This window comes from Mauremys mutica, chromosome 24, assembly GCF_020497125.1.
Source record: "Mauremys mutica isolate MM-2020 ecotype Southern chromosome 24, ASM2049712v1, whole genome shotgun sequence".
Lineage (NCBI taxonomy): Eukaryota > Metazoa > Chordata > Testudines > Geoemydidae > Mauremys > Mauremys mutica.
This window is the reverse complement of record NC_059095.1, coordinates 333,223-455,118: the sequence shown is the minus strand read 5'-3', so window position 1 is coordinate 455,118 and position 121,896 is coordinate 333,223. Positions and strand designations below refer to the sequence as shown.

At 43.5% G+C, this 121,896-nt stretch overlaps 7 protein-coding genes and 1 long non-coding RNA gene across 20 annotated transcripts; 5 read left to right on the top strand and 3 right to left on the bottom strand.

Annotated features, from left to right (window-relative positions):
- Window positions 1–1,377: 1,377 nt before the first annotated feature.
- On the top strand, window positions 1,378–4,800 carry SMIM7 (small integral membrane protein 7). Its single transcript, XM_044998580.1, has 5 exons — window positions 1,378–1,482; window positions 1,585–1,626; window positions 2,001–2,053; window positions 2,824–2,914; window positions 3,567–4,800. Exons 1-5 carry the CDS (start codon window positions 1,457–1,459, stop codon window positions 3,580–3,582), a joined length of 228 nt encoding a protein of 75 aa, XP_044854515.1. The 5' UTR covers window positions 1,378–1,456; the 3' UTR covers window positions 3,583–4,800.
- A 5,242-nt stretch (window positions 4,801–10,042) lies between these two features.
- Window positions 10,043–57,230, top strand: MED26 (mediator complex subunit 26). Of its 6 annotated transcripts, none has more exons than XR_006575204.1 (4): window positions 10,043–10,422; window positions 48,687–48,761; window positions 50,220–52,025; window positions 56,086–57,230. XR_006575204.1 is itself a non-coding variant. In XM_044998543.1 (3 exons), the coding sequence occupies exons 1-3, from the start codon at window positions 10,348–10,350 to the stop codon at window positions 51,909–51,911; spliced, it is 1,842 nt and encodes a 613-aa protein (XP_044854478.1). In that variant the 5' UTR covers window positions 10,043–10,347; the 3' UTR covers window positions 51,912–54,604. The 6 variants fall into 6 exon arrangements, 4 of the variants coding, with proteins under 4 accessions (XP_044854478.1, XP_044854482.1, XP_044854481.1 ...); XR_006575203.1 differs by having other exon boundaries at window positions 50,220–52,242; window positions 56,086–57,226; XM_044998543.1 differs by lacking the exon at window positions 56,086–57,230 and having other exon boundaries at window positions 50,220–54,604.
- LOC123355819 lies at window positions 19,849–21,627 on the bottom strand. Its single transcript, XM_044998571.1, has 2 exons — window positions 21,125–21,627; window positions 19,849–20,449 (listed from the first exon to the last, which is right to left on the bottom strand). Exons 1-2 carry the CDS (start codon window positions 21,247–21,249, stop codon window positions 19,915–19,917), a joined length of 660 nt encoding a protein of 219 aa, XP_044854506.1. The 5' UTR covers window positions 21,250–21,627; the 3' UTR covers window positions 19,849–19,914.
- On the bottom strand, window positions 21,797–57,850 carry LOC123355826. The gene is made up of 3 exons (XR_006575208.1): window positions 57,693–57,850; window positions 26,183–26,362; window positions 21,797–24,149 (listed from the first exon to the last, which is right to left on the bottom strand). It is a non-coding gene; the product is annotated as an uncharacterized LOC123355826 (long non-coding RNA).
- Window positions 57,851–57,973: 123 nt separating this feature from the next.
- Window positions 57,974–70,282, top strand: SLC35E1 (solute carrier family 35 member E1). The gene is made up of 6 exons (XM_044998554.1): window positions 57,974–58,352; window positions 59,030–59,100; window positions 59,483–59,620; window positions 60,605–60,730; window positions 62,065–62,310; window positions 63,411–70,282. Exons 1-6 carry the CDS (start codon window positions 57,974–57,976, stop codon window positions 63,642–63,644), a joined length of 1,194 nt encoding a protein of 397 aa, XP_044854489.1. The 3' UTR covers window positions 63,645–70,282.
- A 3,119-nt stretch (window positions 70,283–73,401) lies between these two features.
- Window positions 73,402–92,244, top strand: LOC123355806 (calcium homeostasis endoplasmic reticulum protein). Of its 3 annotated transcripts, none has more exons than XM_044998538.1 (18): window positions 73,403–73,580; window positions 73,836–74,009; window positions 74,829–75,010; window positions 75,715–75,852; window positions 76,848–76,999; window positions 77,787–77,898; window positions 78,063–78,152; window positions 78,824–79,064; window positions 80,559–80,737; window positions 81,295–81,691; window positions 83,215–83,453; window positions 84,273–84,406; window positions 84,672–84,758; window positions 85,074–85,223; window positions 85,854–85,970; window positions 86,524–86,618; window positions 89,243–89,428; window positions 91,562–92,244. In XM_044998538.1, exons 1-18 carry the CDS (start codon window positions 73,556–73,558, stop codon window positions 91,564–91,566), a joined length of 2,703 nt encoding a protein of 900 aa, XP_044854473.1. In that variant the 5' UTR covers window positions 73,403–73,555; the 3' UTR covers window positions 91,567–92,244. The 3 variants fall into 3 exon arrangements, with proteins under 3 accessions (XP_044854472.1, XP_044854473.1, XP_044854470.1); XM_044998535.1 differs by having other exon boundaries at window positions 91,134–92,244; XM_044998537.1 differs by lacking the exon at window positions 91,562–92,244 and having other exon boundaries at window positions 73,402–73,580; window positions 89,243–89,436.
- C24H19orf44 (chromosome 24 C19orf44 homolog) lies at window positions 92,115–102,159 on the bottom strand. 4 transcript variants are annotated; one of them, XM_044998541.1, is made up of 8 exons: window positions 102,009–102,159; window positions 100,688–101,344; window positions 100,028–100,391; window positions 97,912–97,988; window positions 97,009–97,498; window positions 95,291–95,386; window positions 95,002–95,168; window positions 92,115–92,957 (listed from the first exon to the last, which is right to left on the bottom strand). In XM_044998541.1, the coding sequence occupies exons 2-8, from the start codon at window positions 101,336–101,338 to the stop codon at window positions 92,880–92,882; spliced, it is 1,923 nt and encodes a 640-aa protein (XP_044854476.1). In that variant the 5' UTR covers window positions 101,339–101,344; window positions 102,009–102,159; the 3' UTR covers window positions 92,115–92,879. The 4 variants fall into 4 exon arrangements, with proteins under 4 accessions (XP_044854476.1, XP_044854475.1, XP_044854474.1 ...); XM_044998540.1 differs by lacking the exon at window positions 102,009–102,159 and adding an exon at window positions 101,741–101,996; XM_044998539.1 differs by lacking the exon at window positions 102,009–102,159 and having other exon boundaries at window positions 100,688–101,996.
- A 131-nt stretch (window positions 102,160–102,290) lies between these two features.
- On the top strand, window positions 102,291–119,234 carry CALR3 (calreticulin 3). 3 transcript variants are annotated; one of them, XM_044998551.1, is made up of 9 exons: window positions 102,293–102,542; window positions 104,367–104,468; window positions 107,788–107,991; window positions 108,777–108,871; window positions 111,764–111,973; window positions 112,967–113,080; window positions 113,165–113,308; window positions 117,512–117,604; window positions 118,830–119,233. In XM_044998551.1, the coding sequence occupies exons 1-9, from the start codon at window positions 102,452–102,454 to the stop codon at window positions 118,995–118,997; spliced, it is 1,221 nt and encodes a 406-aa protein (XP_044854486.1). In that variant the 5' UTR covers window positions 102,293–102,451; the 3' UTR covers window positions 118,998–119,233. The 3 variants fall into 3 exon arrangements, with proteins under 3 accessions (XP_044854487.1, XP_044854486.1, XP_044854488.1); XM_044998552.1 differs by lacking the exon at window positions 112,967–113,080 and having other exon boundaries at window positions 102,291–102,542; window positions 118,830–119,234; XM_044998553.1 differs by lacking the exon at window positions 107,788–107,991 and having other exon boundaries at window positions 102,295–102,542.
- The last annotated feature ends 2,662 nt before the right edge of the window (window positions 119,235–121,896 follow it).

Here is a 121,896-nt window from a genome sequence, read left to right as displayed (position 1 = left end):
TCCAGTTTCTTCCAAGTATCCTGGGGGGTGGAGATGCTCTCTTTAGCCAGCTGAAGACCAAATGGAGGGGTCTCCCAGGGGGTTAAATAGACCAGTGGTCCCCAACGTGGTGCCCACGGGTGCCGTGGTGCCTGCCGGGGCATCTATGTGCGCTCGCGTACTGGCCAGTGGACAAGCATCCGCCGAAATGCCACCGAAAAGAGGCGTCATCAAAAGGCGTTGCCGCCGAAATGCCGCTGATTTTCGGTGGCATTTCGGCGGTGACGCCTTTTGACGTTGCCGCTTCTTGGCAGCATTTTGGTGGATGCTTGTCCGCCGACCACGGTCCTCAGTGGCTTGTCGTCCGGCGCCTGCCACCCGGAAAAGTTGGGGACTTACTGAAATAGACTTTCGCTTGGGGGTGGAGACCCCCTCCTCACTCCTATGCAAAGTCCAGCTCCAAGCTGGAGTTTAGGAGTCACCTGGGCAAGTCACATGTCCATGCATGACTCAAGTCTACTTGAATGTCCTCAAGTAGACTTCTTATGTGGATTGGAACATTCCAAGATCCATTGTCCTCTAAGTGTTTCTTGATTAGGTACTTAATTTCAACATTCCTTTCTCCAGGAACTGACCAAATGCTCTACTAAGGTTATTTAGAAATCAAGCCAGTACACAGCCAACATTCATAACTTCGAATACAATGATACATGCATACAAATAGGAGTAATACATTCAGTAGATCATAACCTTTGAGATATGTTACATGGCATATGTAGCATAAAACACATTCTAAGCATATTTCCATAAAGCCTTATGGGAGGTACCGTCACAGCATGTTCCTAGCAGAGTTGGGAATAGAACATGAGTCCTAATTCCCACTCCTGAGCTTTAACCATTAGGCCATGTTTCCCTCTGTAATTAACCCAAGTTATCCAACATGGGATAAAGATTTAATTCTTCACATTCAACAAGGTGCATCTTCCTTCCTCTAATTCTGTGCCCAGCCCGAGGGGAAGGCAGCGGGACCGGGACTCCCGGGCTCTATCCCCAGGGCTGGGAGGGGAGGTCAGGAGGACCCTAGTCTCCATGCCCAGCCCGAGGGAAGGCAGCGGGACCGGGACTCCCGGGCTCTATCCCCAGGGCTGGGAGGGGAGGTCAGGAGGACCCTAGTCTCCATGCCCAGCCTGAGGGAAGGCAGCGGGACCGGGACTCCCGGGCTCTATCCCCAGGAGGGGAGGGGAGGGGAAGGGAGGAGGACCCTGGGCTCCGCCCCCCCCCCAGTCAGGACCGGCTCTTCCCTAGCGGTGCCCTAGCGGGTGTCGCCGCACAGAGCAGACAGGCCCCGCCCCTGTAACGCCCCCTGGCGGCCAAGCGAGGAGGTCGCGGCGGAGCTGGACGCCGGGGGCGCGCGCGGGGCCGCGCCCGAGATGACCTGTAGTCGGCACTTTCCGGTTCCGGTCCGGAAGCTGCCGCGATGATCGGGGACCTGCTGCTCTGCGGGTACCGGGCCGGGGGAGGGGTCGGGGGGACAGCGGGGGGCGGGCCCGGCTCGCACCGGCTCTAACCCGCGTTCTCTCTCTCTCTCTCTCTCTCCCCCCTTAGGACGCTGCTGATGAACGCCGGCGCCGTGTTAAACTTCAGGCTGTGAGTGCGGGGGGAGGGGCGGGCCCCGGCCCCCGATCGGGCCCTCCCGTAACCAGCTGCTGCCCGGGGCGCCGCTGGGGTCCTCCTGCGAACCCGCGTCTCCCCCGCTCGCCGGGCGCTGCTGCCCTCCCTCCGTCCCGGGTGCCCGTGGCGTCCCTGCTGCAGAGGGGAAGTAATGTGCTCCCTGTCGTGTGGCAGCGTCAGCCAGGGGAATCCTGACCCCCCCCCCGGGTTTCCACCCCCCCAGGGCTCTGTGGCTTTGCACCACATTCAAACTCCTGCTAGATTAATTGTCTGGTCCTAAATCCTGGGGTTGGTACTGATAATGCGCGTCTGCTCAGAGCAATGTGGAAATAACCCCTGTGTCCCTGCAGGAAGAAGAAAGACACTCAGGGCTTCGGTGAAGAGTCTAGGGAGCCAACTACGGGTAATAGGCTCAATGAGTGAACACCTCAGCCTGGGCGCTACACAGATAGCTGTGAATGCAGCACTTTGTTCATACTGGTGGCTTCCCTCTGATTAATCAAATCTATATAGGAAACCTCTAAGACAAAAGTGCTTAACATGAACCTATTTCTGAGACACCAAAATACAACTTCACTGATCCATCTATAGCTAGAGTAACTGGCTCACCAATCTCTGCTTACAACTTGACAGAACAGCATTTACCTAGGGGCTTTGCAGGCACTGCTCTTCCACTTAGAACTGTGACTTGGAGAAGGACTCATAAGATTTACAGTGTACATTCTCTCTTGCATTTTTGGACACTGGCATCTATGCTGCAGAAGAACTCAGTGCCTTTATGTGCTGATTTCCTCATTAATGTTTGTGCCTTTAAGTTGCCCCTATGTATTTATCTTCATTATGATGAGTGATTGAGTTGGGAAGACCACATACTATAATATGTGGCCATGTCAGCTGTCCTTTTCCTTTTTTTGGAATGGGACGTGACCTATCTTCTGGTTTCTTTTCCTTGTTTTCACTGTTCATTCTAGACCTATGTAAGTGTTCATGTTAGTGACAGACTGAACTAGATAGTGGCCATCCCCTCCAAAATCCCCATTTCTCTTTTGTCCTTTGTAACATTGTTTTTATTTTGAACTAACAGCTGATGACATGTTTCAGTTAATATTGAAAATGTAAAGTGTAAATGTGCGTGTCTGTATTTGCTAAAGGGTTTTTCCTTTGATTTTCTAGGTGACAATATCAGGGAGTTCTTGTTGAGTCTCAGGTACTTTCGAATCTTCATTGCCTTGTGGAACATCTTCATGATGTTTTGCATGATTGTGTAAGTAGAACCAGATAGGATCTCATTGTTATAATTTTTTTCTGAAGTTAGGCATCTTGGTTTTGTTCCTAACTCCTCTTCTTCTGATCCCTCTGTCTTCCTTTGTTTTGGGCTGCTGTTGAGCCTCATTTGTTTCAACTTTGATCTGCAAAGAGATGTTCACTGACCTTGTCACTTAATGATAATGGAACTCATAATGCATGGTGAATTTAGTTTCTCTGTTCAGATCTCTGTAAGAGATCCAAACTTGAATCTAGTGCTTCTTACCGTGGGTTGCTTAAACATGTCAGTTATATTGGAAGACCGAGGCAAATGATGTTAGTAGTGTCTTGAATGTAAAAAAACAAACAAACTCACTCTCACACAGAAAAGCCAACCGCTTGAGCTAGGCCAGCTTCATGGCCTTGCAGATACCTTCATGCTGCCTCTCAAAACCCTGGATTTAAGTGTCATGCTCAGTCTCAATGGACAGGCTGGCAAAATATCTGCTAGCTTTTCACCTGTGTAGCGATATGGTCCAATGAATGGGAAAGCAGAATTTCTACCCAGATATGTATTAATGTCTCTTCTGGCTGTAGTGACATTTAATTGGATGACTAGTGTACAATTATACCCAATTCTCAACTATTGTATTTTCTGTTATATCTGCTAGGTTGTTTGGATCTTGAAAGTCACCCAGAAACCTGTTTGGAGAGCAGTCTTTATCTGGTAACTTGGAGGAGGTTTTCAGCTGGAAACATGACCTTTCCATAAAGTAAAAGGCTGCAATGTTTTCAAAATACCAACAAAGAATTTTGGTCTGTTCTTTTATGCAAAGTCCTAAATGTTAAAGGGATAGGACACATTCATATGCTTGCGCAGATTGTAAAATGGTGTGATTATTACGTAAATGAAAGTAGCTTCTTGTTAAACGGTGGGGAGCACTTTCATGGTTGTTAGACACACAAACTGACCCTCCTGGACCATAGTTATCAAAAGTGTGGGCTGACTCTTGGGACTTTTTTCATATCTTTTTTTCAACAGACCCCAATAAATATTGGACTAATAGCAAACACGTTGACCCATGTGTACACCCTCCTCTAGCTTGCCTCTATGGGCGTGTCCACTTTTAGGGCTACCAACCTTGATGCTCAAAGCAAAATTGTTCAAGTTTGCTAGCATATATAAATAACTTCTAAATGATGTTGCTGGCCCAGCAACATGATGCTTGGTGTACTGTAGAACTACAACAACATCTGATGGTCACAAGAATCTCTGCTTTCAGTCACTCCTTGCTCTTAGTCCGTTATAACATAATATAGGCTATTTGAGGAGCCACTGCTCTATTGTCTGAGACCAATTTTGCCATTTGTAAGGCATTTTTATAAAGTTAAGGAAAACAATGTTATATTGCTGTAATTTTAATGATTGCCAGTTTTGTATCTGACTATAGAGAGCTGCATAGCACTCTAAATATCTGGATGTCAGGGGCTGCGCAATAAAGGAATAACTTATCGGGGGAGGCGAAGAATGTTGTTCACTATATCAAAGATAGTATTTGCCTGCAAACTGCTCTAGAGAATCTACATACCGAGACAGGTAGATTTTGTGGATATGGAGTTAGTAGAGTAGAGGCCACCAGAAGTAAGCCTTTCCCAAGTTGGTTATAAATGTCCTTGAAGTTGAAATAACGGAGAATGACTATACAGACACTGTTATTTATACAATTAAATTCCAATAAAGAAGGTCCAGAAGCTCAGGAACATGCTCCAAAGAACCTGTGGGTTAAAAAAAACACAAATGCATCATCAAAAGAAGTAACAGGTCTTGAGATCTTAAACTAACTTCCAAGTATTATGAGAATCTACACATCAGAACAGGCTGAAAATAAAATTTTAAGAATAATTAATTCTTCAGTCTTTTTTTCTTTCTCTTCGGGTTTTCCAAGTGATGTGGTAAAACAGCATTTAAGTAAACATTTAATTTAGGCCTAAGGGAGTTATTGTATGTCAGCATATTTTTGTACTTGGTATTAGTGCACTATCTTGTTACAATATTCACATTTCTTTCATGCAAAAGTGCTCAATGTAATTAAGGTTTTTATAGCTTCTGTAATTTAAATATCAATTAAATGATAACCTGTTTTTATCAGTTGATATGTAATATGCCATATGCATGTTCTAGATTCATAGCACACATCTAAGATAGTTACCAAATTTAGTGTAATCAGACTTCTTAAATCAGTGTTGGTGATTGTGTGTGTAAATTGTTCATCTCCCAAACCAGCACTGGAAGTTTCAATAAAAATGGCTCAGATTATACATCCCTGTTGAGCTCTGGTGGGTAATATGTAAATGGATTTGAAGAGAGTAGTTTTATTTTTAGAGGGTTAAAGCTGCTTGGTTTTCTGTTAGCTCCTAGTAGAGTCGACTAGCAAGAGTCAGTTTCATTGTAGAACTGCTGAGAAGGTCTAAGAGTTAATTGGTTTGTCCTGTAATTGTGACTCTTTTTCTCCAGCATTTTTTTATTTTTATTTATGAATTGATATTGGCCTCCGTTGGTAAGCAGCTTTGGTGTCCTCTATAACTAAAATAATTAAGGGATAAAGAAATAGCTGTTTGTTATAAAAAGCCCAGCAGTGGAACCCTCACAGTCCTAGTTCTTATTGGCCAGTCAAATCAGGAAGCTTGCCTAAGAAAGCAAATTTTACACTGTGCCCAGAAGCTCCCTAAACTTCATCTCTGGAATGATCAGGTCCCACATGCATAGGCTGTCCTCTGTGAAGAGCCTGATACCAGCCATGAAATTTAACTCCTAGAATGGAGAGGAATCCAGGGGGTTGTAACTTCAGAGAAGGAGAGAGAAGACTCTGATAAGTGGGTCCTAGTCTATAGACTATAATTAATACCTTGCACTGTATAGTAGGTAGTACATAGGTACTGTATTATGTGCTCCAGAAAGTGCTTAGTGAAGAGGAGCAGCTTTATTCCGCTCTACCTGAAGTTTTTGAGCCTTTGTTGGGGGTAGCCCAAACCAGAATGAATTGCAGCAATCTACCTATATTGATAAATTGGGAAGGATTTCTGCTGAGAGGTCTGTACCACACAGGAATGCTTGCAGCCCCAGGCTAACTCTAAATGAACCAGACCCTATTTTAATGCTCTTTTGTAACTCTTTTCCAATTGTATATAGCCCATGCCCTACTGCCTTTTTTTTTAAACTTGTGTTTGTATTTAATCTTTTCCTAGAAAATATGGGAAAAGTAAAGTTGTTATACAGCACTGGTGATGTTTGATAAAGCACTGCACATAAAAATAGAATCCCTGAAGAATTTTCAGTTTCAGGCTCTGAACCTGCAAACATTTATGCATGGGTTTAACTGCATGCACATTAGTCCCATTGAGTTCAATGGGACTTCTGATGAGTACAATGTTTTTAAGCAAATTGGGACCTAAATTAAGGTAAGGACAAGAGCAGATGACAACTACAGGACGGGTTGGAGGGGTGGTGAGAGAAGACAAGATCATGCTTTGTCATCTGGTTGAATAATTCAGGTATTTTGAGAGTAATTCTATGTCTGTTATAGTCCTGTCTGAAACCAAACCATGGGATGAAGATGTGGCTACTCCCAGGATTGCTTTCTCCTACAAAACCAAGTCATAAAAATATGCCATTACAGAGGCTGTGAGCACCTTGACAATTAACTATTATAACATCATAGGTTAGAAAGTTGGCAGTAATGAATGTTGCATTCTTGAGAATGGGTCTCTCTAATGCCTGTCTAAGGGCAGCTGGCCTTTGCCTTTACTAAGAGAACATTAAAATATCCCTCCTGCTCTTCTAGCCAGGATTGGCAAGGATCTTGAGATATTTCAGTTTGCAAAGAATAACCTGTAGGGGGGGTTATATTTAAAAGTTCAGTTGACCCATGCACATCTGTTGAAAAGGGGAGAGATGCTGTCCTTTCCATGATATGCAGGGGATAGCATCCAATTAAAATGTACTGTTTTTAGAATCCATGACTCTTAAAGTATTTCCACACTAATTTTTATTGAGCTCTTCAGTGTATTGAAGATGATGATCCTACAGTTTATGAATAATCCACTAGAGGTCCCCTCAATCATCAGCTCAGCTCTATTTTGTGTCCACCATTCTCTTGATTTTTATGTTTTTCAGAGCAATGTTTTGTAGGTGTAACTAAAGTTCTGGTCAATTCCATGTAGAACAAGTTGCATTCTCTTCTCTAAGTAACACTTTTCAATGTGTTCTAATTTAGGAGGTAGAAAACGTTCAAGCTATATGAACACTACAATTATGCCAAACTATATTACAAAGACAAGGTAGGTGAGGTAATATTTTTCATTAGACCAACTTGTGTTGGTAGAAGGTACAAGCTTTCAAGTTACACAGAGCTCTTCTATACTAACTATAATATATGGATAATAAACCATATTATGGCTAAATGGATAATATGCAATGAGTCTTGTGGCACCTTATAGACTAACAGATGTTTGGAAGCATGAGCTTTCGTGGGTGAAATCTGCGAAGTGGGTATTCACCCACAAAAGCTCATGCTCCCAAACATCTGTTAGCCTATAAGGTGCCACAAGACTCTTTGCTGCTTTTACAGATCCAGACTAACACGGCAACCCCTCTGATACTTGACAATATGCAATGAAGCATTGATAGTAGTCACTTTAGTGGATGCTATAAGTGTAATAATGAAATGTTCACATGCATTACCATTGCAGTTATACACTGTTGCACTGACTCTGATTAAAATTTTTTGCTTTGAACTACTTATTCTTGCAGTGAACCCAAGAGTTTAGATCCTTGATTAGTGTGGCAGACCACTTAGTGACCACTTTGATTTTCAGTGTGTGGGATTTATGGCACAGCTTTACTTTTTGTGTGGAATGAAATTTTACACTGCGAGTTTCTTATTTGTGCCTTATACAGAGCTGAGCACATAGTGCAAGTATGACTGTTAGATGTTTGGCTGCGTGTATGTGTTCTCTGTGTGCTGTCTCAGCTCTGCGCAGGTAGTTGGCACAGCAGACCTCAGTCAAAGTGTCCAATGACCACAGGATCCGTTAAGGTACGAAGGTACCTGGCCAAGTTTATTGTTGACGAAGCATGGTAATAGCGCCTGGCAGACTCTATAAGGATACTAAGACGTATGCCCGTGATAATGGACGCAGCTCAATAAATGGTGGACTTTCCATTCCCCCCTAGGCTGGCCAAAGACACTCCCTCGGAGATACCTTTTTATACACTGTTACACCGAGCAATATGTAACTTGTTTGTATCTGGGTACCACCCTCTGATGTAGCTGGGTGCCACCCATTGCCTTGTACCTGTTGGTTTGATCAAAACATCTCTATCCATCATGCTATCATCCTGACCTAATCTTTAAGATGGGTCAGCATGTTCCTATTATCTTTGGGGTGTTCTAATACCACCCTTCTGGAATGTTTGCATGTATATTCTTGTACCTAACACTGCTTAGGAATGTTTCTGCAATATCAGCCCTGTTGCCAAATTCTGTGAGCAGGGCCTAGTTCACAGCCTGACTTTGCTTTATGTTAGCAAAACTTTGACTAATACTTTAGCTCAGGCCTCACACGAGGCCTCTGAGATAAGGCCTTATGTCTCAGGCTCTCTTTCTACTACAATGACAAATCAGAACTGTTCTCTCAAGATATAATTTTCTTCATATTTTGTAAACTCAGTCCTTTCCTTGAGGCTTAAACTATGCAGCCTCTAGCAGTTGCTTCATTGATCATTTTAACCACTACAATGAAAATCAGTGGAAATCCTCATTAAGTAAGAGGTATACAAATCACCATTTGCCCAGTAGTATATGCCTATCTCTCAGATGTGAGAGGTCAAATGTGACCACACAAAAGGCAGCCAAAAAGCAAATTAATAGGAGCAAGGTGTGATAGTGATTATATGCCAGATATAATTCCTTCATGAACATTCCAGAACTATCTAGCATCTATAGATTTCCTTTTTCTAGTAGAGGCCACCAGAACATAAACAGACTCTTAGGAGGTTTTAAACAAGTGCAGCTGCTGCTGAGAGAAGAAAATTGATTTTCTCCTCCCCTATCCAGAACTTTGGTTCTTTAGCTTGACTTGTTGGGGATGCCTTGCTTTTAGTTTTTATGTATTTAGATTCAATCTAGTGGTAGGGCTTAGTTTTGTCAGATGTTTAAAAATGTTGTGTGTTATGGAGATTTGATGTAGACAATGGCTTATATAAAATTGATGCAAATAGAATAGGGACCTTTAGGAATGTATCTGTGGGCACTAAAGCCCTTGAAAGTAACCTGATTCAAATTATTCTGGGTGTATGTGTATGTTTTATCTTACTAACTGTAATGAGGTCCAATCTGTTTGAGAATTTTTGCACTGCTTCAGATTGCACCGTCATGCAAGAGAGACACTATGTTGTGTGCTATGGCTAACACCATTGCTCTCTTGAGGCTACTGCCAGCAGGAAGATTATGGAAATGTGTGTTTTTAGTAATGGCCATTTTCTTCAAATAGTGTTTATTATATAATCTGCTTTTCAGCTCGAAAGACTCACTCTTGTCACTCTCTTTACTGAGGGCATCTTGCATTAAAGAAAAGCTTAGCTGTCTGGATTTGCAGAGGCTATTTTTTCCCCGTTATTGCCAGGACAAGTGCACATCTCAAACCAGAGCTGGAGATTGGCCTTCTGGGAATACTTTGTTTAATCTTGACCTGTCACGTTACCCTTGCTGGTTTCAGCGGGGGTTTATAGCCATGCATCTCTGCCATCACCCCCGGGCCTGCAGCCCCCCGGTCTCCCAGCCCTACCCGTCCCCTGCTGCTGCCCCTCGGTCCTGGGCTGTGCCGCGGCTAAGCCGGGGCCTGGAGCAGCTGCTGGGGCTAAGGGGAGGGTCCAGCTGCGTCCGTCGCTGTCGCTCCGCTGCAGCCCAGCAGACGCTGGAGCCGCCCCAGCGCTGGCTCCGTATTTCCCGCTCCCCCTGGCCGGTAACGTGCGGGGGAAGGGCGCAGGCGCCATGCACTGCCGCGCATGCGTATTGGGAACAGGTCGCCTTGGCGTCTACCGAGCTTGAGCACTCAACGTGCCTCTGCGTACGTTTTAGACGTCACAGACGCGCCGTGCGTGACGGCGTCGGGCGAGTCCCATGGTGCCTTGCGCGGGGCTGGCTCTGCGAGTCCTGCCCACAGTTGAGTTCGGCCCTGAGCGGAGCAGACGGGTCCGGCCTAGTCCTGCCGCCTCGACCCTCCCCTCGCGGTCGCGCCTGGCTCCGAGCTCCGCTCCCCCCGCCGCGCGGGGAGCGAACATGCGGCTGCGGCTCCCTGAGGAGGCTGCCGCCGGCGAGTGAGGAGCCGCCGCCCCGGCCCGGCCCTGCCGCCTGCCAGCCCCGGCCGCAGCCGCCCCGCTTCGCCCAGGCAATGACAGCGGCTCCGGCCCCGTCCCCGCAGCAGATCAGGGACCGGCTGCTGCAGGCCATCGACCCGCAGAGTAATGTGAGTACCGGCCACGCCGCGCGCCCGGGGGGGCTGCCCCCGGCCCAGCACCCCACCCCTTCGCCCCTCGGGGGAGGGGGGGGGCTGCCCCCTGCCCGGCCCAGCACCCCACCCCTTCGCCCCTCGGGGGGGGGGCTGCCCCCTGCCCGGCCCAGCACCCCACCCCTTCGCCCCTCGGGGGGGGGGCTGCCCCCTGCCCGGCCCAGCACCCCACCCCCTCGCCCCTCGGGGGGGGGCTGCCCCCTGCCCGGCCCAGCCACCCACCCCCTCGCCCCCCGGGGGGGGGCGGGGCCCCGCCCGGCCCAGCACCCCACCCCCTCGCCCCGCGGGGGGGGGGGCTGCCCCCTGCCCGGCCCAGCACCCCCCCCCCGCGCCCCGCGGGGGGGGGCGGGCCCCGGCCCGGCCCAGCACACCCCACTCCCTCGCCCCTCGGGGGGGGGGCTGCCCCCGGCCCACCACCCCACCCCCGCGCCCCGCGGGGGGGGGGCTGCCCCCTGCCCGGCCCAGCACCCCCCCCCCCCGCCCCGCGGGGGGGGGGCTGCCCCCTGCCCGGCCCAGCACCCCCCCCCCTCTCCCCCCGGGGGGGGGGCTGCCCCCTGCCCGGCACCCCACCCCCTCTCTCCCCGGGGGGGGGCTGCCCCCTGCCCGGCCCAGCACCCCACCCCCTCTCTCCCCGGGGGGGAGGGCTGCCCCCTGCCCGGCCCAGCACCCCACCCCCTCTCTCCCCGGGGGGGGGGGCTGCCCCCTGCCCGGCCCAGCACCCCTCCCCCTCTCTCCCCGGGGGGGGGCTGCCCCCTGCCCGGCCCAGCACCCCTCCCCCTCTCCCCTCGGGTGGGGGGGGCTGCCCCTTGCCCGGCTCAGCACCCCTCCCCCTCGGGTGGGGGGGGCTGCCCCCGGGGTGGTTATAGACCCGAGAACGGGTGACCATTGTAGGTTTGTTGCGAGCTCCTGTTTTCTTGTCTCCCGGGAGGCGCCTATCCCGTAGGCAGCCCGCGTGCCGGTTCCCCGGGGTCCCCTCTTCGCGGAGCAGCCCTCGACCGGAAGCTCCTGCCGCGGGTGGTGCAAGGGGAGCCTGGGTTTCCTGGCTCCCTTCTTGGGATGCTCCGGAATCCGAGGTGTTTCGTTTCCCTGGGCGAGGGCCCGGGATTCCCGCGCCCCCAGGACCGGGGGTTTCTCGAGGGCTGATCCCTTTGCCCCAGGGGCCGGGCTTGCCCAGTGAGTGCATGGCTGTGGGGTGGGGGGACCGCGGGCAGATGGTAACCGGCCATGTGGTGTGGTGCCGGACTGCGCTCCGTACTCGAGACCGAGGCTCTGGCGCGGCCTGCAGGGGGCTCTGGGCTATCTGTAATGGGTTTTCCTAGTCTGGCTCCTTTGGGAAAGCGGCGCGACACGGACCTTTCCGGCCAGGAGTGGCTGGGACACGACGGCCTCCGCGGGGAGGGAGGCGCCGGCAGAGCAACCAGTGTCTGTCCCGAGGCTGCTCTGAGTGCTGGATTGCACTCCCGAGGGGGCATCCCAGCAGTTCTCCCTTCTTCACCCCCATTAAAGCTCCTTGGGGAGGGGTATTCTCCAGCGGTTTTGGACTCTCTGGAAGGCTCCCACCCTTTCTTTATCCTGTGTTGCACCCGCTTTCTTCCTCTACATGCGGGGGGAACCACCAGCAAATCCCTCTGCTCTCTACTGCACCATAGCACACTCTGGAAGGGGCTTCTTGTCATTTCTGCTATTACCTGACCTACAGGCTCCCATGCTTAGGGACTTCATTTGATGCAGGTTAGTGTCTCAGATAAGATCCTGATCTGGAATTACAGGACAATGGGGCCCTTGAAACTTTTGGGGTCATCTCTGGGGTTAGGGCAGAAGCAGGCTGTGGGTTCCTGAATTCTTTACAGTTGGGGGTAAAACATTCTTGGCCTTTGCTTTGGCTTTATCCTCTTCTACAGGATAAGCTTATTAGCTAGTTTGAGGATGCAGCATAAGCACAGAGAAGCTGGTGTATATTTTACCTGTTACTGTAAATAAACTTAGAATTTGTACTTAATTTTCTGTTTCAGAGTAGTGGTGTGTAGGGGCTGTAGGGCTAGTTTAGATCAGCAGCAGATCAGAGTCTGTAAATTGCAAAGTAGAGTTCAGTTCATATAACATCTGAGACTGGCTATGATAGAGCCTAAGTATGCGCAAAGTCTAATGCTAAACCCCAATACATTATGCCAACCTCAGGTGAGCAGGTCTCTTTTCCACTTGCCATAGGGTAGATGGAATTTGATATTTCAGTTCAGCCCAAGCTAAACATACCCATCTCTTAGAGAAGCTCTCTCTTTATTAGGAGCAAATGTATGTATCGCAGTAATAAAGTGGGATAATGAAGTGATGGTGCTCTGAGGATGCTGCAGAAAGTGATACATGTAATCTGAACACGAAAGAAAAATCACCCAATCCATATCTCAAGTAGTTTATTGTCCTGTACATCTGATCTTGGTCTAAAAGATCCTCTAATAAAATAAATACACCTCTACCTTGATATAACGCTGTCCTCGGGAGCCAAAAAATCTTACCACGTTATAGGTGAAACCGCGTTATATCAAACTTGATTTAATCCACCGGAGTGCACAGCCCCGCCCCCCTGGAGCGCTGCTTTGCCGTGTTGTATCCGAATTCATGTTATATCGGGGTAGAGGTGTAATGTTACTTATTGAGACATTTTAAATTTTAAAGATAGAGCTGTCCAAGAATGCAGTACTTGACTCTCGTTGTCATCCAATGCAGTTATTACGGCATTGTTTTAAGTGAAGTCTGGCATACTGTCCTCTCTACAAACTCATGAGATCTGGATCTTTCAGTTTAACAGGCCATAGGGGCAGCACATACTATTTTAAAGTAATTTAGCTTCTTTAATCTTCTGTTCCTGTGCATCCTTTGTAACCTGTGGTAACAGCTTTAAAATGTACTGTACACTGACCCTCAGCAGTGCTGGAGATTGACAGTTAATGGTTCCAAAATATGGAAGTTCATTAGAATTGTAAAACTTCATGTCATTGATTTTACACAGTAAATTAATCTATAGGCATTTGGTAGAGTTTAAATAGAAAACATTTAGACAAAGCATGCTGCGAGTGCTGTAGAGTATTGGGGGAGGAAGTGCCCCTAATTAGTAAATTTTCTTTTACTCCATCTCAGTTATTGATGAAGAACTCTGAAGGGGTGTTTCAGTGAGAGCAGTTTTCAGGGGGCAGGCGGGAGTGATGATGCCAGGCTATAATCTTATTGCCTGGCAGTTGAGAAAATAAACAAAAAAGCCTTATGAAGTGAAATATGGTTCCTTACTGCTTGCTGGACAGCCTGCCAATCCATATGTCAGAATCTTGGATTTGCTGACTGAGTCAGTATATCTGTCATGAGGTTAAACTGTACAGTTCTGACATCAGTTTCTACATAACATTCTTCAGGAAGATGGATAGATTTCTTGTCCTGCATTTACTCATCAACTTGTTTCATGCTGAAGTTTTGGATGAGTGCAGCGGCTAAAATGTGTGGACTTGCTTGTTTATAAGGAAAGTGAATCAAGAGGCTAGTTCTTACTTTTGCCATCAGGTCAGATACATCAGTCAATCAGTGTATGTAGGACTTTGAAGTATTAAAAGGATCAAAACCTTGATCTTGTAGGAGGGAAGATACCAATCTATAATACACCTTCTGTTTTTTAGAAAATCACACTTGATTGTCAGCAATATGTTAAATTCAAGTCGTCCCTGGATTAGTCGCCTCAACTCTTTCCTGGCCTGAATAATACAATGTTAGTGCAACTTTCAAGGTTTTAACAGGTGCAAAAATAACCATTTAGTGGGGAAACTGTCAGTCAAAATAAAATATTTATGTACCAATGGCTTTCTTTTGGCAGTAGTGTTACTTGTTTTTAGCTCTGCTGAACCTTCTTTGTTCTAGGGCTCTGTCTAATGTTTTGGAATTCAGAATTATTTAACTTGTATTTGAGCAAGTGTCATCTAATTAGTTTCCCATTTAAAATAATTCATTTGTCTTTTTAAACTGTAAACTTAGCACAGTTTATGACAGACCTGTTGAATTAGTGCTTTCTGTAACATATTATAACAATTGCCAATTAGGAAGTAAATATTCTGTGAATTTTTTTACCCTCCCTCACCAGACTTGCCAAGACCCATGAAAATTAACATAAAAAGAGCGTGTATTTTCAGCGCTACTGTTGCTCGGAATGCAGTTGTGGTGATGTGTTCGGATATGATGGTGATGGGGGCCATGGTATTTTTAGTAAAAGTCATGGGCAGTAAACAAAAGTTCATGGCCTGTGATCTGTTCATGGCTTCTACTATATACTCCTAACTAAAACTTGGGCTGGGGGTGGGGGGGTTGGCCCGGGGGGCTCCGCAGGTGCTGGGAGAGGGGAGGGTTGGTGGGGCTGGCAGGCTCCCTACCTGGCTCTGACCAGCATGTTCTTGCAGTTCCTAGGGGGAGAGGTGGCCGGGGGGGCTCCATGCGCGGCTCCCGCCACAAGCACCGGCAGTGTGTGGAGCCCATGGCCCCTCCACCTAGGAGCTATAGGGACATGCTGGCGGGAGGGCTCCCCCCCCCCCCGGTAAACACCATGCTGCACTGCGCCCTGGTCCTGAGACCCCTCCCACACACCCAAGCTGCTGCTAGCCACTGCAGAAGTCATGGAATCCATGACAGACATGCAGCCTTACATATAAGTAACTAGACCAATATTTTCAGAGAGAATTAGATTAGCAGTTAACAGCATTGATGCTGAGCTTGTGACAGGTTAGTTACCCACATAATTTAATGTACATTAATAATAAGCTGCTTATTCATCATATTTTGATAGACTTTTCCTGGCCAATAATATTGGAAAAATAAGCCCAGTGTTTAAAAGTGTCTATAGGAAGGGGGTGTCTTCCATCTTAGGCTTTTCAACTAAGAGCAAAGGTAGTGTACTTAACAGTTTATTGAGTTGATCTCTTGATAGACCTTGGAGGTTCTAGACTCCAAAGCCTGTAAGGCAGGCAACAAATGCTTCATGAATACTGTGCAGGTAGGTATTCTAATTAAGCAGAAAACTTCAGTAGCCTGTAGCTGATGCGACTGCTAGCAGCAAATCTATCCAGTGGCGGCTGATGGGCACTAGATGAGGAGGCTCTGAGTTACTACAAGGAATTATTTCCCAGGTGTCTGGTTGGTGGGTCTTGCCTACATGCTCAGGGTCTAACTGATCGCCATATTTGGGGTCGGGAAGGAATTTTCCCCCAGATCAGATTGGCAGCGAGTTTTTAACATGAGGCATAGGTCACTTGCAGGTTTAAACTAGTGTAAATAGTGGCTTCTCTGTAACTTCTCTTTAAATCATGATTTGAGGACTTCTGTAATAGACCCATAAGCTCTGTCTTAGTTACTGAAGTGGATGGATGAGGTTCTGTGGCATGCTGTAGTACGGGGGTAGGCAACCTATGGCACGTGTGCCGAAGTCAGCACGCAAGCTGAATTTCAGTGGCACTCACACTACCCGAATCCTGGCCACCGGTCCGGAGGGCTCTGCATTTTAATTTAATTTTAAATGAAGCTTCTTAAACATTTTAAAAACCTTATTTAGTTTACATACAACAATAGTTTAGTTATATATTATAGACTTATAGAAAGAGACCTTCTAAAAACGTTAAAATGTATGACTGGCACGTGAAACCTTAAATTAGAGTGAATAAATGAAGACTCGGCACACCACTTCTGAAAGGTTGCAGACCCCTGCTGTAGTAGGTCAGACTACATGATCATGATGGTCCCTTTTGGCCTTAAAGTCTGAGTTTTGAAAGTATTTGTCTTCCTCCTCCTCCTCCTCCCCCCCTCCCCCCCCCGCATGAAAAAACAACAACCCTGGATGATGTCTCTGGCAGATCTGAGTCCTGGTGTATTAGAGTCACATAGGGAAATTGCTTTGGAAACTAAGGAAACTGTGAGCTGCAGCACTATCTCCACCATTGGAATCGATACTCATAATTAAAAAAAAACCTTGGTTGCTTTCTTTCAGAGCCCAGGCTATAGCCTGTTAGATTAATTTGATATGAGGGTTTCATTAATCACATACTGAATAAGTTGTTCAGCAAGACAGTCTGAGTAAGACCAGGCTTATACTTACTTCTAACTGGCATAGCTAAAAATCACACCCCTAACTCATGTAGCTATGATGGCAAAAGCCCTAGTTTAAATGCAATTATGCTAGCAAAAAAGTCAGTTTGCTGATATATTTTTTTTTTTTTTGTTCAGGCAACTGGTATAAACTGCATCTCCACTAGGAGGGTTTGCAAACTCTTTCTAGTGTAGACAAGGCCTGAGTTGACTTTGAGGTCCTTCTTTAAAACAAACAAAAACACTTGTCCTAGGTGGATTGAGTGTGAATGGCCAAATAAATGATCTCCCCCACATGGTCAGTTAATATCATGAACATTATGATGTTTTTATGATTCTATGAACAAGTTAGTGTAGGAAACTTTCAACTCTTAAATCTTTGCTTTAACCACTAGATCACGTTGACTCAGGAATAGAATCTGTTAAATTTACATAGACGTTTACTCATGTAAAACTGAAACCTTTTCTGCCAATCCCAGGGGAATTCACTGATATTTAAAGTGCTACTAAGTGTGCAGAGTATTCCATAAATTCCCTTATTTTTCAAAGGATACATATACAAATTAGTAGGTCGTGTAAACAACTTTGGTATAGACCCTTCAGGAGACATCCAGTGTCTGTAAGTGATGCTGCTCAAGCACTAGTCCTCAACATTCATTTTCCTCAAATGTTTGTAGATTTTAACAGCCATGCAGAGTGAGATTCAGACTCAGCAGGGGTAGGGTGTGGGGCTTCATCAGTTCAGGTGATAACATGATGTAGGAATTCCTGTTCCTGGGAGAAGAATTGCATAGAAACAGTGGCCAAAGAGGAATGTCTGCCACTTTATTGTAATAGTTGTGTGAAGTGTTATGGAGAGGTCTACCACATGCTGCATTGTATTTAAAGTAACAGTATTTTCCTTTTGTGCTCAGTACATTGAGAAGCCAGATAACACCCCGCCAAACCCCAAACATAAACTGTGTTTTGCTAATGTTACTACTTTAAACTTTTCAGGAGTGGTGTTATCCCACTCCAGTAATGATGAGATTTATTAATCCTGTTTTACACAAGCAGCAAAGAGTCCTGTGGCACCTTATAGACTAACAGACATATTGGAGCATGAGCTTTTGTGGGTGCATCTGACGAAGTGGGTATTCACCCATGAAAGCTCATGCTCCAAGACGTCTGTTAGTCTATAAGGTGCCACAGGACTCTTCACTGCTTTTACAGATCCAGACTAACACGGCTACCCCTCTGATACTGTTTTACACACTATCAAATAAAATCTACGGGTATGTCTACATTGGCAGAGTTACATTGCCGCTCAGAGAGCGCTGAAGGGAAACCACTGTTGTTTTGTTCACACTGTCAGCTGTCTGCGCAATAGCATGTTCACAGTTGCGGCACTTGCAGTGGTATTCAGAGCAGCGCACTCTGGGCAGCTGTCCCACAGAGCATCTCTTCCTCTTCTGCCGCTAAGAATTGTGGGAAGGCGGAGGGAGTTGCGGGGCATCCTGGGTCCTGTTCCAATGCCCTGTGATGCATTGCTTCGCATCCCAGCAATCCTTGTGCTTTCTTCTGCATTTGGCGCCATCTTTCAATGGTTTGTGTACTGCGTGCTTTTGCCTCTTTGGTCTGCAGAAATGGATCCCGCACTGTTGACCAGTATGCTGCTCGCTCTCACTAACACGTCAAGAGTGGCAGTGGAGTTGTTCCATAAACTACAAAGGCAAGAGGAGTTCGACATTGATCTCGTCATGCGTAGTAGCTACGACATGAGATTGCTTGTGGCATTCACGGAGGTGCTGACCACAGTGGAATGCCGCTTTTGGGCTTGGGGAAACAAGCACTGAGTGTTGGGATCACATCATCATGCACATCTGGGATGACGAGCAGTGGCTGCAGAACTTTCGGATGAGGAAAGCCACATTCATGGGACTGTGTGATGAGCTTGCCGCAGCACAAGGGCACGAGAATGAGAGCTGCCCTATCGTTGGAGAAGCACGTGGCAATTGCACTGTGGAAGCTGGCTACTCCAGACTGCTACCGATCAGTCGATAACCGGTTCAGAGTGGGAAAGTTGACTGCTGGACTTGTGTTGACGGAAGTGTGCAGGGACATTAATCGCATCCTGCTCCGAAAGACTGAGACTCTAGGCAACGTGTGTGACATTGTGGATGGCTTTGCACAAATGGGCTTCCCTAACTGCGGAGGGATGATAGTTGGCGCATACATTCCAATTCTGGCACCAGATGACCTAGACACCGAATACATTAATTCAGGGGTTCTCAAACTGGAGGTTGGGACCCCTCAGAGGGTCATGAGGTTATTACATGGGGGGGGGTTGCGATCTGTCAACCTCCACCCCAAATCCTGCTTTGCCTCCAGCATTTATAATGGTGTTAAATATATAAAAAAGTGTTTTTAATTTATAAGGCGGGGGGGTCGCACTCAGAGGCTTCCTATGTGAAAGGAGTCACCAGTAAAAAAAAGTTTGAGAGCCACTGCATTAATTGGAAGGGGTGTTTCTCAATGGTTCTCCAGGTGCTTGTGAATCACTGTGGTGTTTCACAGACATTAACACAGGCTGGTCCGGAAAGGTGCATGATGCATGCATCTTTCGGAACACTGGCCTGTTCAGGAAGCTGCAAGTGGACTTTCTTTCCGGACCAGAAGGTCACCATAGGGGAAGTCGAAATGCCTATTGTGATCCTGGGAGACCCTGCCTACCCCTTAATGCTGTGACTTATGAAGCCATACATGGGGCACCTTGACAGCAGCAAGGAGTGGTTCAACAACAGGCTGAGCAAGTGCAGAATGACTGTTGTGTGCTTTTGGCCTTTTAAAGGCCCACAAGTGTTACCTGTATGGGAGAATGGACCTGGCCAATGACAATATTCCTATGCTTATAGCTGCGTGCTGTATGCTCCATTATATTTGTTAAGGGAAGGGTGAAAGCTTCATTCAGGGCTGGACTGCTGAGGCTCAGTGCCTGGAGGCTGAGTTTGAACAGCCAGAGACCAGGGCTATTAGAGGGGCACAGCGCTGGCCGTAAGGATCAGGGATGCCTTGAGGCAGCAATTTGAAGCTGAAAGCCACTAATATTTGTTGTTATGCTCAGGAGTGCAGTGCTTGTAATGCTAGGAGGTGATTGTGATTGGTGCAGATGATGCACTATGAAGGTTTAAGAAAATTGCCTGTTGCTTTGCACGGCCCTGTTTGCTTTCAATTAATGGAATAAAGATTGCTTTCAAACCAAAACAATTCTTTTATTAAAAAACAGCTGGAGGGGAGAGACAAAAAAACACATCAGCACTGTGGGGGATGGGGAAGGGAGGAGGAGTTGGGGTCCTGGGATGGTTAAAAATTTGTGTATGTCCAGGTATTGTATGCAACTTTGTCCTTTGGAGTACAGTGCAGTGGGTACTGTACCTCAGCAGGGCTAAACTGCAGAGGGACGGGTGTTGAGTGCACTGGGTACTGAGAGTCCTCAGGGCTGGACTGTGACGGAGCAGGAGTGGAATGAAGTGGGTACAGACTGGAGCCAGGAGGTTGATAAGAGCGTGTTGGTGGAGTCTGGGGGGTGCATGGGAAAGAGTTTTGCGACAGCGGCTGCAGAGGAGGATGGGCGCGAAGCTGCTTGGTTTGCAGCGCCTGGAGCGTGTCCGCTTGGTGCTTCATAACGGATTTGTTCTGGTGCTCCGCGTTCTCCGTTCGGTCCCTCTTCTCGCTATCCCACCACTCCTTCAATTCTTGTTTTTCGGCAGCGGCGTGCATTATGAGATCACACAGAAAGTTGTCTTTAATTCTTTGTGGTCGCTTTCTAATTCTGCGCAGCCGTTCAGACGGCGATAACAAAGAGGGAGGCTGGGCTCCCATGGTCGTATCTGTGAAGCTAAAATGCAACATTTTACAGAAGCAATATTGTTTGCAACACAGAGACCACAGATTCAGTGATTTAAAACACAGCCCGTATTCACAAACCTGTCGCTAACTGGCTGACCCCAGGCAAGCACACACGAGCCACAAGACCCCCCAAAATGGTGAGTAACCGCAGGGGAAATCCGTGTTCCAGGACTGTACAGTACACTTGGCACGTGGCTCTTGGGGAGAGCCAGCACTGTAGCGGGGGGCCTTATAATCATTACTGCGCCCACATTTTCCCCAGGCTGTGTTCATTATAGAAGATATTTCGCTTCAAGGGAGGGTCTTCTCCAAGTCAGTGGCTTCTGCCCTGGCCCTTAGGCGGATGGCCTGTGTGCAGCAATGGTGTGCCGCCCCCCCCTGCCAGTGACGGCAGAGTGACATGGGAAAGTAGTTACTCTTAATGGGGCAAGAAACAAAGCAACTCTGCCAAAGAACCTGTGGCTGCAGATTACCCACATCTCCATGAGTTTCATGGAGATCTGAGGCAGATTCCTGTGAAGTGAGGGAGTCAATCAACACCCTATTCCTCCACTCAGACTAGGCATGTGGTGGTAGCTGCATCATACAGACACAAGCCTGCTTTCTGCAACCCTCCTGCCTCCAGCAACTCACTTCAGCGATTCCTGAAATCAGAGCCGCTTACCAGGGGCCTCCTCTCCTGTTTGCGCTTTGCCAAGCTCCGACAGCTGTGACTGGCCAGCCTCCGGGGTAGAGAAGAGCTCCTGGCTGCCTGCATCTCTGTCTCTGGGTCCCCTTCCACATCCTCATCCAAGATTTCCTCCTCCTGCCTCAGTCCACTCTCGACGGGCATGCGAGCCACTGAAGTATCCACAGTGGCCTTCGCAGTGGACGTGGGGTTGCCACTAAGTATCGCGTCCAGCTCTTTGGAGAACTGGCAGCTCGTAGGCGCAGCACCGGAGCGGTGGTTTGCCTCCTGCGCCTTGTGGTAGGTGTTCCGCAGCTCCTTCACTTTGACCCTGCACTGCCGTGTGTCCCAGTCATGGCCCCTTTCTGTAATGCATCATGAAACCTGTATATAGGTATCATAATTTCTATGGCTGACGCGTAGCTGGGACTGGACAGCCTCCTCAACCCAAATGCTGATGAGGTCCAGCAGCTTGGCATGGCTCCAAGTGGGGGATGGCCTGGTGTGTGGAGCAGGCATGGTCACCTGGAAAGATGCGCTGAGACCACTGAACACATCACTGAGCAAACAGGAAGGGGAATTCCAATATTCCCAGGGAATTTAAGGGGTGGGGCTTACGGTGAGTCACTTGAGGGCAGGGCAGTAGAGTTCAAGCCCATGACCAGAGAGGTGAGAACAGGCATTGTGGGACACCTCCCGGAGGCCAGTTGCAGCGCTGTAATCGACCAGGGTGTCTACACTGGCACCGCGGCGCTGTAGCTCTGGCGCAGAAATATGTACACCTCTCATTGGGGTGGTTCTTTCACAGCGCTGATACTTTGCAGTTTCTGTGCACTAAGTGATTTGGCAGTGTGTACACCTCGGGAGTTACACTGCATAAAGCTGCTTTACTGAGCAGGAACTTGCCAGTGTAGACGAGGCCTAACTTTTAAACTGCTGTTTCCCCTTAGCTGGCCTTTTATGAGACCCCAGAAAAATTATGGATTCCCAGTACTAAAATGAGTAAATACATAACATTCCCTCCCTAAGTTTAAACATTAGAAATGAATTAGTAAAACAGGGAGTTTGACCTTGAGGATTAAGTGTTATTGCAGTTACTATCTCTGTCATTCATTCAAATCTGATCTGGATTGATGGTGAGTAAACACCTGTAAGATACTTACTATGTGCAGTGACTTGGTTGTAAGTCAAGGTGCCATGGAGACCGTATGATAGTTGGCATCTCTGGTTAGACTCCCAGAACGGACCCGAATTATTAGTAAAAGATTAAGGCTACCTGTATTGGCCTGGGGAGTTCCCTCCTGTTGGTTTTTGAGTTGTGCAGCTAAGCTTCCATAGCACTGGGTTATAGTATCTCACCAATATGAAATTCACTTAGGGTGACCAGATAGCAAATGTGAAAAATTGGGACGAGGGTGGTAATAGGTGCCTATATAGGAAAAAACCCCAAATATCAGGACTGTCCCTATAAAATTGGACATCTTGTCACCCTAAATTCACTTTTTACTTTAAAAAAAAATGTAGTAAAAGCATAATGGGAGAATGTTTTCCCCCTTAATTTTCTAAGCAATAGAAGGGAAAGAGGACAGTGCCCCTCGCTTCCCTTCTTGGTGACTTCTTTAGGGGAAGGGAAAGTGTCTCAGGTGCAAATGAGGGTAAAACAGACTTGGCCTTTTCTTTGGCTTTATCCTTTTCTTCAAGGAACTAATAAGTTTATTTAGTTCAGGGATGCCGCCTGAGTATATAGAAGCTAGTGTGTATTTTATTTGTTTTTAATTCTTTACAACCTTACAATTTGTACTTTAGTTTTCTATTTCAAATAACTTGAAATTCTAAATCAGTGGTTCTTAACATGGGGTGCATACACCCCTTGGGGGTGCGAGATGCCCTTTCTGGGGGTGCAAGACATGCCAGATTTTTTTAGAAGGTAAATCATCGAAAACACAAATTAAGCACAGGCAGTAAGTACAACTGCTTTGTTTCATCAAATCTATGTATTTATTAACATACTTTTTTTAACGATTACTGTAATATACAAACTATATCTAGGTTTAAGGGGTGTGAGAACGTTTTGATTTTTGATAAGAGGTGTGAGAACATATTTTGAGAACCAAAGGGGGGTGCAGGCTGCAGTAAAGGTTAAGAACCACTGTTTTAAATTATACTTTGAATGCAAAAGCAGCTGACAAGGTTTTACCTGTCACCTGCCTTGTCTCTGCATGCTTATGGAGGGGCTGCAGAGTAGCAGGAATAATAAGGTAGTCTTTTTAGAGTTTGAATTAGCACATCAAAATCTGGGTTGCAGAGGAGGATTTGGTGCACTGATATATATGTTCCACTGTAGTTGATCTCATCTGAAACCATTTAATTTTCAAAGCCACTTTAATAAATGGGGAGGATTGCATTTGATGCTTTAATATCTTTAATAGCTGGACTGAGCTAATTGGAGTTGCTATCTGTTAAGTCACCTGGGTCAAGTGAAAACGTTAGCATAGTGGGTTGACTGGCTTCTTGCCTGTGAAAGGGTGTAGTGGGTCAGCTGGATTCAGCCCCACAGTGTTCTTGTTTATCTCTGTTCAAAATAGCTTGTTGAGTTTTTGCAGCTCTGTTGTCTTGCTTCCACTGTTTCCAAAAAAGGTGCCAGTAGTTGGCACAGTATTACTTGCATAGGTACCAGGTTGTAACTGGTATGAGCTACTACTATCCAGAAACATTCTCCTTGATAGTTTTGAACATATTATGGCACATGTCAATACAGTACATTTTCTGAGGCCATATTGGATGAAACTCAGGTGATACCATTGTGCCATTTTCCCAGTCTATCTTGTACATGTTTTCTTGTTGCATGGTTCTTTAGTAGGAAAAATAGAACTCTCTGCGTTTTCCCACTGAGGCCTTATGGTGTTCCATTGGTGCAGAGACCATGTAGCTTGTGGCAGGACATAATCTCACAGCTGGGGTTAGTAGCCATCCTTCAGTCAGGTTAGGGTTGGGGCTGGGGCTGCTGAAGGAAGTCTGGGTGCTGTAAAAAAAGTGAGATGTATGTTGGAGGAGGTCAAAGCAATGGTGTGGTTCAGCTGCCCCTTCCTCATCTGGGGTCTGGGGAAAGATGATGTTGAAGAGGTGGTGGTGGTATCACTTGCTCTTAGCTACCTCACACCCCTTGGTGTTCAGTGGGGAGGGGAGGGGACTTATTCAAGGTACATCTTCACTACTGAATTAACTCAGATGTTCTATGCTTGTTTTTCTTTAGCAAGCCTAGCTTGAGTGAGAGTGCCCACACTGCTAAATAGCACTCAAGATGCTGTGTCCACACTAGTGCTGCACTCACTTATGTCTGGCATTAAAACTATTAATTCTTTCCCAGTGAATTGTGGGAGAACTTGTCTGTGTGTTCTGGGCATATGGAAGGAATTTTGCAAAGGCATTGAGGTTGTAAGTTAGTTGGGGCAGGGCCTGTCTCTTTGTAATGTTTGTACATAGACCAGGACCTCCCTGTGCTAGGCAATTGCTAGAGCTTCTAGGCACTACAGCAATACAAATAATGAACTAGTGTCAGTCAAGTGAAGCTAGCTTGTATCCACGATGTAGAATGCTCATGTTAGCAGCTGACAATTCTAGCTTTAGCCTCTGCTTGCTGATGGGACAGCCAACTTAAGTTAAAAGCACCACCACAGTTGAGGGGTGTGTGTGTGTGTGAGAGAGATTCAAATCAGGGCAAAACTTGAGTCATAACTGAGTTGACTTTGCAGTGAAAGCAAGATGTCCACTGATGCTCTCTGCAGTGTCCCATGGAGATTTGTTTTCCCTTTGTTTTTAAACGATTCCCTAGTCTAAATTGCCCATCTCTCACCCATTGTGAAAGATGGTTTACAACATAATTCAGCAATGAATAAATTATCAGCACTCTCCATAACAAGGACCCATGGTGAGAAATCAGCATCCTGGCTGCTCTTGAGGATCTCAAGACAAGGAAGGCATACAGAAGGAAATTGCTATTAAAGTACCCTGAAACATTATACTCAGACTGTGTCACCAAAGGGGTCACTAGAACAAAAACAGCTTGATGCAGATTGTATGGAATAAAACCTTAAACTATAAACAGAAAAAATAGTGAAGAGGATTTTTGTGTAAAACAGATTCTTACAGAGGAACCAGTGGAACTGGAAAGTAAAATGCTTAGTATCATTTGTATGACAGTCATAATATAAGGAACTGAACACTGTTATCAAGATCATTTATAGAAAGAGCCAATATGGAAAAAACAAGTGAAAAAACTGCAGTAACACAAACTCGGTAAACAGTAAAGATTCACAACCACCTTCAGGCCCTGCGGAGACTCTCACAGTGCTCATAGTCTGACATGGAGTGTGCCAGTGCATGCCTTCCTCCACCACCTCCAAAGGCTGTGATATGACCAGCAGCTCTTTCTTCTCCATCCAAGAGGTCATCCCCAAAACATCTCCATGCTGCCTGTCCTTTACCAGGACATCCTCAGGACCTGGATGCTATTTTCAGCAACGAGGTCTGTAGTGGTCATTGAGAGGAAGATATTGCTGAATCCCTGCTATGCAAACCGCACCTTCCTAAAACTTTAGCCAAATCTGCATTTAAATTATTTTTAAGATTGGCTAAATGTCATGATGATGGAGTCTTCAGTGAGTGAACTGTAGAGAACAGGTTGCATGATTTTTCAAGGCTTATGCAGCTTAGTGGATACTTCAAAGATGTACTGGCATATTTTGTAGAAAAATAGTGTGTGATCATATGATTAAAGACTATTTTAATGTGAGGGGGCTGAGTTGAGGATGCATGGGCAACCTTAATCCTGGCATTTCTAACTTAAGAATGCTTTACTTTGCAACCTTACATTAATATATATATATATATACACACACACATACACACACACACTATCTATTTGTCAATGTTAACATCAATTCAGAAGCATTTTCTTTAGGGCATAGTTATTCAGGAATATCAGACTTGGAATTTGAAAATGGGGAGCTTAAGCATATTGTAGTAAGGTGGTAAGTTTTTTGTACAATAACTCACTTGCCTGTTATCCTTTCTTGTTGTGTCGTTTCCCCCCTCCCCCAATTTGCTTTTCATCTGCCTTTTTTTTGGTCTTTGTCATGATATGATGAGCCATTTGGGGTAGACACTATCTTCTTACTCTGTCTGCATAGCATCTGGTGCAGTAGGGTCCTGGACCTCGATTAGCATCCGTAGGCACTACAATACAAATAATAAAACCGTTATTGAATAATGAAACATAATTGTACTTAAACTGAACCTGGTGTACTTACACCTTTATTGTACTAGAAAATTGCTCATTTGAGGTACAGTCTATTTAATGCCACAGTATTTCATCCGTTTCTGTGGCATGGTTGTGACAGGAGAGTAATGCATGCTTAAAACTGGAGGAGTTGCTTGACTGGTTTTAGTCTCAGATTATTCAGTTTGAACATGTAGAAAAACAGCAGGGGATAGAATTTTCCACTGAAGAGCCAGTGGAGGCAAAACTTGATGCATTTGTTTTGTTCTTTGAAGAAGGTAGTGGTTGAAGACCGGTTTGTTCCAGGTGTATCTTCTCACTGAGTTAGTAGTGAAGGTCTAGTCCACAACAGTGGCCTTTGTGAACTGAAACAAAAGTTTAGCAAAAAAAAGTTAAGCTATGAATTCTTTTGGGAAGTATGATTAACACCACATCTGACAATTAAATATCGGAACCCAGAAAACAGTTCAGGAGTGTAAGATTTCAGCTCTGTGTGTTTCTGATCCAGCACACTTTTTTTTTTGCGCCACTTTCACCAAACAGGATTAAATAGTGTCACTTTGCATGTATCTTATACATTCTTATGAAATAACTGCAAAACAAAATACTATATTCCTTTAGAATCGCTATTCTTCCAGTAAGTTGGACATATGTCTGATCTAGCAGATTTCTGTTCTTCTCTTTATTTATATTCCATTTGCAAGGGGTTTGTTCTAGGACTATAGTAGGGGCATATATCTATTTGTATAGCTTTCAGCAATAAGTTCAGTTCCATTTGGTGTATTTCATTTGAGGTTTTGTAGTGTTGAAGGTCCTTGTGAGTAAAATCTCTTGCCTGTATATGTTGTGGCTAATGCTTTTGTGGAACTCCTTTAGCATATTATGAAATCCGTCTAGAACTGAGACTTGCAGAACATTACGGTTATATTGTAGGGCTAAGTCCTCCTGATCTCACTCTCAACATTGTTTATTTTTGTTTCATTTGCTGTAGGTAACGCACATCATGTTACTTTAACTCCCTACAGTGAACAGACTCTACTTGCAGCTCCAACCGCCATAAATAATCTCCTTAGCTGAGCAGTTGCTTGACCAGAGAGATCTTGTACAAGGTGCATAGCAGAGAGGTGCCTGGCATTGAGGGAATACAAGATTTTGTGGGGTAATTCCAGGTCAGGTGGGAACATGTTTATGTAAAAATATATTGGATGTTAAGGGTTTTGTCACATTTGGCTTTCTTTGTAGTCACTGTGCTAGATTGCCCAGTAATATTCATATCTTGTGCCAGTACCTTGCACAGGGAAACTGCAGTTTTCCTCTCGCTTGTGAAGAGGATTGTGGAAAAGAAAACAGGGGTTTCTTGTTCTTTCAAATGAAATTGGGATGGGTAGAAAATTAATTTAAAAAAACCCAACACTTTCAGGTTGTATGGCTATCCCTGCATGGAGGATAATTCATGTAAATAGGCTATTCTCAGAATAATGCTAGTGGAAGACATTCAGGCTTTTAAATTCTGACTGAATTGTTTTTTGACTTGGCAACAGAAACTTTCAGGAGACCTGGGATCTGTTCCAAGCTCTGCCACTGGTCTTAATGAGTGAATTTGGGCAAGTCACTCAACCGCCCCGTACCTCAGTTTCCCCATCTTGAACTGGAGATGATATTGACCTCCTTTGTAAAACACTTTGATCTACTGATGAAAAGGGCTATACAAGAGCCAGAGGGTGGTGGTAGTCTCTTGATATTTTATGACATCCGGGACTTTCCAAAGTGGCAATCATCGCTTCGTGTTTGGCATTAGATTACACTGAACAGGTATTCTGATTTTAGATAATTGATTTTTTTTTTAACCAGGTACACACCAAGCTCCAACTTTGAAAGGTGTATGTTTTTTATCTTACATAACGCAGATCAGTATATAGAGCTCCTTTATGGCACTCTGTCCTGTTGTAATTGCATTGGATGACAGCTTTGCTGTAGTGAAACTTGCTGGTAAATAAAGTAAACCAGTCTGGGGGCAGTACGCTGCTGAGGGGAAGGGTTGGGTTTACAACTCTCCAAGGAATTATATTTTTCTTGGCAAAGAAGTTGGGTGGAGAACTCATTTTGTTCTCAAGAACCTGTTAATGGCTATGCTACTGAATGGCCTTGACAATAGCTGGCTACCCATGGAATAATTGTGCTTGCTTGTGGAGGAGGGAGAAATAACCCAAACCAGATGGAACAGTTTAAAATAATGAGGCACTGTTTTGAGAAAACAAAGTACTTAAGTAGGTGGGATGCTGAGGAAGAAACAACCCATACTTCAGTGAGGATGAAAGTAACTTATTGAAAAGGGAAAAAAAGAGACTTTTAGCAAATCTGTAGCTAGAATACAAGCTATAGAGCTTGAGCTCTCTTCTGTCAGGGATGGTCCAGATAATACTTAGTTCTGCCTTGAGTGCAGGATCTGGATTAGAAGACCCTCTCCAGGCCCCTTCCAGTTCTATGATTCTCCCACTGTAATTTCACTCTGACTTGGCTCCTTGTGCTGCAGGGCAAGCAGCGGCAGGCTCAAGCAGAGGGTCGAAGGGCGGAGAGAAGGATTTATCTGCTGCATGGTCAGGAGGTGTTGAGGGAGCAGCTTGGTCTAGTGAAGGTTACCTGTGGTTAGGGGAGTGGAGCAAGTCAAAGTGGCTGGATACAGTGATCTGTTTCCCTCTGCCTCCCAAATTATGCCCATAACTCTGAAGATTTTTCTAACTTTTAGTTGTTTTGGCAGATTTCAGGAAAAATGCTCTGATAAATGTTAAAAGAACATTGATATCTGGGAAGGAATATATTTGATATACCCATTAACAGCAGTAGAATTCATTTTTTCTGCAACTCTGGTGTGCATCTTGACCCTATAATTTTGTAGTTGTCCCCTATTGAATGTGACTTTGTCATTCGGTCAGTATCTGTCAAGAGAACCTGCTACAGAAAGTGGCCAGATTCACCAACATGGGTATGGAGTAAGATAATGTGAACTTAAGGTTTGTTCTTGACCTTGTTGTTCAATCTCCATTTCCTCACGGTTGAGGTATAACTGAGTACTGTTAAGTGGCAAGCAAGGAGAAGCAGAGCCTTGGAGGCAAGGACAAGGCTTTAAATTTTTCTTCTGAAGTTCTGTAGCGCACCAGTTTTGCTTCCTTTCTTAATTTGTAGTTAATCTATTTTAGGTACTTGTATATGGCTTCATCACCATTGTAGTGGAGTGTCTCATAATCTTTAATGTATTTATCCTCTCAAAACACCCCAGTGAGGCAGGACTATTATCCCCATTTTACAGATGAGGCACTGAGGCACAGAAGCCAAGTGACTTGCCCAGGGTCACACAGGAAGCCTGGTGGATTGGGGAATTGAACTTGGGTCTCCCAGGTCCTTAGCTAGTGGTGTTACTACTGGTCCATCCTTGAGAGACACATTTTCCCACAAATGCTGCAGCAGTGAGCTACCTCTCTTACTCTATTGCACTAGCTTTAACAGAGGAACTTTCCATTCTCTTTCTTCGTCTGATGCTCGTTAGTGGAATTAGGGACATAGTCAGGTGACACAAGCGTACCACCAGCTGTATTGAGAGATTACCAATTTATTGCACAACAGGTCATTGAACTGCTATTAGATGGTAGTACCAGTAAACCAAACCAGGGACTTTGCTGTGAGAGTCAGTATCTGACTACTGTTAATCCCTTAACCGTGCAATACCTAAGTACTGTCATTAGTATGTAGACACTTTATTGATACCTGTTTTTAATGTTATGGGGCAGTTTGAAAAGTGCCCTGCTACACACTGAGGCTTATGATACAGAATCATTGTTTGACCATCATTGCCATTACTCAGTATCCTGTCTTAGTTGGCATGCCGAAAATCTGGGATAACTTCATACCATCTTAAAATTATTTTTGCTTTACAGTTGACTATCAATTAGTCACATTCACTTCATTGCAGTGCCACAAAATACCAGTTGAGGGCACTTGTGCGTGGTTTCCAGAGTGTTTTTTTTAATGTCAAACTATTTATACTCAGTGCAAACATTTTGATTCTGTAGGAGTGTCAGACTTGTGTTGGATCCATATATTACAGATCTGTCTTGGAGGAGTCGTTCGGTGCTTGGGCATGCTCTCTCACCAACAGAAGTTGGTCCAATAGAAGATACTCCCTCACCCACCTTATCTCTTTCATGTCTCGCTTATAAACAAATACCTCTTCCCTCCCTCCAGACAAGAGGGTAGTTGTTTCTGAGGAGCAAGGGCAACAGGCCACAGCATGCTACTGCCTGATCACTCTTTGAGTACGTCTACACTACCCACCGGATCGGTGGACAGCGATCGATCCAGCGGGGGTCGATTTACCGCGTCTAGTCTAGATGTGATAAATCAATCCCCAAGCGCTCTCCCGTCGACTCCTGTACTCCTTAAATGCAAGCTTGCATAATTTTAAATCTCTTATAACTCCCTAGGGTTCATTAGGGTTAAGCAAATGATTCCAAAATGATTCTCTCTAGTTGGTGTTTCTAGCTGTCATTCTCATACACAGCCTGGCTAACAGAGTCTGGCTTTGCTTTTGTAGTAGTAGAGGCAGAAAATGACTGAATTGTCAGTGATTTCTTTGCTGATCAGATGAAATGGAATGCTGTCACTTTGGGATATTTTGCTCTCAACAGAGAAAACAGTGCTTGTCAACTATCAAGTGTTGAAGCTGGAGAAGGGATTCAAACAGATTGCAATTACTTATGGTAGTGATTCCCATAATGAGACTTAACTATAGACTTCTGATAGACAGAATACCCACACAGGACCGAATACCCACACAAAACATAATAATTTCCTTTTACTGTAAAGAGCACTGAGACCATAGCAAATCAAAAGGAATTAACTTCAGGTTTCTTGTATTTTTGTACATCAGTTGGGCTTTTACTTTTAATAACATTTAATTTGGAACACATTTTCTTATATTGATGAAATTGAGTTGTTCATCCCTATGAATTTAATAACTTACCCATTTAGAGGTCTCAAAGATTGGACATGTCAGTGTTACATTTTAGATAATGTTTGGATTACAGTCTTGATATATCAGAATTCTAGCTGTCATGCTTATTCTTTTAAATATGTTTCCTTATTGCGAGATACTCCCAATATGTTCAACAGAAGCATGTGAAATTTACCCTGTGCAATTGCTGCTGTTCAGTCAGCCTGAGTTTGTGGGTGGTTTAACTAGTACGTGGATGGCATTTTATCCTACTGTACCCATCTGCCTGGTCCTGGCAGTGAAGATGGCAATTCTTGTGCCAAAAACTCTGATCCAGTCTAACAGTTATAAATTTGACACTCTCCATTTCAAGCTAGTCTTTCCTAGGATTTGGTCTCCCAGAAGGAGATTTGGATTAATTAAATCGGGGTGGAAAGACTTTTTGGCCTGATGGCCACATCTGGGTATGGAAATTGTATGGCGGGCCATGAATGCTCACAAAATTGGGAGCTGGGATGTAGGAGGGGGTGAGGACTCCGGCTTGGGGTGCAGGAGGGGGCTGTGGGCTGGAGGTGAAGGGGGGGGGCTCTGGGCTGAGGCAGGGGGTTGGGGTGTGGAAGGAGGTACTGGGGCTCAGCTGGAGGTGTGGGTTCCAGGGTGGGGCCAGAAATGAGGGCTTCAGGGTGCGGGAGGGAGCTCCGGGCTGGGACACAAGATTTGGGTGCGGGGGAGGGGGCTGGAGTTGAGGGGTTTGGGGTGCAGGACAGTGTTCTGGGCTGGGACTGAGGAGTTCGGAGTGTGTGAGGGGGATCAGGGCTGGGGCAGGGGTTGGGGCGCGGGAGGTGGTCAGGGTGCAGGCTCCAGGCAGCTCTGCATGCTGCCCTGTCCACAGGTGCCACCCCCGCAGCTCTCGTTGGCCATGGTTCCCAGCCAGTGAGAGCTGCCAGAGCCTGCACTTGGGGCAGGGGCAGTGTGCGGAGCCCCCTTGCTGCCCCTACATGTAGGAGCCAGAGGGGGGACATTGCTGGTGCTTCTGGGAACTGCGTGGGACAAGCCCCTTACCCTGCTCCCCAGCTGGAGCGCCAGAGTGGGGAAAGCCCCCGACCTCGCTCCCCAGGGGGAACTCGAGGGCTGTATTAAAAGCTGGATGCAGCCCGTGGGCCATAGTTTGCCCACCCCTGAATTAGAGGAACACAGTACTTGGAGTTACTACACTAGTAATGATATATAGCTGAACTGAGTTGAAAATATAAACTTAATAGAATATGTAGCCATCTGTGTTCAGGTTTAATTAGTGAATATTGATGTTATTTATATATATGGTATCTAACACAAAGTGAGCACACTTCATAGGTTATGTACAAAATGGGAAATGACTGCCTAGGAAGGAGTACTGCGGAAAGGGATCTGGGGGTCAGAGTGGATGACAAGCTAAATATGAGACAACCGTGTTAACACTGTTGGAAAAAAGTGAACATCATTCTGGGATGTATCAGCAGGAGTGTTGTAAACAAGACACGAGAAGTCATTCTTCTGCTCTACTCTGCGCTAATTAGGCCTCAAATGGAGTAATGTGTCCAGTTCTGGGCACCACATTTCAGGAAAGATGTGGACAATTTGGGGAGAGTCCAGAGAAGAGCAACAAAAATGATTAAAGGTCTAGAAAACATGACCTATGAGGGAAGATTGGAAAAAATGAGTTTGTTTAATCTGGAAAAGAAAAGACTGAGAGGGGGCATAAGTTTTCAAGTACATAAAAGGTTGTTACAAGGAGGAGGGAGAAAAATTATTGTTCTTAACCTCTGAGGCTAGGACAAGAAGCAATGGGCTTAAATTGCAGCAAGGGAGGTTAAAGTTGGACATTAGGAAGAACATCCTAACTGTCAGGGTGGTTAAGCACTGGAATGAATTGCTTAGGGCGGTTGTGGAATCTCCATCATTGCAGATTTTTAAGAACAGTTTAGACAAACACCTATCAGGGATGGTCTAGCTAATACTTAATCCTGCATTGAGTGCAGGGGACTGGACTAGATAATCTCTTGAGGTCACTTCCAGTCCTATGATTCTGTCACTAAAAGTAGTGTAGTTTGCTGCACTATTAGGGCTTGTTCACTCACTCACTCACTCTACAGCTATACTGCTGCAGCTGTGCCACTTTAGCTCTTCAGTGAAGAAACTATCTATGCCGGCAGCCCTGAGAGAATTCTCCTGTTGACCTAGTGTTGTCTACACAGGAGGTTAGGTTGGTTTAACTGTGTTGCTCAGGGGTGTGGATTTTTCACACCCTTGAGCGATGTAGTTATACCAACCTAATTTTCTAGGGTAGACCAGGCCTTAGGCAATGTTTACACGACACTTTTGTCGGTAAAACTTTTGTCAGTGGGGGGGGGGGGGAGTGCCGGTGCAGACAGCACTTTGTCCTGTCGACAATGCTGGGTGGTTTTATTTTTTGACTGGAGCTCTCTCCTGCTGACAGAGCAGATATGCTGCATACCTCACAGTGGCACTGTTATAGTGGCACAGCTGTGCCACTGTAAGATGTACAGTATAGCCTTCATGCTCATCATTTTTACAGCTGAATAGCTGATTGATCCTCTTGCTATAAGAGGGTCCTGCTTACAATTTTGAAATAATTTCCTATCTCCGTAATCCTTCTCAACCCCCTTCAAAAAAAAAAAAAAAGTTAGTTTTGTCACCATCTAGTAGACTCTTTACTGCCTTAACTTTACATACCAGAATGGGTTTGAACTTTTTTCTCCTTCAGAGCTCTGTGCTAGGAACAAAATATTTTTATCTGATGATGAATTGCAAACTGAAAGGTTTCTTGCTTAGTTTTCATTGTCTGCAGGCTTTTATAATACATACAAGCAATTATCCAAGACAGACTATCTCTTTGACGAGATCTAATTTAGAATAAGAATTGCTGTACTGAGTAGACTTTTTCTGGTGGGGAATAGATAGAAATACACTGCCACGGCTAATCTTGTTTCTAGTGTTTGGTGATTAGAGGGGAATCTGTTGAGAAGACATCTAAATTTGTGTAAATATTGGAAGAGTTAAACCTTCAATCATTTAATCTGTCATAGTCTCTAATTAAATGTCCAAAGCATCTTCAGTCATGATGCAGTCTTTTTTTGCTTGAATCTGATCTAATTTATTATAAATAACTTCGTGCCTTTTCATGGTGTTCCTACTGTTTGGGAGGTATATTTTCTGTACTAATCTTGAAAGTTGCCTGTGATGGAGTGGACTAGGCCCAAAGGCCTGCTGCTGGAGGCCTCAGGGTCCTGCTATACCCATCCCAGGACAGGAAAAGTGGAGAGGTCCTCCAAGCGGGCTAGAGTGGCTGCAGAGGAAGCAGCCAATCAGAGAGGCCGAAGAGAGTAGCCAGTGAGGGCCCAGCAGGCTCATATAAAAGGAGCTGCAGGGCCAGAGTGAGTGCAGTGTGCTAGCAGGGACTGGGGGAGCAACAGGTGCTCCTGGCTGATTGCAAGGGTAAAGGCAGGTAGTTGCTAGCAGGGACCAGAGAAGCAAAGGAATAGCTTCTGGCTGGCTGCCAGGACTCACTTAGGACAGGCCCAGGGAAGGGACTGTACATGGAACAGTCCCCCCTCTTGGAAGGTGGTTGATCTAGACTGACGCAGCTGGAGAGCCAGGGTCAGAGGACTAAAGGGCAGGCGAAGAGCCTCCAGGGAGGAAGCCCTGAGGTGCTTCTCCACCCTACAGCAGGAACCTTCACATGTAAGTTGGCAACTAGGGTACTGAGAGAGTCCCTGTTGGTCAGACTTTTGAGGACTGGAGCCCGGGGAGGGCTACAGGGACAGTGTAGGCGGCTCAGCCAGAGGACTGAGTCGCTGAAGACCTGCCGAGACATCTCTCAGCTAGAGGTGGTGGCTCGTGAAAGGTGGGTGCCAGCCTGCTGAAAATAACGGAGAGATTGCAGGCACTATCAGCCAGAGAAAGGGAGTGCTTGCGAGAGGCAGGTACTGACCCCATTACAGTGCCATATATGTCAACTCTGGAGAATGTTACCATGTCTCACTATAGAGCAGCAGAACACAAACAGAATGTGTACACACTTACTCCTCCATGTGATTTAACATGTAGGGTTTAATTCTAGGGATAAGTACAGTAGTTTCTATGCCTGTTTGTTCCTTCGACCCTCTGCTGACACAGCCAACAAAGGTATCATTTGTTGTTGTGGTCATGTACCATGGACACCTGCACCACTAGGAACTCTGAGCTCCCCAATGCGTTTCATGTAGTGCACCAAACTACTGTTAGATGGAAGGTCCCTGTCCTCTTATTAAACACTTAGCCATGGAAGATACTACTAGTGGATAACTTTCAAACTTAATGCTTAAATTAACTCACAACTCAAAGGTAATAGGTAGGGCCCTACCAAATTCATGTTTGGGGAAAATGCATCACGGTCTTTTATGTACTTTTATCCTATACTATACAGATTTCATGGGGAAAACCAGCATTTCTCAAATGGGAGGTCCTGACCCAAAAGAGGGTTGCAGGGGGTTGCAAGGTTATTGTAGGGGAGTCATGGTATTTCCACCTTAGCTCTGAAGGCAGCACAGAAGTAATGTGGCTGGAGAGCAGCAGCTGCTGGCCAGGTGCCCAGCTCTGAAGGCAGCACCCTGCCAGCAGTAGCGCAGAAGTAAAGGTGGCAATACCATACTGTGCCATCCTTCTGCGCTGCTGTTGGCAGTTGTGTTCAGAACTGGGTTCTTGGCCAGCAGCTGCTGCTCTGCAGCCACCCAGCTCTGAAGGCAGCACCACCACCAGCAGTGGCGCAGAAGTAAGAGTGGCAATACTGAGACCCCCTACAATAACCTTGTGACACCCCCTCCCAAACACCCTTTTGGGTCAGGACCCTTACAATGACACCACTGTGAAATTTCAGAATTAAATATATGAAATAATGAAATTTATGATTTTTAAAATCCTATGACTGTGAAATTGACCAAAATGGACCATAAATTTGGTAGGGCCCTAGTAATGAGCTGACTATTTAGTTTTACAAGTTCCTGTCTGTTGGTATTGGAGTAGCTGATTCAGGCTTTTTAAGGGTATCTTTCTATACTGATGAAGATTTGAACTCCTCCACAAGATTGAGGCCTCCCCCCTCCCCCCCCCCCCAAAAACACAAAAACCCAAACTGTAAGAAGTAAAACTTCATAAATTAAGAGTAGTGTAGTACATGATTCTTACTGACATTCTATTCTTATGACTAGTTTCTTGTGCATACCCTATCTTTAGACAACTTCGTGATAGTGGGCAGAAAGGGGAATTGTTAATAGATCAGTGCCCTTTCAACTGATTTAAATGCCAAAATCATGTTCCCAACTTGATAACTTACCTATTTGGTATGTGCTATAGGTGACAGTCCAGTTTATTCTGCATGTTCATTGTATGCACTGTTAAACCTCCTAACCTGTTGTAAATGGTCTTGATACTTAATGCTTCATATTTCACAGTGCTACACAAACACTAAGTTACTATATTACTTTTCTTTTTAGTGAGTATATTAAAACCTATTTTATAAAAAGGCTTTTTTTCTACTTTTTTTATTGCATTTTTCAGATTCTTGCATAAACGAAAATTAGCTCAGATTTTTCTCCTGTTGTACGACATTATGGGATGGCATCTGATGTCACAGTAGAAACTCTAAAGCATCTATAAATGAGAATGAATGTTCTGTTCCCTTTGATCAAAATCAAGAAGGTAAATAGCATTGCTATCATTCTAATGACAGGTTTTAGTAATTCACCTCAAATCCAGTTATTCCTGCAAAGTTAGGCTGCTAATAATCCCTGACATTTATGTGTCTTCATCCCCATGGATCTGGGTGTTGTACACAACAATTCTATTACCGATCAATGGAATGCTGCCATCTTTGAGATAAAAACGTGGCAGCTACAGTAGGAGGAAATGAAGAATGAGCAATTAGTGTAATTGCCACTGGTCATTTTTAGACAACATTAGCATAGGAAACATGTCTAGACAGTGTTGTCCAGTGGATGGAACACCAGATTGGGAGTCAAGACACCTGGTTTCTATTCACACATCCATTGACTTGCTGTTGGACCTTAGACAAGTCACTTCCTCTGCCTCAGTTTCCCCATCTGTAAACATGGATGATGCTATTTACTTATCTCTGTAAAATTGTGTTGAGATCTCTGGATGGGAAAGTGCCATAAAAATGCTAAGTATTAGTACTGGGGCCAGGGATGGCATGGTATTTAGCAGAAGTAGTTTTTACCAGGTAAAACCATGATTTTTATCACCCAGTTTAAGGCATTTTCTATTTTAAAAACTGCTTCATTAATTCAAATATTGCCTCCTGCTATTGCATTTTTGTGTTTAGTTCATGCATTTTTTTGGTATGTAATCATCAAATTAAAAAGGAAATTTTATCAACTTCTTGCATTTTAGAAATACATGATATCCAGTTACTTAACTATTCTACCATAAAGATGTAGTTAATATCTAGCTGCTGCTCACAGTAGTAAGAAAAATGGTTCTGACTGTTTCCCTTGTGATTCTCATTCTCCTTCTGGAGAGAGAATATTTATACCCTGTTTTTTTGGTCAAAACTGACAGTGTTAAGGATTGGCAAAGTCTCTTCAGAGCAGTAATGTTCCAGAACGTATTTTGTCCCTTGAGCCTGACCCCTGCAAGGACTCAACCTTCTGGACAGCAGCAGAAGGTGGGGAAAATCCTCAGGGCTTAAGTGGCCTCCTAGTCCCACGCGGGGAGGTGCATTTCTTGGAACTTGTGTAGAGGAGGAACCACCATTATCTGAAGGTGTGAGAGATGGTAGGCAGGAATACCAGGGGATAATTTATGTAAAAGAGAGAAAACATTAAAAATGTGTAGTGAGTCAGTTTTCACTTTGGGGAGGAGTGGATTGAAAAGAACCCAGGGAGTTTGGGCTGGTGTAAAAAATAACCCCCCTAAAATTTATAGTGAAGGTTTGTTAAAATGATTTGGAATGATTGAGTCATGAATGTAGCAGGTAGCCTGTGTAACCAGAACTTGTTAGTTTTATCCACTCTTCCTGCTGCTTATTGGTTTACATTTGCATCTAATCTATAATTAAATTGTAAACTCTGAGGGAGGGATTGTTTGTACAGCATCTAACACAATCCTGATTGTGGCCTTTGGGTGTTACCGTAATTTAATATTCAATAGATTTTTTTGGCTTGGAATAACTGCCACATTAAAGACCATCCCTAAATTAAAGATTCAGTTGGACTCTTACTTTATAAAAGTAGAATATTTTTAAAGCAACAAAAAGCCATTGAGAAACTGAGCTGCTTGAGGTTTTGTCTCACAGGGTTGAGTAACTGTCAGCTTCTAGTTTAAAGCTAGAATGGAAAGAGATGTTGCTTAATTTGGAAGAGATCCTAGGAAACCAATACTAAATTCAGAAGTGTGATTAATGAGGTTAACTGCTGGGGACTGATATTATGGAATAAATAGATAGGATTTGCATTCTGTCATAGTCCATGGATTGGTATTGAATGGGTTGTTGAAAGTGGCTCAACACAGATGTTCTCCTCTTCCAATAAACTTTTGTATGCATGATCCACATGGCTATCAAACTTCAAAACACAGGATGAGGACAAGCAGCACAAGTTCCTTAGGTTTGCAGAAGAGGAGCTAGCAGAATTGGCTATGTAAGCGGGAGGAGTTTTGGCAGGGAGGGAAAGTGGCAGTCATAGACTGCGGCAAATAGGCAATAAAACCACCTGTAAGTTCTTGAGGCAGCTGAATTATGCAACTGTATACTCTTGCAGTTTCTAGAGACCCAGATTGCTAAACTCCCTTGCCAGTTCATTTTATTTTACTTTGGCTTATCTAGTATGTAGACAATAATAGAGCATTCTGAACAGCAGACTGTTATACCTATACCTATCTCCTAGAACTGGAAGGGACCTTGAAAGGTCATCGAGTCCAGCCCCCTGCCTTCACTAGCAGGACCAAGTACTGATTTTTGCCCCAGATCCCTAAGTGGCCCCCTCAAGGATTGAACTTGCAACCCTGGGTTTAGCAGGCCAATGCTCAAACCACTGTTATCTGGGCTGCTGTTTTTCAAACTAGAACAGTTTCTCATGGCATGTCAATGTATATGGCTGAAGTTAGCAAAACCTTTTCATCTAACAAGCTGAGCAAGTATTTAACTATGGGAGACTAATATGAACTCTTAGGCCAGCAGTGCATGGTGGTAGCTGTGGAGTTTTGGTGTCTCTAGTAATAGCCCTGTGTTCAGGAGTTTAACAACTGTGTTTACATTTTACTAAGCCTGTTAGGAAGAAGAATTTAATTCTCAGTCTTAAACTGGGATTTCTGATTTCTACATTTTTAATTTAGTTTTTACAACTTACAGAAACATGATTCACTTTAATGTAAATTTGGCAAATGATGAGACTTCAGAGTGAATTAATTGTGCATGTGGAATTTTGAAACAAATCTCAGTTCTCATAAGTGAAAGTTAGTACTTACTCCACGTGCTCATTAGATATTACTTACGTTTATTTTCTGGGGAAATCTTATTGTATAAAATTTTGATATGCTTGAAGGTTTATGCTTTGATATGTTAGTCTGATATAGTCCTTTGAAACCAATGTCCTAATTATGAAAAGTCATGCAGTGTTAATGTGCCATTGCCATCAAAGGATGGACTTCCTGCTGTAGAGATGGTACTTCTAGGCAGGCTGCACATTCCGTACTATAGCTTAGAATTAGGTTAATATTGTTTTATTAAAGGTTCCATAAGATGGTGGTTGTCCTCAGTGAACTGTTGTTCCACAAGGTGTGGAAAGAAATTTTCTCATGGTTTTTAACAAACAAAATCTGTTGGACCTGGCCAAGGGTGCTTTCAGAAGAGAGACTGCTTTCAAGTAGGTCAAAGCAGAAGAAACACATCCTTCTGCTTTTAGTACGTGGAACGCATGCATAGAGCTGGTGGCAATGGTGCCTCATATCCGAGAGTGGTTTTTTACATATTTTGATAGGTTCTAGGAGATTTTTATAATAGGGTTTCTTTTATTCTCTCAGAACACTGGAGGTGAGTGTATGTGGAATCCCCGAAGTAGCCTGTGTTTATTTCTTTGGGGGGTTTTCTTAATTAAAAAGAGTTGCTACTGGATATTTCCTGTCAAAGTGCTCTTTTCTGCCAGTTTCACATGCACACCGGCATGATCAGACTCCTTGTATTAACTTTGACAGATGTATGGCCTCTCTCTCCATCAGTTTGACAGCTACTTAAATCTTGTAATGTTTGGGGATTACCAGTAATTGTAAAAACAGTCACTCAGATTGTTGGTCTGGAGGGCACATTGAGCATAATTACTCAACATGACTCATTTCAGATAAAACTTATTAGGAGGGAAGATACCCAGTTTTCCAAAGCCTAAAGATGCTTTGTGTATTTTGATGTCTAGAAATTCCCCAGAATTATTCTGTCAACAGGGACCTGGAATTGTGGATTTGGAAGAGCTAGTAGTGCACTAATCTTATTTTAGAAGAACCTTGACAAAACTGGTGCTGAAATAGTAGAGCAGGTGCCAATGCACCAAATAGCCTTAAGACTGCCTAAAAAATTGTGTGGGTGCTGAACTGCTGTATCTTGGGTACCAGGGCACTGAGAGCAATCCAGGTGCCAGAGCATCAAGAAACAGCAGCCTGTTGAAGTGAAACACAGACACCAAAACTGCAGCTGAGGACAGGCACTGGAACACTGGGGGAAGTGTCTGAAGCTGCAAAGTGTCAAAATTTTGCACAGTTAGACCGGATCTGATTGGAAAGTAGGGCTAGATATGTACAAGATATTTACTGAGATATTGCTGGGACCTAAGGAAGAGCTGGAGCAGTGATTAATGATTCTTAGGCTATGTTTACATGACAGAGTTAGGTCAACAATCATAAACCACTCTAATTATATTACTTGAGCATGTTTCCACAATGCTCCTTGTATCAGTGGAGCTCGTCCACAGTTGGTGCTCTAGCACTGACAGCAGTGCACCATGGGTAGCTATCCCACTGTGCAACTTGCCACCTTCTACTGCTTGGAGTTCTGGGAATGGATTGCAGTGCATCATGGGGGCAGGCTCACCATCCCATGATGCAGTTTTCGCTGTTCCATCATTCCATGGGCTTCCAGCTACATTTTGTTCCATTTTTCAGCAGCCCCTGTAAACTGTTTGCCCGCCATTTCTGCCTGAAAGTATGCATCCTTCACTACTCTCCAGTTTTGTGATGAGCGTTATGAACATATTGCAGGATCAGCCGTGTTGTTTCATGAGCTGTGAATCTGATAGTGAATCTGTGATACCTGTCCTGCTGTATGCTGTGGAAAGAAACAATTCAGGACTGATGTTGGCATTGACAGAACAGCTGCACATGGTGGACTCTCAGTACTGGGCTCAGGAAACACCCACTGAATGGTGGGATCTCATCGTGATGCATGTATGTATGACAGGCAGTGGCAGCAGAACATTTGGATGCGCAAAGCCACCTTCCTGGAACAGTGCAGAGCAAGGTCACCAAATGAGAGCTGCCATCATGGTGGAAAAGCAAGTGGCAATCCCTGTATGGCAGCTTGCAACTCCAGACTGCTACCAAAATCAGTTTGGAATTGGGAAGTCCACAGTGGGGGTTGCGGTGATGCAAGTGTGCAGGACTGTTAATCACCTCCTGCCATGAAGAACTGTGACTCTGGGCAATGTGCAGGAAATAGTGGATGGCTTTGTTGCAGTGGGATTCCCTAACTGCAGCAGGGCAATGGCACGCATATCCCACCTTATGACAGAGTACATCAACAGAAAGGGTTACTCCTTCGAGTGCTCGCTCGTGTCCATTCCACATTAGGTGTGTGTGCTCGCCACATGCACTGGTGCCGGAAGTTTTTCCCCTCAGCAGTATCCATAGGGGACCGGCTCTGGCACCTTCTGGAGTGGTGCCTGCATGGCACGGTATACGGGGCGCCACCGGCGCCCCCCCACCCTCAGTTCCTTTTTGCTGTCAGTGACAGTGCTGGAACATCTGCTGCTTCAGCTAGCATTGATTCCTTCTCTGTTCTTGCAAACTTTGAAATCCTGTAAAATAGTTATACATAGTTAGTAGTTTTCTTAGTTACCCTTAGTAGTAGTTCTTAAACTCTCCATTAGTTCCGAATGGGACCCAGTGGGGTGTCGGCATGCCCCAGTTCCCAGGCTTTAAGCCCCTGCGATAGCTGCAAATGGCCTATGCCCCTCAGCGATCCACATACCAGCTACTTAAGGTACTTAGGCGAAGGGCACATAAGTGACAAGTGCCATTTCTGTAAGTCCTTCAAACCTAGAATGAAGAAGGAGCATGATATCCATTTAAGAGTGCTCCTAATGGAGTCAGCACTCACTCCGGCAGTGGATAGGATGAAGGGTCACCCACAGAGGAAGGGTCAATCGCAGAGGATTTCCAATTGGATTACCTCGTATATAAGGACCTGTTACGACCTGGCAGGGGTTCCGCTGCTGCCGATTGTCAGAGCGCAGGCATCTTCGGTCTTCCTGGCACACATCCCTATCCAGGACATCTGTAAAGCTGCAATGCGGTCTTCTGTTCACATCTTTGCCACTCATTATGCCATCACTCAACAGGCCAGACACGATGCTGGGTTCGGCAGAGCTGTGTTGCAATCTACACATCCATGAACTCCTACCCATGTCCAGAGGGTGCTGCTTTGGAGTCACCTAATATGGAATGGACATGAACAAGGACTCGAAGAAGAAAAGATAATTACCTTTTCCGTAACTGGTGTTCTTCGAGATGTTGCTCATGTCCATTCCACAACCCTCCCTCCTTTTCCACTGTTGGAGTTTCCAGCAAGAAGGAACTGAGGCTGCGAGGAGCCGGCAGCACCCCTTATACCATGCCATGTGGGCGCCATTCCAGAGGGGGTCAGAGCTGGTCCCCTATGAATACTGCTGGGGGAAAAACTTCAGGCACCGGTGCATGTGGGGAACACACACACCTAATATGGAATGGACATGAGCAACACATTTTGAAGAACAGTTACGGAAAAGGTAACTCTATGGTACTCCAGGCACTGATGAATCACTGGGGTCGTTTCACGGATATCAGGGTGGTCAGGGAAGGTGCATGACGCACGCATCTTCAGGAACACGGGCCTGTATAGAAAGCTGCAAGCGGGTACTTTCTTTCCAGACCAGAAGATTCCAGTAAGGGGTGTGGAAATGCCCATAATGATCCTGGGAGACCCAGCGTACCCCTTACTCCTGTGGCTCATGAAGCCTTATGCCAGAAATCTTGACAGTAAGGAGCGCTCATGTACTAGCCAGGACTTGCCTATCCTTCCTTGGCCACATGGCTTAGTGTACATAGGTGACCGCCTTTGCTCGACTCCACCTTCGCTGCCTCCAGATGTGCTCCAGATGGTTTACTTGCCAAAATGTCACATCGTGGACCTCATGCTAATAGGTGGACAGTACCCTGTTGAGGACTTTCAGTGGTGAACAGACCCACGTCATGTATGCAGAGGTTCCCTTCCTTCATCATCTTCAGACAAGATGATAATCATCGATGCATCCCTCGTAGGCTGGGGAGTGCACATGGATGAGTATGTGGACGATTACACGTCACAGGGAACATGGTTTCCTTGAGAATCCAGGATGCACATCAATACCCTGGAACTCTGAGCTGTAATGAAACCATGTCAATCCTTTCTCCCATTCATCCGGTCTCATCATGTTGTCTGACATGAGAGAACATCACTGCCATTTTCTTCTTCAACAAACGGGGGCATGAGATCGACCGCTTTATGCGCAGAAGCTGTCAATCTCTGGAATTAGCGCACCACTCACCAGATCCTCCTGTCTGCAGCCTACCTTCCAGCGACACAGAATGTGCTCACAGATTCACTCAGACGACATTTTGTGACTGACCAGAAATGGGCACTCCACAATTCAGTAGTTCAAGATATCTTCACCTGATAGGCGTTTCTGACCACACACCTCTTTGCTTCCCATATAAACCTCAAATGCACTACACAGTGCTCTGGGGAGGTCTCTGTCACCACTCTCAGGGTCTGACCAAATCAACTATGCCTTTCCTCCTCTACTGCTCCTCCTTGAGTACTCCACAAGATCCGATGAGACATGGTGATGGCCCAGACAAATCTGGTATTCCAGTCTCCTTCACATGTTAAACCGTCCACCAAATCTTATCCTCCAACCTGCTGACATAGTTCAACAGTGAGATCAGACATTCCCAATCCACAGGTGCTCTATCTATTTGGATGGCATTAGCTTTAGAATGGGCCTGTCTTGCACAGCTGAAAAATATTCCCTCCAGCTGCAGAAAAGAATCCACTAAAGACTGTTACAAAGGCTAAGTGGAAATGCTTCACTTCCTGGGCCCAACAAAAGGGAGTTTCGATGGAATCAGTGGGGATCCCCCTTCTCCTGGATTACCTTCTATCCTTGAAGGTGGTGGTCTTGCCATTAACTCTCAAAGTCCCCGAGTAGTCCATTTCCTGCCCTCCTTCCCCTTTGCTTTGGATCTGTCTGATTTGCAGTGGAGAAGGAACTGGAGATGTGGTCATCTGTCCTGCCCTTTGTCACCTTGAGCAGAAGCATGAGGTGAGCTAAGGCACATGCTCGGACCAACAGACTCTACTTTCTAATTCTCCGACTTCAGGAGCATAGGGACCACACATCTCAAAGAATCACTAGTTCCGTGTAAGTAACCTCTTGGTTGGTTGGTTGGTTTGTTTGTTACCCTGTATATGAGTTCCAATGTGGGGTGGTAAGTGACATTTAGGGATGTGTGGTCAGAGGGGTTTTTATTTCTGTATTGAAGCAGGTTCTCTGCGGGCATTTGGGTGGACTATTCCATGATGTGATCTACTTCTCTGGTGGCGTGTCCTTGTTTGGCGAAGGCGGTTTTAAGTGTGTTTCAGATGTGTATCCCAGACTTTCTCCTCAGAGCATATTCTATGGTGTCTAAGTACCTGGCTCTATATAGCAGATTTCTTGGTGTGTCTGGGATGGTTACTGGATCTGTGAAGATAGGTGTGGCCATCTGTGGGTTTCTTGTGTATAGTTGTCTGTAAGGTTCCATTGCTGAAGCTGATCATAGTAGTTAATGCTAGTGTGTGTGTTCTCAAGTGAGTCTAATAGATGGGTAGTGGCTGTTGAAGTTTTGGTAGAAATCTGAGGAAGTTTTAGTCTGTCCAGAGGATGAAAATATCATTGATGTATCTCAAGTATATTATTGGTTTTGTGGTGCATTTGTTAGTGAACACTGTCACCTGAGCATTTCAATCTCACTTATGCTCAGTGTGTCCACAAATTGTTTTGCGCACAGATGCAATGTGTATGCATAAAGCTGCATACGCACAGATGAAGGTTGCACTGAGGCCCATTTGAAAACATGGCACCAAGTGTGTTAATGTGATATAAATTTGTGGAATAACTCCTTGCTATCCTATATGTAAAATAGCATAGCTTTGGAATTACTGGTGCTGAGAATAGCAAGTGTTTGAAACTGAGTTTAGAGCTCATAAAGCAGAGATTTGTTACTCGCTGTGACAATTGGAGGACACCTAGTGGGCATACTGTTTCTTGCTTCTCTTTCTAGTTTTAAACTCTTACTATGGTTTATTCTGAGGTTTTTAGACTTTGCTCAGGACCTACCCCTCTGTGAAAATGAGTCACTGTTATGTAGATTTTTCTCAAAATATTATGAAAATTCATTCAGGAAGCACATGGAGAAGTTACTGTTTTACACAGGTAGATCTCTGGTATAACTAACACATTTTGTGAAGTGATCCTTAGAAATAACTCTGAAATTATGTTTTCACTGTTGCTGTTAGAAAAGTCTTTCCAAACCAGCAGTTCCCAAGCTCTTTCATAGTATAGATAACACTTTAATGCTCAGATTTTTTTGGGTCCCTGCTTAATTCCCATTTAATTGCATAATATTCCTATGGCAGCAACATTAAATCCTTACAGGAAAAGTTATAGGAAAGTATATATTTATTTTTACTTGTCTTGAGTATTCTTCTTGGAAAGAGTTAATCAGATTGACTACTCTTGCTCTTCATTTGACCTCTCCTCCCAGCTGTTATGACTTTCTCAGGCTACGTCTTCACTACGGCGGGTAGCAATCGATTTCTCGGGGATCGATATATCGTGTCTCATCTAGACGCGATATATCGATCCCCGAATGAGCTCCTGTCGACTCCGGAACTCTACCAACCCGAACGGCGGTAGCGGAGTCGACATGGGGAGCCGCGGACGTCGATCCCGCGCTGTGAGGACGGTAGGTAATTCGATCTAAGATACTTCGACTTCAGCTACGTTATTCACATAGCTGAAGTTGCGTATCTTAGATCGATTTCCCCCCCGTAGTGTAGACCCAGCCCTATGCTGGAAACAAGGAGAGGCAGTACCATATGACCAGACCACTCTCCATATCAGCATATGCTCAATGGGCTGTGGTTTGGGAGTTTCTTGTCTAGACTGTAGGAAAAGTAACAGTACTTTGGACTTGGCTGGCTTTCTCCGAAACATCTATCGTTGACAGGGCCAGCATTACAATTTATGGAATCCTGTGTTTCTGGAAGGGGGAGGAAATAAGGCAGAGTTCCCTCCATCTTCTTTTCAGTCAAGGATGCTGTTGGGGGCATCTAGTATCAAGCAGACTTCTCAGAACCCTTCTCTCTCCCCACCCCTCCCAGCTCTATTGATGAAGAGGTGGATGGGAACCACCTCTGAGATGTACTGGTATAATGGGATGAAGGATCTAAAGTGGTTGCTTGCTCAGCTTGTGCCGGTTAGACTCCACGGGAATCAACAGACTCCATGAACTGGCCCTGATCATTAATCCCACAATTCAGGTTAGACATGTGCTGTGGCTCCATGATAACCATTTATATTGGTTCTGTTCTTTTCTCTGCACGAGACTCTAATTTCAAACTGGAACTCTGTCAGCTTCTAGTTTTCTCTGTATGGTAAACTGTATGCAGAATGCCTGTAATGATAGCCTTTGATGGAGCAGACTCCTTTACATGGTAAGCCACCTGTCTGAGCACAGACTGAACAATCCTCTGGGACATCTCCTGCCTTTGTCTTGTTTTCTCTGTTTGTGTTGTAAGTTTGTTGGAGCAGGGATTTTCTCTCACCCTGTCTCTTACAGCACTAAACACACTGCATAATGCTTCAGTAGTAGTAATGCGCAACTGCAGGTTAAGCCCCATGTTTTCATGAAACCCTTAAAGTTACGGCTTCGTGGGGGAGAAAAAATATTGTAAAATTTTCATTTTCACTGAGTTTGGGATACAGGGACAGATATGAATTTCAGGGTTTAACACCTATTGCATATGGTGGTACTGTATTTGTCGACTAAGAACATAGCTTTCACCAGTCTGGCTTTACAGCAGACTTTTTTCAAGAATGTTATAAAATATTTGGCCAGTCCAGTATGTGAGCATTTGTTACATGCCACCATGTGACCAATTTGAGTGATTCTCAAAAGTACTGTACATTAATAGACTGAACAAGATTAAATATTTTAATTTAACATTTAATCTTTGCCACCACTGTAGAATATACACAATATTATGTAACCCTAATAAGCTGTCTGTGGTTTGGATCCTGAGTTCTTTCCCATAGTACTATGCTGACAGTTGACCAGCGTGGCCATCCTAGCTAACACACCCTAGATTTGAACTTGGGGCTCTGATGGGCATTCTCTGTCTTGTGCTCTGGAATTTGCTTTCCTTGTTGATCTGACAGAATTAGTCTGATACTTGGGACACAGCACAAGTCTGCTTATTCAGGATTTTACCTGGAGGAGTGGAAACTGGGTGGTTTTGTCTTTATGCTTGCCAATCTCACTTTATTTTAACATAGTGAATGTACCTTGCGCTTAAACTGGTCACATCTTTATGAATGAAAATAGGTAGGTACTATTATGGGTATTCACTTGAAATCAAGCACTGCAGCGGGCAACGTGCTCTGACAGTGTGTGTTGAATTTAGTTTTGTGTAAGAGCAAGATTGTAACGGCTCCCTCAATTTCCAAGTAGGCTGTAGGAGTGTCCTTTTCCCTCGTATTGCAAACAGGCAGCTCCCTAAAGCCAGGAGATATGGTGGCAATTTTGGGCTCAGTTCTTCTTGTAATTATACAACATAACATGTTTTAAATGTGGCACTATTTGAGAACTAAAATGTATGCATGAAAATTTAAATGACTTTCTCTTCCTTGTTGCAGATCCATAACATGGTGGCAGTGCTGGAAGTGATCTCCAGCTTGGAGAAATACCCCATAACCAAAGAGGCACTTGAGGTATGTCTCCTTACATGTAAAATCCACACATGCTTATGTATGAAAACAGATTGCTTCTGTACAATGTATTTTGAATTCCCTTTAATGTATTCCAGCTCTTTCACAAAAATATAGATAAACCACAAAAGATTACAAATTTAAGGCAAAGATATAGTAATTGGTCTCCCACTGTGTCCTCTGGCACCTCAGTACATGATGGAATGAGTTGTCTTTCTTGAATCATATACCAGCAGAGGAGTAACTATATTGGTGTACGGTGCAATCCAATTTCTGCTCACGTAAGGGACCAGAGCAGTCCCTATTTGCCACTGGTTAATTCCTTGTCTGATTCAGGCAGCATCACTTCCGTGTCTTATGTCTGGTCACTTTCTTATTCTCTTGCTCAAATTCTAATTTTCTTTAATAACCTACTATGAATAACATCACTTTATAGAGCCATAACATTAGTTTGAAATATGCCCAATTCGGTGCCAATCCCTGACTGGCTGTGAGGTTAGTTCCCCCTATGAAATTTAAATAAAATTTAAATAATTGGAGATATACCTACCTCCTAGAACTGGAAGGGACCTTGAAAGGTCATCGAGTCCAGCCCCCTGCCTTCACTAGCAGGACCAAGTACTGATTTTTGCCCCAGATCCCTAGGTGGCCCCCTCAAGGATTGAACTCACAACCCTGGGTTTACCAGGCCAATGCTCAAACCACTGAGCTATCCCTCCCCCCCTGTGAGAATACTGCATAGCTAGAGAACGCTGATTCATACACATTGGGTTTATTCTTCAATTCACTTTTCACTCTGAAACATTCTTATGCCAAATGCCCTCTGAGATTTGGTTATACAAAAGGGCTTGCTGAGGGAACAACCAAATTACAACTTCCATGTTTAGGCACCCTGAGAATTTTATTTAAATTGGCCCCATAAATCCTTCCCACAGCACTTGGGGAAAATTCCATCTGACTCTGGAGAGTGGAGCAGGATGTGACAATAAGCCAACAGTGATGATCAGCTCTAAGGGTCTGTGATTTCTTGTCCCTTTTTCTATATGCCTGTGGTTGTGAAACACACACCGTGTCTGGTTGGGGGTTGTGTACATCTTTCCCCAGAACTTGAGCATGCTCCTTGGTCACCTGCAAGAGATTCATATTGAGTGAGGGACTCCTTCCCCACCACTCTCCCCAGATGGCTCCCATGGCACTTCAGCCAGTGGAGAAAGAAAAGAGATGAATAATCAAACTTACAGTGGTTCCCTGAATGGTGGAGCATGGGGTCAGCTGAATCAATCCCTTCCAAAAAGACTAATGGATTAATATTATTTAGCTCCTACATTCTTTGTGAATTTTTGGTGTGATATTTGGCAGAATGGTATGCATTGACAAGTGAAAATGCATCTTACAATTTGACTTACGTTCTATCTGGTCAGAATTAAATTTTTGTAAAACAACTCTTCTCACTTTTTATAGGAAACCAGATTAGGGAAACTCATCAATGATGTAAGAAAGAAGACGTCCAATGAGGAACTTGCCAAACGTGCCAAGAAATTGCTACGGAATTGGCAAAAACTGATAGAACCTGTAACCCAGAATGAATCCGTTCCAAGAGGATTGCCGAATCCACCTGGATCAGCAAATGGTGGTGCACACAATTGTAAACCAGAAGTGCCACCTGCTGTAGTAACTGGATCAAAGCCCATCAATGAATTGAAAAGTAGGAATGATATCCAAAAGCTAAACTCCCCGAAAACAGAAAAACTGGGAAATCGGAAAAGGAAAGGCGAACATAGGGATGGGCATCAGGGCCCCCCTCCTTCTAAAGTTTCCAAAGGTAGTCATGAAGTATTACAAAACTCTTCTCCTCCACCAACTAATGGGATTGCGGGGAGCCCTGGAAGTTTCCCCAGTCCTGTAGATGTAAACCTGCAAGCAGGGCCTGAAAGCAGCAGGACAGAACATAGTGAAAATGACAAACACAGTAAGATCCCAGTAAATGCTGTAAAACCTCACACCAGTTCTCCAGGACTTGTAAAACCTTCAAGCACCTCCTCATTATTAAAGACTGCAGTGCTTCAGCAGCATGATAAATTGGAAGAAACCACAGGCCAGCACCAACCTAAGAGTCCCCGCTGTTCCTCGTTTAATCCTGGGAATATTAGGCATGACACATTTGCTCGACAGCATATCACATGCTCACCAAAGGGTTCAATACCTAGTCCATCTCAAAGGTCCCAGTTCTTAGATACTGCACAGGTGCCATCACCACCACCCCCTTCCTTGATGCAACCATCAACACCTCCAATGCCAGCAAAAAGACTGGAGGTTTCTCAGCAATCAGGAACTGAGGTATCTCAACGTTGGCAGGAGCAGGCATCTTCTGAAAGCCAGTACAGGCACACAGCAGGGACACTTCAGCACACATCTCCTAGCTGCAAAACTAACTTGCACCCTGGGGAATCTCTGACGCCACATGTTGGCTTTTCACCGGACACTTCAAAAATGGACAGTGATGATGCTGCTTCAGGTTCAGATAGTAAGAAGAAGAAAAGGTACAGACCCAGAGACCATACAGTCAATTTGGATGGGCAGGTTGTAGAAGGGGGTGTGAAACCTGTGAGATTAAAAGAAAGAAAGCTCACGTTTGATCCCATGACAGGACAGATAAAACCTTTAACACAAAAAGATTCTTTGCAGGCAGAAATCCCTGCAGTCGCTGAACAGCACAGGACAGAAACAGACAAGCAGGAGCAAAAACCCAACCTGCAAAGTCCTTTTGAACAAACGAACTGGAAAGAGTTATCCAGAAATGAAATAATTCAATCGTATTTAAACAGACAAAGTAGCTTGCTGTCTTCATCAGGAGTACAAACCCCAGGAGCTCACTACTTCATGTCTGAATATTTAAAGCAGGAGGAAAGCACTAGAAGAGAAGCTAGAAAGACTCATGTTCTAGCTCCTAACAGCAAACCCACAGACTTGCCTGGGGTCACAAGAGAGGTCACAAGCGATGACCTCAACAGAATACGTGAACATCACTGGCCAGGCGTGAATGGCTGTTATGATACACAGGGTAACTGGTATAATTGGACGCAGTGCATATCTTTAGATCCACATGGGGATGATGGTAGATTGAACATCCTGCCTTATGTCTGCCTAGACTGAGTACAGTTTTGCTAAAATGCTCTCACATCGGCAGTTAGAAAAAATGGCAGACACTATGCCACTTAACATGGAGAGAGCCTCCTGTCCTGGACAAACAGGGCCAACGAGCAGAGGGTATGAAGGAGCTGGCTGTTTACAGCTCTTTCCTTTAAATTCTCCTTTTGTGAAATGCTGCTACCAGTTTACTAACAAAATTGCAAAGGAAGGCATACGAAGGTTGATAAATTGAGTTCAAAACTCTATAGCAAGCCAGCTATAAAAAAGTGTTAGTCCCCAAGAAATGAAGATGATTTCCAGCACTTTGTGAATGCCGGAATCTTATTACAGGCAGGTACAGATAAAATTGTAGAAATTACCTTAACAAAATATGCATCTATTTATTTGATTTAATTTGAGTTGATTGGGCAATGAGATGTCCGAGACAATGTGCAAAAAATCTAGTTTTTATTTGCATCAGATCTCTGAACATGATTGTGTTCTTTTACAGTTACGTGGTGCAAAGATTGGGTTTTAAACAGCAGGTGTTGCACTGCAGGTTGGCAATCTGGCTTCAGCTCAACATTCCATAGGCATCCACATATTTTAGTCTGGTTTCAGTTAAAATCCAGTCTCTGAGAAATGCTGCAAAAACTAGGTTTTTTTAAAAAACATTTTTTCTTCCATCACCAGCCAAATCATTTTTCTCCTTTTCCCTTCCTGCAAACTTCTAGAAAAATTCACCTTTTCTAGAATCCAAAAGTAATGAGGGTGCTACAAGTTTGTAACTGTTCTATGAGGGGAAAAAGGAAGCCTGTTTATATGCTGGAAATATACTTGTTACCATTCCTTTAGATATTGTTTGCCTTATGGATATCCATCATAAACGCAATTTGCAAAAACAAAGAGCCTTAGTGAATGTACAGTAACTAGACTTCTGTGTTCTTGGGATGCAGAAGGGAGCAACTTTGCTATTTGGTCCTTTAAGTGGACACATTGTGATATAAATGTGGAAATAAAAAAATTTGCACAAAAAAGTTTGTGAATTATTTATAATTAAACTGGTTACTTTCAAAGTTTGGTCAGTTCAGAAAAGCCAAGTTGAAGCTAAGTACATATTGCCAGCAGTGTGATTAAACCTGCATCCTGTTAGTTCACTTTCTAAACCAGTTAAAGGTGGTTAGTCATATAAGATGCACCGTCTAGCTTTTCTTAGTCTTCCAAGTGTGCTGGCAATATTTACTAATATATACTGGATAATTTTAACTATGGTTAAATCCAGGGAGAATGTGCTTGGTTCAGAGAGAGTCCTCCAAGTTATTGTTACTATACCTCACAAGTTGAGCTAATCGTTCAGCTTTCTCTTCGGTCCACTTTTGTATGTAGTAATAATAATTGTAAAATGTCTATTTCACCTCTGATCACAGCCTGATTCAGTAATGTTTTTATATTCAATTTAGGCAAAACATGTGCAGCTCCTGTTAATATATTAGCAATTGGAACAATTTATTTTTACAGTATCTGGTATTGGGCTTCTGTCCTGCTGGTGCTTTAAAAAAAAAAAAAAAAAAGAGAGAATCAGGATTACTGCCATTGCAGTAACATTAGATACACCATTAGGACTGGATTCTGCTTCCACTGAGGTCCCTAGTAAAAGTCCCACTGATTTTAGTGAGAGCAGGATCAGGCTCTTAATTCTCAAACAGAATCTACTTTTTATAATGGATGTTACTCATGAGGTGAGCATTGGCTTGTTCCATGGAATACAATGAGAAAAGCTTTTAAAATCTTAATCTTTCCCATTCAGACTGAATGCTTCTGTGATTTGCCTGGCTTGTGAAATATTGAAACCTGCTGTACATGGGTATTTCAAAATCTCTCCTCAGTGCCTAGTTGTTCCCTTTTCTCTAGGACTTTAGAATTAGAAAGGCTTCTCAGCTGGAAAAAACAGCCACCATAAAAATGTTTCCAAGTATATTTTCAGTTTACTTCCATTTTTACCCGTCTGCAGTGACTACCCAAGCTGTTTGGAGCTGGGGAAGGTAGTATCACCTTGTGTCTTGGAAGGGTGGGATGGGTGGAAAAGATGATCCTGGAAAATGCTTGACATTAATTTATTTAGAAAACGTACACACTAAAACACCCCCGATCCCCAAACAAACAATATTTCTGCACCTAAGGGAGTCTGTTCTCTTCCACTTTCCATGAAAGACCTTGGTCATTATCCTGCCCATCTTGGGGCCTCTGAATTTAGGGCTACTCTCATAAGGGAATGGTTGGGCTCTGATCCACCTCATAATTTTTGGCCACGGTTTTCTTTCCTGTTTACTCCATTTCTTCTGAAATTCTGGCTGCACTACAGGGGTCTATAGAGGAATATCATACTCTAAACTGTCACTGGCATTTGTGAGCAACCTGCCACAGTGCCGAGGCTGACTAACCACTGTGATGATCTTAATTTCATCCATTTTGTAGGGCAGGAGTCTAAGGTATCAGACCCAGCTCTTGCCCACAGCAGTACAAACTGACCAGACATTCCACTGATTACTCTGTGCTTTAAATCTCTTTTGTGTGACTAGTTTTCATGGTTCTACACTAGGTGGTCAACCAAGTTGGACGTAATCCAGGGTCAGAAATAGGGTCAAAGACATTTATATTTCAGCATGTTCTATTAGTGTAAACAGTGACGTTCTATCCGCTCCAGCAAATGTTGAAGATGTTTACAAGGTGGTTTTGTCAATTTTGTAAACCAGTTCAAATGAAGTTTACCTTGTACATGTTTACCTGTTGTGTATTTTCATATTTTTGCATGGACTGTTTCTTAGCTAGTTGCTTGTTCTCTAGGTGCTTTCCAAAATGCACTGCCCTTGTCCTAACACTTACAATATAACAAGTGTAGAACAGACATCTCCTTCCACTGTGGCATAGAAAGGCTCCCATGTGAGAATCTAGGTTCTGATACGGCCCCATTCCTCTGTGGGTGCCTATATATTAGGTGTGCTGAGATATTACATAAATTCCTTTATTTTTGAAAGGATGCATAGAAGAAATAAGCAGTAAAACAACTGATATTTACCTGTCCAGGAACCAGTCAATGTGTCTCGCATTCTGTGTTTTAGTTAGCCTTAGTTTACTACAAACACTTTACGTGATACTGCTCAACCACTCAACAATCATTTCCCTTAAATGGTTGTAGATTTTTAACAACCACAAAGAGGAGTTTTATCGGTATTGGTGGTAACAGAGTAGGAACTCGCATCCCTAGGAGGAAGACCGTATGGAAACAGTGGCCTTAACAAGCTGTCGTCTGCTTCATTGTAACAGTTATGTGACACGTTAGAGAGGAGGTTCCCAGCAGGCTATTAGTATTTTCCTTTTGTGCTCAATGCACTTAGGGGAAAAGCCCGACATAAAACTTACTCTTGCTAATGCTACTACCTCAAACTTTTCAGGAATGTCATTATCCCACCTGAGTAGGTGTGTTAATCTTGCCACTGACTACCAGTGTCAAAGCAAATCTAATTTTAAAAAAACTGTTTCTTCCTTCACTTATGAGGGGATCCCTTCATGAAAGTAATTATGCCTTGTATCAAAGCAATTACATCTATAACCATCCCTATGTAGAAGTTTAAGCACTACTGAAGCACTTCTTAAAATTAATGATCAAGAAGGGCTAGCATGGAGGACTGACAGTATCTTTATGCTGTTCTCGATCCCTGATCCAAATCTGGTATACATGGATTTTGAGTGAACACCCATGAGATGCTAACTATAAAATTAGCTGGCCTTATTCTAGCACACTTTTAAACAAGTGTCCTAGTTGGCATCTTTACTGACAGTATAGATGAAAGGCCAATTATCTGAATTAGTAATAGTCTGTTACTTGTATTGTCCTGCAGATGACCCCTCTAGTTCATGAATGAATTGTGTAAGCGAGGAAACTGCTTCCTGTGCTGTTTTGTGGAGTTCATTTTCCAGGACACTGAGTTGTAATGTCTTTCACTAGTACTAAATTCAGTGCTCATTTAAATGTTGGGTAGGTGGATGGAGAGTTAGCTATTTTCCCCTGAATTTTAAAATTGGTGAGAGGGGAAGAGGGAGGTGGGTGTGTCACATCAAAAAACGTGTTTGGAAATGTAGGAGTTTGACAAGAAATCACAAGATGTGAAATGAGGTCTTGATTTTTTTCCATTTGCAGGGAAGGAAACAGTGGTGTACAGTGAGCTGCCCTCACCTCACTCTGTGAACAGCTGAAGCCTGAAGGAGAGGGATACCTCATTTGTTTACCACAGATTGCAAGTGGAAAAATTCTGTTACCAAGAAAGTGATGCCCTGGGAGTGCTGGACTCAGGCCTTCAGTCCCACACAGCTTACACCTCAGATACAGAGGAGGTCCCAAGATTCCTGTCCATCTATTCCATGAGAAAAAAATTACAAAACTAAAAGAAAAAACTAGTCAGCTTTATTGTTCTGTACTCTTTTTACTTCACGTAAACAAGTCCTTGTGCTTTTGCCTAAAGGAAGTGCTTTCTTAGTATAGTTACAAACTTAAAGGGAAAGGTATTTTATGCTCCCTGCCCCCCCATTGGTTTTATTTGTGTGCTAGTATCTAAGAGCTCTAGTCATATACTAGGTCCTGTACACAGAACAAAAATACACTCCTTCCTTCTAAAGAGTTTAGAACCTAACTCTGGCTGGAGTCAGAGGGGAGTACAGAGAAACAGCAGCACTGGTAGATTGCATCATAGACAGTAATCTCTACATCCCACATGTGACCATTGTCAAGTGGCAAAATATACATATGTACCTTGCTATAAGGGGGTTAGGACAGGCATGCTCGGTTGCAGACATAGGGCAGCTCAGAGTAAAGAGAGATTTGGTCAGATCTGCCTCTTGGATAAATGCTTTTCTGAGCCTTCCTGATCATTATTAATGATGTACATTTGCCAGTAGAGAGCACATCTCCAGTGTATGGTTAATAGCATGTTTTTTAGGCCAGTCACAAAAATAATGCAAAAAAGCTCTTTGTCACCATTATTAAAGGGAGGCAAGCTGACTCCTATGACAACCTATATAACTGCACTGACCCTGACTAACCAATCAATCAAACACATGCTAATGTAGACTGCTTCTGAGTTTAATATTCCTGTCACAATTCATGAGCAAGTTAGGTATGTGGAAGTTCTACCTAAGTTTAAATCTATGGAGAAGCTGGAATCTGTTAAGTCACTTCCCTCTTCTGAAATTGTACCACCATCCTCTAGCCCTTTATTATTTTACAGCTGGTGTATGCTCCTGGTGACCTGCCAGCTGGTTTAACAGGCTCTTTCAGAACTACACAGGGAACTGTAGCAATAGTTGCTGCATTACTGGATGGTTCTGCTGCTCTTGTGTTTCTACGTGTGAGAGGCTGCTGGGGGAGAGGTGATGCCTACATCAGGAACTGAAATCAAAGCCAGGTTTCTCTTCAGTTTAGCACCAACCACCCCTTTGTACGGGGGTGTGTGTGTAGGTGCACGCGTGGAGAGCCCGTACACCACATTATAAACCCTCTGTAGGATGGAAACCACGTCAAGGCAGGGGTGTGGCAGCCCCGCCTGGCATCTGCCTGACGCAGAGTCGGGGTCCTAGGCTAGGAGCGAGCCAAACGGGGAGGTAACGGCTCTCACTGGACCCGCTTTGGGGGGGGAGAACCAGTCCCGCTTACAGAGGCGGGTCCAATAAAAGACGTTACCTCCCGCCTTGTCTCTGGAGCGGGACAAGTCCTTGCGCTGCGGGACCGGCCCCCGCCCCCGCGTCCGTTACCTCAGCATCAGCGCTGCCTCGTCCAGCCGCGCGTGGCGCCACAGCCCTGGCGCGGCGGGGAGGGGGAGGGGCGTGTGACCCCCCCCCCCCCCGGGGGTCCGGTCCCGTCAGGACACGATGCTTTGCGCAAACCCGGACTCGGAGCCAGGCGAGCGGAAGTGACGCCGCACGCAAAGCGCCGACCTCGAGCCTTGCGGTGTGGCGGGGAGGGGCCACCCCCGGAAGCGACGCGCTGGCGGCGCTGACGTTGCGCCGCGGTCTGCCGGGACCCGTAGGGAGCGATGGCGGCCGCAGTGGCGGCTCCGGGCGGCGGCTCCGCGGCGGCGGGCGCGGCTCGCGGCCCGGCGCTGCGGGAGGGCGCCCGGGTGTCTGCGCTCTGCCTGGCCTGGTACGGGCTGAGCGCGGGCGGGAACGTGGTGAACAAGCTGCTGCTGGGCGGCTTCCCGCGGCCAGTCACCGTCTCGCTCTTCCACATCCTCGGGCTCTGCGGCCTCCTGCCGCCGCTGCTGCGCGCCTGGCGCGTCCCTCCGGCCGGGCCCGCGCAGCTACCGCCCCGCGCCTACCCCCGCTACATCCTGCCGCTCGCCTTCGGCAAGTACTTCGCCTCCGTGTCGGCGCACGTCTCGCTCTGGCGGGTGCCGGTGTCCTACGCGCACACAGGTGAGGGAGGCGCCCGGAGGCGGGGAAAGTTGAGCCCTTCCCGGCTGCAGCTGCCGCAGATCCTACTCCAGCCGTCCCCAAGGAGCCCCCTGCCTTATTCCGTGTCTGACCCGGGCCGTGGCGCCTTTGATCGGGAGGGGTGACATTTCTCTGACCGGTCCCTGGCTCAGCCCCTTGTTGCTTCCCTTCCCTCGAAACTGAGTTATCCCTGCTCAGGTTCCTGTAGACGGGTCTCTCCTAGCCCAAGTACAGGTAACGTTTGCCCCTTGTGGTCTATTATATTCCTGCCACTTCCCTTTTTGAGCTACCCATTCTGTTTGCTATTTTCCATAGAGTCTTAATCTGGGTCTTTGTGTCAGCCTGAGCTAAGGACTCCCCACCTCTCAAAATGTATGATCAATGTAACGCTCAACTAGAGTCTAAATAAATGATGTTTTAAAGGAAAATGTAACATTGAGTTTCTAACAGTTCTGTGACACATATTCCACTTGACAAAAGTTGATCTTAATCTTTGTTTTATTTTTGTAATCTCAGTTGTGACATCGATCAACTCTTCCTCAGTGCTAGGGTTCGCATATGTCATTGTCCAGACTTCTGTGCACTTTCCCCATTCATGTTTTTACGTTAGGATTAGTTTGGCTTTATTACCCTTATTTAAACTTCCCTTCTGTTTTCAGTAAAGGCAACAATGCCAATATGGGTGGTTCTGCTGTCAAGAATTATAATGAAAGAAAAACAAACTACAAAGGTAAGGAAGTTATTGGTGATTCCTCATCTTCCTTTCCATTGCTAATCCATGCTGAATTTAATGACAGGGATTGAAAAAATCACTCACATGGAGCTAGTGGAAATCTTTCCCAAGTGAGTACTGTAAGATTGCAGAGAGTAAACATTCATTTTACACATATAAGCTTCTAGTCCTTACGATTGTAAAGAAATCCTTCCAAATATGAAGAGCAAGCTGATTCTTTGCTATCTGTAGGCAGACTCCTCCCATGTATCTGGCATGACTTAGTTTTCTCAAGCTGCAACAAGGTGAAAGCTGTTGTCCCTCTAAAAATATGTATGAAGGTTGTTGACTTGAAAGTTCCTAGAAGATGCATGCTGCTGTCATCTGCTTCCTTTTCCAGGTGTATTTATCACTGATCCCTATAATCAGTGGTGTTCTGCTGGCTACAGTCACTGAACTCTCTTTTGATATGTGGGGACTCATCAGTGCTCTTGCTGCTACACTCTGTTTCTCGCTTCAGAACATCTTTTCTAAAAAGGTAATAGTTCTGTTATTCGTTCTGCTAGATGGAACTCTTAAATATGTGGCATCATCAAGGGGAGGGATAGCTCAGTGGTTTGAGCATTGGCCTGCTAAACCCAGGGTTGTGAGTTCAATCCTTGAGGGGGCCATTTAGGGATCTGGGGCAAAATCAGTACTTGGCCCTGCTAGTGAAAGCAGGGGACTGGACTCTGACCTTTCAAGGTCCCTTCCAGCTCTATGAGAGAGGTGTCTAACAGACAGTAGGTCCAATTGCAAGAGTTTGCATTTCTCTGAAGGATGAAGCGCTATGTACTTTCAGAGGGCAGGAATGTATTTCCCAGTATAGAACTGGGTTTGTATTCTTATATGGTGCTTCATGCATCTGTTATATGTCCAGCAATAGTCCACAAAGCCTTGGAAGTTAGTTATGTTGAATGAAGGAAAGTTGGCCATGACCCAGAGTTTATCCTTGGCTTTGTTCCATGCCATGGAATCTTTAGCTTCCATCAGCAATGATTGAGAGGCTCTCATGTCTAATAACATATTTGAAGGATGGCACCTTTAACACCAAGTCAGCCCCTCTCTCCAGACTGAAGTGCCATTACTCCAAGTCCTGCAGTAGAACAGTAATCCAAATTTAAAACATGTAAATCGAACTTGTGAACAAAAATCAGACTTCCTAAGACCAAACAGAATATTTAGCACTTAGTAGTATGTGACTGATGCCATTATATCAAATAAAGACTTGACTGTTGACCCTTCCAGCATACAAGTCAACTAAGCAGTACATCATTGCCTTCCGGTAGGTTGCTTGTTATCTTTAATCATGTGGCACAAAGTGAGTTGTAGGTTCTGTGAAAGCGATGTATTGTAGTTGTTTGATCAAACACTACACCAATGAGTCAAATGTTTGGAATTGTACTTGCTGAAACAATTCCCCATCCTTCGAGTGAGGGTGGTCAGTACTTGAAGAAAGGGTGATTTCTGATGTTTTTATCAGGTGTTGAGAGATTCCAGAATACATCATCTTCGGCTGCTAAACATACTCGGGTGTCATGCTGTCTTCTTCATGATCCCAACATGGGTTTTGGTGGATCTTTCATCCTTTCTAGTAGAAAATGACTTGGTAAGTCTTTGGCAAACTTCAAGGTAGGGGACTTGCTTGGACATTTCTCCTGCTTTTTAAAGATTTACCCATATCTAAGACAAGAGGTATTGTAATTGCCACTATGTGCCACTAAACAGTGGAGAAAAAGCAGGCTCTGAGGTTATGGTAAGGCCTCATTACAGGGTCACTAGGCAAAACAAGTACAGGGAAACCCCGCTATAACGCGCCTCGCAATAACGCAAATTTGGATATAACGTGATCATAAGGTCAGGGGCGGCTCTAGAAATTACACCGCCCCAAGCAGGGCGGCGCGCTCGCCGCCCTTCCCCGGTCCCGCGGCTGGGGCAAAAGCGTCTGCGGTGGGTGCGCTGGTTCGCAGCTCCGGTGGAGCATCCGCAGTCATGCCTGTGGAAGCTCCGTCCGAGCCGCGGGACCAGCGCACCCGCCGCAGTCATGCCTGCGGCAGGTCCGTTCGTCCCGGGGCTCCTGTGGACCTCCCGCAGGCATGACTGCGGAAGGTCCGCCGGAGCCAAATGCCGCCCTGCTGGCAAAATGCCGCCCCACGCGCCTGCTTGGCGCGCTGGGGTCTGGAGCCGGCCCTGCATAAGGTGGCTCCAGCTGCCCCAAGCCAAAAAAAAAAAAAAAAGCGGCCAGAGCGCCGCCGAAGCTCAAAAAAGGGAAAAAGAGGCTGGAGCACTGCTGAAGGAAAAAAATACAAAAAATGGAATGTGCCTTCCCCACTGCCTCTCCCTCCCCTACCCCCGCTTCTTCTTTTGGTGAGAGGAGCCATTCTCCTCCCCAGCTGCTCCTTGCTCTTCCTCTGCCCCTTGCACGTCTCCCCTGCTCTCCCCAAGTGCTTCCCTCTCTCGCTGCGTGGCTGAGAGCCCCCGCTGTTGGAGCTGCACCCTTTCAGTTATTGTTATGGGCAGTTCGCAAATGCAAGTCGTTTTCTGCCCAAGAGAAACTGACCGGCTTGAAATGGTAAACCTCGCTATACCGCAACCCCGCATTTATGGCGATCGAATTTTTTTGGCCCCCAATCATCGTGTTATAGCAGGGTTTCACTGTATCTTGTCTGGTATTTGGCACTAGCACCTTGAGGAGCAGATTGTGATGAGCCTAAAACATAAATTGTGAGTTTGTCTGCAGAAATGGACAAAACAGTTAATTTGAGAGGGGAGATAATGTGGTGGTGTGCCTTTTTACTCAGCCCTCCCTACCAAAATGCCAATAACAGGTGACTTGTTTGAGAAGCGATTGTGAATTGCATCCTCTTCTCTTTATGAAGTTCTCTATTTCTTCTCCGAAACTGAAGCTTAACTTTTTTTTTTTTTACTTTGTTGTTTCCATAGAGTACAGTATCCCACTGGTCCTGGACTTTAATGCTGCTCATAATCAGTGGATTTTGTAACTTTGCCCAGAATGTCATTGCCTTCAGTATTCTTAACTTAATCAGCCCATTAAGTTACTCTGTTGCAAATGCCACAAAAAGGATCATGGTCATTACAGTTTCCCTTATAATGCTTCGAAATCCAGTCACCAGCACCAATGTTCTTGGGATGTTGACTGCAATCTTAGGAGTATTCTTGTATAACAAGGTAAGTCTCTGTTGTGAACCTATGCCAGTCAGTAGTGGCTGAAAGCCGTTACTATCTACTGACTGTAAAATAGCCTTTGTAAAATGATGTGAAGTATCAGAGGGGTAGCTGTGTTAGTCTGGATCTGTAAAAGCAGCAAAGAGTCCTGTGACACCTTATAGACTAGCAGACGTATTGGAGCATGAGCTTTCGTGGGTGAATACTCACTTCGTCGGATGCACCCACGAAAGCTCATGCTCCAATACGTCTGTTAGTCTATAAGGTGCCACAGGACTCTTCGTTGCTTTTGTAAAATGAGTTGTCCATAAGCAGACCAAAACAGGTAATTGTGTAACAAAAAACCCCAAACAAACAAAAATCACAAATGGCCCAAGTTGTCAGGCTCAGGGGAGACCAAGAAATGAATGGGCCTTGGTTAATGAGCTCCCCTGAACCTTGGGTGGGATTAAGACACATTGACGTTGGAAGTAGGGAGCAGTGCATAAGGGGAAACTTGCTTTGCTTTGCTGCTGCCTTACTGTGACAGTTGTGGCATCAGTGGACTTGTCTCCAGAGCTGTAAATAGAGCATCTTTCACCACCACTTAAATTCATTCTTACAAATGTATACAGTGGTGCTCTTGCTCTTTCAGCTTCTACAAGCACAAAAATGTGTGTGCCACTAACTTGTTTGTTTGGGGGTTCTGGTGAACGTAACAAAAGATTTCTTGTGATCACTGTTCTAACCTAGATTGACTTTGTGTTTCACTAGTGGCTCAAGGCTTTTGAGAAAAATCAGGACTCTTGTTAACTAGGAATGCTGAAGGAGAAAGATTTGCATTAGGAGTAATTGTGGATTTAAAACATTAGTAAGCGTAGCCTCTAAAACTCAATCTGTTTACCATTGTGGGCCACATATGTGAGCCGCATATATTATGTGGGCCGCATCCAATACTACCTGTATGGTGTTGAGGATGTCATATGGGCCGCAGCTCTGTGCTGATTGGGCCGCAGGTTGAGAACTACTGCAGTCTAATGTGACTAGTTTCTGTGTGGGATAGGTGTCTGCTCTTTGTTCGCTATTGTCTGAAAGAAGTAGTTAATTAATTCTTTGTTCCACAGACAAAATATGATGCAAATCAGGAAGCAAAGAAGCAGCTACTTCCAGTTACAACTGGAGACCTTGTGAATCTGGAACGTCACCGGAACACTCCTGAAAAGTCTCAGAATGGACTCATGGCATTCGCACAACATGGAGATTATCAGTATGGCCGAACCAATGTCTTAACAGATCACTTCCAGTATAACAGGCAAAACTATCCAACCACATACAACTTAAATCGATATGATATATAGGATTCTGATAAGCAGGTATGGACTGTAACACAAAGTTTTCCCCAGCATTATCAGGAACTTCTGGCATGCCCTTGAATGTAAAGCTGTAGATTGTATAGGTTCTTCAGAGGAGAAGATGCATGTGTATCAAAAGTGGTACAGACTTTCATCGTCAGCCAAGCAGGTCTCTAAACATGAAGCAATTAGATAGACACTGGAAAGGAGTGTACAGTATAATTCTTGTACAGAGATTCTGGTGAAATGCAAGTGTAAAACTCCAGCATAAATATTTGCTGTCATATTTGTTTCAGAACCTGTCAACTGACTGCCATTTTGGCAGTAAAAATGTGGCCAGTATTTCCTTTCCATGCTAACAACTTGATCTTTAACTTGTGTTTTAATTTTTATTTTAATGCTACATGACTCATTACTTTCACTTTCTTCAAAAGTTTCATAAATTGCATTTGGAAACTATGTATGCTCCTAATTGGTGTTAGCAGGGCTTGTCAGTTGGAGGATTTGTGTGTCTAAAAGCAGATGTGTAGATTTGAATTTCAGTTGCACAGGTTTAAAACTTCATGTTGATATCAAGTACCTGTGTCTATAGCTTCAGTTTACAATGATGATCAAACAACAGGGTTTCTAAACTAGTACTGAGTTCTTGTTCCATTCAATAATCTTGAAGTAAAACTTTGTTTAGGCATAGAGAACTGATTTGTCTCTTAAAAATAATGTGACTATTAGTTACCAATAGCAACTGTGATGGAGAGTTTTCACATTCTTTGATTGAAAAACAGTTACACAACTTCATCAGTAGTTACTCTTTATCTGACAATAGAAAACACCTTGCCAAATAAAAATTAGTATTTGGAACAAGGCTTTTTTCCTGTGACCTCTCTGCACTTGTTTTTGTAAAGCTAGCTTGTTGTCATGCTGAATTGGGAGACAAGGATTGCTTTTTCTCTCTGTTTTTTAATTGGGAGAATCCTCCATCATATGACTTCTGTTTCATGAATGTGGATTTGGATGCATCACATCCCTTCTAATTGTTTACAAAATTATTTCTTGGCCCCCAATTATATTTTATATGTTTCTGTTCCACAATAGTTCTAGTAGCACTAAGTATGTTCTGCCTGACTTGTACATTCAGACGAGTTATGGAAGTTAACACTTATACCCTTCTTTCCTCCTGTAGTGCTCCTGGCTTGAATAATGAATTATTATGAGAAATTGTTCTTGAGTCAAGAGTGAATATGTAAAATTGTGAGGGATGTGTGTTGAATTTTCTGCTTTGCACTTTTTGCATAAATGAAGGTGCTTTGACAAAACATGAAGTTTTGTTAATGAGTTATGTCAGATACTGTGTGTGAGATAAAAGTGAAGTCATCTGAGCTTTGGAGTATAGAAAACTATTTTTGGCAAAGATGATCTTCAGGCCTTGTCTCTTGGAGGAGGAGCCCATCATATAGTGGGCTGAGATTCTGGCAGGAGAAGTGCTTGGCGCATTCTTGCTGATGGATCATTGGACAAACACCAGTGACGGACTCTAGTAGTGGTGGGTGTTATACAAAATACTCCCTCCCCATGTATTCTTTTCATGAAAGATGATTGCCTTTTAGAAGCAAGATAATTTTGTGACTCCCTTCCTGATTATTTACATACATTTTTTTTTCCTGTGAGTGCAAAGCTAAATCTATTCCCAGTCTGCTAGATGCTTGTAGAAATTCCCAGTGTAATAGCTTCATTGATGTGTCTCAAAGGAGATAATGGTGCACCTGAATCTCTGGAGACTGAGCCAAATTCAGTCATGGTGTATGAGCAGAACTCCAGTGATGTCAGTGGAGGTGAGTGTGTTCATGCTAGTAGGAAATTTGGACTTGGATGTTTAGTCTGGAAAACTCATGGTTCAGAAATCATTATGGAAATCCTTCCCACACAACTGTTAAACTAGAACTGCTTTCAGAAACTCTGGGCTTCATTTCTTTAGAACTGTTTCATATTAATGTGCAAAAGGGAAAAATACAGCCAGTGGAAAGACTGATATAATATATTTCTAAGGCACCCTTTTTAATATCTGAATACCATTGCATAAATGTGGAAGGATGGATGATCTTGTGGTTTAATACTCTGGACTGGGACTGCGGTTCAGTTCCTGGTTCTGCTGTAGACTTCCTATGTGAACTTGGACAAATCACTTAGCCTGAAATTTTCAGAGGAGGTTAAGGGAGTTGGATACCCAATTCAATTACTTTCAATGGGAGCTGAGTGCCTAACTCCCATAAACCTGTCTGAAAATCTCAACCTTGATCTTGGTGCCTCAGTTCCCTATCTGTAAAATGGAGAGAATTCTTCCATACCTCATAGGGGTGCTGTTCTGGGTTACTGCAGTGATGAAGGCCATAAAAAGGCCAGAAAAGCACAGATCAGAGGGATTTCTGTGTGCCTACCACCATAATATCTGTACCATTTGAATCATCCCTTCAAGGAAAAGGAACACAGCTCCCTTCTTTTTCCCTAAGTAGATGTTTGCTTAATCATATTTAGGTGGCTTATTTCCTAGAGCAGTGGGTCTCAAACTTTTTTTAATGGTGACTCCTTTCACACAGCAAGCCTCTGAGTGTGACCCCCCCCCCCCCCCAATAAATTAAACACCATTATAAATGCTGGAGGCAAGCAGGGTTTGGGGTGGAGGCTGACAGCTCGCAACCCTCCATGTAATAACCTTGTGACCCTCTGAGTGGTCCTGACCCTCAGTTTGAGAACCCCTGTCCTAGAGATTGCAACCAGATCTGTTTCACAACTCCTCCCTTAGAAGGCTTGTATTGCACCCTCCTAAACTAGCGGGACTTGGGCTCAGTCTCATCTGTCAGGATTGTAATCACAAGTGAGGGCCCCCTGCTGAGAATGCCTTGTCCTTGTTTCTCAAATTCTAATCTGAGCTCTGGCAGCCTCAGTGTCCCCCACAAACACAACTGCTGTAATGCGGTGCAGTGCAATGCAATAGGGGGTTCACTGTGAGAGCAAGGCCATAGTCCACTTAGGGCTCTGAAGATGACTTTGTAGGCTTCTCTCCTACAGGTTACATAACCTGTGGTCATGCTTTGCTAGTTCAGGCTGTACAGTCAGTGGGGATTATTTTGTACAATAGAATTTTTAGGTGAATCATACTACAGTAAATGATTTCCTTGAGTACCTGAACCAAAGTTCCAAAGCAATTACTGCATGCATTCAGGTAAAGGAAGTTTCTGATATTGTTGGAACTTGTATTGTAATCTTACTAGACGTTGCAAGATTTTGTTTGGTGAGGTGAAACATTTGTCTAGTTTTAACATGGTTTGTAAATTAATGGCATATTTAACTGTACATAAGTCTATAGAAAATATGAAAACAGGAATAAAAAGGGCATATCTAGACAATCATGTAGAATGACCCTGCTATTAAATCAGTGAAGAAAATACTTTTTACCCCCCTTTTTTTGCTTGCTGTACAATTTGAGGGAGTGCCATAAATCAGTAAAAATATTAGCCAATTGGGGGACCAGATTAATTTTTTGCAATGTTTTATTGTGTGTAATATGTTGGTTTCAGATGTTTACATAGAATAAAAGAAAGCTGGAGCTCTGTAATTAGTGTCTAAGATTCAGACATTAGCTACTGCAGCTTTTTAAATTGTACACTACAGATAGACTGTGAAACTCAGATATTACATTGATGCAAAACTGAGGAATCCTATCCCTCCAAAAATACTGGGTGTTACTAAAAATAAGCATGCGCAAAGAACCCAGGCACTTCTTTCAGCTACCCCTTCACGTGGGTTTTTGCACTGAGTCCATCAAATAACTTGGTGCTGCTAGATCTTGTGAAAAGCTTTCCCTTATGGACCAAATGATGACTAGGCATGTCCTTATTTTGGTCAGTGAAACATTCAGGTGTCTTATGCAGTTATCTGAAATAGCTAAACATTTATGAATTAAATATATAGGAGTGCAAGACTCTTGTGAAAATGACTTTAGTGACTTCAGGTCAACACTAAGAGAGTTGCTGGTCAGAAAAGGTCCCATCTTTCAGTAATGTCCTAACCCACCTCTCTGTCTTCAGTGTAACAGTAGAAATTTCTGCTATAAAGTTGTTTATATTGCCCTTTATTTATAAATAGAGCTGTTAATTTTCCAGGGCTTCCAGTTCTTAACCATGTTATAAGCTGAGAAGTTTAAAAGAAAAAAAAAAAACATGCTAGGCTAACTTGGTGCTGGTAAGAGCCATTTTTAAGGTAAATGATTGATTGTGATCTTATTTACATACAAATATTTATATGTAAATATTTAAGAGCAGCTGTATGGGTGGCACATAAAAACCTTCCCCATTCTGTGTTTTTTCTCATGCTGATACTTTTTGGATGAATTTTTTGTGTTTAGTTTTTTTACCTATCACAGGATAAAATTTTGATGCTTGTGGAATCTGGCACTTAAAACAGTAGAGAAGAGTGTGAATTGCTGTAAAATGTTTGTGGTTCTTATTTCTACTGCATTACTCTGTACCACTCAGTATGTAAGTTAGTATGACTGTTTTGTCTGCCTTAGTGGAGGATTCCACTCTGCTACTCTGCACATACCATCATTGGTGATCCATATCAGGTGAGAGGCTGATAAGGAGAGGGAGAAATTGCACTGGTGGCTTTTGAGTGTTGGGGAATCTGTGGGGATTTATCTGCTATCTAATTGGGTAGGTTAGATGGACTTTTGAGGGCTGCCCTGGAGATTCTTACTTGAATACCTGGTGGTGGTGGTTGTAGCCCTCTGCATACCTTGTGGTTACCAAGAAGGTTGACTAGTGTTGCAGCATGCTGAGGATATGGTAGACTGGACAGTGGTTGTAAGGGCTTGAAACACTAGAATCTTGTAGAGATTGGCAAGTGGAGGTGTGTGGTGGTGTTAGTCTTGATTGAAAAGTTTCTTGGTAGGTGAAGCCACAACTAAAATTCTTAATATGATCCTGTAGTGTTCTGTGGAACACCCAGGAGTGCAGAGTGATGGAGAAATAGTGACCAGACTCTTCCTATTGTTTGGTGTAAAGTCAGTTTCAGTGGAGGGTGTGTTGGTCTTGTGATATAGTTGTGTTGGGGGAGTTCACCTTTTTTTTTTGTGTGTGTGAGAGTGTCTATGAACTGGTATTTTGTGAAACTGGAAATATACTGCTGAAATGTAGGGTTTTTTTAAATGTGTATTAAACTGTGGGAGGTGTCTGCAACTACATGTCCCAGATAAAGAGGTGGAAAAAACCTCTTGGATCAAGTCCTCATTTAGATCTTCTAAAACTCTACCTGGTCATTTGTTTTTATAAGTTGAGTTTTTCTTTCTTAATAGTTTAGGCCCCACACTTAGATTGTTATGGTCTTGTTCTGTAGTTCATATAAACTATATCCCAAAATGCTTTTTGAGAATTACTTAGTGAAGCAGAGGGAGTGGGGAGAGAGAAATAAGAGTTGGTGACAAGGGAGAAAATCTGCTCAACTGAAGTGCGAAGCAAGATGGCAAGTCAGTGATTATAGTTTTTAAAGGATTTTTCAAAAACCCAACTCAAATATAAATGTTTGTAATTTTAACTTCAGTTTTGGAAGAGAATGAAATACTCACCTGGAGAGTTGGAAACTCAAGTACAAAAGGATTTTGTAAACATATGAGAATCATAAAATGAAACATCAATATAATTTTATTGCACAAGCTGAAATGCAAAAAGTGAGGTGTAAATGGTGAAAAGCTATATTCTTAATTAAATTTAAAATAACAAGGCTTCTTCTTAAATATGGCATGACTGTCCCTTTACAGAATCTGCATTTTCTTTCTCTTTAACAATTTTTCATGTACTTAAGTTTAATTGGCTCTGTAGTAGGTTTCCTGCATGCCCGGGTTCTTGCCATCCTGACACTGTGTAATAAAATTCCTGTGTAGTGTAAGTGCTGCTGGTGTGGACTGGTGTTAAGGCACAAAAGCTCTCTCGCTGTGTTCAAATTATAGCATTTTCTGTAAGAGTTGAGCCAAGGTCCAAATGCTGTGGCTACACTAAATCCTAATATGTACGCAAATGAGGTGTTTATTCCTTTATGAGGATGTTGAAATGGGAATAGTCCAAAAAGATTTGCAAAAGTTTTTGGATAAGGAGAGGGAGAGGAAACAGACTGTCTCTTATTGCACAGATAAGTATTAAAACAGCTTGTTCTTAGAGAGAGGAGTAGGAAGTTTTCTGATCTGTGGAGAAGGCCTCAACTTGGAAATACAAGTTCATGACACACTCTAAATGGTTAATATCTAAAATCTGAACCCTGTGGTAGAGTTCTTAAATATGTTCCAGTTATTTCATAATTGTGATTTTTTTAGGTGCATATCCAATAGAATTGGTTCATTTATGTTAATATGGAAAAGTGTATTCCCCTCCTGTTCTCTGATAACTTCTCTTCTTGGAATGCAAACAGAATATTTCCAGGGAAGGAATATTTAATTGTGATATGTATCTCTCTTCCAAATCTAAAGTGAATTTATTTCAAGTTTTTTTATGTACAGTAATTATGAATTTTTAGCTTATGAACTTTAAAGTGGAAAAAAGTGTTGTAATTATACTTTTTAAATATTGAAAATGTAAATAAAGATGAATTCTGCAAAATCAGTTCCTGCATACTGGAGTTATTTATGGTTAGAATTGTGGAGAAGCTGGCTAATTCTTGTCACCCTTGGGCTGTAACAAGATTAGCTAGTCTGCAGTTGGGCTATGGGACAATTTATTTAATGACTAGGGCCCTGCCAAATTCATGGCTGTGAAAAACACATCACGGACCATGAACTCTGGTCTTTTGTGTACTTTTACCCTATATTATACAGATTTCACAGGAGAGACTAGCATTTCTCAAACTGGGGGTCTTGACCCAAAAGAGTGTGTATGTGTGTGTGGGGGGGCACATCTGCAAGATTATTGTAGGGGGATTGCAGTATTGCCACCTGTAGAGGTGTGGACTCACCCCTGCAGTGCCTCCTACTGGTCTGTTCCAGGAATTAGCTCTCCAGCCTCCGGAGCACCCTCTGCAGGCTGGTGATCTGCTGCCTCTTGGCCCCCATGTCCCTCCCAGGACCCGGTGCCCCTTTATCTGGGGTGCTGCCCCCTGACAGTAACCCCTTTCTCTCAGGGTCTCCCCTCCCTGGGAAACTCACATATTATCCCCACCTCGCCTCGTATAAGGCTACTGCCAGTCATTGTCTAGCCCCCACGCCCCGGGGCAGACTGCAGTGTCTGCCTACTCATCACTGGCAAGGTTGTGTTTGGACCTGCTGCCTTGGCATACCCCTGGGCTGCCCTCTGCAACCCCCAGGACCTGTTGGCCTTATGCTAGGCCACAGCCTGGGGCTTTCCAGGCTGGAGCTCCCCAGCTCCTCTGCCTTTCCCCAGCCCTGCTCCACTCAAGTACCCAGTCTCTAGCTCCCTGCAGCCAGGCCCATCTCCCTCTGTAAACAGAGAGAGACTGTTGCTCTGGCTTCCCTGGCTCCCTTATAAGGCCCAGTTGCTTAGTTTGGGGCATGGCCCCAGCTGCAGCCACGTCCCCCAATCAGCCAGGGTTTTACCTTGCCCAGCCCCAGCCCTCTGCAGGGCTTTTCCAACCCCTCCAGGGTCGGAGTGAGTGCTCACCCTGCTACACCACCCTTACTTCTGTGCTGCCTTCAGAGCTGGGTGGCCACAAAGTGGCAGCTGCTGGCCAAGTGTCCAGCTCTGAAGGCAGTACCCCACCAGCAGAGCAGAAGTAAAGGTGGCAGTACCATACCATGCCACTCTTACTTCTGTACTCCTGCCTTCAGAGTTGGGTCTGGACTCCTACAGTTACAACACCATGAAATTTCAGATTTAAAATCCTATGATTTCAGATATTTAAAAATCTGAACTTTCATGACTCTGAAATTGACCAAAATGGACCATGAATTTGGTAGGGCCTTATTAATGACCAAAGGACTTAGCCTGTTAAACTTGTAATATGTTGCAGTAAGTGGCTTCTCTAACATATTACCTGTTTAACCATGGGCATAGGTTTTTTTCCTTGCATTCAAGAGTAAGAGTAACTACCTTCTAGTTACAGATCTTCCAGATGCTCAGGCAGCATAATGATGAGGGTGGGTGGCATGTGGCTAGTGTCAATAATTTTTATCCCAATTAGGTCCTGTTAGTTTTTGCTGTTTGGACTAAGACCAGGTATACAAAATAAACGACAATGCCAGCAATATAAAACCCCCTCTTTTAGCATTTTGATAAGTTTGGTTCCAGTGACTTGTTCTACATTATCCCATGGTTTTCATCTAGATAGGCTGTACTAAACTATCAGCTAGTAGCCTCACATTTCCAGTCTTCAACAGTCATAGCTGACTTTTTCAAAGCAGTGTAGGGGACTCTTACAAAGGCATAAAGTGCAGTTAGGGTCTTAATTCCCACTTGAAAATCTTCTCCTTAGACATCCTTCACTAAAATTAATGGAAGATGGCTCTTAAACCCCACTCTTCAGTACTTGCCATCCAAAGGCACACTAGAATTGTCCACTTGTGTGTGTTTATCATATGCACAAGAACAGGAAATTTCCTTTATTATTCAGCCTGCAAATGCAAAATTATTTCTGCTTAGTTCCCCCTCCCAGAGATCTGTTTACTTGTACAGACTTTGTTTTTGCTCCATGGAAAAAGTGGTGAGATGAAAAAGCTTCATGTGGTTTTTCAGTCTCTTACAGGGATGAACAAGGAAACTTAGAGAGACTGCTTTTTGTCTCTACTTTTTCCATGAAGGAAAAAACAAAGTGAGTATCCAGTGAGCAGGTCTCTCAGTGAACTGAGACTAAAATAGAAATAATTCTGCTCTTGCAGGGACAAGTGGACAATACTAGTGTTCCTTAGGGCTGCAAGTATTGAAGAGTGGGAGGAAAATGGAAACTGAGGTGAGGTTGTGCAACACCATGCAGTGAGCTCAAGGAAGAGTTAGGGCTGGTATAAACACAGGTTGCCTTGTAGTGCTACAAAACATCTGTTCAGAAACAGATTATAGTTAAAGTGGGACAAATCCACGGTGTGGACTATTATGCTGGTATAAAAGTGCTTATGCTGGCCTATTCCCCTAAAATACTATAGTTAAAGCAGTTAAAAATGGGGGCTAGAAGAGCCCTTCAGACTTGGCTCCGGAATTCAGGAGTCCTAGCTCCCTGTTGTGCTTTTATAACGGAGGATGCTCTCTGAGGTGCACATCTGAGTGCACTGCCCTTACTCAAAGAGGCGACTGCCCTGGTGCCTCTCCCCGGGGGGGGATGCTCACGGTACAAATACGTAATTGTGTCAGCTGCACCAAGAGGGTGGAAGGTTGCAGCCGGGGCGCGTGTGCGGCGCACGGCGCGGGACAGCGGGGCTGGCACGAAGGGCGCGGCGCAGTCCTGCCCTGGTTTCCGTTATACGCAGGGTTGACAGTTCGAGTCACGGGCTCTCAGCGCCGCCCCGTGCCGGGAACAACGTTCCAACGGCAAATTCACACGCGGCGCCTGCCAGGCCCAGGGGCTCTGAAGGAGAGAGAGGGCGGTGGGGGAGAAGCGGTGCTCGTGGATGCTCTAGTGAGCCACGCTGCGGGGAGAGGCCCGGGCCCCTGACCCAGCGCTGCCCGCTCCCTCACCTCAGCCGCGGGACCCGCTCACCGGCACCTGAGGCGACGAGTGGCGCGAAGAGAACTCCAAAGTGGGCGCTGAAGCCGCTGCGAGTAACCCCTCCTCCCTCTCGCTTGTTTCTATGGTGACGGACCCGTAAAGCGCGGCTGCGTCAGTGCCGTAAAGGTTCTTCTTGCGGCACTTCCGGCCGGCTGGGCCTAGGGCAGGCCTGGCCTGTGTTGAGTTTTGGGTCTGGAGAAGGCGAGGTCCCTCGTTCTCCCGCAGCTATGGAGATGCCGCTGCCGCCCGATGGTGAGACTGGCCAGGGGGCTCGACGTGCCTCCACGGCCCCGGAGGCGCTGGGGGTTGCTGCGGCGGGGGTTAGGCCTGGTCAAGGGGATGGTAGGAGTAGGGGAGTGCGGGGCTGTAACGCCCTTAGCACGGGGACCTGGGGAGGGTGTGCGGCCTCGCGGAGGCCCGGGGAATTGGGGTGGGGGGGTGCATGGTATCAGGGAGGGATGGGGGCCTGAGTAGGGTTGTGACGTGTCCCCCCTCTTCTCTCCCCAGACCAGGAGCTGCGGAATGTCATTGACAAACTGGCGCAGTTTGTGGCGCGGAACGGGCCCGAGTTCGAGAAGATGACGATGGAGAAGCAGAAGGAGAATCCCAAGTTCTCGTTCCTTTTTGGGGGCGAGTTTTATGGCTACTACAAGTACAAACTGGCGTTGGAGCAGCAGCAATGTGAGTGTTGTTGCCAAAGTCTTTGGCGGACAAGAACAAATGTATTTTAACCATCCACTTTCAGAGAAGGGATTGTTAAAGACTTCATAGCTAGGGACAGAGCTGCGACTAGACCCCAGCAGCCCTGATTCCCAGTGTCCTGATTTAACCACTTCCCTTGTATAGCTGGGAATACAGTCTAGAAATAGAATACTATATAGAATAGAAAAACTCTTGCCCTCCACACTTTCAGCGAAGAATAGTATATTTTAAGCTGCTTTGAAAGTAAGCTTTTGATTTTGGTGGGAAAAAATTGTGAATTTTATATTTTATGTAGCTCAGCCCAGACTCTCCTGTCTAGTGTTTTGTCCTGACCCAGACAAAGCTTGGCTAGAATTTTTTTCTAATCTTTTTTTGTGGTTAGTGCTCAAGCAGTTGACTTAGTCTTGTGCATGCAGTCACTCATACGCTTTATATTGTAATTGTAGAAAAGTTAAAGCAGTCATTATGGAAAAGCTGATCTGGCATACTTTAATGGTATTCTTAAAATGTGAATGAGAACTAGGCATTTGCAACAGATCCAACTTGGGATGTCCAGCGTCCCATTATAAATACATGTTAAAAATCATGTTGAACTATAACATGCTGGAGCTTCAGATTTTGGCTAAGTACCCAGGAGTGTGTGTCAGTTTAATTGATCATTTTATATTATAAAATTATGTAAGAAAGAGGTTGAGTTTGATTTCTGGAGTTAACAGGGTGCGTAGGTTGTTTAGGATATTGGTGTAAAGAAATGGACCACTTCTTATAACTCTTACTGTGCATATTTTTTTCTGGTAGTGCTGTGCAAACAGACTCAAGACATAGAGGCCACTGCACAGATCCAGCCATTGTCACAGCCCTCTCTTCCGCCAGCTGCAGCTATCCCAGCTCCTCAAGGTGCTCCGTCTGTAGAGGAACTTATCCAACAGAGCCAGTGGAATCTCCAGCAGCAGGAGCAGCATCTCCTTGCTATGCGACAGGTAGGCTCAAGATCAAGTATTAGCTTTACATACATTGGACTGCTTGTGGCAGCAGTCCATTGTGTGCCCAAAAATATTTGGATTGAAGGGAATCTTGAGCATCTTGCTTCTAGCTAGTGGGTAATTTAGGGTAGCGGAATGGGAGGAGACATGAGCCGGCATCACTTTGCAAATGGTATCTCCTGCAGAACAGAAATGATAACCTCTTTAGAGTAGAGACACACAACCTTTGTTCACCTAAGGGCCACATTTATAACTTACTAGGAGAGTGAAGGCTACACTCATCTTGCATAAAGTTGAACAGATTGCAGCTGTGACTTGTAGAGGCTTTCAGCATGCAGCGATCCATTTTTAATCTGAATGGTGGTTTCTTGGATCAGGGTGAAACATTGCATGCTGGAAACAGTGGTTTTCATGGGCCACAAGTCAGTATTAAATATGTGTTGCATCACATTGTAGAGTATTTAGCTCTTTGAGGTCCTCGCTTGGTTTCTGCTAGCTACTGACAGATACAGGATTTGTCATAGGGAAGCAGGTAGACAATGGGTTAGTGACAGCCAGCTGAAACATAGCTGTGCCTGTGTCAGTAGGAGTAGAGAATCTTGGTCTCTGTAGAGGGCCTCCTATGACTAGGAGCACCTCAAACTTATTTGCTGAGTTTTGTATCAAAAGGATATTGCCTATACTAAAACAGTCTTTTTTAGGAACAAGTTACATCAGCGGTAGCCCTTGCAGTTGAACAACAAATGCAGAAAGTCTTGGAGGAAACCCAGCTAGACATGAATGAATTTGATAACTTGCTGCAGCCGATAATTGACACATGTACAAAAGATGCAATCTCAGTAAGTAAATGTCTAAGCTCACCCATATGTTCTGTTCCTGCCTTTGCAGGTGATATACTTGTGTGTGTAACATGCGCAGTGATGTGCAGTTTTAGGAGGGTGTGATTGCATGTAAATAGATCACACTGGTGCTGTTCCAGCTGTGAATGTCATCCTCTCTGTTAATTGCGAGTGATTCCATATGTTTCCTGTCTGCTTATGAACAACTCATCAGAGTTTGTTGACTGCTGTTCAGTATATGAAAGCAGTCCATAGTCAGGAGCGAGTGGGACTCTGCTTGGGGTTTTGGGGCAAGGGATGGGGGCTGAACAGGGAGACTGGATCAGTTCCCAATTCACAGTACCATTGGGGCAGCTCATCTATAACTCTGATGGTTTGGAAGTCTGATAAAGATCTCCACAGAGGGAAGAGAGAAGCCAAAAGCAACAAATCATTTGATCTGAGGCAGTGAGCAAAAGCAAAATGGGATGGGCAAAGCCCAAACAGATGGGTGAGGGGAATTAAGTCTGCTGGACAAAATTCAGTGACCAACATCTTCTTAACCCAAACAGCCGTTAAATGTCATTGCTAGTCTGAACATCGTTTGTGACCTCTAATTGTATTGTATACAGTTTTAGTTAGCTGCTTCTTTGCACAGTATACTCAATAACAGCTGTTACATGGGAATTCCCTATATATATATATATATATATATATATATATATGGAGATATACCTATATATCTCTCATAGAACTGGAAGGGACCCTGAAAGGTCATCGAGTCCAGCCCCCTGCCTTCACTAGCAGGACCAAGTACTGATTTTGCCCCACATCCCTAGGTGGCCCCCTCAAGGATTGAACTCTCAACCCTGGGTTTAGCAGGCCAATGCTCAAACCACTGAGCTATTTTTCCCTTCCTTGTAATTACTTGCAGACTGGTGATCTACTGCTTTATGAAATCCATGCAATGTGAACAAGTCAGATTAATTTAACATATTTTAAATTGGTTTTTAAAGGCTGGCAAAAACTGGATGTTTAGTAATGCAAAGTCTCCTCAACACTGTGAGCTGATGGCTGGACATCTGCGAAATCGCATAACGGCAGAAGGGGCACACTTTGAGCTTCGGTTACACTTAATCTATCTAATCAATGATGTATTGCATCACTGGTAAGGATTAAAATACATTATTCAACTTGTTGTTCTCATGAGTTTAAATCAGTGGTACTCGAACTTTTTTTACTGGTGACCCCTTTCACATAGCAAGCCTCTGAGTGCGACCCGCCTTATAAATTAAAAACATGTTTTAATATATTTAACACCATTATAAATGTTGGAGGCAAAGTGGGGTTTGGGGTGAAGGCTCTCAGCTTGTGACTCCCTGAGGGATCTGAACCCCTGGTTTAATTGATAGTCAAGGGTCTCCCTGCTGGAAAATTTGTACTTTAATTTGGCAGGGGTTTTTTTTTGTATTTTTAATCTACATATTCCCATCATGTTTAGTGACTGTAGCATGATGTGTATAATTGGTGCAAGCAAAGTGGTGATAATTCAGTTCTTACTCTAACTTTGTCATTGTTGTACGTTGTTTCCAGCTGACGCTGTGTGGTTAAAAATGTAAAGTATCCTATTTATATAAGAGATATACCTATCTCATAGAACTGGAAGGGACCCTGAAAGGTCATCGAGTCCAGCCCCCTGCCTTCACTAGCAGGACCAAGTACTGATTTTGCCCCACATCCCTAGGTGGCCCCCTCAAGGATTGAATTCTCAACCCTGGGTTTAGCAGGCCAATGCTCAAACCATTGAGCTATCCTCCCCCTCCATGTATTCATTATATACAAATGAGTTACTAACCATAAATGTCTTTATTTGGATGAGACACGTGAGTGGGTATTGCAGCTCATGTAACAATATAGTAAAAGGCTGATACTTTTCCCCCGCTTCCCTTTTATAGCCAGCGGAAGCAAGCACGAGATCTTCTGGCCGCTTTACAGAAGGTGGTTGTCCCTATATATTGTACTAGCTTTTTAGCTGTGGAAGAGGATAAGCAACAGAAAATTGCCAGAGTGAGTACCTGTTTTAAATTAGCTTGAGCCTTATGTTTCTATTTTCAATGCTGGAGAAGCCCTTGTGACTAGTTTATAAAGATGTAGCTTACTGTACCCTAATTTTATTCTGTCACTGCTGTCTTGCACTTAACAGTATTTTTTTTTCCCCTGGGTTTATACAGCTCCTTCAGCTGTGGGAGAAAAATGGCTACTTTGATGAATCAATTATTCAGCAGTTACAGAGCCCGGCTCTTGGACTTGGCCAGTACCAGGTTAGCCATGAGAGAAAGTTGGCCCCTCTTTATAATTGCATAATAGATTGCGGACATATTTTAAGTGCTGAATGCAGTAACTCCTCTTTTGTGAGATGTAAATAGTAGCTGTCTCTTTGTTATAAACGTATATTCTGCCGGAGTACAAAAATAATGTAATACATTGTTCTAAAGTTAAATATGGGGGGCCATTTAAAATATAGCATATAATTATACTGTTCTGATTAGGCCTAGTTTCTTCATCCTTTCACCCCATCAGCTTCCTCATCTCTGGCCCTGATTCTGCTCTCTTGGCGTGTTTGTTGTCTTTACGCCCACCCTGGCTCTTTGCTTACTTCTTCCTATTCTCATTTTCTTCTTTCTCTGGCTATTAAAGATTTTTATAGTACCGTATGCATCTGTGGTTAACCCTTTGTTAAGTCACCCAGAATGAATGCTGCTAATTGCCAGCTTTTAAATAAGGTAAAGGGAAATACAGGAGGGATTTTCGATATAGCATCTAGTAAATCGTAATGAGGGTTAGTCATCTGAGTAGCTTCAATATCTGAATCCCTCTAGGAAGAGGTGGATACATTATCTGAGGGAGCTTGTATGAGCAGGGATGGTGCCTATTATGGCTGCACAGTAACTTTTTGAAAATGCTGATCTTAATTTGTGTCTCATACTGTCAGGCAACTTTGATCACAGAATATGCATCAGTAGTGCAGCCTGTGCAGGTGGCCTTCCAGCAGCAGATACAAAACTTGAAAACACAACATGAAGAATTTGTCAATAGTTTAACACAGCAGCCACAGCAGCAGCAACAAATACAAATACCACCACTGGAGAGTGAGGTAAAATCGACACCCCCGGCTCCGGCTCCGGCTCCGACACCTGCTGCAGCACCGCCTGCTGCTCCAGTCAGTCAAGCAGGTATGATTGCATTCTCAGGACTTGTGTGTTACAAGCTAATGACTGGCAGCTCTCCTGAGAGTTTGACGTGTCTTGATAATAGGCTGCTGTTTAGACTGACTTGCCCATCACTTATAAGTTGTTTGGGCAAATACTGTCTGTTTTTCTTTTTACGGTGCTTAACATCACAGGGCTCATTCTGGTTGTGGCTTTTAGGCACTACTGCAATATAAAATTCTAATAACTTTTTTTTATTAGACTGAATACCTTATTATTGACCTGAAGCAATTTTTTCCCCATCTTCTTTAGTCTTGTGGTGTTATGTCATTCTATAACCCAAACCATTTCTATTCAGGAGTTTACAGTGTGGCTGTAAAAATGTTCATGGGGCTGTACTTGGTAATATGTGATTCTTGTTTGTCTTTTGTCAGATGTGCAGCCTGATTCTTCTTAAAGGAGCTGGGCATTCACAAATACCATTCAATTAATTGAAGTTTCAGGTGTTCAGCACCTTTGAAAATAAGGAGATGTACATTAGGATGCTGAAGCACCTACTTAAAGACCTAACATTAGGAACACAGGTTTTAAATTTTTAACCTGAGAATTTTGCCAAAGTAAAGCAATGCTAACATATCAAATAAAACCTTTTTAAAAGGATACAGTTAACTTGAATTGCATTTATTTGAATATTTTGACCAGTTTTGAGCAAAACCTAAGATCAATATGGCTGAAAGATATTGGAGAAAACTGTTTTTAAAGCTTGTTTCCCCTGTTCATTTGACAGTACAGAGAGAACTGGTTTTATTTAAAAATAAAAAAAAAATAGAAATGTGACTGTAAAGCCAAAAACAATTGGTAAGGCCCTCGGGGGTGGACATAGGACCTGAAATTCATTTACTAAAAAGGATTAGATTTGAAGTTGGTGTCACTTTAAAACTGTTTTGAGATACTGAGGTTGTTGCACATGTGGTAAGTGCTTTCAACTATACTGAAATTAAGAAACCAATAATTGGAGGTCCGAGGCCCAGGGGACAAACTGTTCTGTTAGGGTAAGTCCAGAACACTGGCAAGTAGATCAAGTTGAGATCAGACCGGTCATTGGAAAATTTTTATGAAATTCTTCTTGCTGTAGGGAATTGGGGACTAGGTGATTCTGGAGTCTTTTGCTTCCTGCTCCCTTATTTAGGATCCTAATTAGTAGGGACTGAGCAGGCTCTTGGTCTAGAACATGGTGGCTTTAGGGGGACTGAAGGAGGAAAAGTAAGAATCAAATTGTTTTATAACAGAGGCACTAAAAGTACTATATGAAGTATTTAATTGTCTCTTCAGAAGCTGGTATACATTTAAACAGGAAACTGAATGATGGGTTTTAAGTTGAGGTCAGGAGACTCCCACAGAATTATCATTGAACCCAGTGGAATTGAAATGGACTAGGTTTGTAGAGCAAACCAATGTTTGGAAGTAGTCACGTGCCACAAAGGGGTGGTTCTTACAAGAGTCTCCAATTTATTTCAGATGATGGCAAGTCTCAGCTTCCTCTGGCTGGTTCTGCAGAGTATGATGCAACAGGGGCGGGGGTGCAAGATCCTGCAGCTGCTGGACCACGTGGCCCTGGGCCTCATGATCAGATTCCTCCAAATAAACCACCCTGGTTTGACCAGCCTCATCCTGTTGCACCTTGGGGTCAACAACAGGTATCAAACATGTAAATGTAGCTATGGTAAAGCACTGGGGAGTCCAATAATTGTCAGATTGTAAAAATCATCACACAAGTAGGAGCTTGGTGAAAAGCTGGAAATGTTAATGTCCAGATTTTAAAATATCTGGTGTTTTCTTAGTCAAAAGAAAGCTAAATAGCAAATCATTTATCATATTTCACAGTTGTCCTTCTACTGGTTTTCCTTTATGAGCATGCAGGGGCTCCCTCTGGGGCACAAAGCTGTTTGGGCCATTACTCTTTTGTTGCGTTAAGGACAGAAATCCTGGTGGTACATATGCTGATCAATGACGAATCTTTTCTTACAGTTAATGACAGGATTGAGAAGAACAGTTTAGCTTTTCCTCCAAAATTCTCCTCTTCAGTTTGTCCCAACTTTTGCTTGCAAAGCAGACTCTGTACACAGATGTTTGTTCCCCCTCATCTGTGCACATGTAGCACTTACACTCTAGGTAATAATTTAGAAATAGACTGTTTTTATTACATTCTTTATTTTTATAGCCTTATGACCAACCTCCTTATCCTTACCACCAGGGACCTCCACACTGTCCTCCATGGAATAACAACCATGAAGGAATGTGGAATGAACAGAGAGACTCAGGATGGAATAACCAGCGGGAGACCCCTTGGAATAACCAGCCAGATCCTTCTTGGAACAACCAATTTGAAGCACCATGGAACAACCAGCACGAGCAGCCTCCATGGGGAGGGGGCCAGAGGGAGCCTCCATTTCGAATGCAGCGGCCACCTCACTTCAGAGGTCCATTCCCTCCACATCAGCAACATCCCCAGTTCAATCAGCCCCCACATCCACATAATTTCAACCGCTTCCCACCTCGCTTCATGCAGGATGACTTCCCACCTCGCCATCCCTTTGAACGGCCGCCTTATCCTCATCGTTTTGACTACCCCCAAGGGGACTTTCCTCAAGGTAAAGTGGGTACTTAGGATGCTGATGCTGATTGCTGTTTTAAAATCAATTAGTTCCTTATGATGAGAGCTCGACATCAAAGGAATGGGGGAGCCCTTGCTGGAAAGCTCTCACCCCTCACCACCTGCTGCTATACACCTCAGTTTTAGAGTTGTAGATTTCCAAAGCTAGAAGTAACTGCGATGAGTCCTTGTGGCATCTTAGAGACTAACAAATTTATTTGGGCATAAGCCTTTCGTGGGCTAGAACCCACTTCATCAGATGCATGGAGTAGAAAATACTGGAGCAGGTATAAATACATTAAAAGATGTTAGACTGATCAGATCACTTGGTAAGGCAACTCACAACACTTCAGTTGGCAACAGGATAGGGTTCACTGTGATCATCTAGTCTGACCACCTACATAACTCAGGACTGCTGTGAATTAACTCTTGCTTCAAGTCAAATTGCTGTGGTTGAATGTGAGCATATCTTTTAGAAAAACATTCCTTGTTGATTTAGAAACTTCCAGTGATTGAGAATTCACCACAATGCTAAAATTTCTTTGTATTGGATGGAGCCAACATCATGTGCGAGTAGGGAGAGTAGCCCAAGCAATAGGAGAGAGTAGAGAGCTTAAACCCAGACAAGTTGCTCCATCTTCTGGATTCTAGCAGGGGACTGGAGAGACTTTTCTTATTAAATGTAAACAGGGTGGGAGAGAGCCTGGATATGGTAGACACGTATTTTTTACTTCATGTTTAATAGTATTATGCTTCTAATGAAAGTGAGAGACTACCAGCACTGGCTAGAGTTGGGTTAGTCATAGCGCAGGCTTCTTCCTCTTGCATCTGTCTGCTCATTTTTGCCCTGCAGCATCCTCTCTGTTCCAGGCTGGATCTCCCATGCAGGACTGTCAGCGTATTTCACAGTTGCCCAGTTGTGTGCTGTATCAGTCCTGGTACACGCAGCCAGTATTTTTGTCCACTAGGGGTCATGCTGAGATCATTCATTGCCTTATTTTAACAGGAACATTTTTCTCTCCTACCTTTGGGAATGCCCTTCTAACAAAGCACTTGCATGTCATGTCCTCCTGTGAAACCACTCCCATCTGTTTGTTTGTCTATGCATGTTGATAGAACTTGCAAGTCTACTGCTTTGGAGATGGACTGCAATTGTATTTTGAGTCTTGGGTGTCTCCTTTGCTGAATGCAAGTTAAATTGTTTTTGAGAATAGAAACTTTAATTGTAGCACTTTCCAAAGTCAAGGTACCGCAAAGCGACAGGGGCTTAGTTTATGAAATTTGTTATTGAAGATGTGGGTGGCTGTTACGCAAGGGAGGGGGAGAGACTGTAGGTGCTTCATGAGCACAGACCTGTACTCGGTGCCTTCTCTTCCCTGTAGTAGTTAATGAGCTTTCCTTGTAGTAGGATTTTTTTCTCTTAGAATAAATGTATGTGGTTGGGGGCATCTCAGTTGGTTGTCCTCCTTCCTGTCTTCTCCTCTGTAAAACCAAATAAAGCTTTCTTGTCTTTCTCTGCAGAAATTGGACCACCTCATCATCATCCTGGGCATAGATTGCCTCATCCTGGAATTGGTGAGCATCCTCCTTGGGGTGGGCCACAGCACCCTGATTTTGGGCCTCCTCCACATGGATTTAATGGGCAGCCTCCTCACATGCGGAGACAAGGCCCCCCTCACGTAAACCATGATGATCCCAGCCTGGTGCCAAATGTCCCCTACTTTGATCTTCCTGCTGGACTTATGGCTCCACTTGTGAAAGTAAGTTGCTGAAATGGAAGCTGAGTAGAAGGGTTAAAAGATCAAACTCCCATGATCAATTTTAGGGATGGTTTAAAATTAACGAGTTATTTATTACTTCAAAGTAGTGTGCTTTCCACATCGTACCCATCAATCAGGATTGGCACAGGGGACATTTCAGAAAGGCAGCTAGCTAGACTATGAAGACAGAAGACGCTTCTCAAAATGTTAAGTCCCATTGATTTTAAATTTTACCCATAATTTTAAAATCAGTAGCACATAGTGATTTATAGGAGTGTGGAAAGAGTCCCAGTCACTGGCCAGCCATGTTTGGTAGCTGGTCTTAAACTCTTTTCTGTGAAGACTTTTGTAATTCTAATCTATTACAAGTGAACAAAAGACCAGAAAATAGACTGTAGGGAACATACTGGCTGCTGTGGGATGGGTTAAATTGGTATAATTTAAATAGTATTCTAGAAGAATTAATAGGTCGATTCTGTGTCTAAATTCTGTTATTATTCCCAGTGCTCATCGCTGTTTCCCAAGTCTTGTGCCAGAAGCTTGGATACCATGGGGCTGTATAGACTACAGCTACATCTTATACACCTAGGAATCCCAGTTAACGTGCTGCCAAGTTTAATGCTGCAAATGTCACTAGAGTTTTGTTTTATACTAGATGACCCAGTGCTTGTTTGTGGTACCTGCCAAAGCCTTATTTTTAGACCATTTTAAACTCAGTAATGAAGTGCAAGGTCTCTAAGCAGTTAGACTTTATAGGTATAGTTATCTCCTTAGATAGTCACCCCGTGACTTGAAAGCCATCTATTTTGTTTCTGGCAGCTTGAAGATCATGAATATAAGCCTTTGGATCCTAAAGATATACGTCTTCCACCCCCAATGCCCCCGAGTGAGAGATTGTTGGCTGCAGTTGAAGCATTTTATAGTCCACCATCTCATGACAGGCCTAGAAACAGGTAAGAATGCTAACAATATGGTAAGGAAAATGCCCTGCCCTGAGAAGCTCTCGGGGCCTTTAACTTGGTTCTGCTAATGCTGAAATAAATACTCTACATTACATTTTGAACTTCATCCACTCCAGTGTGCTGTCTGGTTTCATACTGAGAGCACGTGAGACCACTTTCCCCAAGCCCCCTATTTTCTAAAAATCCTGAACTCGTCTATTTGACAAAAGTGAGCTCTTCCCATATATTGACTGTATGTGTGGTTGATATCTTGCAGTGAAGGCTGGGAGCAGAATGGGCTGTATGAGTTCTTCAGAGCTAAAATGAGAGCTAGACGGAGAAAAGGTCAGGAGAAGAGAAATAGGTAAGAGTTCCCCTGCAGTGTTTCTGACGTTTGCCATTCTTTTAGACTGTGCTACTGCTGCCTTAATTAGACATACAGTGAAAATCTTTTTGACAATGTGCTGGGGCAATAATTATGTCTTAACTTTCTGGAGCTTGATTTATTTAACATATAGAAAATGGCATACTTGCCACCCTGGCAGGCTTTGGCTTCACTTGGTTGTCAGCAAAATTTCAGCATGTTTAAATTTTAGTTTAAAAGAAAATACATGTTTGCTTTTCATGCAGCTCACATGAATCTTACTCGGTTTTCTTGGTATTTTGTATCCCTATGCAGTGGGCCATCTCGATCCCGCAGTAGGTCTAAAAGCAGAGGTCGCTCCTCCTCACGATCCAATTCAAGATCTTCAAAGTCATCTGGCTCCTATTCAAGGTCACGATCACGATCCTGCTCCCGATCACGATCCTATTCACGATCGCAGTCCAGGTAGGGTGAAGCAAGAGCGCATTAGGGATTATGGCTAGCTAAATCTCCTAAAATGCTGGAGGTGTGCCAATATGATCCTTCATAACAGCCCTTTGGAGGTAGGGCAGTAAATATTCCCAATATTACTGATGAGCAAAATGAGAGAGAGAGGTGAAATGAGTTGTCCAAGGCAATGCAATGAGTTAGTGGCAGAGGTATTAGTTGAACTCAGAAGTTCCTGACTCCTGACCCTGTTACTTTAGATCGTGCTCTCTTTGCATATTCAACAGATCTCTCGTAGGTTGAGAATGCATGTTTTTTCCTCCAGAAAATGGAAGATTCCTGAACTTAGCACTAGGTTTTTTGCTTTCCTCAGGAAACCTTAATTAGTTTAAGGCACCAAAGGTCACAAGGTTTTGTTCAGGGAGATGAATATATAGAATGCACCATACTGGAAGCTGTGTACATGAAATGGTATATCAGCATTTCTGTCCATAAATTTTCCAGATCTTAGATACCTTTTTAAAAATACTATTTTATTAATGTCAGAGGTGAATTACAAAAGCTAGGGAGCCAATGAAAAAGCTATATATTGCTATAATCCTGTGCATTAGAGAAAGGTAACTGACTTCTCACACTCTTACTTTCCAGAAGCAGAAGCAGGTCCCACTCTTCTCGTAGTCGGTCACGGTCAAGGTCAAGATCAAGATCTAAATCTTACTCCCCGGGAAGGCGGCACCGGTCCCGATCTCGCAGTCCCACTCCTCCGTAAGGCTTTCCATTGGATTGAGTTTTGTGATGTACTCTCTGAGCGTGCTGAGGTTGGCCTAGGACTTTTCTGATAGTTTCTGTGTATTAAACACTTAATGAATTGGGTAGAAAAGGGCAGGATTCTAAGTTGATCAAACCATAACTTGAACAAACTGCACAGTCATGTCATATATACATGGAGAGAGGATAAAATTGCTTCACAGTTCCTGGTAATGACTAAATCTTGTGTTTTAAAACAATTCATAAAAAACCCTTAGGTACATAACATGGAAAGGAAAAGGAGTTCTCTGGGCATGTTTGCACTTTACTCTTGAGAAAACCATGGTATCTGATATCCTTGATATCTGCTGTTGGGGTGGCGGAGATACATAGAATGTGCTGCAACAGGACTCCTTGTGACTTGCCTTTCCAAAGGTTTGTCTGGCTAGTTATGTTGGTTATAGAAGTTTAAACAATACATATGCATAAAAAATAACTTATATTCAATATGTTTTAACACAGTGAAATGTTAAAATTCTAATGGTAAATTATAACTTGTATTTTCTCTTAGCTCTGCTGCTGGTTTGGGCTCTAACTCCGGGCCTCCTATACCTGATTCAAGACTTGGAGAAGAAAATAAAGGGCATCAAATGTTAGTGAAAATGGGTAAGATTTATTGTCTTTGATTGAAACAATCATCCTGCTTCCTCCCCCAGATAGAACCTTTCACAAAGCGGAGAGAGGGGGGAAAAATCAGCCTTCTGACTTTAGGACACTGTGTGTTTTACACCTTACTCCAGAAGGTCCTTGCTCTCCAGGGTTTCATGTACTGTATGGGTGAGAGGCTATGATGTAATTTTTATGGTGACCCTTGGCTTGGACTCTTCTACCTAAAGATAATTTAAGTCATGCTCCTAAAGAGTGTAGACTTCAGAGATAAAGAAAGCCATGTTGCATTCATAAATATATGGGCCAAACTTGTTCTGATCCCCCTGTTAAAGTTGTGCACACATTCCGCTGTCTAGGATCAACTGTATTGGATAACTTTAGAAAGGCAGCTATCATATTCAGCCAACAGATAAATGTGAGATAACAGGAAACTAACACTGAACACCAAGACACGGGTCTACTAGATGTGTGTTCTGAGCAGACTGTTGTGTGGTGGCAAGACCTGGACCACTGACAGCAGGCGTCAGAGAAGGCTAAACACTTTCCATAGCCACTGTCTTTTTCCATATTCTAAATATCAAGTGTGAATCCAAAGTTCCTGACACTAAAGTACTTTGAGAAAACAAAATTGCCAAGTCTAATCACTAGTCTCAAATGCAGACCTCTCGATTGGCTTAGTCACCTGCAACATATGAACAATGGATGCTCCAAGGCCCTATGCTGACCTAGGCTCAGGTTCAAGGTCATTTGCAAGAAGGACTTGAAAACGTTCAACATCAACACTGTAAGCTGGGAAGAAGCCGCTAGCAACAGGCCGCACTTGGAGCGCTGTGCTGCATGAGGAAGTTGGAGGCTGAAGAGAAGTAGCTGAGAGAGAGAGGAAAGCAAAGAGAGCGAAGAGGAAAGACCAGCAGATCTGAAGTGCTAGTAGTGTGCTGTCTTCATCTTCTGGCCCTGTGTCTTAGGCCTGCATTGTCTGTGGAAAGACTTCAAGAATTAGACTTTTAAGCCACTTGCAATGCTGCAGCATGACGTACAGTAAATGAACTACTTTGGTGTTTACACCATTCTTTTGAGAGGGATGGCTGCCATATATATCTGTATAAAGCACTCAGGCTTAATGCATTTCATACAGAATCATGTAGGGCCTCAAGAGGTCATCTAGTCCATCTCCACCATGCTGAGGTAGGACCAAGTGTATCTAGACCAACCCTGACAGGTGTTTTGTTTTAACCTATTCTTAAAAACCTCCAATGGTGGGGATTTCACAACCTCCCTTAGTAACCTATTCCAGCACTTAACTATCCTTGCAGTTTGGAATTTTTTCCTAATATCTAACTTAAATCTCCCTTGCTGCAAATTATTACTTGTCCTACCTTCATTGGCCATTGAGAACAATTGATCACTGTCCTCTTTATAACGGCCCTTAATGTATTTCAAATGAAAACTGTTAATGTGTATGTGAATTGTGTGACAATAGGCCTATAGCACCCAAGGAACTCTGAAAATAACTGGCACCCCCTGCAATCATGAGTGCCTGAGAGAAGGGATTGAGAGGTCATAACTTCCCCCGCCTTTGCTAATAGTAAATGAAACCAGCCACTCATTTCATTGTCCACCTTATTTGTGGCCTTGATTGCAAAAGGCTGAGACTGCTGCAGGTTGTTTTGGGGCTTCTGTTATACATTGTATCATCTTACAGCCGTGTCAGAAACAGTATTAACATCATTGTTTTATTGCATCTCTTTAAGTACTTATGGCCGCTATTGTCATAATTGATAGAGGCACTCGTAGTAACAAATCTATCCTCACTCACCCCTTGTACGGTAGAGAAGTACTATTAATAATCCCCATTTTACAGATGGGGAAATGAGGCGCAGAGAGAGTAAGTGACGTGCTGAAGATCACAGAGGAAGCCTGGCAGAGCTCAATATTGAACCTAGAACTCCTGAATCCCAGGCAATGCCCTAACTGTTGGGACTAATCTTCCTTCTAACATATTAGAATGCCAAATCTTGCCATCTTGCTCGTCTGCTTCATGTGTGACAACGTTTTAGCTGGAAATATAGACCTCTCCTCCTAATGATTTTCTGCTTTCCTCCACCCCAAACTGTCCTGCGGCAGACAGTTGTTCATCAGTCACTCATACAGGTTCTAAATTGTTTTTATGCAGAGCTTCATAACAGGGCCATCTTAAGGCAATACAGGGCCATAAACACCTTGTTATACACTCCCCAGTCCCACTAACATGGTGAGTGGTAGTTGAAGGAGCCCTCATTCCCTTTCAGAGAAGCAGGGGGTATGCCATGGGACTCCCTACACTAGGTACTTACTCCAGTAGACAAAATATATCTGCTTGGTTGAATGGGAAGGTGGAGCCTACTGCACTCCTCTTCCTTGCACGCAGTGTCCTCTGTCAGGTGGTGTTGGTTCCTCCCATTCTTCGCAGAGCCGCAGGTCTTGAAATTAATACTTGAGATGAATGGGACAGTTCACCCTTCTCAGAGCTATTGTATCAGGCTGTATCAAGCTTCTTCTACACTATTTCTTCATTTTTGTTTCCTGTACAATTCACACTACTGAATTGAATAACAAGATGCTCTCCCGTGTCTCTTTTATAGGATGGAGTGGATCTGGAGGACTGGGAGCCAAGGAACAAGGAATCCAAGACCCAATTAAAGGAGGGGATATCCGAGATAAATGGGATCAGTATAAAGGAGTAGGAGTTGCACTAGATGACCCATATGAAAACTACCGCAGAAATAAAAGTTACTCGTTTATTGCACGCATGAAGGCCAGAGATGACTGTAAGTGAATGTTGATGGACAATCTAAAAAGGTCCTGTGAACCCTTCATAGTTAATATAATAGCTACTTTATCCCACTTGGCAAGGGTTTCCCTAGACTATAAAATCCAATGGAGGTTGCATAGGGAATCAAAAGATTAAGGACACAAATTAGTTTTATAATTTTTATTATTCATTTTTAAATTTCTGGGTAAGTAAATGCTGCTCTCTGAATAACCCCAATACTTTTTCCTTGGTAAGAGCTGTTGTCGCACTACATTACTCCTGGGGGCATTCTGCACCAAAAAATTAAAAATTCTGCACATGTTGTCAAAATAACACTACATAATCACACCAGTTTCAGTTATTTTGGTATTTATTTCAAAATGTGTCAGCAAGTATGTCTATAACAATACAGAGATGCACAAAAAAGGAGGAGAGAGTTAAAGAAACCCCTATAACAACCCAGTTCCTGTTTCTCTGCCTCCTTCCTCCCCTTCCCAGGGAGCCAGATACCTGCCTCTCCCTGGAGCCCAGCCTTGGGGTCCCCTGGCCCAGATACCTGCACCCCCTCCAGAGCCCAGACACCCACCCCCCAGTGTCCAGGAATCCAGAGGGAGAAACAGCCTGATGCTTTGTCCCAGGCTTGCATGGAGTTTCCTGAGCACTGCTGTCTCCTTCCCTCAGGGCATGCTGGGAACTGCAGCTGCCAGGAGCCCTCTAGCTCCCTCCCCTTGGCAATGTCTTCTATGTGCAAGCTAGGCTCTGCCAGGTCCAGTAGCCCCTAGTGGCAGCCAATAATACTGCAGCCCATTTATGTGGGGGAAAGGAAAATTCTGCATGCACGTTAATTTCTGCAAAATTCTGCACTGTGCAGAATTTCCCCAGGAGTACTACATACAGCTGCTGTCTCTTCCACAATACTTGGTTAAAACTGCAAAGGCTATTGCAGCAGGAAAGAACTATGCCTTTTCTAAATTTAATCTGAGTTGAGCTTTATTTGCAGTTTGGAAATTTGTGTGCATTTTTAATTAACCTCTTGTTCCATTCCAAGTCAACCCCACTTATCTCCCTCCTTTGCGAGCCATGTTCTGGCTGTGGTGTGGTTGCTAGGCAGTTTGTTTTTTAACCTTCAGGAAACTAGATTTCCTCCCTAAACTACTGAGGGAGAATGGCTAATGGCTAGTAGGGCAGGAGGAAAGGAGGGATTTGTGGGTACTGGGAGGCAGTCTGGCATTCCTGCCTGGTTTTGTCTATCCAGATGTGAGCTGCTCACCCTTGCTGTTGAGTTCTGCTCCTTTCCTAAGGACCAGAACCAGCAGTGGGTAGGTATAGCACAGGCCTAAAGTAGAGGCTCAGGAAAAGATGACACAGGTCAAACTTAGTTATTTGCTACTGTGAGTGGCACTCTGTGGGATGGAGAGCCTCACTTTGAGAATGAGGGAGGGACAGGATTTGTAGGGGTTCTGAGTGACAAGTACCCTTGCTGAGTAAAGATTCACAATTAGCAATGGGGAAAATAGTAAAAGAGGGAGGAGCTTTGGGCAGGCAAAGTCACTTCTGGCCATAGCTCTAAGGCTATGTAACAAAATCTCTGCCAAAAAAAATAAAGTGTGGAGAGAGAACCCATTTTGTGAATGGAGCCCTCATCCTAAACTGCATTACTCTTCAGACAGAACTGAGACTAACTGCAGAATGTGTAAGAACTTTTTTCCCTATTGTTTCAGTGAAGCGTGAAACCCAAGACCCTCCACCACCTGAATAAGACTCCCTGAAATCTGAAGAAAGATGTCTTGCATCTTCTACAAAAGATTAAACTTAATCTTGTATAAATCAGGATTAATGTCTGGAGGAAGTGACATTAAATGAATTACATTTAAATCTATGATGGAAAATGGAAGGCTATGACATGTACTCCAACATTTGTTTAGTGCTTTAAAAAGGCCAGTCATTTCTGTTACATGTCTAGCGAGTTTAAAAATACCCATTTATTTTGCAAACTTTCAAAAATTAGTTACCCATTTTATACTAGAACTAAACCCCTGCCAAACTATCCCTGCTCCAGGATTGTGATCCACTCATTCCTCTGGAATACAGATGTTACTTGTTATGGTTTTTTGTCTCTTGTTCCATAATGTATGTTTTTTTCTCAAAGGTTAATTCTATTTGAAGTGGAGGGGTGCTGCCTTGGGAGCAAGTCAGACTGATGCTGAGCAGTGTATCCTAATGTCTAAATGGGGAATGAAGCACCTAATTCCAATACAGGTGACCTATGAGCACTGTATGAACTTATTAGAGCCTACTACACAACTTAAAGCCCCTACGCACCATCTGCTGCAGTCACAATTCTATTCAGAATGTAGAGTGTTAACTGTTTTAGCCACTCAAGTGCTCTAAGATGTTCAATGCTTTATAATGAAAGGCATTCTTTAAGCTTTTTATATTTTTGTATATACCCTTGAATAAAAAGCTAGAACTAATTCACTAGAGAAGACTTCATTTTCCCCACCCCACATTTCTAAATATGAAACATTCTTGGAAACCACCCTGCCTACAAAATACCTTTTTTTGTAACTAAATTCTGTTTCCAGAAACCACCAGCTACAGATGTTAGATATCCTAACAGTGCACCTCCACTGCAGAGGTCTGCTGGATGGCAGCCTCTTCCAGAACCATTTTTACAGTAAAAAACCATTGAGTCACCTATGGTAAATAATCAACTTGTAGATTTATTGTAGCTGTGAAACTGTAACTGTCTGTGAATCAGCAAAAGACATGTATGTTACCAACTTGTGAATTTTACTGTTTTGCCTTCAAATAAACACTTTTATAAAACTGTCTTTAGCTTGTTTTTCAAAGTAAGTGGCTTGCCCTTACCTAGATAAAGTAGTATCTCCTTAACTTGCCTGGAATTCATCTTTATTTTTGGAGTAGGTGTTCTGAAATTTTTTCGATAACTTGAGGACAAAATTATATCCATACAGTTTAAAATAAAGCAGTGCACTAATTTAATATGGTTGATATTCTTTCACTTTCAGACTCCTCACTTGAACAATACTGGAGGTTTGCAATTTTTTTTTTTACCATATCACCGCTATGTTAAATATGCAAGTCAAGTTCTGATGTATAATGCAACAAACATTACATATAATCCTTTGTTTCTTTGCTTGCTAGGTTTAATGTGCTGTTTCTTTCTTAGCACATTTAAGTCTAACTTGCCCGTGAAGACATGTATGTAATTAAAACTAAGACATTTTCTGTAGTGGTAGGCTACTTTCCTGTTTCTGAACAGCATGTACATAAGGTTAAAGTTTACAGATGGCATGAATTTGCACCACATATAAAATTAACTCAGTATCTGCCTTTTCTACAACAGTTGAAAATCTTATTTCAGTTTGAGACTTGCAACTGAAAAATCCCACTTATGAAAGTAAATATGGTTATTCATTATGGTAAGGTCAAAGCAATTCCTGCTACTGCTCTTTCATTTTCTGAACTTCTTCTAATGCTTGCTCAATTGTCAGAGGTGGGGATTTGTGACTCTTGATGTACTGCAAAGTAACAAAAGGTTGGTTAATACTTAAATGCTCGATCAATGCTGAAAATAAGATAAGTTTGCCTCAACACTTGTGCCTTTCTATACCAGCAACAGAAGCTATGTATGGTCTCTATCCAAGCTGGTGGAGTGTGGCAGAGGAGGCCTCGTTCTTGTGTGTTTGAGCGGAGGGGAGGGAGCGGTGATCAAGACGTTTGTAAGTAAGTTCTTTGGAGTAGGAATTATTTATCTGTATAGCATCTAGCACATTAAAAGCTCAATCAGAACACTATAAAGTGCTTGACTTTGCAACCAGTTAGGAAGAGCTGAAATTGGGGGTCCCTGTGGAACCTTAATGAATGTGCCCAATGGGGTGAATTTAAATGTTTAATTACACACTTCTCTACAGCTTTCCCATCCCATTCCCTGAGCACTGTCCAACCTGTGCATTGAATTAGGCAGAGCTCTGTACTGAATGCAGCTGTTTGAGACCCTGGGCCTCACTTACTGCACAAGGTGGAAGGAGTGTAGTGAACCAGGAAGATTACCCTTTCTTTTGGCAGTTGTCACATGGTTAAGGCAGTCAAATGGTGCCCTGTCTTTCAGAGTTCTTGTGTGGTTTTGGGCACGTCACTTAAACCACCTGTTTTGGTTTAACTGTTCCTTATCCAACTTGAGACAGCTGGGATATGGTTTACAGGAATGCTGAGCACACTCAGCTACAAGTGATGTCAGTGGGAGATGTGCACTGAATGTAACATGAAATACTCAAAAAAATCAGGCTCTTGGTATTGTAAATTGGGCACCCAAAATTAGTGGACAATTCACAATTTGTTTCCATTCCTGCTATGTAAAATGAAGATAAATATCACCTTGCCTCTCAGAGCTGCTTTGAAAAATTAATGTTTTAAAGCATTCAGCTACTAGGGTGGTGAGCACTGCAGAGAGGATCATAAGGAAGATTAATATTCAGGTGTAGGGTTTAGATGGTGAGTAGTAAATAAAACCTGGGACCACACATTCAATAACTTAAAAAAAAAACTGAGTTCAGTAAGTACTGTCTATTCTGTGCACTGAATGAAGCAGGAGTCTCATGGAAAAAATGTAATTAAAGAGCATAATGCTTATGCACAAATGGCCTGAACTGAAGTTACAGCAGTAGCCTTAATTCTGGCATTCCTAACCTGAGTGCTTCACTTAACAGTCTTTCACCAGAACTTTTAGTTGCAATATGCATGTATAAGATGGCCTGCTTGGGTTCTGGCAAAAGGAGCCAGACAGAGTTCTCTGCAGGATCCAATGGGTCAAGGCTGCCTGCCAGTTAAAGATTAGTACCAGGCCTTAAATTAGTGGGAGAAAATTGGTTCTTCCAAGATGTATGCTATGGATACTGTAGGACCTGATCTATGGTAAAGAGTGAGTTTTGAGTTGCTAGATAACCATATGCCACTTAAATGTGTTTAAGCTTTTGGTAAGCAATGTAACTATTCCTACAAATTCAAACTTTGTCTAATCTAGATAGAGTTTACATAGTTGTTATACTACTTGTTAATCTAATGGGGGAACAAATGGTACTGGAAACAGCTATTCCTTTGCGGCACACTGTTGCAGGGGAAAAAGGAGAATCTCTTCCATAACCATTATGCTCTTGTCTAGACCCAGTCTATAGAACATATGAATTGTCTTCTGCTGCAGACTGGCATTCTCAACCTTTTCTTTCTCCCCCCAACATGCTATTAAACTCCACAGCTCAGCTGTCCAACAACTGTTTTTCTGCATATCCACTAGATTAAAAGCCAGGGCTGGTGTTAGCAAGCAGGGCAATTTCCCAGAACCCCATGCCACAGGGACCCCACACCTCATGAAGCTACTATGTTGCTTGGGCTTCAGCCCCTCAGGGAGGGACTTGGGCTTCTGCTTTCTGCCTTAGGCAACAGTAACTCTAATGCCAGCCCTGTTCTCTGGTTTATTTTGGCTGACCATGAAACCTGCTCACAGCCCCCTGCGGGCCTCAGACCCTCCCCATATTGAGAGCTACTGCTCTGGACAACACTCCTTACCTCCTTCGCTTCTGCCAGTGTGTGATATTGAAATGTCTCATTCTCCAATGACTCCACAAGCGATAAATGAAGATGGTGGATCGTCTCCACGAACTGCTGGGTCAGTATCAAGTGCTGTTTTAACATGTCATTCAAAGCAAACACTGCAGGACTATATCCTGTTAGGGCTACAAGCCAGAGAAAAGAGAACGAGTGCTTTGTGGTGTTCAGGATTCACTGTTTGCAGTTCACATTACAAGTAAAGTACAAGGACAACAGAATGAGTATTAGCTTCTTGCTTTTACAGTACCTTCCAGGGCATCCATGGTGACAACATGACTGGCACTAGGTACTGGATCAATATAACTGCATCTTACAGTTGGACCAAGGATTGCTGTGCCATCCTCTATAGGACAGAATCTTAGTATTAATGTTTCTGATAAAGTATTTCAGAACTAGAAGTATGTAGCATTCTCCTTTTTAAGAAGTCTGTGTAGAATTTGTGCACAGCTTTAACCAGAGACTTGTACCAGTCAACATAGATGCTGAAGACCATTGGTCATGTTATGCTGCTTATTTGAGATATCACCCCCTTATTTGCCATGGTGTGGGAAATCACCATTTTACAGAAAGTTTCTAACTCTAGGAATAGCATAGGGAAATGCTCAAGTATCTCAGTGCAGAATAGTTGTTTTCAGATGTACCTGCCTACTTCTATCGTCTCATGCCTCCTGAAGAGCCCTAGCTACCCTCGACCAATCTCGGGCAGGTTCTTCCTTGACCCCAGCTAAACCACCTGTTCAAGTAGGCATCAGAAACAAGTAGCAAGGGGAAACAAGTGGCAACTGAATAACTTGTCCCACCATTGAGCTTTGCTACATGCCTTCCCATTCACCTGGCACAACACTTCCTCATGGCCATCCAAACCAACTCATTGTTAGGAGTAAAATTATACCTGCCAATTGCAAAACTGGCCCAGAATCTTTCTTCAAGCCAGAGTAAGGGTTTATTGGGTTAATTCTTTAATTCCTTAAATGGCAAATATCTGTACGCTGAGGTAAGATCTTTCTGAATAGCTCCCTCCACAATGAAAGATATGAACGGGAGAGGAAAGCAATAGGTGGTGACACCAATGCTAAACATGTAAAAACAGGAAAATATACTAAAAAATAAAATTTTTACCAACACCCTCTCCCCAGAAAGTCTAGTTTATGCTTAACTTCAGAGCTAGACAGTGAATATTAGGAGAATCAGACCTAGAAGCGTTTAGTTCAGGGCCTGAATGGCAAAAGCCACTGGTGCTTTTTACTTTTAAAGAAGAGAGGACAGTCATGGATTGGAAACAGCTACCTGCAGAAGCAGTAAAAAAACAGGAGCCTGGCTTTTCACTAGGAAATAAATGCAGCGTAAAGGGTTCTACATTGGTAGGGTCGCTTTAGCAATATGTTTATTTCATACCTCAGTTGTTAATCCTATCTGAGGACATCTGGGTATTATTCCAATCCCCACTGTCTTACTAAGGCCTGTGTAGGTTCCAGTGCCCCTCAAGGAAGTCAATCCCATCCTTCTGATGCCCTTTAGCAATAACAGTTGGAGTTGATGAGCTGTACTATCTGGTAATGGTACTATCTTTTGTACAGATGACTGAATGAATATTGTGACAGATTAAAAAGGATCTTTTTTATTAATTCAGGATATAGTACCTGAACTAAGAACTATAGCTAGGCAAATTCAAACTGGAAATAAGGCATAATTTTAACAGTAAGAGTACATAACCATTGGAACAATTTACCAGAGGTTGTGGTAGATTCTCCATCACTAGCAATGTTTAAATCAAGATGGGATGTTTTTCTAAATGATCTGCTCTAGGAATTATTTTGGGGAAACTATGTTATACCACAGCTCAGACTATATGATCACAATTGTCCCTTCTGGCCTTGGAATCTATTAATATAGAGTTTAGACAACTATTTAGGATTAGCACTTGAATCCTAGAAACCCCAAAACTTTAAATCAATGTGAACTTACTCTTTGACCAGTGATAGGTGAATGGAGAATCAGTTGTCTGCACAGCCATCTCTTTCACAGTTACTCTGCTTACTGTCTCATGCCATTTTTTCTTAGATTGAAGTGATGAGAGTGAGGGAGAAAGGTCTTTTCTGGAATACACAGAGCTGTTAGAATGCCCCACTGACATTTCAGACAAGGATCTTCTGTCTGTAGTCTCAGATACTGGTAAAGACAGAGATTTTTCAAAGTCTTCAGAATATTCTGAATTAACAGTACTCTCCTCAGGTCCAGGAAACACTTGTCTAACGCTAAGATAGTCGGTAGAAATTCCACTTAAAAACTCAGAGATTTCAGCTTCAGTCATGATTTCCCCTTCCATATCATTGTCAGAAGCAGCATTAGTACTAGTTACACTCGCCATTTTAAGGGGTGTTTGGTCATTATTCACAGGAAACACATTTGGTTCTGAGTCCTTGTTTGATTTTTTAGTCATTTGAATGTCTGTCTCCTGTTAAAAAAAAATTCCATGAGTGGGGTCTTGGCAATGCAAGTTGGAAAGTGTTTCAGTTATATTTGTACAATGTTGTACTACAGTACAGATCACTTATAAAATATTACTTATTGGTTGCTGCATCCTTTGACCAGACTTATGTTTTCTTAATAGGAAATGAGTAATGTTCCCTTGAAATATTACCAAGAAAGGGAAGTGTAACTAACGGATAATATGTAATCTGCTAACGGACATTTAAAACCTAGTGAATATAATCTCAGACAGTGTACATCTGATCAATTTGCTTTCTATATAACAGGTCTACACAGATTATTAGAAGGTAAAATGGAAGCTGTTCCCTTCAAAACATCCATCTTCATTTAACACACGGATACAAACTCTCCTAGATAACTTAAGGATTTACTACTTACCATTTGTTTTAATGCTTCTCTATCACCAGAAACATTTGGAGCCAAATCATCAATGCTCAAAATATTTAATCTGAAGTCTGCAATTGAATGACAAATGGTCACCTGGTATCAGAGCAGGAAAGTTACCTTACATATCCCTTTAAAGGAGGAAAAGCCATACATTCAATACTGTTTTCCTGATTTAAATATTCACTTATACAGACCAAAAAAGTTTTAAGTGGTGTTTACTTCAGACCCTCCATGCCATACCTATTAAGGTTTTTTCTAATAATATAATTTTCTTGAATTGGAGGTGGTTTTTTTTGTTTTTTATTTTTAAGAGAAAATCCAAGATGGATTAAAGTTAAATCAACTGGACTCATAATGCATGCAGATTCTCTTGTTTAATGTCTAGTGATGGTATATGAAAGCTATTTTAAAAAGTTCCATAAGACTGGTCAGAATGGTACTGTGTTCTGATGTTTAGAACAGGGGACTAAATCTCAGAATTCCTAGGTTCTATTCTTAGCTCTACTTTGTAATTGTTGTAAGAGTATGGACAAGTCACAACCTCATTGTGTCTTCTTTTCCTCCATTTAACCTGGAGATACTAATACTCTTTTGCTGCATGGGGCAATGAATTTGCAAGACATAACTTCTGTTTGTAAAGTGCCTGCATAGCCTCAATGAAGGGCAATATAAATTTTACTGTATTACCACCAGTAATATATCACTGAAACAAAGTTCAAGGTAAGTCACTGTTATGACTCCAGTCCATAGTGATAGTGCAGCTTGAACCATAATCCTGATTTCTTAAATGCAATTGTCAGCAATTATTTGAGCAGAACCAGAGCTAAGCATGAAGCTGCAAATGTAGACATGGACAAACTGCGTTCAGCACTGTAAACTGTGCTTGTCTAGACTTGCATCTTTACCAATCGCTGACAGCTGTGCTCAGTAACAGTTTAATTCTGCAGTGCAGATAAGGCTTAAACTAGATTCCATTTGCTTCCACAGGCGTGTCTGTGAGCTATGATCTATTTTAACATGATTATAACCAAGCTTTCCTCACTTGTTCATATCACGAAGCTAGAAGTCACACACTTTATTTCTTCTATAGACACAGGTCATTGCACGCACCAGGGACTTCTTGCATTCCTCTATTCCCCCTACAAGCTTCCCATGTCTCTCTCTCATCCCACTTTGTTTCCAAGGACACTCTGCAATCCTCCCTCTCTCATGCCCGGGATGCTGTGTGCTCTTTCCTACTATGCCAGAGGCTCTGTGTGTCCCCTCATTCCTATCTCCCATTCTTTCACCATCCAATGCCAGGGTCTCTGTGGGCCTCTTATTTTCCCCTTATATCCAGGCCCCCTATTCCACTCTGTGTGCCTCCCACATCCCCCTCCCCATACTACTGTCCCCCATTTTCCCACCTGCCAGGTCTCTGTGTGCATCCCCTTACATCCTGGTGCCAGGGTTCCTCACTTTCCCCACCCATGCCAGGGGCTCTGGGTGCAACCCCATTGTTCCCTATCATTCTTACTACTTTTCTTTCTGTTGGGAGATAAGTCATCAAGGATGTCAACTTTTAAAAGAGAACTAGGAGATTGGGCAGAGCTGAGATCGGGGATATTGTTATCCTGGAAGATATCAATGACTGCTATCAACTGGTTTTTTGATCTATAGACAATTACAGAGGTGGTTGAAGCTGCTGGGTCTCCTAACCAGACGAAAGGGACAACATGTGTCTCCCATTTCCCACCTATGGTTTCTCAATTTTTACCAAAATCAATAGGATTTCTACCCATTGGTGCCTAGAACATTCTCTGAAATTCTGAACTGATCAAATGCAGTATTCAAAAGGTATCATGTTACAGACAAAGAGAGAAATGCCATCAGATTGAGTGTAGGACCTTGCTTCCTTCAGCCAATCAAAAATGATGGGGAAAAAGGTTTATATTAGATTAGAAAAATATTGCTCAGGGCAAATTTCAATCCCTTTGACAGGATCTAGAGTTCTGTAGGATAAGTTTGTTGAATATGATGAGCTCTAATTTAGTTCTAGTGTCCATGAATTACATCAAGTCTGTTCAGAACATAAGTAGAAATGTAAAATGAACTTGGAAAAACTCACCATTGGAACTTTCACTGGTTGCATCTTCTGTATCTGCTGCTTTTGAAAACAACTCATCCAAAGACTTGATTTCACTCCTTTCAGACAAGGACACCTGACTTTGTTTGATGTGGTTCATTCTAAGTGAAGCTGTCTCTGCAATGCTGTCTTTTAGTGGAGTTGGTGATTGAAAAGACATACTAGTTAGTCTTGGCAAATTTCTACTTGGTGGAGAGGGAGTTTGTGGATTAATTCTATCAGAGGTTCTTTTCTGAGAACTTCTGCTAAGTAGCAAAGGAGCACTAAATAGGTTTGTCAAAGAAGACTGTGTTTTGGGAGGAAAAGATGTTCTTGATGGACTCTTCATCTTGGACTTAATGAATAACTTGGAAAAAAGAGATTTATGTCATTACTTTACCTATTTTCAACCTTTACTAAAAGGTTTACTAAATTTTTACTTTCACTAAAAGTAAAAATACACTATATTGATAATAATGAATAACCATTCAGAATGCTACACAGAATAAGTATGTCAATTAACATTAGCTCTCATCTTATAAAAGTAGATTACAAATACTAGAAATTAAGTTGTTAGTGTGTTAATTTTCTATAAAGTGATCTGCCATTTTAACGTGTAATTTCATTAAATGTAAATAATGTCTAACCCAGTAAAGTTGTTACCTTTCCATCAGGTTTAGAAAAATTGGTGACATCCTTCTGGTTCTCATTTTCACTGGAAAATTCCAAAGAGCTCCCTAGTAATTGTCTCATTTCCTCTTCATCACTATCTAGACTAAGCTGTTTTCTAATTGGCACTTTGTTTTTTGTTGTCTGGCAGCTACCTTTTCCCTTGAAATGGACTTTACTCAATTTTACATTTTCCTTGACTGTGTCATTTTTCTTCAGATACCTGCTACCTCTTGCACTCTCCTCCAGGCTGGATCTAGCTGATAAGTTCTTATCATCCAAAATCTTCAGGTCCAGCTCAGTATCAGAAAAATCCATCTGTACCTTTCGGGTCATGATCTTGCTTTCTATCTGTGCTAGCTTTCTCAGAATGGCACTTGACCTCACCTGTGAGGCTGTATCCAGAGGTTTTTTTGCAACATGCTTGTTCCCCTCCTGCATGGCACTAGTATTCTGGTTCAGCTGGTTTCTTTGTCCATGCTGCTTTTTCTTTAGGAATCTGATGTGACTAAACTGAGTTTCCAGGAGGCTCTCCCTTTTAAGGTCTTTGTTTTTGTCAGTTTCCCCCATTTCTGTGTTGCCTATAGAAAGGTCACCGTAAGAGTCAATAGGGGCATTAGTGAGTTTTTTATGGGGAGAATCCATGTGTGCCTGTGGAAGAATTACAAAAGGAAGATGATCCCTTGTTGATCAGGCACTACTGGACCATAGGAGATCTACGGCTGATTTCCTGCATGACCTTAGACAAGACATTTCATCTTTCTCTGCTCCTATTTTCCATGGGTAAAATGGGGATACCGGTCTTTTCTTCCTCCACCTGGGCCTGTCTTCTCTATTTCAACTGTAATCTTGTCACGGCAGGGACTGGTCTCTTACTATGTGGACCTACGACACTACCTACAGCAACGGGTCCCTGCCCTTGTGGGATCTAGGCGCTTCCATAGTACAAATAATGGGGACCACTAAGCCTGAAGTGACAGCGACCCAGCGCTCGGTCCCTCCCCTGCACACCACACAGGCCAGCCAGCGCTGGGGCCCGGATCTCACCGCCCGCAGGAACCCGTCCTGCCCGAGGGCTGAGGTGGAGTGAGCGGCGGCTGCCTCGGGACCTTCCCTCGGGGCGGCGGGGAACGGGCGCCACCGAGTCTCTAGGCTCCCCGGGCTGAGCCCCTGCCCTAGAAACGGGGGGGTGGGCTCCGCGCGCCTCAGCGGCCCAGCCAGGGACACAGCGCCGGACTCGAGCCTTTCCCTTATTTCTTCGGCATCCCAGCAACAGCGACCCCTGGGCGGCCCGCCCGCCCGCTGGCGCCTCTACCTTAGCAACGACCTTTCATCGCCCAACGAGAGCCAATCACAAAGCTTCTCTCCGGGGCTAAGGCGTGTGGGCCAGCACAGACTACAAGTCCCAGCACACATTACGTCCTGGAGTGGGCGGGGCGAGTCGAGTCGAGTCGGACCGGCCGGAAGTGCCGGATAGTCCGCCCGCGCGCCTTCCCGGCTCTAAACCAATCAGAGCCCTCTCCACCCTGAGGCGCGAGATTACGAACCAAACAGCGCCCGAGTTGACGAGAGGATTTGGACCAATTAGTGCCTGCATTGGCGTGAAGCGCGAGGGCAAGGACCAATCAACTGTGACTCCGTCGTGAGGCTCGAGGGCAGGCAGGCGCCGGTAGATTAGCTGGCGACAGTTACAGTTGTTCCCGGGCTGCGCGGCTGAATCCTGCTTCCCTGCCGGGGGAGAGCGGAATCGGCCTAGAAATGGGGCCGCTGACCCGCGCCCTGCTTTTCTGGGCAGCGCTCAGCGCCGCCCGCGCCGTCGTGTATTTCCGGGAGCAGTTTATGGACGGAGGTGACGAGTAGGGGGGAGGAGATGGGAGAGGGAACGAGGAGAGTCCTGTGAGGAGGGGGGATTGTGACCAAGAGGTTGGGTTGATAGGTGGAGCTGAACCTGTGTGGGGTAGGGTCAGTGGGAAAGTGCCCATTGATGCCCCCAGGTCACTGTGGTCTGTGAGTCCTGAGGGGACAGGGAGTATCCAAAAGAGATTAAGGGGAGAGTTGCCAATTTTCTAATCACACAAAACCGAACACCTCTGCCCTGCCTCACCCCTGATGCCCCACCCCCCACTCAGTTCCTCCCCACTCCCTCACTTGCTCTCCCCAACCCTCACTCACTCTCACTGGGCTGGGGCAGGAGGTTGGTGTGTGGGAGGGAGTGAGGGACCTGTCTGGGGGGGGGTGGACTCTGGTGTGGGGGCCAGAGATTAGGCGTTTGGGGGGGGGCAAGAGGTGGCTCTGTGCTGGTGCCAAGGGGGTTGCAGTGCGGGAGTGGGCTCATGGCTGGGACAGGGGGTTGGGGATGAGGAAAGGTATTTGGGCTCCAGCCGGGTAGCGCTTACGTCAGGTGGCTCCTGGTTGGCAGTGCAGCAGGGCTAAGGCAGGCTCTCTGCCTGCCCTGGCTCCATGCTGCCCTTGGAAGCAGATGGCATGTCTGACTCCGAGGCACGGGGTAAGCGGGAGGCTCTGCACGGCGTGTGCTGCTTGTACCCTCAGGTGCCACCCCTACAGCGCCGATTGGCCGTGATTCCCAGCCAATGGGAGGTGTGGAGCCAGCGCTCGGGATGAGGGTAGTGTGCAGAGATTTCCTGATCGCTCCTGCAGCTAGGGGCCGCAGGAACATGCTGGCCACTTCCAGGAACTCTGTGGGGCCAGGGTAGGCAGGGAGGCTGCCTTTGCACTGCTGACTGGACTTTTAATGGCCCAGTCAGCGGTGGTGACAAGAGCTGCCAGCTGCCAGGGTCCTCTTTCGACCGGGTGTTCTGGTCAAAAACTGGACACCTGCCAAACCTAATTAAAGGGGATGTCCAGGGTGGGGAATTTCTAAGGCCTTGAGAGTTGGGGGTGCAATTCCTGTTGGGTGAATGGAGAACCCCAGGTTGGGGAGATGTTTTTTAGAAAGGAGTGATTCCTAGGGGATGTGGGAAGAGTCTGGGACTCTGGGAGAGGTCCTGGATAAATAGGTAACTCAGTTCAGCCCTTCTCAGCATACAGAGTCTGAAGGGGTTATTGCATAGGGATTATTGCATATTGTACTGGCTCCAGATTAGAGGCAGCAAATTTGTGTCCCACACCACCTTATTAAGCAGCCTCCTGTCTTGAATACATCTCACTGTGTTCTGCTGTTTTCAGTTCAGATCCACTTCACTGGGAGTCCAGATCTGCCACTTCTTGCCCTTTGAGAAGTTGCTGAAGACACTTTTACCTCTTGATAGTGGGAGCCTATCAGAATTTGCCTCCACTTTTTGCTTTCAAAATTTCACTCAATTCTTTATAAGTAGTTTCACCTTTCTTTCCCTGAAATAAATGCTTTAAAAAAAAAAATGAGTGTGAACAGTCCATTACTCTTCTGCCATGAGTGCAGGGGACTGGATTAGATGACCTCTTGAGGTCCCTTCCAGTCCTATAATTCTGATTCATTTACTCTATAATAACAAAAGGTAATAATGAGTAAGGGAACAGATTTCATTTTCAAACTTCTGAGTTTTTGTATATAACAGTATGTTTCAAAAAGATTTTTAAAATTTGAAAAAGACCTTGTCTGTGTCATTTTAATTTATTTAGTGGCCTAAAGTTTTCTATTGGTATCAGATTACTAATATTTAATATTATTTAACAGTTAAATGGCAAGACAGATGGATGAATTCTCAATATAAATCAGATTATGGGAAATTTAGATTAACAGCTGGGAAGTTTTATGGAGATGCAGTCAGAGATAAAGGTTTGTGCATTTCATTTAAAATGTGTTGTTAGGACTGCATACATTGTTAATAATTGACACGGTCTTGAAATCTTGTACTCTTTTGGCTTCCATGACTCTGTCTTCTCCTGGTTCTCTTCCTAACTCTCTCATCTCTTTCTTCATTGTGTCCTTCAGATGATCCTCCTCATTCACCTTCCAGCTTTATGCAGGAGTTCCACAGGGCTCTGCCCTTGGTCTCCTTCACTACATCTTATCTTTGAGTAATCTTATCTGCAAACATAAATTCAACTACATCTGGTGACTCTCAGATCTACCTCTCTACTCCATCTTTATCTCCTGTACAAACTAAAATATCAATCTGTTTCTCTGACATCTCCTTGTTGATGTCTAGATATCAGCTCAAGCTCAACATGGCTAAAGCAAAGCTCCTAATCTTTCATCCAAGCCATTCCTTTTAACTCCTTTCTTGATCACTGTGGATGGTGACAGCATCCTGTCTGTTGCTCACTCAGGCCCCTAACCTGGAGGTCATCTACTGTATGGATCTCTCTGTAGGTCTTCACATCCAAGCTAAATCTTACTGATTTTTTTTCTGCATAATATAGCTAAAGTACATCCACACAGCTAAAACTCTTGTCTATGCTCTCATCTTGCGTCTTGATTACTGCAACTTCCTTAACAAATGCAGTGTTGCCCTGCTCATATCCATTCAGAAAGTTGCAATAAAGATAATGTTATTGCCCCATTATTTTGACCGTGTCAACCATCTCTTCACATCCCTCCACTGGCTCCCCATCTCAGTCACATCAAATATAAGAAGTTGCTTGTTTTCACTTTCCAGGCCCTGCATATTCTGTATTCACTCTACCTATCATCTCATTCACTATCAAGCTGTTGATTCTCACTTCTGATTGGCCCATGATGCTAGCATCCATTGCCCACTTGTTAAATGTTTAAATAAGCATGTTTGTGTTTTCTCCCATGCTCCCCCTCACACTTGGGAGATGCTTGTATAAACATCTGCAAAGCCACCTCATTATCTGCATTAAAAACCCTCCTCAAAACTCTCCTTTACTGTGATGCCTACAAAAAACTTGACAATGATTAGGCTGCTGGTGTGTTGATACCACTGCCTATCATGCTGACCAATATTGTCTCCTTGTTTCCTTGTATTCCTCTGTTTGTAGCCATCTGTTGTCTCTGCACTTATATTTAGATTGTAAGCTTTTTGGGGCATGGACCATCTTTTTTGCTCTGTGTTTGTACAGCACCTACCACAATGGAGTCCTGATCCATGACTAGGGTTCATAGGTCCTCCGGTAACATAAATAAATAAAAATAATAAGTAATATAAACCCACATGCATTCTCGGCACATTTAGAGATTTCATAAATAAAACTGAGGAGTTTCATATAAGACATTATAAGGCTTACGTGAAATCCATAAAGTGCTTACATACTAGAATGACAGAAACATCTAAGATAGGTACCATAGAAGGAAAACATAAGAATGGACATATTGGGTCAGAACAAGGGTCCGTCTAGCCCAATATCCTGTTTTCTGACAGTGGCCAGTGCCACATGCTTCAGAGGGAATGAACAGGACAATTTACTGAAAGATACATCCCCTGTCTGGCAGTCACAGGTTTAGGAACACCAAAAGTGTGGGGTTGTATCCCTGACCATCTTGGCTAATTGCCATTAATGTACCGATCCTACATGAATTTATCTAATTCTTTTTTTAACTCACTTATAGTTTTGGCCTTCACAACATCCACTGACAATGAGTTCCACAGGTTGACTGTGCATTCTGTGAAGCAGTACTTCCTTGTTTGTTGCCTATTAATTTAATAGGGTGATCCCTGGTTCTTGTGGTATGTGAAGGGGTAAATAACACTTTCCAATTCACTTTTTCTTTACCATTCGTGACTTTATAGACATCTATCACATCTCTCCTTTGTCATCTCTTTTCTAACCTGAAGAGTCCCAGTCTTTTTAATCTCTTCTCATATGGAAGCTGTTCTATACCCCTAAGCATTTTTGTTGCTATTCTTGTACTTTTTCCAGTTCTAATACATCTTTTTTGAGATTGGGTGACCAGAACTGCACACACAGTATTAAAGATGTGGGCATACCATGGATTTATATAGTGGTGTTATATTTTCTGTCTTATATCTATCTCTTTTCTAATGGTTCCTAATATTCTGTTAGCTTTTTTGACAGCCGCTGCATGTTGAGCAGATGTCAGCAAACAATCCACAATGACTCCATGATCTCTCTTTCTTCAGTGGTAACAGCTAATTTAGACCCCATCATTTTGTATGTACTGTTAGGATTATTTTTTTTCTATATGCATTACTTTCCATTTATCAACATTGAATTTCATCTGCCATTTTGTGGCCCAATCACAAGCAGTTTTGTGAGATTCCTCTGTAATTCTTCACAGTCAGCTTTGGACCCTAACTCTCTTGAGTCATTTTGTATCGTCTGCAAATTTTGCCCCCTCACTGTTTGCCCCTTTCTCCAAATCACTTATGAATACATTGAACAGCACTGGTCCCAGTTCAGATCTTTGCGGGACCCTGCTATTTACCACTTTTCAATGTGAAACTGTTTTTCCTTCCTCTTTATTTTTTATATTTTAACAGTACTGATCCATGAGAGAACCTTCCCTCTTATCTCATGACTACTTAGTTTGCTTAAGAGCCTATGGTGAGAGAGAGACCATGTCAAAGGTTTTCTGAAAGTCCAAGTACACTATATCCACTGGATCACCTTTCTCCCCCTGTTTGTTGACCCCCTCAAAGATTTCCTCATGTTTATGGATCACTTATGATACAAATTAAAAACATGTTTTCCTGTTTGTTTTTTACACAAATTATTAATTCACATAAGTGCTAACTTTTTTGTGATTTCATTTAAAACTGTGTCTAAGTCATTTTTTTGCATGTGATGTTTTGTCAATGTTTAAAATTGGCTGATTTTAATACATCTAGCATTAGTTTGGTGAGGAAAATGATAAGGCTAAATTCTACTGTTGATTACACTATTGTAAAGCCAAAGTAAGTTTAGTGCCACAGAGTTACTTTGAATTTATAACAGTGTAAATGACAGGAGAATTTGTCCCCTACTTTCAATTTAAATGAAGAAAGCTGAATCCATGAGTTTTTGCACCCATCCAGTTGATAGATTTTTAAATAAATATTAATTTATTTGCCTTTACAGAGATGTCCTGCATTCTTATTCTAATATAATTAAAATTTATGATTTTAATAATAGCAGATGAAAACAAAACATAAGCATTGTGTTACCATATGCAAATATTAATGTCTTTATAGGTCTACAAACTAGCGAAAATTCTAAATTTTATGCCATTTCATCACGATTTAAACCATTTAGCAATAAAGGAAGATCTCTGGTCATTCAGTACACAGTAAAACATGAGCAGAAGATAGATTGTGGTGGTGGATATATTAAGATCTTTTCCTCAAACTTGGATCAGAAAAATATGAGTGGAAATTCACAGTATTACATTATGTTTGGTGAGTTTAGTTACATGTGCATTGCTAAAATATTGTCACAATAGCTGCATAGTTCTTCAAAGACAGATCTAGAACTGGTACAGCGAAAGATTTAATACAAGACTTTCCTAATAAGATAAAAATCCTGTGACTGGTCAGCAATTCAACATCTCTGTGGTTCAGATATTTTTAAGCATGAATTGTCAAAATACAAATTGAAATTAGAAATGATTTAACATTCTTAACTGATTAAGGGACACAAATGAAAGTGTTTAGAGTGTTTTTAGAATTAAGCCAAAGGTCCAGTAAGATTATTTCAGTCATAGGGCTTTTGATAATCCCAATGATGGTCCAAAATTTGCCCTCATATATTCACATGTAACTCCCATTTAGTCACTGGGAATTGGACTTGTGTATCTCAAAGTAAACTTTGGTCCAAAGACTTATCAGTGAATAGCCAGTCTGGCACACTGATAGTTCTATCAATATGTCATATGATATAAGCTATGGGTAACTGCAGTTGTTAGTGGATTTCTATATGATTTTTGCCTGTATTAGGACTGCAGGAGAATCAAGCCCTAAAACAATGTTTGGTTAGTAAAATCAGACTTTTTTTTTTTGAGGCAGGTCTAGAGATTGGAAGAGAAGCAATGCAAGCAAAAATGGGAATCCATCAAGTGGCATGTAGAATTGAGGGCTGTCTATTGGCAGTTTAAAAAAAAAAGAGGGGGGGGAGAAAGACATGAGATAAGCAAACTGTATATGTATAAAGAAGTTAACAACAGACAGTATGAAATTTTTTGTAGGACCAGATATTTGTGGATCTGAAACAAAGAAAGTCCATGTTATTTTAAATTACAAGAGTAAACCACATCCAATGAAGAAACGAATCAGATGCAAGGTAAATGCTAGAATATAAAAGTTTTAAAGATTATTAACTAATTTCAGGAATTTCAAGTTAAAGTTCACCTAATAGCTGCATTTAGATAACTTTAAAGAGGCACTCTCACTAAATAATAATTTAAAGATCTGTCATATTAAACACATTATGGAGGCACTAGTTACAACTCAATAGTTAAGTTTGAGTTCCATTTTGCATTTAAAGCAGGGATTCAACCTCATTTTTTTTTGTTTGAAAAATATGTTCTTCCAAACTTACATCACTTATATCAGTGGTTCTCAACCAGGGCTGCAAGTACCCCAAGGTGTACACAGAGGTCTTCCAGGGGGTACATCAACTCATCTAGATCAATGTTTTGCAACCTGAGGGATGGTGACCCTCCCAGGGGGGTCATAGGACAGGTTTAGGTGGCTTGCAAGTGCAGGGCTGGCATTAGGGGGTGGCAAGCAGGGCAATGCCATAGGCAGCCCTGCAAAGCTAAATTATATTCTTCAACTCAAGCCCCAGTGGAGGCTGAAGCATGTATCTTAGTTTCGCACGCCCCCTGTATCTTTTAATTGAGGTGAAACTTTGGGTATGCAGGACAAATCAGACTCCTGAAAGGGGTACAGTATGACTTATATGAAAAAAAATCTAAAGTCTTAAAAAAAATAATTTAATCTAATTTGGGACTACAAACATTACAATGATTTACTCTTGTTGTATGGTTATCACATGGCATCACTACAGGGAAGACTTCAGGCTGCTTTAGAACAGGGGTGGGCAAACTTTTTGGCCTGAGGGCCGCATCGGGTTTCATAAACTCTCGTTAGGGGAGGGGGTTGTGGCCCGGTCCCCACCTCCTATCTACCCCCCCCCGGGACTCCAACCCCCCCTGTTCCCTGACAGTCCCCATGGGACCCCTGCCCCATCCACACACACACACACGCTCCCTGTCCCCTGACTGCCCCTGGACCCCCACCGCCCCATCCAACCCCTCCTTTCATTCTTGACGGCCCTCCTGGGACCCCTGCCCCATCCAACCACCCCTTCTCCCTGTCCCCTGACTGCCCCCCAAACCCCTGCCGCCCCATCCAACCCCCCTCTCCTTCCTGACTGCCTCCCTCGGTACCCGTGCCTCCATTAAACTCCCTGTTCCTTGCCCCCCGACACCTATCCACACTCCCGCCCCGACCACCACCCCGAACTCCCCTGCCCTCTATCCAATCCCCCCTGCTCCTTGCCCCCTTACTGCGCTGCCTGGAGCACTGGTGACATTACAGCCGCCGCCACCACGCAGCACAGAGCATCAGGTCAGGCCGGGCTCTGCAGCTGTGCTGGAGCGAGCTGAGGCTGCGGGGAAGGGGGAACAGCAGGGGAGGGGCTGGGGGCTAGCCTCCCGGGTCAGGAGCTATGGGGCCGGGCAGGACGGTTCCGCAGCTCTGCTTTAGAACCTTATATTGTGCATTTCTTAGTTTAACATGTTTGAATTTCTAATTTAAATTCCTTAACTGAATTTCCTGGATTTGTAATGCTTTCTTTTGGTCAGGGCCGGCTCCAGCTTTTTTGGTGCCCCAAGCAGCGAAGAGAGAGAGAGAGAAAGAAAGAAAGAGAAGGAAAAAAAAGCTGCGATCGGCAGCACTTCGGCGGCTGCTCTACTGCGCCGCTTCATTCTTTGGTGGCAATTCAGGGGCTGGTCCTTTCCTCCAAGAGGGACTGAGGGACCCACCGCTGAATTGCCGCCGAAGACCCGGACATGCCACTCCTTTCCATTGGCTGCCCCAAGCACCTGCTTCCTGCGCTGGTGCCTGGAGCCGGCCCTGCTTTTGGTATAGTTACAACATCCCTGTAATGCAGGGGTTCTCAAACTGGGGGTCAGGACCCCTCAGGGGGTCACGAGGTTATTACAGTGGGGGTCGTGAGCTGTCAGCCTCCATCTCAAACCCCGCTTTGCCTCCTGCATTTATAATGGTGTTAAATATATTTTAAAGTGTTTTTAATGTATAAAGGGGGTCGCTCTCAGAGGCTTGCTGTGTGAAAGGGGTCACCAGTACAAAAGTTTGAGAACCACTGCTGTAATGTTTTTCACCCGTAAGTTACTGATAAGTACTTTCAACCTTAACTCATCTTCGTTTTTGTCTGGGATATAAATTAGGAAGGTTTTTTTTTTATTGTGGTTGTTTTTTGTTTTATATACCCTTTCCATCACTATCCACTCTATGCTCTCTATATTATAATGCTTCCTATGGCCAAGCCGGGATAGACAGTGCTTACTCTGGACTCCATCAGTCCTGCTCTGACTGCCACACAGAAGAGTAAGCCAGTAATAGTTCAAAGCTTTCCCTCCTGCCCCTTCATGCCATTTTAGTTTAGAGTCAAGACAGAGACTTTCACAAAGGGGGGAAAAGTTCAGATGTTTCACATTTAAAATGACTCAGTTACCTTTTTCTCTTGCTGCTTTTTCAAATGATCAGATATATTTCGTGACTTGAACAAATATTTTTAATTAAATTTTTTTATCTCGTATAATCCTGCAAACAAATCATAATGGCAAATTTATGACAACAGTCATTTCAAAGGCAAGATTTAAGATGCCATTCACAAAATGTTATGTCTTTTTACTGCAGATCTAAGCATGAGAAAATGGCTATAAAGGGAGAAAGCTCTTATTCAAACACATATATTTAAAAATAGCAGGGGAAACGTACAAGATTGCTGGCAAAGTAGATTGCTTTTTGTATAAATATCTTTTCATGTTTAGCCAATATAAACGTCCTTGGGAGTTTTTCTTGTTTGAGCCTGTTTATAATGGATTTTCTGCTGTAATGTGATTCTGATGCAAAACTGGTTCTAAAAGCTACATGTTTTAGTGATACTTCTAAACATTTAACTTCTTTTCTTTAAAATGTATAGGTTGATGGATTCACTCATTTATATACACTAATTTTAAGACCAGATCAGACTTATGAAGTAAAAATTGATAATGAAATCATTGAATCGGGCAACTTAGAAGATGATTGGAATTTCTTGCCACCAAGGAAAATAAATGATCCTACAGCAAAGAAACCCAAGGATTGGGATGATGTACCCCAAATTGATGATCCAAATGATGTCAAGCCTGAGGTGGTTTCTTTTTTCTGAATATTCCTCTGTCCTGTATTTTTGAGGAAGTACATAAATGTCAGAAATATCTGATTATTTCATTCAAATTGAACCCAGATTTGTTACAACTGTCATATAATCAGATAGAGCTACTTCCAGTACACAGCGAAATTGAACCTGAAGAAACTTTTCTGGCCCAAGATGTTCTCTGTGCATAGCAGCTGCATGTCATGGAAATATGATTATTTAACTCAGAAGTGCTTTGCAAGGACCCTAAATTGGGAGATACCCAGCTCCACTGCTGCACATCTTTGTACCAAAGTTGGCCTGTTATCAAGCCTAACAGAAAGTGCCCCATCCATTCCTCAAATATATACACTATGTTAATAACTGAAATTTTCTTTTCATTTTAAAAATTACATGACAAGATGATGAGGGTTGCCTATATGAGGAAAGGATCAAATTGACTTTAATATGTTTTGGATTAGACCTACAGTGAGTTGCCTTACCATGTTAATTACAGCCCAAAACAATTAACCCTCTGTTAGCCTATTTATATGAGCAATCTTCAAAGGTTCAGATTGGGTAAACATGCATAATGGGGTTAGGATTTAATCTAAAGCCCCTTCCAGCAAGCCCAACTTCTAACAATTCAGGACACAAATGACCAGGAGAAGAGACTGAACCCAACTCTCTGATTTGGCATTGCCTAATACTACACTAGGCCACCCCAAACTTTAACAGTAAATCAAAGTTCTAAATATAAATTTTAATATTTTCTAGTTTTCCCTTTTTGTCCAGATTATGCAAAGAGCACCTTGATATCTGCTGAATTGGTCAGTATGTGAGGGTTTCCTTTTCCTGAAAAGATCATCTGTTTATTTTATTAAAATTATATGATAAAAATTTTTTCACAGCTGAATTGTTTGGGGAAACAATATGGCATCTTGCCTCATAGTAGGAATATAAAGCCCAGATAATTTTACTTCCTTTATCTTCTGGATATTTTTAAAGGATTGGGATGAACCTGAATACATTCTGGATACTAGTGCTGAAAAACCTGGAGATTGGGATAATGCAACAAATGGAGAATGGCAACCTCCTATGATCAAGAATCCACTATACAGAGTATAAATCATTCTATTTACGTATAACATGTTCAAGTTGACTATTCTTTTGGTGACAGTATTCAGAACATGTGGTTTGTTACAGGGTGAATGGAAACCAAGGAAGATTGATAACCCAAATTATAAAGGAGTTTGGCCCTGTCCACAGATTGAAAATCCAGACTACTCACCAGACTTCAATATCTATAGCTATGAGAACATTAGCATAATTGGACTAGATCTTTGGCAGGTCAGTTTGTGATGAACTGGGAATGTTTTCTCTGAATACAGTGTTGGTGCCTCAGGTTCCCCCATGCAGTTCTTAAGTATCCAGGTGGTGGGATAAGGGTGTATGGTTGCTGCAGAGCAAAGGGCCTGTGTACCTGAAGGCCTGACACTCTATCTTCTAGCAACTGATGGCCTGGGCACCTCCTCTGCAAAGGTGCCAGCTGAAGGTGTTGGAGACAAAGAGATCAGGTGACCTCCTGGCCTGGAAAAGAGACAAAGCCCAGAGAAGGAGGGGCTGGAGGTGGGTTTTCAGTTTTGAAGCTGGCTGGAACATAGAGAGGGACACCCCAACGGGGCTTGGGCTTCCCAATGGGGCTGTGGCCTCCCTGGTGGCCCCAGATGGACCTAACTAAAGGGGGTCCTGCTGTCTGTGCCTGCAAGACCTGTCTTGAACTGTGTTCCTGTTGTCCAAATAAACCACCTGCTTTACTGGCTGGCTGAGAGTCATGGTAAATCGCGGGAAGCCGGGGGTGCAGGGCCTTCTGTCTCCCCACACTCCGTGACACAGTTGTTCTTAATTATTACAGAAACTGGAAATTAAAGAGCTTCCTGTCCTTAACTATGCAACAGTGTGTTCTGCCCTTCCATATACACATCATCTACTTAGTTGGGAGTTAGATCATGCCTATGTTTTTAACATACCCTCATTTCAATAGGTATTTTTAGCCATTTGTTTGAATCATAATTATCTCCAGATGTACTAACAAATGAGGGACATAAACAGTTCTACTCAACTGATAATTTCATAAATGCTGTTATGAAGTATGTGCATGTCTTTACACATTCACAAAGCAAATGTTTTATTAAATTTTGTATTAAAAATAATTTTGAGGATTTATAACTTGGTTTTAGCATAGGAGCAGAGTTGGTCACAAATATTTGTATATTTTTTATAGATAGTGGTAAAAGAAATCAGAATATTTGTTGAATAAAAGACTGAACTGTTTTAAAGAGCTCCATTCTTTTAAATATAACAGGGGTGGCCAAACTTACTGACCCCTTAAGCTGCATACAATAATCTTCAGAAGTTCGAGAACCAGATGTGTCTGCTGGGACTCAGGGATTCTGCCCTGCAGTGGGGTGGTGGGCCTAGAGGCTTCAGCCCTGTGGGAAGTGGGGTCTTGGGGCTTCTGCCCTGCTCCTGCTGAAGTCCTGAGCCCCAGCAGGCATCTCCCACAGGTCTGAAGCCCTGAGACACCTCTCCCCATTGGGCAGATGCTCCTAGCCCCACCGCCCCACAGCAAGACAGAAGCCCTGAGGGCTCACCTCCCCCCCCCCTCCGGGATCTGGTAGGGGAAGATGGGGGGGAGGACCTCCGCGAGCTGCACTTTAACTGTAAAAGAGCCACATAGGTCTCGTAAGCTGCAGTTCAGCCACCCCTGAAATCTAATTTCCATTGGAATTCCAGTTGATCACTGAGCCCCTTGCCTTACACAATCCAAAAGTACTTGTTCTGTTTTTCTGGGTGTTTTTATCACCTCTATCAAAGTGATAGTTTGCTATCCGTTCATGACATTGCTTAAAAACATTTTTGTCTGAGTTAACTTTAAGCATTCTGTTTCTCAGCTGTTTATTCACTTCATTTAATTTGCGTATAAGACAAAGTGAAAGCATTTTAACATAATTGGGTTTATTTCTATAGCTATACTATATATTTCAGTGAATGCACCATCTCAGCCAAGTCACCTTTGTAAATGAGAACTTTTTCTAAGCAGATTATATCTGATAAAGATTGAATAGAGTACCTTTATTTATACAGACATCAAGGCAGAAACAATATATAGGTTTTATTGTTTTTATTTACTATATTCATTTAAAAAAATATAATAATGTAAACAGTGCAGGGAGAAGAGAAGGATAAACAAACAAGCTAGGTGAGGTGTATAAATTATTGCCCTGATTTTCAGAGGTATTGAGCAACCTCAGTTCCCGCAGAACACAGTAGAAGCTACAGATGCTCTGTTTGCAATGTACATTTGAAAATTAGGACATCCATATAAACACAAGATTGAGAAGCAAAGTCTAGAGTGGGAAGGCAGGAGCAAGGAGGACCTCTGCTACACAGACAGTATAATTAATCCACTTTAACAACTATGCCTGAACATGGCTTAAGCTATTGTAGACAAGTCAAGTAATAGAATTAGGGTTGTCAATCGCAATTAACTCAAAAAAATTAATCACGATTAAAAAAATTAATCGCGATTAAACGAGCTTATAACAATAGAATACCAATTGAAATGTATTAAATATTTTTGGCTTAAGCTATTGTAGACAAGTCAAGTAATAGAATTAGGGTTGTCAATCGCAATTAACTCAAAAAAATTAATCACGATTAAAAAAATTAATCACGATTAAACGAGCTTATAACAATAGAATACCAATTGAAATGTATTAAATATTTTTGGATGTTTTCTACATTTTCAATATTGATTTCAGTCACAACACAGAATACAAAGTGCACAGTGCTCACTTTATATTATTTTTTATTACAAATATATGCACTGTAAAAATGATAAACAAAAGAAATAGTATTTTTCAATTCACCTCATACAGGTACTGAAGTACAATCTCTTTATCATGAAAGTGTAACTTACAAATGCAGATTTTTTTTTTTGGTTACATAACTGCACTCAAAACCAAAACAGTGTAAAACTTTAGAGCCTACAAGTCCACTCAGTCCTACTTCTTATTCTGCCAATCTCTAAGACAAACAAGTTTGTTTACATTGACAGGAGATACTGCTCCCGGCTTCTTATTTACCATGTCACCTGCAAGTGAGAACAAGCATTCGCATGGCACTTTTGTAGTCGGCATTGCAAGGTATTTACATACCAGATATGCTAAACATTCATATGCCCCTTCATGCTTTGGCCACCATTCTAGAGGACATGCTGATGATGCTCAGAAAAAAGTGTCAATTAAATTTGCGACTTTACTTCTTGGGGAAAGAACTGTATGTCTCTTGCTCTGTTTTACCCGCATTCTGCATATATTTCATGTTATAGCAGTCTCGGATGATGACTCAGCACATGGTCGCTTTAAAAACACTTTCACAGCAGATTTGACAAAACGCAACAAAGGTACCGATGTGAGATTTCTAAAAATAGCTACAGCACTTGGCCCAAAGTTTAAGAATCTGAAGTGCTGTCCAAAATCTGAGAGAGACGAGGTATGGAGCATGCTTTTAGTAGTCTTAAAAGAGCAACACTCTGATGTGGAAACTACAGAACCCAAACCATCAAAAAAGAAAATGAGCCTTCTGTTGGTGGCATCTGACTCAGATGATGAAAATGAACATGTGTCAGTCCGCACTGCTTTGCATCAAGCAGACCCCATCATCAGCATGGAAGCATATCCTCTGGAATGGTGGTTGAAGCATGAAGGGACATATGAGTCTTTAGCACATCTGGCACATAAATATCTTGCAACACCAGCTACAACAGTGCCATGTGAATGCCTGTTCTCACTTTCAGGTGACATTGTAAACAACAAGCAGGCAACATTATCTCCTGCAAATTGTAACCAACCTTGTTTGTCTGAGTGATTGGCTGACCAAGAAGTAGGTCTGAATGGACTTGTAGGCTCTAAAGTTTTACATTCTTATTTTTGAATGCAGGTTTTTTTGTACAGAATTCAACATTTGTAAGTTCAACTTTCATGATAGAGATTGTACTACAGTACTTGTCTGAGGTGAATTGAAAAATACATTTTTGTTTTTTACAGTGCAAATAATGGTTAAAAAATAAATAAAGTTAGTACTGTACATCTTGTATTCTGTGTTGTAACTGAAATTAATATATTTGAAAATGTAGTAAACATCCAAAAATATTTAAAATAAATGGTATTCTATTGTTGTTTAACAGCGTGATTAGTTGCGATTAATAAATTTTTTAAAATCGCTTGACAGCCCTAACTAGAATTGCGGTCTAAAACAACAAATTTTGTTTAAACAACTGAAGACAAGGCCTTGGATTCTGGAGCATAGTTCTGCAACAAGGGTGACTTCCTTAGCAAATTCTGCATCAACTTCGAGGAATACATGGGGCCTTGTGTACAGGAAAATATTCAGTAATATCCTGATTAAGTAACAACCAATAAAAAGGAATAAGATTAAAATTATGAACAGGGAACATAAATAAAATGTGATTTTTGTTTTCCATTGCAGGTGAGAGCTGGAACAATTTTTGATAACTTCTTGATCACAGATGATGAACAATATGCAGAAGACTTTGGAGATGACACCTGGGGTGAAACAAAGGTAATGGATGAGCTCTTCCCCACCCCGCCCATTCTGGCCCCTTTTTGCAGGTAAAAGGGCTGGAATAGTACAAAGGGGTCCTAAAATCTCTGTATCTAGTCAAGGCAAGGATTCCCCTGCTTCAGACACTGTGGAAGATAGCCATAAGTAGGGTTACCAGATAGTAACTGTGAAAAAACGGGACAAGGGGTGGGGGGTAATAGGCGCCCATGTAAGAAAAAGTCCCCAAAAATGGAACTGTCCCTTTTAAAAACAGGACATCTGGTCACCTTAGCCATAAGGTTGCCTTCTGTGGACCCCCTCAGAAGCCCTGGTGAAGTGAGTATGCTGGGGAAAGGGTCACAGAGCACATAGTGCTGCAGATAATCAAGACTGCACTGCAGCAATAAAGTAGCTCCAGCAGGTTGTTCTTAGGAGCCTCTTTGGCCCTTGGAGCAGCCTAGGGTCAAGAGACCACAAGGTTGCTAAAAGCCCCAAGGAACTTACTTTGATATTTTTTTCTAGAATAGTGCCAGGCATGTAATCTATGATTCAATAATTACAATAATAATAATTAGATTATTCATGTACACTCCTGCAATCCCATTGACTTTTATAGGGTTGTACTGAGGTCAGACTTTAGCCCTAAGTTACTAATAATTTAGGGTTTGTTCTTTCTGGAATAAATGTCCTGTTTCTGCTGCCTCCCGTGGCCAGCGCAGCCTTACAACAGCCTCCCTATGGCTGCAAATGGGTTGCTCTGCAGCCCAGAAAAGCCATAATGCTGAACACTACAGCCACTCCTTCTCCTGTCCTCCACATGTTTATTCCTGCTTCCAGCATGCCCGCTATGGTGGGGGCAGCATAGAGCATGTCAGCCCTATGCAACTTCTGCCCTGGGGACAGTTTTCCCTCTGGCTGTTGAAGCCCCTTTTGCTGCTGGAGAGCTCTATAGGGGCCAGGGACAGAATCTGGCCCCCTGTATTCTTGTAGCAGATCTTCCATTTTAAGAAAACAACCAATAGTTCAACAACCATTTGCTGCTAAAGTATAATCTATGTGTGTAGTTTGGAAAGATGGTTTTGTAAGGAAGTTTAGATGCCTATTAAAAATAAAGGCCCTTACAATTCCTCTATTGGCAAACTCCCTCCTGTTGACTTCAATGTAAATTCAGTACACAGAGGGCTGGCAGAATTGGACCCAAAATAACATTTACTGTGAACTGACCTTTTCATTATTTCTTCAGGACCCTGAAGAGAAAATGAACATAAAACAGACTGAAGAAGAAAAGAAAAGGGAAAGGGCAAAAGAAGAAAAGCGTTTTAGGGCAAGGTTTAACAGGAAGGTCGAAAAGCAAAAAGAATCTGGAAAGGCTAAATTGAACAGGATAACTGTGAAGAAGGAGGAGCTTTAATTCTTATTTTAAAAGACTTCAAAGAAATCTCTAAAGTTTGGCTTTTCTCTAATTTGTTGTACAGAGGTTCAGATATATTCTTAATAGCTAATTGAAAGTAATATTTAAAACTACTTCTAATAAAACTTTGCTAGAACTATTCATTTTTATGAGATTTAAATATATATATTTAGCACAGGAAGATATTAAGAAAATATGTTTCCTGTAAACAGAACATGGAATTGAAAGAATTCAATAAAAAAACTTACTAAAATATATTAAATTACATATTTTGTATTTGAGTTAGGATTTGGTATATATTTCTAAAAGAAGGGCCATTATATTTCTCTTGATGCTGTTGGCATACAGTATGTTCCTCTGCAGCGAGAAGTCTTGTAATCAACCTCTTTGGCACTAGACTGTTTTATACTTTCATCATTAATATTAATGTAAAATACATGAAAATTGTGTTGTGAAATTCTCCCTTCATCACAAAATTTGTATCCAATGTTGTGCCTATGTCGGTCCCAGGATATTAGTGAGTCAAGGGGGGGGTGAGGCAATATTTTTGATTGGACCAACTTCTGTTGGTGAGAGAGACAAGCTTTTGAGTTTACACAGAGCTTGAAAGCTTCTGTGTCACCAACAGAAGTTGGTCCAATCAAAAATATTACCTCACCCGCCTTGTCTCTTCATCACAAAAGCTTTTTCAAAAATAACTTTTTTCAAAGACAGCATTCCTGATCTGTGAAGTATATTTTGCCACATAACATTGTACAAAGTCTTAGGCCTTGTCTACACTACAGGACTATTTCGAATCTACTTAATTCGAATTTGTGGATTCGACCTTATGAAGTCGAATTTGTGTATCCATACTAAATACACTAATTCGAACTTCTGAGTCCACATTAACGGGGCCGGCGTCGACTTTCGAAGCGGTGCACTGTGGGAAGCTATCCCACAGTTCCCGCAGTCCCCGCTGCCCATTGGAATGCTGGGTAGAGCCCCCAATGCCTGCTGGGGGAAAAAATGTGTCGAGGGTGGTTTTGGGTAACTGTCGTCATTGAACCGTCAATCACGCCCTCACTCCCTCCCTCCCTGAAAGCGCCTGCGGGCAATCTGTTCGTGCACTTTTCTGGTCAGTGACAGCGTGGACGCCACAGCACTGCAAGCATGGAGCCCGCTGCGATCCTCGCCGTTTTCTCCTCCTCGCACTTTATCGTCCACCTCTTCCACATTCAGCTGCTGAGAAATTGGGCTACTTTTCAATGGTTCTGCAAGCACTGGGGGACCATAGGGGACGTTTTACCAACATGAACGTCGTATGGCCGGGCAAGGTTCCTGATGCGTGTGTTCTCAGGAACTGTGGGCTGCTCAGACGCCTGCTGGAAGGTAGTTTCTTCCCGTACCACGAAATAACTGTTGTGGATGTGCATATGCCTATAGTGATCCTCAGTGACCCAGCCTGCCCGCGAATGCACTTGCTCATGAAGCCCTATACAGGCGCCTGGGACAGCGACAAGGAACTCTTTAAATAGCAGCGAGCAGCGTGACCTGTGACTGTTCAGTTTCTTTACAGAGAAGCTGAACCTGCCCCTGTTTCTTTACCCAGTTACTGTTGACTCTCCTCTTCGGTTAAATACCCCGTTCTCCCCGTTTCCTCCACTTCCAAGACACGTGTAAAAATAAAATACATGTCACACTGTTACTGAGGAGAGGTTTCTTTATTCATGACTTTTCGTTAAAGGGTCGAAACTGGAACGCAGACTGCGGTGGGTAGGGTGTGCGCTGATGTAAAGACCGCCTCTAAACTCAAGGAATGACAGGCTCCTGCTCCTACAGCGGTCCGCATTGCCGGACTGCTTGTTTCAACGGAGCCTGCCATCCCTCCTTTTTGGGATTCTGTGTGCGGGGGGCTATGTGGCCTTGTGGCGGAGGAGGACGGATACAGATTCCTCTGCTGCGTGACTCAGCGGTCCACGACAAGGACCGCTGTATAAGATCTGTACCCGCCCTCCCCCGCTAAAAAGTCACATCCCCACCGCCCACACAGAACCTGGAAACCACCTCCCATACCGACCACGGTGCCTGCTGACTGCACTGTGTGTGTTACCCGCTGCTGATCCGGCCCCCGTGTCTGTACCCTGCGAAAGGTGCCTGTCCTATGCAATTAGCAACGCACTTCCCCACGCACCCCATTCAAACACAGTCTTTAGTGAAGAAACATGACGGAAACAGTACTTAACAGCAAAGTATTTTTATTACTTAAGTACACAGTTATGGGATGGGACTGGGACTGGGACTTGTTTGAGTCCGGAAGGGAAGGACTTATGCAAACGTAGGGTATGAGAGCTTTTGGTTACTTGAGCACTCTGCTGGGGTGCAGTGACAGTATTCACGGCCCAGGGCGGGCATCCTCCTGGTTATTTGGGGTGAGGGGGGTATGTGACTTTGTGGCGGGGGAGGGCAGTTGCAGAGATACTGCCGGGGGCTCTGTCCTGCAGCGGTCCTGCAGAACATACACAAGTCGCCGGAGCGTGTCCGTTTGCTCCCTCAGTAGTACAAGCATTGCTTGAGTCGCCTGCTTGTGTTCCTCACGCCACCTCTCCTCCCATTCGCTGTGTGAGCGCTGGTACAGAGAGACTTTCTCCCTCCACTGCCTCTGCTGGTCCGCCTCGGCTAGGTAGCAGCCCACACATTCATCGAAAATCGTGTCCCTTGTCTTTTTCTTTCGCCGCCTAATCTTCGCCAGCCTCTGCGAGGTGGATGCTGTGGCAGGTCTGGAGACAGGTCTGGAAGCTGTGAGATGGGAAACAGTTAGTTAATTCCTTGCAATGATACTTTTTTGCGAACAATTAACTGAGTCTAGGCTGTCTCTGTGAATTTTTTGTTGAGACCCCTGTGCCTGCTGTTGCACAAA

What these genes read in the sequence shown, in the direction of transcription:
- SMIM7 (XM_044998580.1), top strand. Translation starts at nt 1,457, where the DNA reads ATGATCGGGGACCTGCTGCTCTGCGG. An exon ending in GCCGTGTTAAACTTCAGGCT is followed by an intron (nt 1,627 to 2,000) that starts GTGAGTGCGGGG and finishes GTGTCCCTGCAG; the next exon opens with GAAGAAGAAAGACACTCAGG. An exon ending in GTCTAGGGAGCCAACTACGG is followed by an intron (nt 2,054 to 2,823) that starts GTAATAGGCTCA and finishes TTGATTTTCTAG; the next exon opens with GTGACAATATCAGGGAGTTC.
- MED26 (XM_044998543.1), top strand. Translation starts at nt 10,348, where the DNA reads ATGACAGCGGCTCCGGCCCCGTCCCCGCAGCAGATCAGGGACCGGCTG. An exon ending in CCATCGACCCGCAGAGTAAT is followed by an intron (nt 10,423 to 48,686) that starts GTGAGTACCGGC and finishes TCCTTGTTGCAG; the next exon opens with ATCCATAACATGGTGGCAGT. An exon ending in TAACCAAAGAGGCACTTGAG is followed by an intron (nt 48,762 to 50,219) that starts GTATGTCTCCTT and finishes CACTTTTTATAG; the next exon opens with GAAACCAGATTAGGGAAACT.
- LOC123355819 (XM_044998571.1), bottom strand. Translation starts at nt 21,249, where the DNA reads ATGAGGATGTGGAAGGGGACCCAGAGACAGAGATGCAGGCAGCCAGGA. An exon ending in AACAGGAGAGGAGGCCCCTG is followed by an intron (nt 20,450 to 21,124) that starts GTAAGCGGCTCT and finishes GTTGCATTTTAG; the next exon opens with CTTCACAGATACGACCATGG.
- SLC35E1 (XM_044998554.1), top strand. Translation starts at nt 57,974, where the DNA reads ATGGCGGCCGCAGTGGCGGCTCCGGGCGGCGGCTCCGCGGCGGCGGGC. An exon ending in AGAACATCTTTTCTAAAAAG is followed by an intron (nt 59,621 to 60,604) that starts GTAATAGTTCTG and finishes TGTTTTTATCAG; the next exon opens with GTGTTGAGAGATTCCAGAAT. An exon ending in TTCTAGTAGAAAATGACTTG is followed by an intron (nt 60,731 to 62,064) that starts GTAAGTCTTTGG and finishes TTGTTTCCATAG; the next exon opens with AGTACAGTATCCCACTGGTC.
- LOC123355806 (XM_044998535.1), top strand. Translation starts at nt 73,556, where the DNA reads ATGGAGATGCCGCTGCCGCCCGATG. An exon ending in AGCAACAGAAAATTGCCAGA is followed by an intron (nt 77,899 to 78,062) that starts GTGAGTACCTGT and finishes GGGTTTATACAG; the next exon opens with CTCCTTCAGCTGTGGGAGAA. An exon ending in CATGACAGGCCTAGAAACAG is followed by an intron (nt 84,407 to 84,671) that starts GTAAGAATGCTA and finishes GATATCTTGCAG; the next exon opens with TGAAGGCTGGGAGCAGAATG.
- C24H19orf44 (XM_044998541.1), bottom strand. Translation starts at nt 101,338, where the DNA reads ATGGATTCTCCCCATAAAAAACTCACTAATGCCCCTATTGACTCTTAC. An exon ending in TTTCTAAACCTGATGGAAAG is followed by an intron (nt 100,392 to 100,687) that starts GTAACAACTTTA and finishes CTTTTTTCCAAG; the next exon opens with TTATTCATTAAGTCCAAGAT. An exon ending in AACCAGTGAAAGTTCCAATG is followed by an intron (nt 97,989 to 100,027) that starts GTGAGTTTTTCC and finishes ATTCAATTGCAG; the next exon opens with ACTTCAGATTAAATATTTTG.
- CALR3 (XM_044998551.1), top strand. Translation starts at nt 102,452, where the DNA reads ATGGGGCCGCTGACCCGCGCCCTGCTTTTCTGGGCAGCGCTCAGCGCC. An exon ending in AGATGCAGTCAGAGATAAAG is followed by an intron (nt 104,469 to 107,787) that starts GTTTGTGCATTT and finishes ATGTCTTTATAG; the next exon opens with GTCTACAAACTAGCGAAAAT. An exon ending in ACACCTGGGGTGAAACAAAG is followed by an intron (nt 117,605 to 118,829) that starts GTAATGGATGAG and finishes TTATTTCTTCAG; the next exon opens with GACCCTGAAGAGAAAATGAA.